This window comes from Lepisosteus oculatus, chromosome 1, assembly GCF_040954835.1.
Source record: "Lepisosteus oculatus isolate fLepOcu1 chromosome 1, fLepOcu1.hap2, whole genome shotgun sequence".
Taxonomy (NCBI): Eukaryota; Metazoa; Chordata; class Actinopteri; order Semionotiformes; family Lepisosteidae; genus Lepisosteus; species Lepisosteus oculatus.
The window spans coordinates 66,512,042-66,656,220 of NC_090696.1; the positions used below are offsets into that span (position 1 = coordinate 66,512,042).

General features: G+C 37.6%; 3 protein-coding genes across 3 annotated transcripts in view; all 3 read right to left on the reverse strand.

The window, feature by feature from the left end:
* Positions 1-8,001: 8,001 nt before the first annotated feature.
* chrnb3a (cholinergic receptor nicotinic beta 3 subunit a) lies at positions 8,002-39,564 on the reverse strand. The gene is made up of 6 exons (XM_015345883.2): positions 39,255-39,564; positions 19,494-19,645; positions 12,552-12,596; positions 11,736-11,845; positions 9,364-10,249; positions 8,002-9,092 (listed from the first exon to the last, which is right to left on the reverse strand). The coding sequence occupies exons 1-6, from the start codon at positions 39,307-39,309 to the stop codon at positions 8,964-8,966; spliced, it is 1,377 nt and encodes a 458-aa protein (XP_015201369.1). The 5' UTR covers positions 39,310-39,564; the 3' UTR covers positions 8,002-8,963.
* Positions 39,565-60,900: 21,336 nt separating this feature from the next.
* Positions 60,901-96,394, reverse strand: chrna6 (cholinergic receptor, nicotinic, alpha 6). The gene is made up of 6 exons (XM_015345358.2): positions 96,172-96,394; positions 76,573-76,712; positions 76,081-76,125; positions 68,282-68,391; positions 67,089-68,088; positions 60,901-64,228 (listed from the first exon to the last, which is right to left on the reverse strand). Exons 1-6 carry the CDS (start codon positions 96,227-96,229, stop codon positions 64,103-64,105), a joined length of 1,479 nt encoding a protein of 492 aa, XP_015200844.1. The 5' UTR covers positions 96,230-96,394; the 3' UTR covers positions 60,901-64,102.
* Positions 96,395-122,500: 26,106 nt separating this feature from the next.
* Positions 122,501-144,179, reverse strand: part of chrnb5a (cholinergic receptor, nicotinic, beta 5a) — a 25,329-nt gene continuing 3,650 nt past the window's right edge. The window contains exons 2-6 of the mRNA XM_006630027.3: positions 131,243-131,388; positions 130,475-130,519; positions 129,286-129,395; positions 125,055-126,006; positions 122,501-124,115 (exon numbers count right to left, since the gene is read on the reverse strand). Of these exons, the coding sequence (XP_006630090.2) occupies positions 123,966-124,115; positions 125,055-126,006; positions 129,286-129,395; positions 130,475-130,519; positions 131,243-131,388 (1,403 nt within the window). The 3' untranslated portion in view covers positions 122,501-123,965. The remainder of the gene's footprint in view (positions 124,116-125,054; positions 126,007-129,285; positions 129,396-130,474; positions 130,520-131,242; positions 131,389-144,179) is intronic.

Consider the following 144,179-nt stretch of genomic DNA (forward strand, 5'->3'; position numbering starts at 1 on the left):
TGATATTCATTTTTATATTTCAATATGCATTTGCAATTTCTTCCACAGGGGAAGAAGAGAGGCTTCATGCAAGATATGAGGTGTACAGTACAGTATATAAAAGGAGAGGCTGCCACCCAGTAAAATCTCTGGCTTTCTTTCTGTAGTGAACTGAAGCCTGAAGATGGAATAAGGCTGAGGTTAGGGTTAGGAAACCATCTGCTGGAGGCAGTATATCTGATATTCAGTGGGATATCAAAGGTCCTGAGCAATTATTTCTCCATATCTGGTGAGCCAGGCAGGAGGAGTCCTCAAGGTATTAACCTAGAGTGGGAAAAAGAAACCATTAGCATAAAGACTGCAAAGAAAGAGTCCCAGGAGTAAATCCTGAAAGGAAACCACATGTAACAGTTTCCTACCACTGTATTTTCACATTTGTTCAGTCAGAAAAGACACAGCAGGGATTCAAGGAGGTTTCACATTTTATGACCCTGTACCAGACTGTGTTTCCATGTGATTTGAAAAAACAGTTGATGTTTAAGAGTGAGTTATGGTAGAAGAAGAAAAGGAGTGGCTCCAGCCTAAATAGAAAAAAAAATGAAAACATGAAAAATGGCCTTTTTATTCTGGGCACAGTACAGCAACATTCAGTCAAGAATTTGCTAATTTGCTAGTGTTGCTTTTAATACATCCACTTGACAAGTAAATTATTGCTTTCAACTTACAGCAGTTCAGACAGAAAGAGTTGTATGAATGGTCAATATGGCCCAGAAGATCATCGGCTGCGGTCTCACCGAGATTAAACAGCTCTATGAGGACCGCTGCCGTGGTAGAATTCTGGCCATCACAGAGGACAGTCACCACCCCTGGCATGAGCTCTTCACCCCACTGCCCTCAGGCAAGAGATATAAGAGCATACGGACACTGACCACCAGATTCTTCAATAGCTTCTATCCACAAGCAGTGAGACTGGCGAACACATTTATACATCCCCCTCGGACCACACCTACACCATCACCATCTACCTCTTTATGATTTCTTATCTATTGCACATCTCCAGTCATTGTTTACACGTCTGTATTGTTTACATTCAAACTGTCTACATGTTTACCTGCACATTGTCTACTGTTTGTTTGTATATTGTCTTGATGCACTGTTTGCACTTTGTTTTGTTTTTTACACTTGTTTTACAATCGAGAGACTTTCTGTAAGTGAGAATTCCATTGTACCAGTACCGGTTACATATGGCAATAAAGTTCAAGTTCAAGTTCAAGTTGTAAAGGGGAATTATATATTTTTGCATTATAATAGGTAATAGGTAGAAGTTAATTCCACAGCTGAAAAGCAAAAAGAAGAAAAGAAAAAAAAACATTTTCTATGCAAAGTCTTCTTCAAGTGTATAGGGAAAAGATGGAGATAGCAGAAAAATGAGGCAAATTGGTAGGATAAGGGAGTGCAGAGACAGAAAATCCCAGAATGAGTAAGTGGGGTGAAAAAGGGACTGAAGGGATTCAAAACAGGAGTGACAAATTCCAGGGAAGGTGTGAACAGCTCTAAGACAATGCAGAGATTTGAAAGAAATTATGCGGTCATTGAGTGCTAAAGGAACTTTGGGTCTGAGTATAATCCCTAGGGCTGAGTCACCCTGTGCCAAAATTTCATTTCCTTATTTTGTGTTTTGCGGTCCACACATTGCAGAATCATTTAGCTAATAAAGACAACATGACACGTTTCAGTGGCCTCTGTCCCAGACCTCACAGGACTATTTTGCTTCAGGAATATACAGTATGTGCTCTCCAGCATCTTTCCCCTAATGCATGCAGCTGCGACAGTACTGACATCTCTGAACATCCACAATTGATTAAGAGCTACTAGCAATGATTTAGTACCCACTGTAAGCAAATATTAGATCTACCCATCCATCACAGTCTCCATTTACAGTTTGCCCATCCTGTAATAATGGCATCTTTATCTTCGTCAGAGGAGAAAACACCAGCAGTCGCTATACTGTATTTCCTACTTGTCATGGATGAGTGGGAGAAACAATTGATATGTTTAAAATATGTATTTATTTTAAGATTTATTTATAAAAGTATGCATTTGCAATTTTTGTTTCATACCTGTACACCACTCCTCTTCGCCATCTCCCCCATTTGTAGCTCCTGTGCTCCTTGGTTACCTCTACTCGCTGAATGGGGGTTCACACCCCTTGTTCTATGGCCAGAAGGCTACCAGTTGACCAAGCAAGTTAAGCCGAGACTTACTAGATTTTAAATACTCAATAAAGACTCACAAAGCCTCTACTTCATGGATGATGTTATTCCCAGTGAACTGATATACAGGAAAAAGATGAAAGATTTAAAGGGGTCACTGAATTTTAAAAAATTTATGTGGATTATGTTACAGAGGGATTTGAATGCGATTCAAATTTGAATTGATTACATTCAAATTATAATCAACACATAATTAGAGAAGTTGAATCACAAACAATAATTAAAATGAACTATAAATCAATTAATTATTACTGGATCACAGTTTTGAAGAATAAAGATGGCTGTGTTTCTTGCCTTAGTTATGCCTTAACGCATTCAGTCGTGTTGTTCTCATCGAGATTGGTGAGGTCTGTTGTCAAAAACAATAAGCTTCAAATTAAACCTCCCTCTTTCAAACTCCACAAATGTATTTAATTTAGATACAGTACCAAAGAAAGGTGTTTTGACCTTTGAGACTTTGTCAGATGAAAACCTTAAGGAGTTTGGTCTCCTTAAGGAGACCAAAGAACTACATGCTTACATTCTTTGACAACCTTTAAAGGTCATATTAGTAATACCATCCTAAACTACATCAAAAAGGTCAAATAAATAAGTGCTGTGAAGTCACTGGTGGAGAATGTGAAAGTCTCTGGAGCTAGCAGGGTACTAGCCCCCATGTGGCCTTGCACAATATCACCCAAAATAAACTGTTGCTGAATAGTGATAAAATTGAAGTGGCCAGTCTACCGATAAAAGCCTTTTAAGAGGCCATATGTGCATATCTGGGCAAACATTTCCCAGTTATACAAGTTATACACTGACCCAGTGTAAAAATCACAAAATTAAAGTTACAAAAGAAGGTTACATAATAGATAATAGTACAACAGAAATTGAATAAAATAAACTCAGACAAAACTCAATATGAATGGAGCTGCTATGTGTCCATGGTGTATGCAATATATACAAGTAGTGCAGTATGATGAATACAGTGAAAACTATATGTCCATGTAGCCATTACGGGTGATTTGCTAAAGGAGCTGCAGGTTGGCTGTTTAGCAGTCTTATTGCCTGAAGGTACAGTAGAAGGTGTTCAGTAATCTGTTGGACTTTGACCAAAAGCTTCGGTACTGTTTACCGGATGGTAGGAGGGAAAACTGTTTGTGACTGGGATGACTGGTGTCCTTGAGAATGGACCTGGACTTCAGGAATGCTGAAGCTTATTTGGGGCGAAGAATTTGCTTCACTTTTTTTGGAATGATGTTCTGTGGCGGTCCAAACCCGAGAAACTGAGTCATTTTCATCATAACCACTGATGAAGACAAAAAAGGATTTGCTAAGTTTAAATTTGTGTGCAGAGCCAATAGGCCTCTGAAGGTGAAATCTTTTGATTATACAGTAAGGTGCAGTACACCACATAAATCATTGAGGTGTGTCCTATTTGAACAGAGTGACTGGAGAAGAATTCACTGAGGAAATCCAGACCTCGTCAGTATTCCTCGGAGAACCTAGAGGTACCGGTGTCTTGTAATTACATGTCCATTTTCATCAGAAAGGAGAGTCTTGAGGCAAAGCTCTCTCGCTGAGGTGCAGCTGGCAGAAAGACACCAGAGCTTGGTATAGACTGATGAGATTCTAGTGCAAAAGGACAGTTTCCTTTCCAAACTGATCTGTTTTACTCTTCTTGACACGGAATACAGGAGAAGAGGAAGCTTTTTCAGAACATCAGAGAAACAAAAGAAGGCTAGTAGAGATAGAGATTTGAGTGTTTTCGTTCAGTAGTAGAAGTCATTGTTTTTTCTCATGGTGGGAATTGCAGTAGGATTGGCTAAGGTTAGGGGTGTCTCATAGGAATCAGAATAGTTACAGAGCATTGAAAACCTCTGAGAAGAGAGTGATTTCATGGAGAAAATAGAAACCCCTTAAAAAAAAGATTTATTGTACCTTTATAGTAGAAAGTACCCTTTGTAGTTTTCCATTTACAGTAGATACGGAAAGCAGTGTATTGTGAAGGGAGAATTACAACTCTCCATAATTTTTTAATTATAAAAAATATGACTCACCCTTCTTTTTATACTATGCTCTTGGATACCTGCAACAGCCATCCTAGAAACTCTCCTGATTGCACAGGTTTTACACCTGTTTAAACCAGTATTTAGACCAGTGCTAATTTAGAGAGAGCTACAAAGGTGATGGACTGCAGCCCATGTGGAACCCTGCTGTATTAATGTCTATGGAATTTAATTTTAAGAGTTCTTCAAGCCTATAATTCTATCATAATAATTTCACAATAGAGTTTTTCATTGAAAATGGAAATATAGTAAAGTGGAATATTGATTTGTTCTATAAACTAACGATCCTCTGCTTGGAGTTTAACAATTGCAATTCTGCTTGCTATGCATTACTTCATACCAGTAGTTGAAAACATGCTAATTTAACAAGACATTCATACATAATGTAATAAAAGATGAAAGAATAGTCTGAGACACTGACATGAAGCTCACGGCATTGAAGATCTTAAATTATTTAAGAAATATTTGCAGAATTTTTGGAGCACATTTTTCAAGTGTGCATTCAAATGCATGGTAATTTTAAACCTGGATTTCACAGAAGAGATTCAGATGGCCTCATTAAACAAGCCCTGTTTTCAACATAAAAAAACTGTCAATATTTAAGAATAACATTTCAATCAAGAAAATCACTGTTCCAATGCATTTAAACAAAACAGTATTTTACAACACAGTGCACAAGGACTGGATGTGTCCAACTGCATCGGCTTACAGTGTGACTAGACTTTGTGTCTTCCTATTGTAAGAATATGGATTTATCAGGTATCTTTAAAAATCTCAGATGCAATATAGTAGGCACCTTTTAAGAAACCATTTAAGTTAATTTCCATTTTCATCTATTACTTGTATAACAAGTAATCTCTGCATATTAAAGCTAAGATGTCATTGAACCATCCTCAGAGCAGTACTGGAGAGAGAAAGTTTGTCAAATTTATGTAAGAAACCAATGTGTATATTATAGAATAAATGGAGAGGTTAAATTATCTTTTGCGATTGCTTTTCCAACTTTTAGTAAAACACGAGCATGGCATCTACAATTTAAACAAGGCCCATGCTGTCACAATGTGTTTAGTGTGATTTACAGTTAAGAAAGAACCAAATTCTCCCTTTTCCTCCCTTTATCCCTCTTTTTCTTTTCATTAATGCCCTTTCAGCTCCAGGCAGTCCTGTGTCAAAAGGTATTTCACCCAGATTTGTTTAAGTGGCTCTGACTGCCCGATAAGAAAGATATTCCTTTCATCATTCATCACCATCCTTTTCTACCAACCCCACTGTCTCAAAGCCTCTAAAAGTGAATCCACTGGCCTCACACAAAGTCTAAGAGGCCATACTGTACCTTTACTGAAATCCTTCTATGGTGATTTCCATCTTCTTTTCCCTGTCCTGTCAGCTCACGCTCATATCATTATTGATGCACTCGCTCCACTTAACCTTCAAAGTCATTCTCTGGTATTTGATGTCAAAGGCATTTAGTCTCATTTTGCCTACTTTTGTGAGCTGGTGTGTTCCTACATCATTCATCCACATGGATCTCAGCAGTATCAAGCTTTTTTGACCTGTAGAAAGTCCTTGGATGTTTTTAAAGGACTCCTCTAACTTCTCTGACAAATAATGATCATTAAGAGATTAATCGACACTCACTGATTAGACAGTTCAAAGACAATATAGGCTTCACAAGAACTAACAACGTCCAAGACTTGGAGGACATTGATTGAGTATTTAGGTATAGAAAAATTCAGTTTAGACGGCTTGGCTGAGAACCAGCCCCCAGGTCATAGTACAGTATGAGAAGGCTCAGACCCCATGCAGAGTAAGGAGCTAACCAAGGAGTAGCTGCTACTGTAGGTGGAGATGGGGTGAAGGAGGGGTGTTATCAGGAAAAATGTAAAAAGAACAAGGTATATTTTTTGTATATTATATACAGCACAGTATTGAGAAATGACACTGTGAGTGATTAGAATTTAGTGGAGTACTGTATGAGCAAAAGACTTGCTCCCAAACACTGGTTAAGAACAGTTAAGCAGAGAATGTGTGCATATCTTTTCCACATTTTTAATGACATAAAATGGGTTATTCTTTTTGAGATTATCTCTGTCATAATTATGTACATTTTACACACACTGTATATTGTACAGGATATTCTGTTGAAATCTGCATTTCTTCATTTGTGATCAAATGGCACTGTCTTTAAATCCAGTTAACAGTTCTAAAAGAGTTGGGTTTAAGATGCCTTTGGATTGCCATTTAAGATTATTTTAATTGTATTTCTAAAGTTAGATAATCCTGGGTTGTACACCCTGTAGCTACTGCCAATGTATCTGAAGTGATCTGTTACATTCTTTGGCCATATTAAAATGCTTTAATTACTCTAGATGTGCAGCGTTATTTATAGCTGATATCATAGGAACAGGTGTTATTGCAGTGATGTTTCTTCTTATAACATTGGGATTAACGTTTGAGATCAAGAGCAAGATCCTGGCTATCCAAGCACCTTCTCCATGGTAGCATTTCCCTGGGCAGCATTCCTGAAATCCATGGAAAGTTATGGATCCTCTAAAAACCCCTTGGCTACACACGGCCTGCTGCAATCATTAATGCTCATAGTATTATATGCACTGTAGGAGGTACAGTAATCATATTAATTGCTTACACTTATATAGTGCTTTTCTGGACACTCCTCTCAAAGCGCTTTACAGGTAATGGGGACTCCACTCCACCACCACCACTGTGCAGCCCCACCTGGATGATGCGAGGAGGCCATGATTGGTAATGGAAAGGTTGGCCTGGATGCCGGGGTTACACCCCTACTTTTTTCCGAGAACATCCTGGAATTTTTAATGACCACAGAGAGTCAGGAGCTCAGTTTTTGAAACAAAGCATAAAATATAAAACCCCAAAGAACATACTGTATACGTAATGAAATGGAAAACTGATGATAACAATGACGGCCATTCAACATCACTCCGTCACCGACATTATTTGTGTTTTGCTGCCACCTTGTGGCTGAAAATAATAATAAACTTTCTTCTAAAACCAGTGGCTGGTTACAATACAAAAAATATTCTTAAACAAAGGCAAGAGCTAATGATGTATAGTTGTGTACTCATGTTAAGTAAGAGAACTCTGACACAGGTTTGTACAAGGTTTAAGTTTATTTGGAAAAAAAAGTCATTTAAAACATAATCATTTTACTATATTCATTTGGCATAACATCAACAGAAAATGAATGCGTGCTCACCGCTTCTCTGCCTATTATAAACAAGCAGTGTTTTTCCTGTTATTTGTCTTGTGAATTAAATATAATATTATTTGTGTTTTCTGTGGTTCTGTTATTTCAGCTTATACAGTAATATTATTTTGACAAGACTGGAAAGAGTGAGTTTGCAGGTTTTTCAGGTCTCTTTAAATGCTAACCTGTTTAAGACCTGTGCAGAAGGGTTACAGAAAATCAGTGTTGTGCTTAAAGTTTAGCTGGACCAGGTACTACAGTACATGGAAAACTGAGGTGGTTTAAGATTTAAAGAGACAAGGAAAACATGAAAAACCCCAAGGACCAGGACTAGGAAGCCAGTATAGTAAGGATACAAAGGAACAAGTAATAGGTTTATTCCATGCTGAAAAAAAGAAGAAAGAATACACAACATTAAAGCCGTGGAGCCTTCTTCAAATGTGACACCTGAAGAAGACTCCACGGCCGAAACGTTGTGTTTTCTTTCTTTTTTTCACCATGGAATAAACCCATTACTTGTTCCTTTGCAGCCTACGCATGCTGACGCAGCTACCCACCTGAACTAGTAAGTATACATTTTGATTCAAAACATACAATGTTCCTTCTGCAATATACTTCTAAAATACTACTTCTCAAACAGATAGGAATCAAACACTGAAGAAATCAGTTTCAGTATTAAACATGTGGTGCTCATGTGTTATCCACTGTCTGCAGATGAGTGACCAATACTGTGATTCTGGGCAGTGTGGTGTGGAGTTAGTGGAATAGTGCCTCTCCTGTACAGCATGTTCACAGCCTTCCACAGTCAAGAGGTCAACTTTGAACTTTTTGAGTCACTGCTTTTGAGTCAAACACACTGGTAAGGTTTGTAAATAGGCAGGAATGCTTAATATTATTTCACAATATATAATATATCTTTCAAAATAAATAATATAGAAGATTATCCCTATTTGATAAAGTACACTGCTATTACGTTTTGCAAAACCTTTTGTGTACACAATGGATTCTTTATGTTTTTTGTCTTTTCTTTTTCCTTTTCATCTCTTTACCATAACAACAGTGTTATGTTGTTATGATGCGAGGAGGCCATGATTGTTAATATGTTATATTGTTAAATATAATATTATTAAAATCCTAGTCAAGCAATATATTAGTCTTACTATGTTAGACTAATATATTGCTTGACTAGGATTTTTATTTCTAAAATTCTTTCGTCCCAGAGTAGCAAAGGGACACATTTTCCATCTATAGAAGTGAGGTACCTTTTATATACCAGAGTAGCAAAGGGACACATTTTCCATCTATAGAAGTGAGGTACCTTTATTTTTTCACTATTTCAATTATGTAAAATTAATGTTTTAGATAAGGCTGATTTTCCCGTATGCGTATCCTTCTTCTAATAATAAAGCATTGTGTCCAGTTTGATGTCGGTCGGATTTAGGTGCTCAGGTACATCTGCAAGGCAGGTGTGAAAATTAAGATGGTGCCCAGCACAGACACGGTGAGAAACACCCAGAGGAAGATACGATCCAACACCTGAGCCACAAATTTCCAGTCTTGAACAACCTGAAAAAACAGGGGAGGGGGAGTTATTTTAAGTGAAAACTGTTAATTGACGTTACAGTTTTCTAGCTGTGATACTAAGGAATACATTGTATAAAATGTTCTTAATGAAACAAAGCAGATTGTATTGCATCACAAGTATCTAAAATTAAGCGAAAAACAAATATTTGCATAACTGATTTTTATTATTAGGAAATCAGCCATGTACTATATTCAGAAAATAATCATACAGCCTTTACCTGTAATACTAAAAGCAGAGCTGACGCATTCCTACCTCTCTGATGAAGTGCTCCTTCTTAATATGACTTGAAATATACCGCACCGAGTTAGTAGCTTTTTCCAAGAGAGTTAGCCATGCTTTATTTTCGTCTTCTTTCTCCGACAACAGTCTTTTTTTCCCTGTCGTCGTGGGCTTGACGTCAGGGCTGTTGAGGTCGATTTCGGGGTAGTGGTAGCGGTCGGTGTGACCCCTCATGCACAAGAGCTTGGGAAGCCTCTGGAGGAAGAGGTTTTTCACCCAGGGGGACATGGGGTGGTACGTGGCCGAGGAGCGGTGGTGCACGTTGATCACGAACACGGTGACGATGATCGAGAGGGTCACGAAGATCATGATGAAGAGCAGGTACTCCCCAATGAGGGGGATGACCTTGGAGGACGAGGGGATGATCTCCTCGATCACTAAGAGGAACACGGTGAGGGACACCAGGACGGAGGTGGACAGGGAAAGCTTCTCGCCTTCATCCGAGGGCAGGTAGAAGACGAGCACGGTGAGGAAGGACAAGCCCAGGCACGGAATGATCAAGAACAGCGTGTAGAACAGGGGCAAGCGCTTGAGGATGAAGGAGTACGTCACGAAGGGGTAGGCGTACATGCCGTCCTTCCTGTTGCCCTTCATCCCCGTGGCGTTCAGGATCTCCCACTCCCCGTTGTCGAAGAAGTCTTTGCGGTCCACGTGGTCGTCCACGAGGACGAGGTCGACCATGTTGCCGTCGTACGTCCAGGAGCCGAACTTCATGGAGCAGTTCTGCCTGTCGAAGGGGAAGAAAGTGACGTCCATCGTGCAAGAGCTCTTGTAGCTCGCCGGCGGAGTCCACAGGATGGTGCCGTTGGACCTTACTATCACCTTGGTCATCAAGGAGCCTTCGAAACGCCCATCGGCACTGAAGGAATAAGAGGAGAAACTCGGCATAAAAGGAAAAGCAAGTAGCCTGGCATACTGTATGCAATGCAGGGGTCCCTGTTATAAGTTACTATCTTACAGTATATATTTTCCCTGCACTTACATAGTTGATGCTGTGTGAGGGGAAAATATGAAAAAGTTTCCTACACTTAAGTTGTTTACATAAAATTCCCAACTCTTGTGCCTTTTATAAGTAGAATTTTTTTGTTCCCAGAAGGATAGGAATCTTCTAAGTCCTTTTCTTTATAGTAATCTATTGGTACCAATGGGAGGGGTTTCCATGCAATAAGTTACATTCTGTAGATTTTATTTTACTTTAATTTACAGAGAAGGATTGCCTTTTATACTGTAAGTGGTTTTGCTGTTGCACTTCTGTGTTCCATAACCTCAACATACTGTGTAACTGAATCCCCCCATAAACAAGGCAATATTGAGAGTGTAAATGACTGATTCACAGCAAAAAGAAACTATTGTACGTCTAGGTTTTACATTAGTAGCTTAAGAGGTTTGTCGATTACTTAAATAGTACAGTATGTCTCCTCAGTATAAAATAAAACCAATAATGTCATCGTGATTTAATAATGATGTTAGGTGTGGTGTTCAGTATTTGATATTTGGGTTAAAGTTGCCATAAGCAGTTGATTAAGAAAAAAAGAACTTTTCAGAAAATATATTGCCTTGTTGGTATCAGTGACTGTAGGTGGTACTGTATGTCTATGACAGAAGTTGCCCAGAGAATGAAATACTCTGCTTCAACAAACAGCAGACTAGGCCAGGTAGCCGACAAATAGACCATGAAGAATACCATGGAATTAAGAGAGTTACTGCACCACACTGGATCAAAACTGTCAAGATACATCTGCATTATCAATATCAGACTACTGTGGCAATATTAGAACTTGTAGGAATAAACTCCCACCACGATTCTCACAAGGACTTGCGTCCTTGAGCCAACAGCTCCTGCAGTCAATCCTACAGTCTTAGGGTTGAAATGGCAATGACTTCCATAAAACCTGTCACACCACTGTCAGTCTGTTTCCCTAATCTCCAACCAAACACCTGTGGGATCAACTTGACTACTGCATGTCATCAAAATGAGATAACCAAGAACATACAGTACCACAGCAGTCTGTTCATTAGGACTACTGTACAGTATGTGTCAGTGCTGCTTTCAGAGGCAGTGATCCTTTCCTCTGCTTTTTGTACATGTCCTGTGATTTTGTGTGTGAATTTTGTTGCGTTACTGTCTATTTGAAATCTATTAAACCTTACCTAATACTGTTTTTCTTTTGTTCCTCACTCTATTTATATAGGGGCTCAATAATAATCAATACAATAAGCAGTGATATATGAAAAATAGGTTGGGGAAACGCATGCTGTAGATAATTTCCATTTTTAAATGGGGACACCTGTATTTCCAAAAATAATAATTAATGGCATTTTCTCTCAAATTCAATCAAACTCACTTCTCGTATAAAACAATATCAGGCAGCCAAATATTTTCAGAAGGAACTCTGATGGAAGTTATTCCTCCATAGTCCTCTGGGTTCCAGCGCAGTTTGTAGTCAACCCACTCCTACAGTATGTGGACAAAAACACGCTTTCTGCATTAAGACACATACAGGACCTGCATTTGCAGTTGCATAAGACATTTCAGTAATCTAATCAACCGTATAGCCTGAGTTCATTCCACTCACCATGAATCAGATAATATGAAACCAAAAAAGAAAACAGCTTTCACATTTACAGTCAGCTTTCAGTGTTCAACACCATCACACAGTATATTGCCATTGACAAGTCTGGCACAGTGAGTTGCAGATTATTCAGAAACCTAATTGTACTGCATCATTTTTTTTTAAACTTTGACAGCATCATTGCTCCTTTTGTCTGACTCTTTGATAGTCAGACCTACAGCAACATACAGTACAAACAGCAATTGGGTCTTTCAATCCCTTTAATATCCACCGGTTTAGGAGAATAATTATTGAATATACAGTGATACCTCTGTACTCTCTTTTCTTGCACTAATTACAGTATATTAAATATTAATTTATGGAATTACATGAATTATTTATAATTATACAGTATCTATTAATATATAGACATTAGTTTGGAATGACCAACTTACATTGACATCAGCTTTGGGAAATTATATAAAATATTTTTTTCTGAATATTTTTGGTATATTATCTTATTTTCTCTGGGAATATGCCTTTTTCTTGTTCCTTCTAAATCAAAGATGTGTACAACGTTCTGCATATTTGAAAACATGATTTCCTTACCTGCAACAGCCAAACATTTGTGGTCATAAGCTGATTTTTTTCATCCTGCAAAAAATACAATATAACCTCTTTAACAAATTAATGGTCTAGGTGATACTTCAATAAAAAACGTTTTCTTTTCCGTTTTCCAGTTTCACTAATGTAGATGGGAGAGTACTGAAGATTATAGATTTCTCCATGCCTCCATACAGTAATCTCCCTTTTTACCTCTTCTGCCCATGACTGAACCAACCTTTTTTTTTCCTTTTTGCCTCCAGAGCTTTTCACCTCTCTCCCAGATTTACTTTCACCTATACATTCTTTCTCCTCTGCTCTATCCTCCATTCTCCTGTGTTTTATACTCCTGATAACCTACTGTGTTATTATCACATCTGAAGAAGGCTCAACAGCCAAAATATGGTATTTCTTATTTCTTTGTGCTCTTCAACATGGAGGAGAAATATGTTGCTTGTTCAACATGGAGCTCTTCAACATGGAGCAGAAAAATGTTGCTTGTTCCTTTACAGAAATCTAGCTTGTCGATGGTATGTCTGCAACCCACTTATTGATAGACTAAGGAAACCAGGCACAAGGATTTTTTCTCCTCTAAATATTACGTACAGTAAGAGTTGAGACTTCTCTTGGTAGTCATTTTTTTTGTTTTAGAATATGCTCCACAATAAAACCAAATGGAGCACTAAAAGCATCAGAATCAATAAAACTCAGAAGGAACAAATGAAGACATCTTGCTTGCTCAACTAAAGAGAAAACAGGGGGCCAGAAAAAAAATATCTGTTGAGATATCTTCCTTGTGAAGACTACTGTACAGAAGTGAACAGGAAAAGCTGGCATCTGCAAGCAAAAAAACAGAGTATACGGTCATGCTGGCAAAACTTTCATATTTGCAGGTCAATTTGAATGGAATATGAGCTGAGCAGCAATATAACTAAGGTGCTTTTGTGGAGAGCTGCCAAACGACATTATAAAAGAGGGTTATCTTTAGGTAACGAAGCCTAGAGAAGTGTTTCTGAGAAGTCTTCTATTTCAGCCATGTCAGCTTCACCCTGATCATTAATTCATTAAAGAGACCTCTAGTAACACTGAATTGATAAGACGTCTGCAATATAGAGATTTCCTACTCTCTGTTACCATAGCTAAGACACTCAAGAAATTTCAGTCCAGGTTCCACATCAAGTGTTACTGTTTTTATGACCGTTCTGTTCACAACTCTGATTTGCTTTACTGCGTATCTGTGATGACTTTAATTTAGCCACAGACTCTGGTATTTCATCCATTCTTATTATGCTACAGTATGTCTCTATACTGTATCTGTTTACTGTATTTAATATAATATTTTATTACATAAATAAAATGACATTTCTCATATGTTGGAAGACTGTAGATTGTTTGGCCTCCTGTCTTACAAAATAAGTTTATTATGTTTCTCTATATAGAATTAATTTGCTGATTATAAACTGTATGTTTTTAGTGGGGACCACCCCACTAACTGCCACTGCTTAAAACTCTAACAGAGAATCACATTTATGTAAGCATTATTCTCAGTTACGAGTGTAAAATGCACTATGAATACTTGCTGTAGCATGATCAGAATTTCAGAGATTTTAATCCGATTTGAGAAATAGTTCTCATTTTTGGCTTTTTTGGTTCCATGCAAGAAGTGAAAGAATGGTCACATCTCTAATAAAAACACTGGCTTTTCCTGAAAATAACTGAGGTTTCAAGCAGAATCAATTTGTCAAATGTCCAACCCTAACAAGAAAGTCTTCTTTTTAATTTTTATTAATTTTTACAGGGAGCTTTAACAAAAACTATAACTATCTATAAATCTAAATGTACCATAAAGTATGCTATGTTTGTACCTGATGCTGCTTGTTGAAAAAAAAAGTGTTACTTAAGCAAGACGTACTTTTCTAAATTTAAGTTGACTATCCCTTAAAATAGCTCCCCCTTCATAAAGAAGCCCCTCTAGTCTATTTTTAATTATTATTAATTCAATACCATTCCATGCACTAAAAGTCAACTGTATTGGTCTTTAAACACTGGGTTCTGTTTTATCACCCTTTTTATTTGTTCAAAATAATCAAATAAATTAGCTATTGCTTATCTTTATAAGCATTTTTCCAAATGGTGTATATTTCTCATGTTTTGAGCAGCTGTTGGAGTAAATAACATACAGTAAATAACATTTCTTAAGTACATCCAGTCCAAGGAGATTTGTTTATTCTTTGTGCTTCAACTACCCATAAAAAATCTACCACATCTATGATAGCATTATTTAATCCTCAGACATGTTTATTGTTCCTTCCTTGGTAAACATCTGAGTGAAATATTAATTTCATAAATCAGATGGCTGAAATAGTGTTGCATATCTGGAATATCTTTAATTACTTTGTAAGAGATTGCCACATTACAGTATGTAAACTGAAATATAAAAAGCACAGTTAAAAATATATATAATTGATAGATTTAGGTTATAAACCTTCTTATTTTATTCCAAACCATTTGCTTAGCATCAATATTCCTAACAATACAGGTTGTGTTATTTGTAAGCTAAAAGATATCCCTATTTTACATTCTGGGAATATATGATATTATATGGATAGAAGTCTAAAGTGTTGCCTGTTTTGCAGTTTTTGCAAACTGACATTCATGATACAAAGGAATGGTCACAAAGATGGAAAGATGTCCTGATTGATTAGGTCATGATTGGTCATGTGAAGACCTAGTCAGGCCTCCAATATACAGTACAGTACTGTACTTATAGGACAAAGGCATTATTCTCTTGATAAGGGAAGCATATCGGTTCTTTTTGTGTTTTTCTTTCTTGATTTTTGGCAGGCCTGACATTTGCCAGGTTTAATCACCTCATTACCTTGCCCCAGTCACATAGTTTACTATTACGTTATTAGAGATATCAATAAAACCCAAAGAAGCCTCCACAGCCAAAACGTTGTGTTTCTTTTCTTCTCTTTTTGGCATGGAATAAACCTTTACTTGTTCCCTGACATCAATAAAAGTCACTTTAGTCCATCAGGGTCATTCATCAAATGATCAATTAATCAAACTGATATGTTTTCAAATTTGTGTCACAACCAATTGATCAGTATTGAAAATCTATATACTGTATTTTTCACACAAAAACTACATTCACAAACAGAATAACCTGTTTCTTTTGAGGCACAGAATATGATGGTCGCATTATGACTTTATTACTTTATTGTTATTAATAAAATAATAAGTAATAGGTTTATTCCATGCTGAAAAAAGACGAAAGAAAACACAATGTTTCAACACCAGTTGACACCTAAAGAAGGCTCCATGGCCGAAACGTGTTTTCTTTCATTTTTTTTCAGCATGGAATAAACCTATTACTTGTTCCTTTGCAGCCTACGCATGCTGACGCAGCTCCCCACCTTAATAAAAAAATGTTTGAAGCCATGACAAATTCAAAAAGACAGCGAAGTTTAACAATAAAAGAGAGATTTTGAAAACAGGAGGAATTTCTTTACATTCTCGACATGTTGTCAAAGCTGATATTCTAGGTTCTTTCACCGTAAGAGCTAGATGAGATCCTTTGATCTAGCAACCAGCTAGTGGCTTCCCCATGTTTACAGCCTTAGGCTTTGCTCTCATCAAGCTTCTCCTGTCACAACAATCATTGTGTCATCTGAAAGCACACGTAAACAGATACCATTTCCGTGAACTTTGCAACTTGATCAGTTCAACGTCATTGGGCAGGTTTATGAAAGTATTGGATGAAAAACAAAGAACCACTGAAGGGATGTTGTGTTGGTAATAAAGGAGATAGTTCAGAAGTGGAAAGTACACCAGGGTTGATTTATGGAGAAATGTATTTTGAAAAATTAACTGATCCATTTTTTTCCGCTATTTGATTTCTGGCTGTCACTATGAAGACATAAATTGTTTCAGGGCACTCCATCGTGCTCTCGTGACGGAAGAAGGAAACTGTATTTTTAATGTGCTCATCAAAACGGGCAGAGAAGCCCATATGCTAAAAGGCTTAGCAAGATCTTTACGGTTGGTCTTAAGTGAATGTTGTGCTAAAGCTGGCAAGTACAGTACCTCTTCAGAAGCCAAGTGCACTTTCAGGACAAAAAGACTGCATAATGGAACCATTAGGAAGCTAGACAATACATTAAATATAAATAACGTGCATTGAAGATGGTCATCAAAAAGCAGTCGGAGGAATTCAGACTCGTGAAGCAGTGTGGAAACCCTGCCCTTACTTTGATGTGGTTGTTGGTGTTGGTTTTTTAACGTAAGCAGGTGTTATTTTTATTTTTCAGTACAAAATGCCTTGTTCCACTAATACTTCTCAATATGAAGTAGGTAACTCCTATGAGTAAAACTGCAGGACTTTTTTTACCGTTGGACCATACAGTACGTGTTTGTTTTCAATGTTTTTGATTAAATAAGGTACGGTGAGTATTTCTGAGGAGAACTAGCATTACCCATGTTTCAGGTTCTGATTTACTTACAGTGAATTGTGAATAAAAGTTGGAATTGTAACTGATGGTCATCTATAGGTCTGGTTTGCATATTTAAAAGCTTAGTCAGGTGCAGTGAGCAATATGATGAGATTTTAGAAGAAACATCAGCATGGTGAGCAGCTGGGACCTACAAAAGGCATGATCCTGACCTGGGTTGCCTTTTCCGTGGAGTTTGCATATTCTCCCTGGGTTTCTGTGGGTTCTATGAAGGTCTGTTGTACTCTCACCTTCCAAATACATGCCGGTCAGATTCATGATCTAATTTGCCTTTGTGTACTTATGTGGGCACTGTGATGGACTGGTGTCCCTCCAGGGTGTTGTCACACCTTAGCCCCTACGCAGGCTGAGTTGCAGGTTGCTGTGACTAAGCATCTTTAATTTCAGTATGTCTTCACACTTCTTTTTTGCTGCGTTGTTATTTTTTGTCAGAGGATGAAAATTATGTCACCTGTAAAGGCAATCAGAGAACACATTTTTGCCAGGACGACCTTCTGCTGTATTTCAAGACACTGGCCAAATCAAGATGAATGAGTTTCGCCACAACATGCATATATTTAATTAAAGCACACATGAAATATGATCAGATTGCCAAGCACTTTCCTCCTTTGAGGCCATCCATCATTATTAAATACTGTTAGAGGATTCTTCCATATAAACAAGCACTAAAGCGCAGAGTCAACTGTAAAAGACAACAATTCTTAATTTGCGGAGAACTTTTATGGGACCTGCCACAGCAGGGTGACTGCAACAACATTCCTTTACTGTTTTTCTGCAACTGAAGTGAAAAGTGCATGAATCAAAAAACATAACCTGCAGAGCTGAAGGCACTTTAAAAGTATTAGCCTGTGATGTGAACATACCAGGGAAATTGATAGTCCATCTTATAACAAAGTCAGCTAGAGCTCTACATGATCCAGTATTTTCTTAAGGCATTTGATCATTTTTTATCAGTTTAATTCCTGTGACAATGACATCACAATAATGTTCTTGCAAATACTGGACACTGTCCTGCAGAAGACAATGTTTTTGCACAAGTACAAGCAAATATTCACTGCATTGTCATCACTTTGGCTGTGACAACCAAGTTAGGAGAAATAATCAATAACAAGCAGTATAGACCCTAGGTAGGCTAGACCAAGTTCACACAGATTGGAATTTATTCATAACACTGGGGATAACACCATCAGTCTTCTGAACTTTGTCATGAGATCTTAAGTGACCAAGAACTCAGGACTTCTTTTTAATGTCTCATTAGAAAGATGGCACCTCCTACAGTACACCCTAACCCCCTGTCTTACTGCACTTGGGTAGCACCAGCTAAGGTTGTTTGTAACCTGGTTTTAACCTTAACCAGGTTTGTCCCTGTCTGCAGGTCTTACTTACCATGTAACCATGTAGTACTGCCCCTTATCCTTCGTTACACGCTGCCACACCTGGACTTATCACTCGCTTAACCTTGAATAAATTGTTTAAAAACAAAGAATTTGTGTCCTCCTGGTGGCTCAACTCTTAACTGACACTCCAGATCCAGTCGCCCTCTTACACTCATGTTAAACATTCAGGTGATTGGCTGATGAAAGAAGCTGCCCAAGGTTGGAACCTTAGTAATAACAACACCATCCAAGTGGTGGTGCAGGAATGAATTATCAACCAGTATAATTTAATCATGAGTGCATTTATACCCTTGTGAAGCAGAGTTGTTGGGGGGGGGGGTGCTGCTTAGATGAAAAATACCCATGGGAAGTGTATTGGGTGAATAATTCACCCATTCACTTTATGTAGTTTGCCTTGTATCATGGTCTCCAGACCAATATTTCAGATTTCCTGTACATGTATACATGTTATTTGAAATGAGATCGTTGGATTTTGCATCCTATTGTTGGTTCATGTACTATATAAGTACACATGAGACACGACAGATAAGGACACCCATACACTGTATTTTTCCAGTCGTCTACTGTTACCTAAGACCTTCCACACATATGTGATAGAAACACGCAAGAGAAAACTGATATTGAATATTTTGCTGTATGGATATATACTGTCAAATTTGCAAACCAAAGCATGGTGGAGACTGTTTGATCAGTCACTCGCATGTTTGTGTAGGTGTGCAAAGACTTCACCTTTAAAAATAAATAAATCGTCTCTGTTCTAGTCAATGCTGTGATTTTAACTTGACATAATGCACGATATCACAGTTGTAGATGACTTGTTTTATGTTGTGAAACATCCTTTTGTCTTAACACTGTACTTGTACTATTTACAAACCTTAAATGATTATTACTTACATTTTATTTAGGCTTTCTTAGCAATTTTAATCATGTTTTCACTTAACAATATTTCTAGATAACGGTAATTTACTTGGGATTGTCCTGGGAAGACCAGGACAAAAAAGACACTTGTAAAAATGTGCCAGCGAATTTGTACTCACCACATCCACAAGCTGAGAAATCTTCAGTCCAAACCTGACTGTTATAGTATCATTGGAGTGCTGAACAGGCCTTACCCACTTTTGATAACCTCTAAACAGATTTTTCAGGAGCGCGTCCTCCATTTCCGCCAGAGAAACAAAATCGTCAAAAGCTGCAGAAAAGATATAAAAAGTCAATCAAGGCTATCCTAACAGCTTCAGGAGGCAAAAAATAATTGGAGCACGATGGCTAGTATTACTGTGAGACAAATGCAGGATCTGGGTTCAATTCCAGGCTAATAGACTCAATATGTGACATTCATGGGAGGCTACTGTAACTTTGACTTAATATACAGTATGTAAAAGACAACAGCCTTTGTTTTATCCAATTTACTAATTAAATATATTAGGTGTTTTTTGTAAAAAGGCAGTTTTCATGTTCAATTTAACTGTTTCAATTATTCAATTAATAGCTTCAGCGAATTAATGTAAAATAGCATAGCTGTGAGGATGAACATGATTATTATTACAGCGATTACTTAAAAGCATCTGATCAAGCCTTGGTTACTTCATGGGAAAAAAAAAACATTCAGCAGATCCATGACAGATCTTGAAACAACCTACAGTAGCTGTTTGACATGATGTCATTCCGTGAGTTGTTGTATATTGGGTCAATTATTACAGTACATAAGAAAATTCAAATCCATTTCTAAGGGGAGAAATCTTTAAAAAAAAAAAAAGAAGACTGGGCAGAAAACAAAACAGACAGCTATTTTCATTACTCTGTATATGTTATCTTAATATAATCATTTTAGACAACCAAAGCTAACAAAACAGCCATGTGGGAATAATAAAACCGCACCACATACTTTAATTTCATGGGTAAAGGTGGATGGACTGATGAACTAACTCTTTAGAATATGCTGGAAAAAGAATAAAACCTGACACGGGTTCTAATTTTAGTTCAGACCATTATGTAACACGAGGAATCCATTATCCTCATCTGAATGTATAACACAGTGCAATGATGCAAGAGCCTAGAAAAGCCGTTATAACACTGGAGAAGGACAGCAGCAGTCACTGATCAGACAGAATATGACTCCAGTAGTGGCTGGCAGAAAAAGCCACAAGCTAACAGTGTTAAATGCAACTCAGTGGTTCCTTTGAAATCGCATTATTCTCACTCATGTTACTCCACATGGATTTTTTTTTGGGGGGGAAATGGATTTATTGCATTTTCTAAAATTGTTTTTGTACTAGAAGTGTCATTTAGCCTTGTGCTGAAGTTAAGATTTCTGCCTTTTCAGTTCATCAGCACACTGGTGGGTTTGAAAGATAGTAAACCGTAAAAAAACATGAAAAAACAGTTTGTGTTTTTCAGACTATAGCAGTCAACACATGGTACAACTGCATTTTTCTTTGTTTTTTTTTAGATCATTTTCATTGAACACCCAGTCATGAACAAGAACAGGTACTTTGGGACGTATTTTATTTTCAGAAAGACAAATATTTATGAAAGGATTCCAAAAAGGATCTCCCCTGACAGCCACTGAATTCTACAGTATGTCTTTTTCACAAAAGGACAGTGATGTTGCTACAAAGGACCTCAGTCCATCTTCAAGTACTACTATTTGTTTCTGGAACTTCATATTTCTAGTTTATGATAAATATAACAAAAAACAGAAATTGATTGAAGACAAGTGGTTTTGAAACAAGTAAACGTAACTAGTAAAGTAAACTTAGGGGCAACCAGAAAGATACCTACAGTACTGTATCATATGTGGAAATCAGTGATCAAACAGTTTTTGAAGAAGAGCAGTTAATGATATGTACAGTACAGTAGCAGACATTGCACATCAACAGTAGACTAAAGGAGCTGTCATATATACATGTACATTGGAATTCTTGATTGTGCCGATCTCTCAGGACATACAGTACACTGTACAGCAGACAACACCACACAATGTAGACAGTACATTACGGAATGGTACTGTACCTAATAGTGATAGTATGTATGGTCCATAAAAAACAGAACAATATATAGGTGGCAGAAAAGAATAAATACATGTTAGTAAGCAAAAATACATGGTAGTCTAATTGAAAAGTGCATAGTGCAAAGGTGTATTGAGTTCTGAGGCACTGCACAGTTAACTGTTTATTATGCACGCTACCAAAGGGTAGACACTGCTCTTTATCCTAGTGGTCTGTGCTTTAATGGTGCAGTACCGCTTGCCAGAGCACAGGAGAGAGAACAGTTTGTGGCTGGGATGGTTGGGCTTTACTGCAACAGAGGATGGTGTTATTTATTGATGTGGAGTCACAACCTATAGTATGTAACGCAACGGGGGCTCAGGCGGGCGCCCTTGCCATATCTGGTCGGCCCCATCCCGACTGCAGGCTCGAACCCGGGACTTCCTCGTCTCTCTGCAGCGACCTAGCCCCGTGAGCTAAAGAGAGATCTCTCCACAGCCCAGTAGCTGTGGTCCTGCTATCACAGGGAAGGGCGGTGACGTCACCCGCTCTGGTACGCCGGCTCTTACACACAGTGCTTGTCGGCCGTAAGCGTTACAAGTATAACTCTCTGTGCCTTTGCCACATCCCTTTGAAGAGTGTCTTTGTCAGGCATGGCACTGTTGCATTGCTGTACCACACAGTCATATCACTAGTGAGGACACTTTCTATGCTGCTGTGATAAAAGTTCATGAGTAGCTGTTTCCCCATACCGCATTTCTGTAAGCACCGCAGAAAGTGGAGGCACTGTTATGCCTTTTTCAGACTGGCTACAGTGTTGCGAGAAGACCTACTGTATTGTCGGTCTAGAAAGTGCAGCACCAGTTTGGATCAGGATTTAGCCTGTTAATACCTGCCAATTTTCCAATCAATCAGTACAGCTGTTTCTAAGACAGCAGTAGTTAGATCTCTGAGAAGAACATGACAGTTAGACGGCCATCTCAGTTTTCTCACAGAAACTGAAAGAAGATTTTGACATATGTTCCTTTTATTTTTTTACAGTGATACCAATTTGGTTGTATTGAAGAAACAGTTTTTGCACATCAGTGGTTTGTAGTATGGTATGTGTCGTGACAAAAGGAAAAAACGTGAAACCCTATTTTGCTATATTGTAATTGCATTATCACTAGAACGATAACACCAAGATTGATATCAATCAGCATGTACCATTTCTGAATGCATTTTTCTATTTTTTCCATAATACCGTCTGTGTATAAAGTATGTGAGGCACATTCTTAGTGAGTACTATTCTGAAGCACATCAGGGTGTATGAGCATAGTGGTTTCCAGTTTGAATTTTGAGAACAAAATGATGATCAGGAGGTCATAGCAATTTACACAGGAACGACAATGATTGGAATGACACCTACAGTACAGCATCAACATTGATGTTAATAGGTCAAACACTGCTTGAACAGCAGCCAAGCAATTGATGACCAAAATTACCACAGCAACTTGTGAGGGGCAAATCCAAAGTGTGGGTCTTCCTTAAATTCGGCAAAATTGGACTCAATCGGTAGGTATACCAGTTAACATGGCAGTTTGAGGTGTGAGAACAATATGGCAGCCACGTGTCCATCCTGGAATATGCAGGTACAATAGTGAGTCTAATGTTTATAGTATACAGTAAATACTAGAATGACACACTGGATTTAGTCAGCCAAGCAATTTTTTAACAGCAAGAGTTAGTGTTACAGGCCACATCTTGACAGAAATGGTGGACTGGTTGCCATTTAGATTTATGAATGATCCTTATTTTAACATACCGTATATTCGTCTTGTTGGTACTGGAATTATACTTGTATTTCATGATCATTTTTAAACTTATAAAGATTTGAACTGTAGCAGTTTGTATGATAGGCCATAATGTTTCAATATTATTCATACTTGTTTGGTTTATGGAGCTGTATGAAGGACCCTTTACAAGTGTACAAATAATGTAACTTAAAAAGATTTGTTATTTGATGAAATATCAAGTCGTCACTGCAAGTATACAGTAAGTCGCATATTGAAATGTCAGTTCAATCAGTGCTTTGGCTCATAAGATGGGACCATTTTTGTGGACTAAAATTTAAAGGTTTATTTGTCCCACAATACCTGCCTAGTATCAGAATCCACAGTGAAACACAAAATAGAGGATACAAGTGGAAGCCCAAGGAAGTGCACTTAAAATTGAGAACAGGGTGCACTTTTTTATACCAATGATTGTGGGAGTATGGAAAGAGTATCCAGACATACTGTTGAAGCTGTTGTCATGGGTTATTTTAAGAAACAGCTGGATGACATCCTAGCTATCGTCAACCAAACAGACAAGAAGGACCAAATGTCCATTCATAGAGGATCAGGGAAGGCCTATAATAAAATATTAATGTTTATGGGGCAAGTTGTTTCATAAGCTAGCATCTTGTTATGTCAGAAATGTCACGCCCGACATCCCTCCCTAGAGGGCGCTCCACTGCTCCTATTATTGTTCGTGTGATTTAAGCTCTCCAGGTGTACCCTTTTAGTGTTATTATTTAAAGACTAGCTCCTCCAGTCCTCGGGGCTCATCATTAGGGTAAGGATGTTGTGAGGCCTGCCTAGCACCAGGAAACCCTACGTCCGTCTCCTGAGGGCATAGGCCTCATCCCCGACACCTCCCGCTTCCTGAGCCCAGGGTCTGGAGGATCTCGCCCCGTCACCCTTGGACCTCCATGTTTCGTTTGTCCGTGTGCTCCCCCCTCCCAAGGATTTTAACTTTGTCGCGTCCCAGGATGGATTTCTAGTTGATGGACTCTCGGACTGTGCTTTGACCTGCCCTTGGACCCGTTTGGATTTGGATGCTGTTTTGTCTTCCCCGTACACTGTCTCACGGACTGTCACTATTATTTTGTGCACTATCAAACCCCTGTGTGTTCCCTTTTACCACGCCTCCTGTTTTCTCCAGCTCTTACCGCATCGCACAGGGTCTACTGCAAGATCCGACACGGATCTCAGTCCGTGTTCGTGACAAGAAACTATGATAATGGAGCAGGAATTCTGTTAGCTTCTATAACTGTTCCTGAAGGAAGAGGAAGGACAATTATATTGTAATGTGTTTTTGAATATTATGAAATGACAGACAATTATTTACAGAATCTATCGCAGAGAAACATAATTCCAACCTTTTCGATTGCATCGCGCAATCAAGCATCAAGACTTCAGTCCTCCTCTGTGTCGACATGCTGGTTTATACGTGGCTAGAGGGCATTGTGAAGACATCTTTCCAGCTCAGCTGGTTTACTGGCTCAAACTCACTGCGGTGTGCATAATCAATTCATCTTGCTTTCAACTGATTCCAAGAGCCTTTTAAAGATCAGTGTTACCCTTGCACTTCAGCTCACTTCTGGCTAACACAAAGCATTTGTCCCCAAGTATTCCTTTCGCCTTTGACAACAAATCTCCAGCGTACTCCCATGCTCAGCACAAAATACAGCTGAGGCCCTTGCTTACACAATGATCTGTCTTGACTGCTACTGTATATAACCCTTTCTGGGCAGGAGCGTCTGCAAGCTTGTTTGTTTATAATTAATGAAAGTAGTGTCTGGTTTTGATGAGCAGCACAGGATAAATTGTAAAAACAATGAATATTTGCACATGATCATGTGACAATGTCCGCATTGAGGACCATCCTTTTGCAAATTGTATGCCCATTAATATTTCCTACCACATATCATCAAGCAAGGTAGGCTCTTACCTTACTAGCATGTTGCAGAAAGCTGGAGTTCCTCCAACAAGAAGCTGGACAAAATGGACAAATCGAGACAGGTATACAAAGTGCATTTAATATATGCATAAGACTATTCTATCATTCACTCATGAATTTAACAGGGCCCCAATGCACTAAACTGGAGGGGAAGATTGTGTAGATTGCAATATTAAAAAATTGCATAAATATTCAGTTTTGTCCATACACAGATTAAATTAGGTGGGGGAAGGGTATTTTACAGTCTCAAGTAAATATATTTCTCACTGTCCCCGACTAGATGTCTGAAGTCCTGGCCAATCTAAGCTGCTGGTGACTAGCTAGTGCTATAAATCTGTTCTCCAGTGTCACTGCAAGAATGACCTCAGTTGCCTATAAGCAGATTTATAAGATAACCTTCCTATAAATTTCATCTTTGTCTCACCCCTTTCAAGCACAAGGAATAGATAGCATCTTAATTAAATATTCACCGGGGTGTTGTGTAGAGATAACAGAATGAAAAATAGCTCCCACTATGGAAATCAGATAATGTGATTGATGTGATTTCAGGAAAGGTTATCGGCAGAATTTACAAATACAATATTTAATATAATATGAATAATATTTTATATTACCAGTTATTTTTATGTAATAACCTTTGACAATGCTGAAATAATTCTGAAATACTCTTTCTGCACAATTCTCAGTAGTGTGATATAGTACAAGTGTGTCAGGTGTTTCGCTACAGCATACATTGAATTATCACACCTGACTCATGGCTTTGAAACAAAATTAATAGTGATGTCTATTGCAAAAGACAAAATAAAATGCATTCCTACATAAACTGAAGGAACCATTCTTTATAGCTTATGTACAGTAGGAGTGCATTTTTTACAATAAAACTAAAGAAAAATGAAGCACTATAACAATACTAAAATGTATTTTTAGTTTGACTGTTTTCAACTATAAAAACACTAAAATAGACAAGTTTTCATTAGTTGAACAAAACCTAAAGGTGCTGTTTTCATTTTTTTGAAAGTGTATTTAGAGCCATTGTCTCCTTATAGGCTAAAATGAAGTACTATGCTACTATTTTGTAACGCTAACAACAAAATTCTATGAACTCCAATAAATTGTATTTTGTGACTTTATACTCCCTTCAGTTACATTGGTTCATTCCAAAATGACAAAAAATCTCAAGCTAGGCCACGACCTGAGACTTTCAATGCCTTTTTTAGCTACTGCAAAAACAGTACTTGCAAAAACACATTGAAGCAAACCACTAAGTAACTACTGTACATACAAAATATGAATGAGATCACTCAAGCCACACAATTCTGTGGACACCAAGTTTGATTTATGATTGTGTAAGTGGCCAAGTCTAACAAGCATAACATAGTGAAGAAGTGAGAAGAAGCTTCTTTATTCAGCTCCATCTTGGCTCAGTAGAGGTCATAATGTGTTCAGGGTGACCCAAAATGGTGGCTGAGTAATTGGAAGCAGGTGTGGAACTGGACACAGCTGGGCTGAATGAGAGTGAGACAATCGGAATGAGTAGAATTCCAAATGGGGGAAAGGAAGGGTTAGGAGAGGTTCCTGTGGAATGAACAGGCTCATAACAGAGTAGGCAGCGATGAGAGAATCAGCTTGTGCTTAGATTTGAGCAGGAAACAAAAGGTAAAAATGGCTGCTGCCAAGTCAGAAGAACTAGGGTTTGGTAATAGAGAGGTGTCTTTATCCAAGTGGGATCAGCTGAGAAGCACAAAGAGTTAGGGCTCTCTCACGTGCTTAGCATACTAGTGGGACTTGACAAGAGGAATGATTGACGAGATGGGATTAAGCAACTCCTGCTCGGAAGACATCTTGAGAAGTAACAAATATGCAAGTTATGATCACACAAACAGTAGTCAGGCTGCTGCAATAGACTCGGGACTAGACTTTTTGCAATTATCTCAAAACTACACAAAGACAAATTTTATCTATAGAGTGAATTTTCTTAAAAGTATAGTACAGCAACATCTGAAGTACTGAGAAGTGTGAATGTGAGCAACATGCAAGGACAAACATTAGAAAAGCAAACAGATTAATTATTTGACAGCTTTTGGGAAAGCTACTATACTACCTAACAGCCTAGAATTGACCAAATATGTTGATGGAATTTAGGGAATTCACTAGTTCATTAAATAATAATTAACTTTATTTTATCTAGCACCTTTAAAGGTGGCTTCTCAAAATGCTTTACAGAAAGACAACAATAGGTAAAAAGAATACACAAGATAAAACACAATTAGAATACACAGAGGAGACTGTGGATGGTGGTACTAAGTATAGTAGGAGCAGAGGGGTGAAGAATGGAACCAGTTAAGTAAAGCCTCGTCTGAAGAAGGTTTTGAGTCTGGATTTGAAGGAGTTTAGAGAAGGTGACTGTGATATCCTTGGGGAGAGAGTTCCAGAGCTTGGGGGCATAAATAGCAGTCCAGCATAACCAAACTAGCAGGTCATTGGTAAATCCACAGTCCAAGTCTATTCTTGAGAAAATATTAAGCATAAACAGAGATGAAATGCATATAGACAAGTCAAATCAGTTTTTTTTAACTTTACCCTGTGATTTGGGTGAGCTGACAGATAAGCTACTTCCAAATCGGAGATCACATTTCCTATGAAGATGAAAAGGAATAGGGATACGACCTGTAATTTGTAAATTCCAGATGGATTTGTTAACCATGTTATTAGATTTAGATGATAGAACACTGAGCACGACCGCAAGTACAGAATATTTTGTAGTGTCAAAGATTTAATATTATAGAGCTTGGTTTTGTATTTATTTCCATCATCAGTGGAAAAAAAGACAAATAGAAAGAAACACTGTGACTTACATTTTTGAATGCATTGAATGGAGGCTATAAAACTACAATGGTCGTTGGTGTTTTCCATGATATTAAACTTGGACCTCGGGAAGCTAGCCTTGACTTTCCCAATATTATCCAAAAATCATTGTGCTCTGCTTAAGTGGTAAATTTAAAAAAGGCTAATGAGCATAATAGAAAATGTAGGTGGAAAGTAGAAAGCTGGGATATCTTAAGTTATTTAAGAAAAAGTGCCAAGGCTGCACTAGAATACCCTCAACCTTTTAGTAAGCGTAGTAATAGAATATTGTACATCTATTTTCTTTATTAGCAAAGGTTTTCCAGAGCAAATGGAATAAAGTGCAATATATTTACCTCACCACACCCTCCTCCACTTCACTGGTCCTGAAATTATTGTCTTATGTTTTACATTTTCAAAAAACAGAGTTACTACAATGTGTGAACAATTATTTTAGAATGTCATTTCTACTGTGGATATACCTCACATCAGCACTGTTTAACCCTATTAATGGTCCACTGGCCTTCACAGGTTCTAACATGAATGGACACATAAATTATACATCATTCAATGACAGCTGGACCCAGGCTTAATCAGTTTTCAAATTTGCTTTGAGTGAAGCATCCTAAAGGAGCCTTGATGTGACATCACTTTTAAGGAATGTACTCCTGATGATAAATCACTGTTATTACCATATTTTTATCACACCCGGCTCATAAAACAAATAGCTTTCTGTTATTAAGCAGCCATAAAGAAACTGAGTTTGAAGAACCATGAAGGTGGGCAGAGATTTGAAATCATCATGGCTGATCCTCTGGAGCTGGTGTTGGGGCTGCTTTAGCGGAGTCTGTGCAGAGATGAATTTGTTCTGATTCTGCAGCTCTCAATGAATATCTATTCATCCATTGGCAGGGGTACACCAGAGGTCTTGTTGGCAAATAGCAACTGTCATGTGAGATTAGAGGGGCTCAAGCAGTATCAGTAATAGCTTGAACTCTGCTTTAATGGCAGTGTTAGGTTTGTGACAGCACTCCTTCTGTAAAACTGAATAACGCCAGTTCAAATGAACATGCTGAATGGCCAGAATAAATGCAGGGGAAAACTATTAAAGATTAAAGCATTAAATGACTTTAAAAAATCCAAGCACTTCTTAACTGGATTGGCAGCAAATCTAGGGGTGGCACAGTGGCACAGTGGCTAGCATTGCTGCCTCGCAGACTTGGGGTGCTCTCTGAGTGTTCTCCATGTTTCCAAGTTCACGTGGGGTTTCGCTGGGTGGTCTGGTATCCTCCCACAGTCCAAATACATACTATTAGGTTAACTGGCTCTTAGGGAAAAAAGGCCCTAGTATGTGTGTGAGTGCATGCCTGTGACTGTGTGTGCCCTCTGATGGACTGGCACAGGGTGTATCCCACCTTACACCCTTTGCCTGTTGGGATAGGTAAAGCCCCCCCCCCCTCCCCCCATAACCCCTAATTGGGTAAAGTGGTTAGAAAATGGATAAGCAAAAGATGTCTGGAGAAAGTAACTGTCCTGAAAAGCAAAACAGGCTTTACACGCAATGATTAATGCCAGACAGAGCACTTGGTTCTCCACAGCAAACGAGCTGACAGTGCAAGCAGCAGAACTAAGGCTCTCCGGTTCAGTTCTCTATTCTAAAACTGCAAACCACAGGGGTCACTGCGCAGGAAGGGGAGGAGACCACTTATGGATTGTGAACCCATTCAACACAGGTAGCACCAATTGTGGTATTTCCCTTGGTAATTCTTGTCACACTAACTAGTGATAAAGAATCAGTTCAAATCAGTGCCACATGCACTTAAACTCAAATAACTCTCTATTTTAACCTTTCTGTGTAAGACCTGATGAAGCTGCTAACATTCACAATATCTTAGAATAACTGTTAACGTAAAGGAAAGGTAAGGATTTACAAAAACAAATTAAAACAATGTACTGTAAATCTTCTTAGAAAAGATTCAGCTCTGAAATATCTTTGAGTTAAACAGGAGCTGACAGGAGAGGACAGTGTAGTATCTTGAGTCATGCTCTGCTACAGGAGAGGACAGTGCAGTATCTTGAGTCATGCTCTGCTAATGTGCAGAGATATATGTGAGGATTAATAAAAGTAGCTCAGCCTGAAGAGTCAGGGATTTACAAACAAGACTTTTCATGACATTCCCAAATGGCAATGTGTTATTGTGGCGTTGACACCTTTAGCATCTTTGAATTGTTGGTCTGGATCTTTTACAAGTGAAAGAAACTCATGTGAAATGCAAATCCCTGAGAAGGCATTTCGCAGGGACCACGGATTTCCCGAAAGATACTACCCTTTCAGAACAGCAGATGTGCGTGTGCTCCCTTGGAGAGGCAACGTGCAAGAAATAGAGGGATATGATCAAGCAATTATCCTGAATAAAGGTCCTAAGAATTTCAGACCCCCTTCATTTATAATTTGATGTACTGTACAGTAGCATCATCCCTTCATCATCATTTTAAAATCAGCTTGATTCTTTTGCATGAAGACCTTTTACTTAAAACATGAAATTGTCCCAGTTCCTATTATGTGACTAGAATTCAATAGCAAATGTTAAAGCTTGTGTCTTGAAGTTTAAGTGGATTTGTCACGTAAGAATGAAGACATTGGGTATTACACTGCACAGGGGTGATAAATAGATAAAGATTTAGTCAGTGGTGTTTCTGAACTGGCAGCAACAATGTGCACCTGCTCTTATGGCTGGATGGGACAGCTGAGTTCTGCAGGTTAACCTAATCTGTAGAACTCACTAAATTTACCTTATTCTGAAAGTCTGAAATAACCCATAGCATAATTACAGGAAGAGACAAGGAGGGAGATGGAAATTATATGCATAGTGGAGAGAATGTGATGCCGGATGTTGTCGATCTCGGAGCTAAAGAAATCTAAGAATGTGTTGCAAAGTTGTGATGAGGGAGGTAATGTGGTGGGGCAGTTTGGCTTTAGCAAGCTGTTGATGGAGGAGAAAATATGTCCTGGGTTGTTATGGTGATTTTCAATGATGTGAGAAAAGTAGGTGGATCTAGCAGACTCTTTTGTAACCTTATATTCAGACAAGTAATCTCTCCAAGCCTGATAATGTACATTTAGGCCAGAAATACGCCACCTACGCTCAAGTTTGCGGGAGGCTGCCTTCATAGATCGCAGATGGTCGTTGTACCAGGTGGCTGTCACGGACGTCCAAAGGGACTAACCGTGGGGAGCAGGAGAGCGGAAAAAGACCCATATGCGTAGCGGCGAGACAGGAAAAAGGCCCGGGCTCATTAGTGCAAAGAGTTCAGGAATGCCGTATAGAAACCTATGCCCTCAGGGAGCGGACGTGGGGCGCCCTGGTGCTAGGCGGGTCTCAGGACATCCGAACGTCAATGCTGAGCGAGGACAGAGTGCAAGACCCGGAAATATATAGCCCAAGGGAAAGAGAGGGACAGGAAGGACAGCAGACCGGAAACTAGGGACAGGTCAGAGAAGGAGCGCCCTCTGGCTGCAGAGGGCGTGACAGTGGCAGGGCAAGAGAAGGAGATGGTTCGAGTTTTTAAGGGAACAAAGGTGTCAAGGGTAGATAAAAGAGCACTGTCAAGTAACTGTATTTTCGATATACAGTTACTATGTTATTCAGTGACATATTTGCATGTCATGTGTGTGTTTAGGCGTTGTTATAATTGTATTATCATGCTGTGCCTTTAATGGATATTGAATGAATTATTTTAGCCCACCAGTATTTTTGCAAGGAATTAAAACTGAGTAAAAAAGCAAATTTGTTAAATGTTTAGTCAATATCCAAGATTTCTTAGTATTAAGAGGTGAGAATGTTGGAGAATTAATCATTGTAAAACCTAATTTTGGAAATGTTAATGGCTGACATGCATTTATTTTCCATTTTTCTGAAGGAAAGCTAATCAATGGGTTACTTGGAGGTCTTACCTTTCGCCTTGGTATTGTAGATATTTTGCTTAATTAAAATTGACAACTTGGAGATTACTTGGGATATTGAAGGTTTTAACCTATTAATTTAATATTGAGATTCCTGCACCTCATAACTGGTACACCCTTGCTGACAATATTGGTAAAACACTCACGAAAAAAAGATCAGAGCGCCTTTTGCTAATGGATTGAGAGGAAATTCTGCCCTAGATCACATAAAAAAATATTTTCATTAAAATTAAAATTACAATTTTCATTAAAAAGAAAAAAGAAAAAATCAGAGGAGGAAGGTTGTCTTTGAAGCCATTTCTAACACATTGTATGAAACAACGATCACTAAAAACCTTGCGGAACGCAGCTGACTGGTCTGCTGAGATGTGTTTAAGTGTTTGTCAAGAAAAGTAGATTCTAGTACACTCAATTATAATTCTTTAAAAGAAGATTTGTTTTTAAGATGTCATTAGGTTGTATCCAAATGTAAATCTCAAGTAAAATAAACTAGGAGCTCACATAAGGAGCAATAAGTTCACTAAATAGTTAAGATGATTGCAGAAGAAGTCTGGTCTATACTATAGGTTACGATAACAGTCAGACTTTTTTTTGGTATAACTAAATTGTTTTTATTATGAGTAAATCAAGTGGTTTCATAATTGGTTTAAACAGCAAGAGAGCATGGTAAATGGTAAGAAACAGATTTTATTAAGCATGTCTAGAAAACATATACTGTAGTACATCAGCATTAGAAATAAACAAAACATGAAGTAAATCTGGATATTTACAAAAATCATAAAACAATGTGCAAGTAATGTGACATTCCTACTATGTTAAGATGTATATTGCCTGAGCAGAATAAGAACTGAATAACAGGTACCGTGAGATGGTAATGTTTAAAGATCTAGTACAGTATGTTTGTTGGTATTAAAGACTTAACATTGGAAGGTAGTTTAATAATGGCTTGGAAATGTTAAAGAGGGAATTACAAAGACAACACTGTTAATTCATTTCTTCTGAACAGAAGGTCACATAAGTGCTTAAAAAAACTAAGAGTCAGCATCACATGAAATTTGAGATAAGGCTGCAGTAATGATCGAAGAAAGGACAGCCGGTGTGCATTGGAAACAGTCAACACAGAAAACAAAAATAGAAGTAACCTTCTGACAAAGTCATCTCAGGAAAAAAAGAAAGAAGAAAACATTCTGACTGTTCCCACTGCGACGCATTTCTTGAGAATTATAATACAGTTAATTCCTTATGTGTACAGTATATGGTGACATTTGTTGTCCTAAAGGATCCCAAAGCACTTCATTCATTGCTGAAGTATTGCACCCACCTTCATCACATTGTACTTGGTCACTAGAATCAGACACTGGTCTAGGGCCACCAATTGGTCATCCAACACCACTTACAGCAGCAAATCAGTTTTCATTAGAGGTCTCCCATCCAAGCATGACAAAGGTGCACATAAACCAAACTAAGGAAAACCTTTGTACATGTGTATAAGATCTTATACTTAGAAACACAGTGAAATTATCACTGTCGCAAGCCTGCCATAATAAAAAAAAACTATATTCTAGTCTTTACCAGGAGCAACAAATAGCATTTTGCACATGTCTGGGAAAAACAGAGGGAAGCGGTTAAGATTCTCTGAGCTAGGCAGGCCTATTCCTGGGCCATCAAAAAACACAGTTTGGCATGCTCAAAAACTGATTGTACAGTTCTTCAGAGTTCAGAAATTCTGGCAATTAACACAGGCCAAATCTTTGCACAAAAACAAATGTAATGTGCAGAAAGAGGCTACAGATATGGATACACTAACAGACCCAAGGAAATGTTGCCATTTTTTCTGATACAATTACCAAATTATCTTGTTCATTTTAATTTATTTCTCCAAGCTACTTGAATTAAATTAAAAATATATAAATATCTTACAAAAAGTAACATGGTATCAAACGTGTATATCCAAGGAATCACCTTACTGTACGTGACATTTCTACTGTGCTGGGTCTCAACTCATGGGACTGCATCTTACAAATGATCTAATCTCTTGGTGTTTTTCCAGAATACATTTTCTTTTGAAATGATCAACAGCCAGAAAATCTGTAGGCACTCTGCATTCTGTAGTATCATTCAGATTTCTTCCATGGTAGAGATCCATCGACGAGTTAAATGAAGCAGCATCTAGTTAGTATTGATTTACCACCTAGCACTAAACAGTTTTCAATGTGAAATGCACTCACTGACAGCTGTGATCTATAAACAAGATCGTTCTGTTTCTAAAAAGTGTAAAGGAATTGGAAGAATTCTTCTTACCCAGTCCATGAACTTAGGAAATACTGCAGAAAGGATTAAGAGTGCAGATGTGCTAATCAGAATGTAAACTATTACTGTACATCAAGTAGCATTCTATCAATTTGGAGATTAAATAGTCAACCAGTTTAATTTACAACTTTAAATAATTAACAATGTAAAATCCCTAATTTGGTAGTTAATTATTTCCCATATAAACATTCATTTTAGCTGCCTCAGACCCAGATACCTCTCTTTCTTTCTCTAAGAAGTACTGTGGTTGAAAGAGGATTAGGAGACAAGCTTAGTAAGCAGGATTTTATACAGTATGCCTTTATCTCTCAGAAATATTATGTTCCAACCCCCAATCCCTTTTGTCTTTTCATCTTAAATAAAAATGAACTTTATAAAAACAATAAAGATATAAATTATATTATAACCATGGAATAAAAAAAATCCTGGGTGGTGATTCATCATATTAATTAGCTATTTGGAAGAAACTGACTTGTACAACCCACAGAAGACTAAGAAAGAACAGTGAATAATTTCAGAATTTCCTGCCCTCTGAACTTTTAATCAGTCCAAGTCTTGAATACAGCAGCCTCCATATTTAGTGTTAGCCAGATATCACAGTACAAGAGAGCTTCACAATATCAGTTTAAATCTTTGCTGCATATAAAGATAGTTATTTAATTCACAAACATTTTTCCATTTTCATACAAAAAATTCTACTCTATAAAAGAATACTATAAATTAATGATAAGCCAACCACATCTGGCTGTTGGCCAATATTCCTCTCCTTCAGTTTAAGACTACTGGACTGCATGGGAAATTATTAAGAAATACACTGCACTCTCCAAAGTTCTATGCCTAATTAACTTTAATTTGCCCTGGCTCTCTGTGAAATATGGAGTGAACTTTAAGGTTTTCTTTCTCAAGGACAAGTACTGTATGAGGCTCTGAATGACCTATTGCTTGAATACAGTTTAGGTCTTAATACAAATTTGCCTGTTCAGGTCTTTTTGCTCAACTGAAGTCCAGACTCCACAGATTGGGCAATAAAGCCTTCTCAGGTGCAGACTCAAACAATGAAGTTTATAAAAACCTCACTTAATCATTTGAGCTGTCAGCATTAAAATGGAATGTTGGGTTGACAGGGGTGAAGTTTTTTTTATTTTGTTTGTGCTTAATTGTGGTTTAAATTCACCATTAATATATTGTATTAACTGTAGTGAAAGCTAAAGAAAAGATATATGCTATAGGGTGTAATTTTATGGATTACCAAAAACACATGCTTTAAAGAAAATGTTTATATGACTCATTATCTGTATCTTTCCACACTCACAGTAGGGTTTCACCCTCATGTACAGTATAACCAATGAAGCAGCCTGGCACATCATCCCTGACTGGTATGAAGTCAGGCCTGAGGGTAGTCTGTTGTCTGTATGGGAGATGGAGCCAGTGGTTTCTTGTGTGGGTTCAAAAATGAGGCATGTGCTGGAGATAGTAGGTATCTTCCTAGCTGACTTTCAGTGCTGAAGGACTCCATGAGTAACTGTATTTCCTGGATGGCAGGTTTAGGGAACTTTGCTCACTGGTTTGGTGGGAAGTTCCACAACTAATTGACAGGTAGGGGAGGTAAGACTGTAGAATACAAGTACAAGTACAAAGATGTTTGGTTGTCCTATCAGGTATTTTGTAGAGCAATATGAGAGTGCTGGAATTCATGGGTTTAATAACAACAATAATAATAATAATAATAATAATAATAATAATAATAACAACAACAATAATAACAATACTACTACTACTACTAATAATAATAATAATAATTGCTTACACTTATATAGCGCTTTTCTGGACACTCCACTAAAAGCGCTTTACAGGTAATTGGGACTACCCTCCACCACTACTGTGCAGCATCCACTTGGATGATGTTTGGGGTTTGGGGTTGGTTAACGGGTTTTACTTTTAACGTGCCACTGAACATCTGGTACAAGATCTGGTCCATGATGTCGATACTTCTGGCCAATTCAAGATCCACCTACAAGCACATAATTTATGTTCTTCACATGCCGTACCTTCTCATCACAGAACGTGCATCCACTGCCATATAGTTAAGATGGTGGGGAATGACCATTTTTCATCTTGTTTTAAGGGTCAAGATCCTGCTATCATTTGGTGGAGAAGTCAGTGAGAATGTCCAGGTCATCTGTACGTTGGACTCCAGCTGACCTGTGGTTGCTACTGTACATAATCCTAGGAGGCTTGTTGTGGCATGTCGTTAAAATAGATGTTTAACAGGGCCAAAGCAAGGATGCACATACTGTATTTTTAAATGTTTATTTTGAATCATGCACAAGAGCAATGAATGAATGGTGAGAGCACACCACGGAGTCATATGTCTCCTTATGGAATGCTACAATCCATTTAGTGTGAATAAAATCAGCAAATCTTTGCAGGCTTGTAGGCCGTATCTCACAACTTATATGAGGGAGTCCCAGGACGTGATTTTAAAGTGAGTGCTTCCATCTAGATTGATCAAGAATAGCCCTCTTCTGTTTAATGGGTTCACCAGGCAAAAGCAAAGATGTGATGACTTGCCTTTGATGTACAGTAGGGTGTCCTTTAGTCATCAGCCAGGGCTAATGGTCTACAAGAATTATGATTACTGCCTGATAAATCACCTTTCTCAAAAACAAAACTGAACCTTTTTATATCAAAGGCCTGATATTGATTGTGGAGAATAACGGGATGCTTTTTACAGTTAACGTTACCTCAGCCAACACCTCTAAAGAGTCACTTTAAAAAAATGTTTTTCTCCAAGATCTGGCATCTTCTTTCCTACAGTACATCAAGCCAATATGTAAATATGTATATAATACAGTTCAAAGTCAACAAGAGAATTTCCTTGTAGAAAAAGGACAAAAGAGCAGGACATTTGACCTCTTTAATATAAGAACACCATTTTAATTGTTGCCAAAGCGAGGTGTCCAAAGCAAAAGAACAGCATGAGGCAATTTGGATTAAGTTTATAAAAAGGAGCTCAAAATCACAGTATATGACTGTATTGTCCAGTTATCCCAAATATCAAGTTAAAGTTACTTTAACTAAAGTTACATTTGATTAGGACAAATAAATAATGAAAAATTAGTTATGAAAATAATCATATAAGATTAACCTATCACTATAGTAACCTCACTCGCTGTCTTAAGATGATAAACAGTTTTTTTCTGTTCCCACAGAACACGGATTCATTCATACAAATTCTCGCAGCTCTTCATCAGTTTTAAGTTTGTCAGTCATGATCATTCTTACCCCTGGAAAGACTATAATAATTTTGTTAAACTTTTCTCAAACGTAATGGGCTGTGTGAATACTTTGTCCATGAATGGTATTAACTCAAGTGAAAAGTATATTTTTATATGTGTGTATGGTGCGACTTAATTGCAACCTTCACTATAATGATCTCCTTATGTTAGCCTGTGTCTGTCTTCTGGCAGTATCTATTCCATGAGCAATTACTCAGATCAGAGGGAAAATGACAGTGGCAATAGTCTAGTATATAGTGTCACCATTTTCCATGTTTTATATTTGTATTTGTGACTAAACCTGTGAAACTGAAACTGTTTTGTATCCATGCTTTTCAAACAAATTACATTCCGTCGAAACATATATCACTTTTAACAGACTACAAAAAACACTTCGCTTGTATCATTATACTGTAGTTGACATATTCAAATGTATCACTCATATGAGTTGGGTTTTTTTTTGCAAACCCGAATTCAATATCGTAATGTAAGATGTACATTATATTTTACTATTCTCAAACGGATGTACTGTAGTTATTGAACTCCTCAAGCCTTACAGAAAGGAAATATTGATCTCCAGCCCGTTTTGGCTTTACTGCGCTGCTGGAGCTCAGCATGTCATGACAGCAGTACGATAAGCAAAGGGTTCACAAAAGGTCAGTTTTAAGTGCTCTGATTTTAAAGCCTCTTCACGGGGCTAAGGTTAATTAAAGTGTGATATGAGTTATTATAACCCTTGAACCTTATGTTTAGTTAATTGCTGACTTTTTCCAATGTTCTCGACGAGCAAAAAGACAACCGTGTCAATAGCCCCATATTCTTCATTCAATATAGCAAACTAGTCGTTTCCATAAAACTGACGCCGACGCTGAAAGAAAACTTTTCATCTCGGTCAATACGCAGATGATCACGACTGAAGTTCTTTACCCCATAAAACACAATCAGAAGATTAAGGCCGTTTTATCCATTATGTTAGTCTGGATGTTTTGATCAGTGACGCGATAAGCGTCCCCCATTTATTTTAAAGTAAACATCAAAATATATGTTCTTGTGTAGTCGAAACTACGTTTCTGATCATAAACAATCCGAATAGAAATAATATTTTTGTGCAAAGGAGAAGCGGCAACGAGCCCGTAACAATATAACCCAGGAGGTGGCGCTAGAAATCTGCAATAATATACACATTTTTATTATCCTTGTTTATTTAGATTGCACCCATTATAACTAGCAGAAGTAATTTTAGCTTTGTGTAGCCAAAGAAAACGAGTGACAAGCGTTTTTCACGAAGATGCGGAGAATTGTACCCCGTATAGTTACTGTACACTAACCGTTATATTCGTTAGCTACTATTTAACAGCACAATATTTTCATGCCATAATATTATTAATAATAGTAACAACAGTACTGAGGTACCAATATGTAACGCCAGCGTTAAAAGGAGTTACTTAAACGTTCGCTATTCCCCTCCATTAGTCCCCAATAAAAGCCTTTGCGGAACTAAGTTTTGACAGAATTTAGCTATTAAATTCAATGTGACTTGTGCGCTTGAGAACTGCGATCTTCAGTAACCAAAAACGGCTTCTCCGAAGAGCAAGGCATACAGTTTCGTTCAGCTACAAACCACTGGGAAAAAAAGTCACTTAAAAGACTCACCTGAAACGGCAGCTACAGTAAGAGCTGCGCACAGCAGAGCTACCATTAACTTCATCGCACCTTCTTCCTGCAGGTTTATGTACAGTGTCGTTACATGGCAATAGCTAAACTAAAATCGCCAGAGGGTGAAAATTAGCTGCCACGGCAAGCATTTTCAATGCACTTCAGAACAAATACTAGTTAAAGGCTTTTAATCCAGTGAAAACTTTGCTTCTGTTTCTAATGAGCCCTTGATCGATTTCCCATTGGCTTTCTCGATCCGCCTGAGCTGGAGCCGCAATGAGATTCCTCAGTGCCATTGAGGAGCCGGGTGGGGGGAAATTTTCATTCGACCAATGAGAGCTGGGACGTGGCATAACCTCCAGCACTGAAACGCAAGCAGATGGACAGAATTGGTACAAACACGGAGACGATTAAAACTCGGTGGAAAAAAATACACGAGGTTTGTGCAGTATTCCTGTGTATGCCGACTTACTGTACAGTCATAGGCGTAGAAAAAACAAATTAGAAGATACTGTACGCGATGTCTGAATATTACTTTAGGATGCTTTTATATGTCTTTTCATGTACTGTACCTGTATTCGTTTTGGAAAATCGCTATATTTCAATAGTTCTGGTTAACTGATGCAATAACTAGGGCAAAGTAATTATTTATTTCTTGGCTTGTTTTATGAAGAGGACCTTAAATGACGGGAGAATATGAGTAGTCTTTAGAGTCCTATACAAAGAAGGACGTGGGTTCAAGTCCTTGCTGCAGGTATTCCTGTTGTACCTTAAACCAAGGGTATTTGCTCCATTTGGTGCAGTCCACCTACAGTACCTGTACAAATTGATACCAGTGTGATCTCACCTAATGAGTCTCTATCAGTGTATTGAGCAAAATGGGTAATACACCAAATAGAATCTGTGTAACAGAATACAACAGAATACGTGTCTTCAACACTGTATTCAGGATAAGGTTCATGTCAGCCAGTGTAATGTGTTTAGAGGTAATACAATGTAAATTGATGTTTATTCTTTCCCTTTTAATCATGCAAGAAAATACAGCATGTTTAGCTTCTAAAATCTATGAATAATGTTTCCTGCACTGATGTGGATGAACTGCTAAGCTACTCAATAAATATGGGTCAAACTATCAGACCATTGACTTCAATGGAGTGTGACCAGCCTATTGCACCAAATTCCAATTTCTTCTGACAAATGTGCTTGTCTTCAATTCCTCACATGTATGGGAGATCTCCGAGCTTAAATTTAAGGTAACACATTCACGTACTGTACATTAAGGGTTTAAAAATACTTGAATAGTAAATGCCATAAGTGTATCTCCACATTGCAGAGCCGAATGATATTGTGATCAACTGAGTTTAAACTTTTAACAAGAACATGCTTTTGTCATTTTCAGGCTTGATTCTTGGAATGCATTAGGTTATGTGAGGGTGCACCAAAGCATGTCTTTAACAAGCTACACCATGTTCATAACTCAGCTGTTTTCATTTTAACCAGACAGTGTGTTCTTCTCTGCTTTTACAACTGCAATGTTCAACCTGGAATGTGTCTGCAGATCACACACATTTGTATATTGACAAAATCAAAAGCTTGGAGCAGCTTATTTATATCATGGATGTGAATTAGGAAAAGCCAAAGTTCCAGTACAGATCCCTGCTGTACACCACTATTTACAGTACAACACCCCAATCTGATCATTCAACTCTTGAATGTACAGTACCATGTTTTTTGTCATAATTTATCAGCCCAAACACATGTATTTCCCCTGCTGCCTGTGATTTTAAAGTTTATAATTTGAACTCTTTATAAAAAACCCTCTGAAAATCTAAATATAGGTTCTCCATTACTGTTGTTTCTTGTTCAAAGCAACCATTAACTCTAACTCTAACTCTGTAAATTAGACCTGTTAACTAGACTCACCTTTCCTAAAACCGCCCCCCATGATCTTGTTTTTATATAAATTATTCTCTAGTTCTATTTTTTTACATTTTCTTACTGTACAGTACATGCAATAGAAGTCTGATTGAGTGGTTTATAGTCCCATGTTTTGTTTTGTTTTTTCACCCTTTTAAGGTTGGACTTTACATGAAAAATCTTCCGATCCATGGGTACTACCTCTGTCCTGACAGAATGATGGAAGAGTTGTGTTGATGCCCTTTTATGATTTTTTTTTGTTTCTTTAAATACACTTGTTAGAATACTATCAAGCCCTGGAGATGAAAAAATCTCATATGTGTAAAACTTCTGCCCCTGCTCCAGTAATATGATTTAGTCTAGAATGTCGTTCCTCTATAGTCTGAGGCATGCTGCTGATTTGGTAAAACTCCCTGTAGGTCACATTAAATAGTTTGGCTTCCCACAGCTTCAGAATTCATGACCTAATGATGGGTTCTGAAGGATGGTGAGTCTTGGATGATTATGGTTTCTATAATCTTTTCCTTCTGCCTCATAAAACCCATTTTCCAGCTATGGATTATGGTTAATGCTGGTGATCCTGTTTCACATCTTCCCACTTCCAGGAATTCTGCAGTGTTGCCTAAAGATTTTGGTTTTAGCTGTGAATTGAAAGATTGAATAGAAACAGCATCTATGAGTTGCATTCAGGATTTCTCTTCAACGTCTGTCGAGTTTCAGGTACTACAGTGCTTCAGCCAACATTATCCATCTGATTAATTTCTTCAGTAAAAATGCCAGCTGTATGACTCCCTGGAGTGAGACTATAGGTTAAATATGTCTCTCCTGTGTGCATCAGTGATTCAGGTCCCTACTGTCTGTAATTCTGTGATGTAAGCCTCCCTACTAACAGAGCCAACAAAGCTTGAAATTTTGGAAGCTGTAACTTTTGAAACTGGAGTATGCCAAAATCAGCCTTTTGAGTACAAGTATACTGGATTTTCTCAGATCATGTTGAAAAATCTCTATGTTGATCCCAGTTCACTTGAAATATGTCCCTGTAATACCTCTCTAATGTCTCACAGTGTGAGGGAAATTTACTTTTTTTCCCTATTCAGAATAAAGCAAATTCTCCAGTTTTCTAAAAATCTACTAATTTCTTTTAAGCTGAGTTTCCAGTGCATCTTCCCTTGTAATATTTTGAAAGCAATGGTTGAATGAAAAAATAGTAGCACCAGTTGTTTATATCTTTGCTAGAATCAACTCTTTGTCCTCAACATACAATTTTAGACTATTTGTCCATGCTCTGAGAAAAGGATGCTTTGGTATACTGGTTTTGGAATCCTGCAAATAAAACCCTAGCATTTCAGTTAAATTCACTTATGCTCTTATAACAATGGCTACACTGCAGTTTATTTTGTGGAGATTCAAGAAGACGATGCAGATGGTTCTGGTAATAAATGGATTATAGTGGTAAGGTTTTAGCGAAAGCGCTGGACTTCCAATCACTCTGTCATAGACAAGAGCTTGGGTCTAAATCTCTAGCCCACAAAAACAATCCGGTGGATGTCCTTACTTCTCTTTAAATCACTTATAACTTAGTTCTGGTGAGAAAGGGCGAAATTGGTCCAGGTAAGACCTCCTATGAAACGTGGAGAATGCTAACATCTCAAGGCAATATGAACTGTTTTCTGTGTTGCTGCTTAGTCTTTACTCAGTACTAAACACAAAATAAGGAAATGGCAGCCACTAGTGGTAAGATGGGAAGCCTGCATCCACATTTTACAGTTGGTTTGCTGTAGCAGAAACAAAATACGTACGGTACACCCATCTCTGTTTTACTGTGTACTGTGTGTGAATCGCCAGAAGATTGCTTGCTAGAACACAAGTAATAACTTAAACAGTGCAAAAAAAAAGCCCTATGGGTAATGTTTCACTGGGCCTTAAAGAGAAAGCAAAAAAGAGTACAGTTTACAAGAAAGTCAGATAATGATTTCAGCTTGTCTGTTAGACCTGTCTGTTAGTATCCCAACTGACTACTATTAATATTACTGCTACTACTAATAAAGATACATTTTTTAAAAATAAAATAAAACAAGAACATAGAAGATAAACTTTAAGGCAATCAGACATAAGGACTAGCTTCTACTGAAGCCTACAAGAGTGAGTATAAACGTGAAGAAGTTCAGTGATGTGGTTCCATCATACCGTACATTATTTAGATCCTTAGAAGTCCAAATCCTATACTGGATATGTGACTTAAGTGTTGTGCTGTTGGGGCCTGGTGGGAGTTTGGAGTCTAGCTGCAGAGATTTGGAAATATTGTATACTGATAAGATTGTTAGGGAGCCCATGGAGCACAAAGTCACAGAAATTGAGCTTTGGATGTTAGAAATTCAAGAACTCAGCATTGGACGTTGATAAAAATGAGCATCAATGAGAATGAGCAAATGAATTAAGTTTACCCGCCAACTTCTGATTGGCCTTGCACCTGCTGGATCATATTACCTGTGAAGGGGCAGGTCAAAGTTTATCTTCCTGTTGCTTGACACTATCTTGGACGACCTCAGTTGTCTAAACTTATGGGCGCAGTGCTGGGTTGGGCTATTGAGCAAATGGGAGTTCCACATGGGCCAGTTACTTTGAAAATCGGGATGAATCAAAATGATCCGACTTACATAGTGTATTGATATTGAGAATCCATAATGTGCAATCTCCCATTGATGCAATACAGTACATTTAGGACAAGTGATTTTTCAGTGTTGTCTTCACATTGTTTTCATCCATATACAGTATGGCCATATACAGTTGTATATATACAGACTGCATTGTCCAACTTGCCCTAAAAGCAAGAACTTCAAAGAAAGTGATCATTGTTTTCAAAATCTTGCATATACAATAAATGCCCAGGCATATCAACAAATGAAACCAGTACTGATTGAGTATTTCAGACTAAGCCTAGTTAAGCCTGAAACCATACGCATGCAGAACACCATTCAACATGAAATTTCCCATACTTCATACTTCCCATACTTCCCAAAAAATGATTTTTCCCATTTGTGCTACACTCTTTTTGGTTTGGTTAGGTGGCTTCAAACTAATATCTTGATTTAGTGCAGTATATTTTCCACTCAGATTACTAGAAAATTGTGGAAACTCTTTGAAGAACATCTTAACTCTAACCCTAACCTATGCCAGATCTACAGCTAGGGTTAGGGTTAAGCTTCCCACAAAACGTAGGCAATTTCTGATAACTTGGCTGTGTTTCTGTGCAGGAATTACATTTAGGACAAGTGATTTTTCAATGTTATCTTCACATTTATTTTCTTCCATATATGGCCATATACAGTAGTCTGCATTGTCCTATAAGGGACTGTTGTCCAACTTGCCCAAAATGCAAGAGCTTCAAAGAAAGTCATCATTGTTTTCATAATCTTGAATTTGCTTTGAATGCACAGGCATATCAACAAACAAAGACAATACTGATTGAGTATTTCAGACTCTTAGTCTAGTTAAGCCTGAAACCATATGCATTGAGAACACCATTCCACATGAAATTTCCCATGACAGAGTACTTCTCAAAAAGACACTTTTCCCATGAGTGATACATTCTGTTTGGTTTGGTGAGGTGGCTTCAGACTAATATCTTCATTCGGTACAGCATATTTTCCATTCAGATCAGTAGAAGTCTATGGAAAGTCTTTAAAGAAAGTCTTAACCTTAACCCTAACCTATGCCAAATCCATAGCTAGGGTTAGGGTTAGGTTTCCCACAAAATGTAGTCAATTTCTGATCACGTGGCTGTGTTTCTTGGCAGGTGATTTTTCAATGTTATCTATTTTTTTCTTCCATATATCGTCATATACTGTATAAAAATCAACATTAAAAAGACATTTAAGGAGATAAACACTGCTCCACACTCCATATAATCAAATGCTACACAGTATCAGAATTATTATGTACTGTATATAACACCAATACACAAATTACAGAATGTGTGAGAACATTGCATAGGTTTATTTTTATTTGCATTGCAAACCTGTTTTTTTCTAGACTGTACAGTACTGTATGTGGATTGTAAATCAGTTTCCCTTTTTGATTCACTACAGTACCAGTATAAACATGACAATGCAATTTTGTGATCTACATGTACAGTACTTGTACTGTATTTGTTTGTGAAGCAGAATTTAAAAACCAACATACTTTCTTAGGTAATGTTTTAAGAAACCAATTTTTTCATCTGTCCTGATTGTTTTAATGGTATTTTACTGCGATTCCTCATGAACATGCCTGTTTTTTCTCAGAAAAGTTGTTTAGTAAACTATCACAGTCTGCAATTGGAGCTAGACTTGCTGAGAAAACAGTTCTCTCAGCCTCTCGTGGGAAGATTGTGGTGGGCAGGTTATCATCAGCACAGTCAGCAAATAGGAAATAACCCAATAATGACCTGAGGAGCACAGAATGTCAAGGGTTCAGAATAAAAATTGTTAATCTGTTCAATTTAGTTAAGGATGAAGGCTGGGTGTCTGGTTGAAATGTCATACTTCATTGAAATCATCATTTCAAAAGGGTAAAGGTGGCAACAGAAGGGTCTGAGGTCATCTTCTTGGAGGACCAAATCATCTGACATTTCATTTTCATGCAGTAGGTTCTGGAAGGTGAAAATGGGTGATGTGTTTGTCAACATAATGACACTAAATCCATAGCATGGCAGGATGTAAATTTGTTAAATATGGGGGAAGAACAGCAGGCCAGGACATTTAATATTCTCTGCTCCCGAGTTGCCTGACCTTAACCTCAATGACATACAGTAGCACGAGCTAGACAGGTGAGTGAAACAGATAGTTACACCCAGTATACATACAGTATGCCCCGAATGAACGAGATGGATGAGTCTGACTGGCTGTGGATACATTGCACACACAGTATTTCCATACAATTGAGATTTGAATAAGTGTGCTCTAAACATACTGTAACATTATTAGAATAATATATACAGTATCACAGCATCAATTCCTATAATAAAGCTTTTTCTCACTGCAAGACATTCTACAACAAAAGCATCATGACAGAAGCTGCTTCACAAACTGTAGGAGACCTCCCAGATTAAATGCTTCAAAGCAAAGGTGTGAATACAATGTAATTCAAATAAGGAACAAACATGTGCTGCAGGTTATATTCATATTGTTTCTTTTCGTGATGCTAATGAAGATGTAGGATCTTAACAAATAAACCCCTTGATAGAAAACTATATGTAAATTCTCATAAAAATCAGTTTTCCTAAGAGGGCTCATCTCACCGTTATGATAACCTGTATCGGTTTGTGGTTTGTTTTTTTCATATGATGATGTTTAATCTTGACAAAATAATTTACAAGATAATTGTATCTTAATTCTTTTTTGAAAATGTAATGTGACTAGATATGTATCTGGAAGTGGTGTTATTGAAATCCTGTAATTTTAATGTGATATTTTAAAAATAATATTGTATAAACAGTATACTGTATTACAATACATACCACATCCAGTATGTGTCACAAAGGCATATTAGGATTAATTTTAATATACATATGTATATTTATCAATTTTTGTAAGGGCTAATGAAAACAATACCTAGAATTTAATTAAGAAGTTAACCAATTAATAACAGAATTTAACTTCCCATCTGCTTAAATGAGGTTGCAGTTTTATAGTATAACTTTTTAATTTTATTGTTGACTCACACTCTGCAGGTGCTAATTTGTCGTATTGGTCAATATCTTACCAAAAGAAGTTCAGTAAATAATGTTCCCTACAGTGTGAGTGTTTATAATACGTCAAACAAATGAAAGAGCGGGTCTTAAAATGTTAAACTCAAACATAAAATGTTAATTTTGAAGCTTTTAATTGAGTTCTGTGGACACTCTTTTTTGCTAGCAGATGTTTAATTGTGCATTCTTGCATAATGAACATGAACACACAAAACAATTGTTAAAGAAAACCAACAGACTGTGAATGTAAGCATTCATGCATTCTTAAATGTAAACAGTTATTTACTGTATTGGTAAAAACATCATTAGTCAAATTGAAAAAGTAGTCTTAATAATGCCACAGCTTAGCAATAACATTTACTCTTTAATCTGTTTTACACAAATATATTGAAAGAAAATGTGTTGATGTTATGGACCTTTGCTTACCTATACCAAATAATTAGATATTATGTATATACCATCTTCACAAGAAAACAGTTGAAAACAGAGATCTCAGCTTTATGAAGGGGTTGTTAATGCCAGTAGTCACTGTGGAAGCCTTTGGCATCAGAATTAGTTTGGCTTCTTTGAGTTATTGTCTGTTTGATCCAAATGCGTGTTGTACTGTGAACACAATTTTCCTTGAACTTATATCCACACACATAAAGTATATGCTCTGTAACCTGTGTGTGGTGAAATGTTAAGAGTATGTGCAGCTATGGTTATTAACAAGGCGAATTTCTCTTTCATCCACTTTCCACTATTTTTTTATTATTTTATTAGGGTATTTTCTACTTTCCCCCTTTTCTTTGGATCTTCAAAACTAGTATGTCAGTTTAACTTTCTTTATTTGTAAATAGAAACATACAGTACCTTGATGGACGGTGTAATTATTGCAAATCCCTTCTGAACATTTTTTGTTTGTTTTTCTGAAGAGTAGTGCGTAGTGAATCATTATCGATGAAAGAGAATAGATCAACGATATAAAAAGCACCAATGAAATTACTTGAAAGTGAATTAGCACAGATACAGCATCCCTCCTTTCAGGGTATATTTACAAAATAAAGCCAATGTTCCAGATACACATCCCATATTCCCCCTTGAACACTTAAGTGCTGAACCGGTTTTACAGTGTAATATTAGCAACAGCTATGAAGATTGACAATTTTAAAACTCTACCTGAGAGACTACTGTATATAGAAACTGCTTCATTGACCACTGTTGAACTACAAGGATGCAGCAGGAAAGTGGACTAAAGATGGACATCAGAAATAATGATGCTGGAGGACCAGGCACCTACTGTAAGTGCTGGTTTTCTGGTCTTAGTTACACATTTGGACCCTAAATTGGCTTACAAAAAGATTTGTATAAACTGACTGGTTTTAGCTCTTAAACATCTTGGACGTTGCTTTTTAACTACTGCGTTTCATATGTAAAATAAAATCCCAAACCTTTGAACAGAAAAGGGAATCTGAAACTCTTGAAATCAAGCAACATATTAGTTTAATTAAGGCTTCTATTAAGTAATGAAGTTCAGGTATAATGAAAAGCAGCAGATGTGTTGGCCTTCAGGACCGAGGTTGGGGAAACCTGAATAGAGTATTTGATACTGTAGGTGTTTTTATTCTAAAATCACATGAATCTACAGTTTACTATTGCACACCAATAGAAGACACTCAGCTATGTCTGCCACAGAAAAGGGTTTGAATATTTGTGCTGTCATGATGTTTCCATTTTTCTTTCATATTCTTTATTGTACATAATGCTTTTTTTGCTTTTGAATTGTAACTTCAAAGTGTCACAACTGCGACCTTCAAAGGAATCAAGTTTAAAAACTGTGGTTGAATCTGTGCTGAAAACTGTGCTTGTACAGCTTGTACAGAATATCGGTCATTTTGTCTAGCCAGGTTTTGATGTTGCATGCCTTTGGAATTACAGTACCTTCAATAGAGTCATTTAGAGTAAGTTGGTATAACTATAATGGTACTGTATTACTGCAGGTGTTAAGTCACCCATCTGAGTACAGCCTGAGTGGGATTACATACAGTAAGTGGAGTCCAGGCAGTGAGCTCAGTACCTACGGTGCCAGCCGGAGTGGTTGAGAAATTGCTGGACTGGTGCTGTAACATAGTGCTGCTTCAAGGATGCAGGACTGGGAGCTGTCACAGACGCTTGTACAGTATTGTATATCCCGTAGGACTTCCAGCCACCTCATTTTATTAGTAATTTCCTCATCTTTTAACTAAAAAAATTGGATTAAGACTGGCCTGCAGGCGTTGTGTGCAGATTCATAATATTGTGCTTCCTGTCCTCTCAACTGGGCTCAGTCAGTCTAATTCACATGTTTTTGCTACAGAGCTTTTTATTCTGTACTCATTTCTCCCCCAGTACAAACTTTTAAATCCCTTTTAGTTCTCTTTCCTTCAGACGTGCAAGGAAACCAGAACCCAAGGTGCTTCAAAGAAAACTATTTGCTTCTGTAGCAAGCGTGTTCACACTGTAGTTCCTTGTTAGGTACTCCACCCCTAAGACTTTGCACACAAATGGAAGAAACTTGTTTGACACAAAGATTCTGCATCATTTTACTTTGGCAACTTTAAAGGCGGACATTTGGAGCCTTTTTTGGATCCTGACAGATTGGAGGTAAATATATTTGCTTCTCTTGATAGAGACATGAATTGGACAGCAAGAAGAATTATTAAAAAGGCCAAGTGCACTTTAGCAAGGGAAAATGTGGACATACTGTACATCAAATGATAAGCTCAAGTAGGATGACTTTCAAAGCCTTTTGCTTAAGTGCAAAAAACGTACAATTCTTTTCCCTCAGTAGGCACTCTGGAAACAGACAATGACTCAGACTATTAAGCAAATAAAAAATACTGTACCCTTTTCCATATCCTTGATTTCTCTCATTACTGTATGTGTTTAACTTCAGGCTTTACAGACCTTTTAATAACAAAAGAACACATTTTCTCTGAAGCAAAAACCTTTGAAAATACCTGATTATATAATGTAAAGCAGTTTATCATTAAAAAAAAGGTAATCACCCAATTTTGTAATGTAATGTTTTTTTTTTCCATGAACAAATATTGGTTTATTTAGGATTTGTTTATTAAATTCTTCTGCGTAGGTTTACCACTCGATTTTTCATGAAAAAAAGTACTTTTACAGAAATGTGTGACGTTTTTATATTGAAATTATACAGACTCTCAAACCAGGAATAGTGGAGTGTCTCAAAAGTCCAAGTCTACTATTGCTTTACGTGTCTTTTTCATTCTCTCAACATGCTATGAATGAGGTTGTTTCCTGGACATTCAATGTCACCACATTAGTACATCTGCTGTAGAAAATTAGTTGGGAAATGTCTGCAGAACCATATGGAGATTTATAATGTATAACCATGGGTCCCTTGGGATCTTTCTATTTGGAGGCTGACACCTAGGAGGATGAGTAATAGAAATATGGATCATTTGGTAGGAATGTTTGGTTTAGGCAGGCAGAGTTGGAGAAGGAACAAAACTAGTGGTACTGTATTACTCTGGAGCAGAATGGTATTGTTTAAATTACAGATAATGCCAAGAGTTGTACTAGAACACCTGTTGTAGAATTGCAATACTGACATTGGAAATGGACAACCATTTCCAGTGATAATCATGGGGGGCATCGGGACTATAATAATCCAATTTATTTTAATATTATTGTCGAAGAGCAAAAGAGGTATGATGTTCAACTGTTCTTTTTTTTTTCCTTTGTAATGAAAGGGACAGGTTTCTGACTCTCACATTAAAATTATGCAGATTTTCTGCTCCAGTTGTGGCCCCACTGGGCAGCTGCTGTGACTGTAAGGTAGATGTTATTAAATGTCTCTCAACTCTTGCTGCCAAGAACAAGCTGGTTTTTAAAAGAACACGTTCCTGAAAAAGAAGCAGCAGGACTCCAAACTTTAAAATGAAGGAGAAAAGAAAACATCTAATAAAATGGTTGAAACCATACCTCTGCTTTTTCTCCACTTTTTTGTTTTCATTCTCATTGGAGATATGCAACTGAATGCAGACTCAAAGGCATATCCCCCTGGAATAAAAGTTTTTTTTATATAATGCATTTTATAACTAGATTTTATGTTTATATTTCTTTAAATATTTAAGATCCAATATTCACTCTTTTTAGTAATTTCATCTAGTCACCTTTGTATAATGTCTTTCTTTGCTTTGGATGTGAATGAGTTTGCAATTGTTCTGGATCCCAATGTTTTATTTTATTTTTCAATGTGCATACAGTATCTACGTGATAAAGAAAAAAGATATTCGTCCTCCAGCTTTTCATATTTTATTACTCCTTTCATATAATTTTGACCTACTTTACTCCTGTTAAGTGCTGTGTGTGAAGACATTGACATTATTCCCCTTACTAATGGAACTTTGGTTTGCCATTCCCTGCTAGTGTGTTGTGTTAACATGTGTATTTACTCTCTTCTTCTAAAGTGCAATTTAACTGCAATCGGTTGCATAGGGTAGTTGGGCTTTACATTCAGGCTTTTATTGAAATATGGTTTATGGAGACTTAAAAGAGTTGCTAATTGCCACAAATTCCTTGCCACGGGAAAGCAGGTGAAAATTCGGATGCACAGAACACAGTTGCTGTGTTCATATGCAGGAACAGCATGGACCAAAATCTGCGTAACATACTGTGTGCATGTATGCATGCTTACCTTTGACTGTTATGACTACTGTTTTAAGTGTCTTGCTGACATTCAGTGATTAGATTCACAATGTCTTTTCGGTGCTCACCACAAGAGGAGACAGAGGAAAAAGGACAGAAGTTGCTTTCTATTTTTTTTTATCTTCAAACATGGTATGTTGTACTATCAGTATGCAAACAACTCAGCATTTTTGAATGTCTCAGTACACTGATATAATATTTGTTTATCATATGTGGTTAAAAGGACCACATTTTTTAATTTATTTTGCTCAGTAAAACTACCGAGTATGCTACTTTTGTGAAAATAAAAAAAAAACATATTAAGCTCTGATTTATAGTGTTTTTTTTTAATTTGGAAAGGAAATAGTTCTTTAAAGTCAATTAATGAGAGATTTTGGATATAATTATCGCATTTGTGTATGCCAGGCTTGACAGCCATTGACTATAATTGGCCAATAGAGAATCTTTGAAAAGCGGCGAATTAACAGTGATGAGAAAGTAGCTTCAGAGAGGGTCTAATGAACTAAAAGAAGCTCATAGCCTATTACCACAAAAGAGCATGCAATTCTGAAATTCAGAACACATCTGTAGTTATCTCTGTATAATTTGCTGTTTAAGGAGGGACTTTTAAAGTCTAAAACTTTTATAAAACAATTTTGAAGCAATGACAAAAATCTACATTTTGTTATTTTAATAATATATAATGAGATGATATAATAATCTTATTTATTACTCCTACTCAATAGTAGTTTAGATAGAAGCGAATGGTGGATAATAAGTTGACAAGTGGCAATTGTGATGTTACATCATCCATTCAATAAAAGCAACATACAGTATAGTACAGTAACTAAACTTTGTACAAGATGTGTGCATCACAGTGTCTGTCAGTTGTCACCTAGATAAGACTTACATGCAGAGTCACACATTTTTAAAATAACATTGAATTACCATTCATTATCACACCAAGGTGTTCAAGTAAAGGGTATGTGATCTGTTTTGTGTAATAACCAGAACAATATCTAAGTAGACCTAAATGATTCCTCTTGTAACACTTATGTTAATTTCCCCTTGAAACAACAAAGTTTTGAACTGGACGCAAATCTTCAAGAGATATGAAGCCCAAAACTGAACACAGTACTCATTTCTGCAGTATCAAGCAGAATTTCTGCATTTCTGCAGTATCAATCATGTCTCTAAAACCTCCTGGATTCCTGAACAAATCTGACAATTTTGCATTTTATGTTCCTTGGTCACTAACTTGTGTTAGAAAGTGAGAGACTCTTTTTTCTCAGTTCTTCTTGTGGCTTTACCAAGAGAAGGAGGTTTTCTGGCCCTTTGTTTACTTTAAAGGAGACCCATAAAACATGAGAATGATTACAAAATGGATAAGAGGTGGCTTCTTGCACCACTTGGTTAAAAAAATGCAAGCCATTTGCACTAACATTATTCTTTTGTGTTCTTTGCAAGTGCTTTTATTGTACTTCTGTTAAGCTTCTGAAAGCATCCTGTATATGCTGTAGGATGGCTCACAAGCATGTTTTATGTACAAATAACACTTCCTTGAATGTGTCTGTGTAATTAATTGACATGTCTTTTATCTTGGTATCTGTGGTTTTCTTGAAATGGTAACTTGAGCTGACATTGCTGATCTCCTTCTGGACTTTTGTCTGCATGTTTCTGTATGGCACATTTGTATAATGTGCAATCAAGCAATTAAGAAAAGCTAGAAATGACTCGTGGGGAATCTGGAAGCCTATGTGAAGTAACATTTCCTCTAAGCCTTTACTTCACATGAGCCGTGGCTAATTCATCCCAACAGGCAATACTGTTATTCACAGAAACACTCTCCCTCAATCCTCCAGCACTGCCAATAAGGTCCTGCTTTTCTAAGCAATATTGACAGCGTTGTGTGTACAATACTGTATATACTGTACACCCAAAAGAGCGTTGTAAGAACGCAAAATTATAGGAGAAACAATTTTGCTGTGTTACACTTAATTAGTAACAGCTACAGAAGTGAGTCAAAGTTTGATCCATCTCCATATAGTTGGTGTCATGTAGCACTAGCAGAGCAGGATTTGATGTACTGTAAAAACTTTAAGACAGATCTGTGGACAAGCATGAGACATTTTGTTAGAATGCACTACCTGCATTTAGTGTTGTTATTCCATCAATTTCTTTCTAAAAGATAAAGTTGTTGCGTATAATTAAAAACTGGGTAAAGAAAGAGGATTGAGATTGTTTTGAAAACCATGTTATTTTTACATACAGTACCTTTATTAATGCTTATCCAAAACACAAAGCTTCCTACTTTTCCATTCTCATGCTTTCCTAAACATTTATCTCCTTGTCAACACTTTCTTATTCATAGAAGCAGATGTTATCTACTGAAATTAAATAAAAATGGTACATTTAAGATTCGCAAACTATTTAAGGGTGATGGATGAAATTGCTTTATTAGTGCTCGGGGTCATCATTGGTGTAAAATAAATCTCTTTTTCTGTCATTGTCAACCAGGCGAACATGCTTGTGGATACATTGAAAATAGAACAAGTATTTCATGCAAAGGAACTGTAGCACATGGTGCTTTCTTTGATAGACTTCCATTCCATCTACAGTACATCTCTAAGTTGTTTGCAGAAATTTTAATAATTTTTAGCAGGGAGTTTCTTCTGGATTTCTGTCATGTACAGAGGATTAGTGTGTATTTTATTAAATAAATCATACAGAATACACTGCATATTTTTGCAGAAAAATCCTGTAGTATTAAAACCCATGGAGGGCTGTCTCTTCCAGATTTTCAGCTCTATTTCTCATCTTTCAGCATCCTCAGCATTCAGCATTGAGCACAAAGTTTCCTACTGGTCCATCCTAACAGGCTTTTTTCAGTAATGCCATTGGCTCAGCTCTCACATAATATAATGTACCAGCAACAGTGCTGAGCTGTGCACTCGTGACCACCGGCAGCAAAGAGCTGCTGTCTCTGTAACTTGGCCTAAGTCACATGTAACACTTTATAGAAAGTGAAGGAGCCCGTTTTCTGTGGAACACGACAAGAACTGCTGCAGTAGTGAGCATTTATTGACAGTGAGCAGACACTGGCAGGACAAACATCATACTTAGGTTGGAATTATTTACTCTGTTTGGAGATAACGTTGTATGCCTTCATACTATGAGCATACTAAATATTGTATATGATTAACTATACCTGTACATTCATAGCTAAAAGGTTTATTTCAATGCATTTTCTGCATGATGAGTAATATGTACAGTATACGGTATATATCTTTAATGAGAGCAAATGTAAATAACACATGACCACTCTTATTAGAGAAGATAAAAGGTATCAATGCTTTGTTTTGCAGGCAGTCAGAATCACTTACCATGATAGGTGGTTTATGAACTCCTACACTGTCAACTCAATTTATTTAGTCATTTATGAAAGTGGCTTTGAAGCAATGTTTAACAGTTCTCACTGTAAATGAGGATAATTATGCCAACTGTCTTTGAAAAGCATGAATATATCATGTTTTATTGATGATAAATTAATTCAAGCTTAGATATACATATTTTATGTGAATAATCAAAACGTATTAATTAACCATCCAGGTTGACACCTAAACATGACAGCTAAACAGCCCTATCACAAAAGAAAAACAGATAATAAATCCATTATTTATACACATACAAATTATACGCATAATGGCATTTCAAATAAATGCTTCCAGACAGCACCTCTAATCAGTTAGATATTGTCTTGATTGTTTTGCATGCAAAAAATGCCTATTTTAGAGATGGCATCTAAATAATAAATGTGAACAAATTGGTTGTTTTAGCATTGCTGATTCACTACCCTTAGTTCCTGGGTCTGATTCTAACTTGGGGGCACCTTCTGTGTGGTGTTCACATGATCTTGACATGTTCACATAGATTTTCTCTGAGTTCCCTACTTACCTCCATAGTCTAAAAGGTAGGCTAGGCTAGCACTGATCGGCTATTCCACACTTTCCCTTCTCTGAATGCCTACAATGGACAAGCATCCCATTCAAGGACAGAGTGGTCTTGTGCCCTGTACCTTTGGGATTGTGCAACTATCATCAAGACAAGTGGCGTTCTGATAATGAATGGATGGAGGATCATGAGTTAACTTGACATCTACAGGACACATACCTAAAATGCACAGTTAAAATACAACGAATCCAATGTAATGGAGTGTTACAATTCATGGAAAATTGTATGGGATGAATGTAAAAAAATACAACCTGTAATAAAGGTGGGCCTATTCGTAGATGTATAATTCTAACATGAAGCCTAAGTTCAAGTGGAAGTGAAAAATTATACAAGGGAATTTTAAGCTTTGAAGTGTTTGATAATTGATAAGTTTTTGCAGGTAAGGATATTAACTATGGACATCAAAATGGTTAGGTCTAAGTTGGCCTGAATGCGTTTAAATAAAAGCATAAAAGATTCATGCTAAATGTCAGTGTTAACAGACACTCGGGAAGTTTAAATTTTGATAAACTGCTGCGCTAGAAGTCTGATTGTCTAGCCGGTGAAAGTACAATGATGACTCAACTGGCAAAAGCCTTGAAAGATTTAAAACAATTTTAAATTATGCATACTGTACATCCGTACTCCTCCCAGTTCATTTGGAGTACTTTATCATCTATCACAAAATCATCTTTATTTTTCATCACTTTCATATTAACATTAACGACTAAGCTCATTATGTACTCTAAGCTATTAAGCTACAGTATACAGTAAATTGTCTCTAATAAGTGAGAATTGCCACACTGTGAGCTTTCGGCCATGATGATTGTGAATTTCTGCTTGCTTGCTCAAGGAAGCAAGTTTGAAAGCCATGATGCTTCACTGATTATCTTATCGACCTCCTATCCTCCGAGCTCTGCCCCTGTTTTCTAAAAACAGAAAAGTAAAGGGAAACTGCCCAGAAGCACTAGCCCTGAAGGATAAGGGTGAAAATCCCACGGTGCAATTTTGCCATACAAAAATATGCTGACTACATAAAAAAAAGAACTGTTAATGCACAGGTACCATTTGTCAAATCTACACAAAGCACTTCCAGAATAATGTTTTGTATGTTAATTATTTATACAATGTAAGGTCATCTTAAATAAAAATGGTTATTGGTTTTATCTTCAAGCAGAGATAATAGTTCTACATATCAAGTAATCAATTAATCTAACTCTTTATGCACAAATTGCCTTATTCCTGCATTTTTATGGAGTTCCTTGGTTTATCTCACTTATACTGTACTGTCTTTTGTTACACATCTATTTACGTAGTTTCTCTTTGACACGGGATAGCTATTAGGTTTGGTGGTCTCAAAGTTGGGCTTAGATTTCTCTGCTTCCCATGCAACAGAGTAACTAGCCTAATTAGTCCTGGTAAATAGCCAAGAACCTCTCCACACACAGTATTATCATACAGAGCTCTCTCACCTCTGTCCTTAACTGTTTGTGCTGTGGACTTGAAGTGTAAAAAGGACTGAATACATTGATACATTTTGGAGGACAATTTATTAAGTGTTCATCTTCCCCTTTTTGGTATGAAGACTCTAGTGGAGAGCTGAATTAATGTTTGGACATTCCAATCTGGTACTGTAGGTACAAAATATACTGTATCACACAAAAAAAAATATGACAATACTTTTATTTTTTATTTACAGTATCGAATGCTACAAGCAAGGCAGTGTTCTGTGTTTCTTGAGGTCTGGTTGCCTGTTGGTTTGATTTAGTTGTTTAAGAATGTTGTTCCTTTCTCGAACCTGGAGTCAGACTTTCACAAACCAAGAATTTTATTTTTTATTCAATCTGTGTGAACACAGGATGGATTTATTTCCTATTGCTAAAATCTAGGACTTTAGGTTTTGTCTTGGTAAGAGATTCCCCTGCAGTTTTTTTCCCTTTCTTTTTTTTCCTAGTGAATAAATTAACTTCTAGGTAGATTTTTCAGGATAACGTGGAAACATACTGTAGTTTTTGTTTTTATTTGTCGTACAATAAGCGATCATCTAATTTTATTAAGTTAATGTGGAGTGGGTTTTCTGTTTTGGATTTTGTGCTATTTCTAGTGCTTCCATTTATCAGTGCGCAATGTCATGTCATGTCATGTCATTTGCCAAACCGCTTTATACCCTACGGTGTTGCGGGAAGCCGGAGCCTACCTGGCAAGCAACAAGCGCAAGGCATTGTACACTCTGGGCGGGACGCCAGTCCATCGCAGGGCAAGTGCGAGCCAATCATACATGGGGACAATTTGGAGGCCACAGTAAAGGCCGACACCGGGTATTACTTATTGAGAAATACCCGGGATCTTTAATGACCACTGAGAGTCAGGACCTTAGTTTAACATCTCATCTGAAAGATGGCGCCCAATACAGTATAGTGTCCCCACCACTATACTGGGGCATTAGGACCCACACAGACCGCAGGGTGGGCACCTCCGGCTGGTCCCACTAACACCACTTCCAGCAGCAACCACAGCTTCCCAGGAGGTCTCTCATCCAGGTACTGACCAGGCTCAACCCTGCTTAGCTACAGTGGGTAGCCAGTTGAGAGCTGCAGGGTGATATAGCTGCTGGCCCGTGTGTAATTGTCACGGACGTCCAAAGGGACTAACCGTGGGGAGCAGGAGAGCAGAAAAAGACCCATATGCGTAGCGGCGAGACGGGAAAAAGGCCCGGGCTCATAGTGCAAAGAGTTCAGGAATGCCGTATAGAAACCTATGCCCTCAGGGAGCGGACGTGGGGCGCCCTGGTGCTAGGCGGGTCTCAGGACATCCGAACGTCAATGCTGAGCAAGGACAGAGTGCAAGACCCGGAAATATATAGCCCAAGGGAAAGAGAGGGACAGGAAGGACAGCAGACCGGAAACTAGGGACAGGACAGAGAAGGAGCGCCCTCTGGCTGCAGAGGGCGTGACAGTAATGTATAAGTAAAAATGAACCTTGACTCACAAAGAAATTTGTTCTAGGCAAATAAATGTAAAACCCATTCCAATTTCCAGCAAGCTGCAGGGTTGCTGAATAATCACTGAGTGTTTTAGAGGTTTTTAAAAGGCTGTAGTTGTCTCTCTTACAGTTTGATGCCTGAGCAGAGTAAGATACTTGGGGACTGTAGGACCTGCGAGCTGAAGTGAAAACTGTAGGTCAACTAAAAAGAAAAAGAAAATTCTCACAATATGGTGTTACTTTAGGTGTCATTACAACATTGACTGGCTTAAATTTGTTTGACAGTTTACCTTTCAAAATAATACATTTCAACCTGCTCCACTAATTTTGAATTTCTGTAAGCAGTGGTGTCTGCACAAAAACAACTAAGATTCCTAAAAACTGTCAAAAGACCTTCCTCATACAGTCTCCCCCCTCCACCCCCAAAAAAGCTGTACAACAAATATGATAAATGTATTAACTTATCATCCTGCTAAGTTTTTTTTCACAGATTGAGTGATTTTTTTCACACATTTTCATATGGAGACAGATAAAAGGAAAACATTCATGTCTGGTATTCCTCAGATGCATTGAATTCCACATCCAAAAGTTTGGCCTTATTTATTTATCAGTGGCACATGTGAAGAATGTGTGCAGTATTTATGAAGGCATGTCATACGACCATAAATTTATAGCAAGAAACTCTCTGTTCCACAAAATGTAATGCCACAGTTATCCAGTGATGAGTGAAATCCAGCATTGGCTAGACTTCAGGTTGGAATATCCTAGCAATCTGTTGCAATGCTTCAGTCAAGACAGAGATATGCCATCAATTCACTTCAGACGTATTTACCATAAAAGCAATGTGTAACAGGAGGCCATTTAGCTCTTTGAAAAAATTTGGTTATATACTGTATATGTCTGCAGTCTATAGCCAGTACTGCTTATATCTTGAGCATATGGCAGAGCAGGACCTTACGATACAGTATGTCATTTATGTCACTGGAGAAGATGAAGTTTAGTGTAGAGTTCTCCAGCTATCATGTTTCCATCCCTTGTAATGCCATCTTATGGCCCAGGCAGGGCCTTTAAGAAATCAATTAATACATTTATAAAATTAATTGACAATCTTGGTCACATAATTCAGGGGAAAGTTGTAATGAAGGCCAGTTAGTAATTCACTGAAAAGACTAGTTGTTCAGAACACTTAGACTGGAAGTGACAAAAATACTGTATGTCTTTGGAAAAAATCAATCCTTTTAGAAGAATTAAACTATTTTTAAAGGAGGGGCTTCACAAGACCCAATATAAATAAGTAAAGGGGTAAAAATGCAGTGTTTTATTCACGAGGAATTCTGTACCTGATGTCTTTCTAAAGTAGCAAATTAGTTGATTGGCAGTACATTATGCACATGTATTCCTCACATCCTCAGACTAATGATTCCATCATGTACATCGCGGAAGAAGGGATAGTGTTAGTCACTGGGTGAGTCAGTGCTGACTGACAGTCCTGCTAGCTAAGCTGGGTTCTCCTTCTATCTGATTGATTTTTACATTTTTTAAGGTGTGTGATGTTTGAAGTCTGTGCTTAGAGTCTCAGCTCCAGTCGAGATAGTCTTTTGGTCATGGGCCTCCACTTTGAGCATTTTTTGTCCACCTTCCACCCACTGGCCAAAATGCCAGTATGCTCACCACACGTGAGCTATCAGCAGGGAGGAGAACAGAGTGATGGGGTTTATTAGGAAGCCATGATTGGTTAAGGCCAGGGGGAAATTTGGCCAGGATGCTGGAGTTCCACCCCTACACTTTTAGAGAAACACCCTGGGATTTTTAATGACCACAGAGAGTCAGGACCCGTTTTACATCTCAGCCAAAGGACAGCACCTTTTTCAGTATAGTGTTCCTGTCACTATACTGGGGCATTAGGACCCACATGGACCAAGGGTAAGTGCCCCATTCCCAGGTTTCCCATCCGGATACTAACCAGGCTCACACCTGCTGAGCTTCAGTGGGCTGCCAGGTGTGAGTTGCAGGGTGATACAGCTGTTTGTGATGGTATAACTATACAGTATGTTCTCCAATTACTCTTTACAGCTGCTTGTGTACTTTAGACATTACTTTTATGTCTTGTTTCCAAAACTTATTTGAAAATCCGTGAGCTACTCTGGCCTTGGGACATTTAATCAAAAGATAAGAATGAAATTGTGTTTCAAATACTGTACAACCCTTGGGTAAATGTGTGTTTTCTTCTCACACTTATGGAAGCATTAGATAATTTATAGCAAAATTAATTAGACAGAAAGGTACAGTAGATACAGAAGATGTGAGGTAGAACAATTGTATATTGGGAAAAAAAAATAATTCTCCAGATAGTTTTAAGGTGTTTATTTAAAATTCAGACAAGAAATATGATCTCAAGACTTTCATATGGCCATTTTCTTAATAAATAAATAAAATGAATATATTGCACTCTGTGACAGCCTTTCCTGATGTGATAAATATTCCACATAGACACATAAAACAAAAAGAAGAATTATGTACTGATATGAAAAAAATTACAATTGTACAATTACAGACTTGTATTAAAATAACTGTGTAATGACACTGATAAGCTTTAACTGCACAACAGAACTAACACTTAAATAGTTATTAAATACACAAGTAGTTATAAACAGCAGTTTGGCTAACAATTAATGATAAGTGTGAAAAAATATTTTTACAATAAAGAGTCCCATGGAATCAACCCCACAGAGAAGTAATTTGGAGGAATGGAGTCTAAAAGAGAACTCTAAAAAGAACTGTAAAGGAGCCACATAATTTTCTTTATTAAACTGGAAGATGTGACATCACATAAAATGGGATATACAGTATGCAAGAACAAATATGCCAGAATATAAACCTTATCTTTGAGAATGTACCTCCTAAACGCTAGGTAGGACCTAGCTAGGAGAGCTCGTGACTATATGATCTTGATATGCAAACATCGCAAGAGGTCAATTCTTTACCTTTCTTTGTTTCTGTATGACTGTCTTAAAATAAGAGTTTTTTTGTGATTATGTGAAGGTATAGTGAAAATGCTTTTTCTCATGTAGCGCTTGATCTCAAAACAAACAGAGTTGAACATCAGAAGGAAAATGTGTCACTGAAAACAGACAGAAAATTAGAAGTCATGTCTGTTCAGTAAATACAAGAACATGGACTGCCATAATAAAGATTGCGGTGGTCTCTTCTGGGAGAACAGTAGTCTTGAAAATCAGTTGAGCTACCCAAATAAATGTTATGGCGAGGGCTCATGCCTCTGACTTGAGGTCAAAGATCCAAAGTGTTTTTATGTTTTGTAAGAAAGACGTCAGATTGTTAAATGTAATGTTATTAATTTTGTTTTCTCCTGACAGCCTCCATGTCCCCATAGTATTTAACAAATTCTTAGGTACTATTTAATATCCAGTAAAAATACTTTATCCTTGATCAGAAATGCCTTTGTATACAATTTATTTTATGTACTTGGATTACAAATCACTCTTCACTCCCCTTAAACATTTCTGGTTTTAGTTTCTTGAGAAACCACCCAACCAGAATAAAACAGAAACAGAACAGAGAGGCTACCAAGGAAAGGAGCTTTTCTTGTGACAGGGTGAATGGAGGGCTCCAGTGAGAGCAATGTTGTCTAGAAACAAATTACAGTATTCGAATTGTACATGCATTCATCACCTGAGACTCCAGAGTTATTCTTCCACTCTGAAAAACATAAATGTGTTTTTGAATGTGAATGTGAAAAACAAATCTGCCTTCACTGGCAATAACAATTTTACTGAGCCATAAATGGAGAGTTTAAGTACACATTACTGTGCTGTGCTGAAGTGCCTTTTTTACTTTGTGGCGCAAGGATTGCACTTGGAACCAACAACTTTTTGGTTACAAAACTCGACATTTACACTGTGAAAAGCTCCCCGGGAAGTTCCAAAATCTATTATTTATATTAGTTTTTTTAAATGACCTATCATGTCAGTTGCAACATGAACTTTTTGTGCTTTTTGCTACAGTACATGCAGCTACAGTAAGTGTTTTGTCGGGTGGCTGTTTTCCTCTAATGCAAACAGTAATCAGTCTCCTGAGAAAATATTTCTGCTTATTAGATTAGGGACCTTCATCAGCATGAGAATAAAATAACACAATATTTTGGCTGCAAAGCCTCCTTCAGGCATGAGAAGACTTCTGCTGGGAATGAATATGCTTTCACCTGCCTGTAGAAGTCTCCACAGCTAAAATATGATTTATTCTTCTTTTTTACACTACTTAGAATGGAATTAACCTCTGCTTGTTCATTATACATTTCACAAACTTAAAACTGCAGTTCCAGCATTATTAATTGGAAATTCTTCCCATTAAAGATCAATGAATATCTAATCAAAAATGTTAAATCTTGAATATGTATTGCACGTTTTGCTGTACATGATGTGGTTTCATCATTTCGTAAAGAAATGTTTTTGGTCACAATTTAGAAGTATCAATGTATTTGATACTGTATATTTCTAGACACACTCATTTAATTAATGTAATTAATAACCATTTTAAAAACAACTGGGGAGCGGAATGCTATAGGGTTTTGAATGAGACTGATGAAATATTTTGAGATTGTATAGCTAAATTGCGAGAGAAGTTGTGAATGTGAAGAAAATAAGAAATAAGAAAATAAGAATCTTAATCTTAAAATGAATTCTATATTTTATCTTTGAGTGTCCTATAAGGTACCTTTAAGAACAGCGTAGCCACTAATAAGAAATAAATATAATTATATATATTGTTTAAAAGAAAATAAAACAAAGATGTCATGAGTATACAAATTAGGCCTCAAATTTCAGATTTCTCTGCAGCAAGGAAATTAGTTTGCACAGAGCCTTTTATGGATGATGCCAAGATAATGACAGACAAAGATCGTGGCTGTTGAATTAGCTTCAGGGTGTCCAGCTTGATGTTCCTGTAACATGAACTTGAGTCTAACACTAAATGTGTTTAAACAGTGCAAAATGAGATGCTTCTTACTAATAGCTAATTTCATGCTGGATCAGATACATCAAAAGGTTTTGCTTGAAAAATAATCCAATACAATGGCCAGGCTGGATATAACAGACTGGACACCAAAGAAATGTGTGTAACTTGCATCCACAGTGGGAATCACAAAACCAGCAAACAAGAATCGTTTGTATTTTTTAAATGAAACACTTTAGTTAAGGTTTTCTGATTACTAACAGCTCTTCAATGAAGGTGGTTTTCCTTTAAGAAAAGTGACAAACTGTACTACAGTGCAAGACTTCTCTTGAATAAAACACCCTGAGTAATCTGTTTTTTTCTTTCTTGTATTTCTTAAAGATCTTGTAGATTGTTTTTTTTATTCTAAAATGCATCTTACTGCTAAGCAGTTTAAAGGCTTCAAATCTGTTCAAGGGGAAAAAATAGCTCAATATACAAATCTGTTTTAAAATGTTCTGAAGTGACTTAATGTACAACACAAATTCAGGTTTACTGATCCGGTGGTTCTCGTGCAATGTTTGGTACTACAAACAATGGTGAATTATTTAAAGAAGCCAATAAGAGGCTGGAGGAACAAGCCCAGTGTTCCCAAAACACAGACCAATACAAATACCCAAAGGAAAATCCTGTCAATAACCATGGCCACATACTTCCAGTCATCTTCCACCTGAAAGGGAAACAGAACGTGTTTGTGAAACAGAAATGGTACATGGCATAACAGCTTTTCCTCTCCTCTGGTTTTGTTCTACACTCGATCATTTAGGTTTATTGATTTACAGCTGATCAAGTAGCAAGATAATTGCTACAAACCCTGAACCAATTTCTGCATTCATTTAGGTGTGTGGACTGTACAGTAATTGGACCTTTAGAGAACTTTCTTCTGGCAGGTCCCACCTGTGTCTGGACATCATTAACTGACTGCCTGTGAAGAGCTGCTTATTTAGAAATAATACAGCAAGCACTTAACAAGAAAGCTCAGGGGTGAATGGTTCTGCTGAATTCCTTAACGGCAAAAAACTGCAGAGTATTTTCGCAACAGACCGATTGCAGAAACACATTAAAAAGGTCTCATCATGCAAGGAGTTCGATTAAAAGGATAAATCAGCCTCACTAATTAAGAGCTCATCAAGAAGAAAAAAAAACCCAGAAACCTAAGGACCAGGACTGAGAACTACTGATTTGAGTACGTCTTCTTCAGCACAACAATAAATTATACAGGGGAAACTGTAAGTCGGATAACAGGAACCTTGATTACAAGCTTTGGCTGTGTTTTTTGTGCAGATAATAATGGCTTTATAGCAGTCTTGGGAAGTCTCAACATTTTAAATATAAAGACTTTTAAATAAAGTAGGGTACGTAAAGTGAGTGAGGTGATGCTTTTTCATTACTCGGAACAAACTATGGCTTTTGTAATTTAATTTCACAGAAAAATTCATTTTAATAGTAAAACTCTATTCCTAAATCCAATCCTTGCTTTATCCTGGTAACAAACTACACAGAGTAATCCCAAATGTTCAAATATTCCTAATTTCTTAATTATGAATTAGAATTAAGACTCACGAATGCTAGGTGCTGTCCTATGGATTCTGGAACTAACAGGCTCACTTTTTATGAAATAAGTAACCAAAACGTCTGTCACTGTGGAGTGTCAATGAGCTCTGCTCCTTCACAGTTTTTCGGTCCTAGATTTGAGTCCACTTTGGCGCACATTCTACATAGAGTTTGCATGATCTCAAGTGATCACATGGCTCTAGTTTCCTTCCATAATCCAAAAACAATCAGTTTAGGAATTGGCACCTCTAATCTCTCTGTAAGCGTGTCTGTGCCCTGTGATACACTGGTATCCTATACATGGTTTGTCCACCTTTCACCCATTGTCTGTCCACCTTGAATTATATGAAACAGTTATTAGAGCTATGGTGAGAAAAGGCTACAGTGTAAACATTCAAATAAATCACCCTTGAGCTACAGACCATTAAGTTAAGTGACCCCCACTTGTCATTTACTGTACCTGGTCACAACGTTTTATAAAAAAAAACTGGCAATGAAATTTGGTGCTATTTTAAAGCTCTTGAATGGAGCTATGTTCTAATTCCATTAATGTTTCTGTAAAATGTACAACAGAAAGGTTGTTTCTCTTCTCTACATATGGAATTCCCATTAGAAAGTATTATTTCAGACTACGAGGTTGTGGCAATTTAGTAAGAGACATTTAGAAAACAATTATTTTCTGCTGATGATAGATTTTTTGCTGTGTTTTTCATGCAGTTAAGTACTGTATAATTTGGCACTAATCTCAGGACATCTGAGACAGGACAGATGATAATAACCACTGTCACATTAGGAGACTGTACAGATTGGTACATACTGTACTGACTACAGGAAACAGTGTAAAATGACATATCCCAGGAATAAATTGGATTTGTCACACTTCTGAAAAATATTGCCTAGGAGTGACAAAAGACATTCACAAAATAAAGGACAGACTCACACAAATGTTTGAAATTCTGACTGATTTAATATCTCGTTAATAATATGTCTAATCTCATTAAGTCACTGCCTTTTGCTTGTGAGGAAAATTCCAAAAAAATGTGAATATTTTATACCTGAAAGTCCAATTTTTTTCTTTTTAAATGTGAAGTTTAATCACAAATATTACAAATTATATATATTGTATACTACGTAATTTTTTCTTAAACGTACACTGTAACAGGTACTCTGGGTGGAAACTGTATGACTGATACCCTATCATTTGTAGATTTTTCTCAAAGTTTTAGCTGTTATCAGCAAGTTTTAAGTCTTAAGAGTATACTATCAAAGCATATGACTTCCATATCACATAAAGACAGCTTGCAGAAGACTGTCAGACCTATTTATCCACAAAGATAGATCTCTCTCTGGTACCCTCATTAGATGCTGCATTGTAAAGTGAACTCACAGTTCATCTAGATACAACATTATCACACTAAAACGTCATTAAAGTGTCATTTATGGTTAAAGCTACAGTTATTCATGTTTGATTTTTTATGATAGTATAAAGTGTTTAAGAGGTTTGGAAGAGAGAAAAAATCATTTAAAGCCACTGGTGTTTGGCCAATTACTGCAATTTAGCTTAGAAAACGTACTAAAAAAAAGACCCAAAGTAAAGCTGGTGCTTTTTTAATATTCCTACTAGTTTTCAGCTGTAAGTTACTCTGTGTTGGGTTAGATATACTGATTTAAACATTTTCCCTAATTTCAGAAAACCAGCAATGGTCTTATAAAAATTGGTAGGGAACAGTTTTACGGAAATGGGACTGCATTAAAATAGCAATCGTTATATATACTGAAGTATTGTGGAGTAGTTCCAGGCAAACAAAATTTATTCCACAAACATTGCCAGGCTGATTTTCAAATAAAAGCATTACAGGGAATGTGTGCGGCATTTTTTTTTAATTCTTACTCTCACCTGTGCATTCAAAGAAATCATTTTACCAATTGCAGCGATTAGGCCAGTTAGGTAAAAACAGCGCCGGCACAGAGCTTACCTCTTTGGCTTTGTTCCTGCTCCTCATGTTCTCCGCAATGTATTTGACGCTTTCGATTGCCTGTTTAATTTCTGGAGAGACAACAGAGAACGCAAGCACAGTATTGATAGACTGGGGGCTCAGCTGTCGGCTCAGCTTACTGGTATCAGGCTCTGAGGGCTCTTTAGGATGCTGACACAGACATTTCTTTTGATCTTTGGGCAGTTTGTTCTCTCCGTATTCTAGGCAGTTCATAGCCCCCTGTTGAGATGCGCTGTTTTTCCTCTTTTTAGAGCCGCCCTTTGGCGTTTGCGGGTCCAAGGGTCGTCTCATGAACATTATCCTGGGCAGGACGCCGAGGAAAATCGAACGCACCCAGACTGGCATGGTGTGCGTCATGGGTGTCCTGTAGTGGACGTTCAGGACGAAGACGGTGATCACAATCGAAAGAGTGACAAATATCATGGTGAACAGCAGATATTCACCTATGAGTGGGATTACCAAAGACGTGGAGGGGATGGTTTCTGTGATGACAAGTAGGAACACAGTCAAGGAGAGCAGAACGGAAATGCACAAGGTGACTTTCTCGCCACAGTCTGAGGGAAGATAGAAGACCAGCACTGTGAGGAAAGAGATGAGGAGGCAGGGGATGATCAGGTTGATGGTGTAGAAGAGAGGCAGCCTCCGGATGTAAAAGGAGTACGTTATGTCTGGGTAGATTTCCTCACAGCAGTTGTACTTGATGTCATGTTTGTAGCCCGGGGCATCGATAATCTCCCACTCCCCGCTTTCCCAGAAATCTTTCAGGTTGACTTTAGAGCCAATCAAGACCAAATCGATTTTAGCTTTGTCGTATGTCCAGGAGCCAAATTTCATGGAGCAGTTTTGGTAGTCAAAGGGGAAATAAGTGATGTCCATGGGGCAAGAACTTTTAAAAATGGCGGGCGGCACCCAGGTCACTGTCCCATCATATTTCAACAAAGCCTTTGTTTTGTCTTCTACAAGAAAGTCTCCAACAGCACTGATAAGAGAGGAGCAAAACAAAATGTTATTTGGAAGAGGTGAAGTGTAAGCAACTCATTAAATATTGTGATCCTCCAAAAAAAATGGTTAGTGTAATATGTAGTTAGTGTAAAAGGTTAGTGTAATATAAGTCTCAGTCTGTTACTGCTCATACATTTTTTGTATCAGCCTCTAAAATTCTCTTTACTTACTTATTGTAAAGCACAATATCAGGCCTCCATATTTTATTGGATGGAACACGTATGTATTCAATTCCGTCAAATTCTGCAGGAATCCATTTTAACTTGTAGTCATTCCAAATCTGAAAACAGAAGAAAATAGTAGTATACCTGAGTGTCTTTAAATTCAGTGGGCCTCATTGATAGAGATTTAGTAAAAGGCTACAAAAGACACATTTAAGAACTATTCTGTCAGACACGTAATACATTTTTAAAAATAAGTTTGTATTCACAAAGGTGAATGCACATACAGTAGGAGTGAAGATCGAAATCATTACCTGTACAGGTCTCAGTATCTCTGAATCACAGATCATGTGTGAAGATGTTTCTTAAAGGGTGTCTAAATGTCTTGAATCTGAACATATGTTAAGTTAACATAACAGTCAATTTTGCAACTCTTCCAACAGTAGCTAAAGACGGTGATAGAATCAATGGATGGAAATATCAACCAAGCAGTGTTGGGGAAGAGTGGCAAAACTGGTCCAAATAGGCCTAAACTGAAAGTCTGAGTTCTATAACATGTAAAGTTAAGGAAACAACTGCTAGATCAAAACTAGAGGATCACCTATAAGGAAGTAATATCATAGGGAATAGTCACCATTGATTTAGAAAAGGTAGATCTCAGCTGACAGATTTGTTGGACTTCTTCGAACAAGTAATGTCAATAATGGATACACATATGAATACATGTGAATACATATACGATATGGTATATTTATATTTTCAGAAGGCTGTGATTGTGCATCAGTATGTACTATACGTATAATCATAAGTTGATTCACGGCAATCCATGTGCTACCTTTTACATAATTTTGCAATAGATGGTATAATTGAAACATTTTTTATAAGTCATTAACATCAAAGGCTGAGATAAAACAGAATGAAAGATAAATGAAAGAAAATGTCAGAGGATGTGTAAACAGAACAAAGAATACACTTTTACACTGCCCTGTGTGAAAATGGACTCGGCTGCATATACAGCACATTATGTTTTAATGCAATCACAGCTGCCTTTTTGAAATGAAAGCACTTTGTGTGCATATGTCAGGCAAGCAAAGCTAAAACCAATTTGAGCCACAATGTTGATGACTAACATGCTTTAAAATAGAATGCATCGACATCTATGCATAAGCTTAGTGACCTTGTCAGTTTGAAATACACAGGTTTCACAAACTGGCTTAACTCTCCTTTGAAACATAACATGCAAAGTGAACGTTGCTTTTTCAGATCAGAGAGCAAAAATAAGATGAAAAAAGGAGAGAGAGCCTCTTACAATCCGAGAAGCAGAATATGTCCCAGATATGCTGCTGGTAATCATTTCTTCTAAATCTGTTTTTAATATACATTTTTAAATGTTGAAAAAGCAACACTTTCTCATAGAAAGTGCACTTAACAGTCAGAAAGAAATAACCAGATTAGATCATTCAAACTAACGTATAAAGAATATTATTGAAACAAAGAAGTGACCATTTTCAGCAATATGCATACATTTGTTTTACTGCTATGTGAAAAAGCTAAGTATAATTGAAATTTAATCATATCAATAATAGTTTATAATCAAAACACTGGCATCAGTGAGTATGTTACAAGCAGAAAAGGTTCCAATCTGAACGACCAATGTTATTATGGACATGATATGAATTCTCTTTTCAAACGCAATCTCAGAATCAGCACTGTTGTCATAATGGGGATTTCCAAAGCAGTATATGCAGTCGTATCCTAATTAGGGGACTGTGATGACCCTGTCTCTCGGCAAACTCTATAGACAGATGCTAAGAGATATGTTATATTTTAGACAATACACCAAAACAAATGGACTGAGTGACAAAGGCAATTAATCAAGAGTGGTAATCAGCTCTTAAAATAATAAACTTGGTATAGTTCAAACTGGATAAAAGCAGACTGTATTTCCAACAGTTGTTCAAATATAATCTGAGTATCCACATAATTCAGTGCGCTCTACTGAAACTGTGATAGGTGATCATTTAGCTGAGAGAACGGCCATGGAGACAATGACATCCCTCAACTACAAACTAGGGATATGAGCCCCACACAAACAGATAACCCATCAACCAGTTGCACCTACACTGGCCCCAATCCTAATGAACAATGTATTTTCTCAATAGGTGCCTATGAAGACTAAATAATTGTTAAAAAGGGGAAGGGTATTTTATACAGAAAAGATGTCAACCACCTGCTGGTTTAATCATTTTAATCAAACACTCCAGTCGTTACCTGTATGTGGGATTCCCCGAAAAACAAATTACACTGGATGCATTTTTTTTCCTTTTATTAGACGTATAATAAATCATTTGAAATACAAGATGAATTTGCCTAAGAAAAAGTAGGAGAACTGCAACCTTTGACTTCTCAGGCCAGATTGTCCTTCTCAAAGATGTATTAATCCCCCGGGCTTGTCATCACAGTGTTTGAAAGTGAGATCTGTCATAATCTGTGTAACTACCACTTCATGATGCAGTGCCATAAAAAGGAGTTAATTAATCTTATGAAAAGCAGGTCACATTTGAGAACTAGAGAGCATATGGAATCACACAGATATTCATCAAACATGATGAAAGACATCAGTGGGATTCAGTTCTTTAAATCTTCTTTAATCTAGTAACACATATTTCTGCTGAATTCTGCTCAGTTGCACCCAGTGACAAGATCCAGCATGAAACAGGATAAAATGTAACAGTTACAGCTACTCAAAATGTCCACATGTCGAATATTTTCTTTTCATTGGATGAAATTCTGTATTCAGTCCAATTAACCATACATAAACGTTTCACTCCTCTTTGTTGTTTTTAAGCCATGCTGTCACCCTTTGACTATTATGGTGATGAAATCTGTCCTTGTACCCAGGCCAGAGTAAGCTCATGTTCGCAATATTGCCAAGATGTCTTTTTATCTTCGTCGGATATTGCTCATAACCGCTCACGTCTCTCCCAGTCAAAAAGCAGAGAAGCTCATACATGCATTATTTTCCCAGAATTGATTATCATAATGCAGTACATGCTGGTGTAATGAACAGTTCTTTCCGGACCCTATGTGGACGACACAATCCGAAGAAGTGGGGAAACACTGGGAAAACGTCATGCAGGGATACGGGGCTGAAAACAAGGGGGCGTGTCCAAAGTGCGCTGGTGCACGGGGGAGGCGTGGCTGAGGCAAACAATCCAAGAGTAATCCATAGAGGGAATCCAAAAACACAAGAGTAAGTCCATAGCCAGGAGATCCATCCAAACAAGAGAATTAAAAATACGAACCGGGTCGGAACCGGCGGACTAGGAACAGGAACAGAGGTTAAAACCTTAACGGGACCAGGCGCTTCCAGGTCCCGGACTCGCACGGTACGGAAACCAGATGCAGAGCCCGGATGAGCGTCAGCGCCTGGCTTTTAAGGTGGGCTGGGAATAGGGATCAGGTGCACAGAATAAAGTCTAAAGTGAAAGGGCTGGAGCACCCTTAAGGAGGGGGGACTATAATCGTGACAGCTGGTGCATCCAAGCATGTTCTTAAACTACAATATGATTAGGACTCAATGACTTGGACCTTAAATGAAACTAAAATACATGGGCCCTGTCCTATGCTGTTGGAACAACACATATGGAAAACAGTCTTTTTTTATCACAAAGAAAAAACCCATTTGCTTAGTTTGTAAAGAAAGCATTTTGGTGATGTAAATGTTCATACTTTGGTTTTATTATTAAAAAAGTACAGGGAATTGGAAGGTCAAGATACAGTATGTGGGAAAATATTGGATGTTTCTATTCAGCAAGATAAGTTTAATGAGCAGTGACAGACAACATTGTCTCAGTTAAGGCAAGTTATGGCAATTTCCAAAATGAACGGCCAAATCACGTAAGGTGTTTTCTCGTGCGACATTTGTTAAAGATTGTAAGCTCAAAGTCTCAGATACAGGGACTTGCTCATGTCTTTTCAAAAACACTGTAGCTGAAAGCGTGAATGACCTACTGTAGCTACTGTACCAATCTCCGTTTGTGGCATTTAGTCTTTCTGTAGATTATGGGTTTGATTTTACCGATGCAACTCGGCTACCACTTTTCCTCTGTGGTGTGGAAGCAGATCTTAAAATTACAGAAAAATCTGTGAATGTCGCACCTACAAAATGGCAACCCAACAGGAATGAACATACTGTATGGCAAGAGTCTGAGATGGGTTTCAACAACATGGCACTACAGTGAGAAGAAGACAGTTGTCTTAACAGCTGATGGAGCCCAGTCCTGTGTGGTAAAAGGACACAAAAAAACTATGAAAGGTGAATGATACTGGAAAACCTTCCCCTGTATTATACATCCAAAAGTACTGAGAGTGAAAATGGAAATATTCCTGAAAATGGAAATGTTATGACTATGGGTTGTGAAATTTATTAAGTTCATACCGACAAAAAGGCCTGAATCTTAGGTGATTTTAGGTATTTCTATAGCACCTCTAACAATCTAGTGACTGTCTAGGTACAGTATACTAAGCTGTGGGACATTGCTCGAATGGTCCTTTGAACTGGAAAAAGAAATATAACTGCTCATGCACAGTTAAAGGAGAAAATCAGACATGAAATAGCTATGCAATTTTGGATTTAACTGTGATACTGTATACTGGAATATCTCAAGACTATGAATGTTAAATTACAAAGCTGAAAATAGGTCATTACAGAAATGTATGAGGGTGTAAAGGTGTAAAAATTATGTATTTGAGAAAAGCAAATGTTAGCAGGAAATCTGTCACACATATTTCTGTGTGCCAAACCGGTTCCGACTATATGATGAATGCAGCTTTACCAAGTGCTGCAAAATCAAACAAGCTGCGCTGAAAATCTGAAAACTGCTTTTGAGATTTTCACCAAACAGCAATTCCAACTTCATCTCTTTTTTTCTAAACTATTCTGATTGAGCTATCAGGCAGTTGTGCACTGAAGACCAAGTTGGACTTTGTCAGTATTGAATAGTTTTACTGCCAACTCCCTGTCACATTTCCACTGCTCTGCCTTCAGTCTGCACAGGTTGTGTCAATGTTTGGGAGGATACATTGTGTGAACAGCTGTTCTCGCTTGTGATCAATACATCGCTACCAATATCTTGGGAGCATGATGAACATTTACATTCTTTACTGAGTCTTTATTATCCCCGGGGGGGACAAGTTGTTTTATAGCAGCAGTGTTCAAACAGAAAAAAAACTGGAACAACAATATACTGTACATATTTACACTGAAGGTAAAATAGTTAAGTAACGATATGGCTACAGGTATAAATGACAACTTGGGGAGTCGGTATCTGCATTCTGATGGGAGTAACTGGAAATTATTAAACAAGGGGTATGAAGGATCATATCCGATGGATTTGGCTTGACGTGAGTGATAGATGGAGGAGAGGGCTGGAAGATCAGCACCAATGACCTTCTGTTCACAAGGTTGCCTACATAAATTCACACATTAGTCTCACTGAAATAGTCAGATGGCCTCAGCAAAAGTTGGCCAAGATGAGGCCAAGCAAATATGTAACCTTTGAAAATTCTTTATGCATTTTAGCCCATGTGTATATAGAATCAATACTATGGGCCTGGAATAAGCCATTAAATCAGAAATGGCCCTTGGTAAAACTCAGTTGGACATTCCTGCATAAACCCATCAAACATAAACAGGTTAATTATTTAGACACAGTAAACAGACTTTGAAGCTGTCTCTCGGGCAGCTTCACTTCGGTTGTGGACTACAGAGGAACCCAGCTACCCTCATCCCTGCCCAGAACGTTCTAGGACCCCTAAAGTATTTTTCTCTACCCCTCCCCTTTCCAGTTCCATTCCCCTCCTACTGACGCCACACCTGGTAGTTTGCCCCATGTATAAGTGGGACACTGCTGACCTCGTGACCTTCACCACCCTCCTCCAGGGCCAAGGGGCAGCATAGCACTCAGCTCACATGTGACCCCTCTCTGGGTTTTCTGGGTCCCTTAACTAGCTGACCAGGGCTGTGTCATTAGCAAACTGAATGAGAACACCCACTGATAAGGTATTTTCACAACTTTACCCTGCTTATACCTGCAAACAGGTGTTCAACATGAAACTTTTCTAAAGGGTGTATGTTTTGAAATAGCACTTCCATTAGCTGGTCTAAGGTTGAACACATACTGCAGAAGGCCCTGAAGGGTTTTGCATCTGTGTAAGGACCCTGCCTGCTTTTTGCCATGCCTGATCAAGTAAGAACTTGGTCTCAACCTTCACTAACACATTCAGTCTCTTGGAAATAGTCCCAAAGTCTTTGAATCACCATTTGAATGACACTAATTTCATCCTTGAGAACTTTGAGAATGACCTACCTCAGGGTGATCCCACTCTGGTCCTGCAGTGCCAGTGTGTCTGCACGATTGTATTACAATTTAACTTTTAACGCCTTTAATCACCTCATTATTGCCTTAATTGGACTAATTTACCCAACTATCCCTATTCAGGTGCTACTGTTTGAAAGAGGTCTCGAAAACGCACAGCCACACCAATATTTCAAGAAACAAACTGACCTTCATCATTAACACTGAACACATTGTTCTCTCATTTCTTATTGCTGTCACATATAGTATTGCTTCATTTTTTTTAATATAACACCTTTAGGAAGAATCTCTTTTAACATTATTTCAGCATGATGCCAAATTATAAACAATAAAGGGAAATTGTCACAAAGGTATTTTGCATTTCTGATGTCATTCATAATGGACACCTAGTGGTTACATTCTGCCCTCAGTGAAACACATAATTTTTAAGGATTTTTTTGCCATTTAACCTGTTCTTGTGCAGTCCTTGTGTTATATCCGTAGTTTTGAGATGCAGGACTAAAGCAAAGTTGCCTCCACAATGCTCTGTTAAAAACCTTTAAATCTTTCTTCCCTCCGAGCTGTTAAGGAGATCTGCTTATCAGCAAAATCACAAGTATGAAAACATCTTTTGGAGGCAGCTGTCAAAAAAATGACAATCATATGTCCACTGCCACCCTGACTTTGTCCTTGAATAGCATACTAATGTTTTCTGCACTGTTTAGTGTGTGCCTAGACCTTAAGCTGACCTACTTCTACATATCAATAGGTACCCTTAAAACTTAAACACATTTTTTGCAAATCATCTAAATGATAGACTTAATCTTCCCTGGACACTTCGAAACAACTAGTAAATACTTGCCATCTTTGCCTTTCCTCTTGGTCGTCAGTAAAATCCATAATTTTCTGGTCTCTTTTTTACTTTGTAAAACGGTAGTTTTAACAGACATTGCTCTAAAGTTGTGGACAAGCGATGCAAACAACCAGAATGAACCAAGAGCAGAAAATACCAATTTTGCCCGCAGCAACATTCTCCAACAATGTTTGACGCAACTGTTTTTAAATAGAAGTCTTGTTATTGCAATCAGGCTGCAAACCGATTCTGCACAAAGATAAATAACACAGACAAGAAAAACACCAATGTCTCAAAAAGTGAGGCAACTCGTTTTCAAAAGGTTGAGGAGGACATGAATATAGTATCTAGGGTAAGAGTTTATTTTGTGAGTTTCAACTCCTAAGAGAAGATTAGCTTATCTTCTCTTAGGACTTAAGATTCTTGTTGATGTATGACAGCACCCACTTACAATCTTCCTTATATAATGAATTTCCCAAAGCTGCATATTGGCACTGATCGCTGTAATGTTAATTAGGTTAGACAGCATCCTCAAAGACCCATTGATTTATTTGAAATCAAAGTGCCTCACATTGATGCAGATCAATAGAACTTACATGTCGCAGCCATAGGTTGGTTTCCATTATCTGATTTACTTCATCCTAAAAAACAAAAAATGATATGCAAAGAAAATTATGCAAGGAGACTTCAAACTGTAATTCTACAAGATTGCTTGCAGACAAATTGTCTTTTTCAGGGTCTTTCCTTATCTTTTGGATTAACATTACAGACTTATCTATAATCTATAATTATCTATATATTATATTATATTACCTATAATTATTGTCAATTAGTAATACACATTTAATTTTGCTCAAAAACCTTACATAACAAAAGTTATCATATCAAATTAAATTGAAAAGATATGTTATGAGCTATATAACTTTTTAGCTTTATACTATACTGTATGTCCATGACTGTACTGTCATTCTTCACTTGTAGGTACATAGTTTATGTACTACAATAAATCACATTATCAATTTAAAACTAGAATAATAATTAAGCAACATGTTTACAATATATTTTGTATGTAAGAAATGTGTTCTTACTACTTTGACCAGCTGTGAAATGGATACTTCGAACTCCACTGTCACTGGGTCAGATACATTTTCTACTGGCCTTATGAACTGGTTGTAGCGCCGGAAGAGTCTCCTGAATAACCTGTCTTCACCTTTGGATGAGAAGCAGTCTGTGTTCCAAGAAAAAGAGAGGGAAAAGAAAATCCAATAATTGTACATTTAAAACCCTTTCAACTTTTTCAATAGTCCAACCACTGAGAATGTTGGTGTTTTTCAGCTTGATAAAATATTTCCAGAATACTTTTGCCAAAGTCTAACATGAAATTTTCCAAATGTGTTTCCACCTCACCGTCAGTGCCTGAAAATCTCCAGATTAGTCACGTGCATAGCACACGGGAGATGTTGTCTCAGTGCACACAGGAGAGAAGACGTTTCCAGTCAATGAACACTATAAGCCATTCCCTAGAACATCATAGAGATGTGTAGGCTGCCACAGCTACAGTAAGAGGCAGACAAGCAAATGATGTCAGATATACAGTAGCTGGTAAAATATTAAAAGACCACTCAAAAAATCTAAAAGGCTTGAAGGGAGCTAGTGTTATTTGAGTGTTAGAATCTTTTAAAGCAGAACTGATCATCCTCTAGAAAGAGAAACAGAATGGGTCTTATGAAGAGTAAAGAGAATGCCATACAGAATCAGAATCAGAGATGTGAATAAAGATTTCACAAATACCCGATATCAGAAAAATGCAAATGTTCTTCAGACAGTATAGGGGATACCTGCACGTACTTTACAGTAAATGTTTATTATATTAAATATCGAGAAACATCTTCAGGACAAGCACAAGACTTCCTTATAGACCTTTCCTCCAATGAAATAAGGAAAAGCCTTTTACTGCTGTGCCAAACTAAGGATTCCTCACTTCTGTCTATCTAGGGCCTGTCGTAAGACCACATAATAGGCAAGCTTTGACCTCATCTTTTTCCCATTCTTCTCCGACAAACCTGTTTTTCTTAATAATATGGGAGCTCTATCAGTTCTGGAACTTTCTATGTTTCCCTGGATATGGCCAATATGTCGCTGGATCTTTCAAGGAAAAAGCGCTGGCTGATTGGTGTCATCTTTCTAAATCTCACCAAAACTGAGGAGATGCATTATATATATCCATAAAGAACAAACAAACAACAAAGCCTGATTTATACATGAGAAGTGTACCCATAAATTATTTGCCCTAAAGATGTCTTGATAATGTCTGACATGTACTCATTTACAGACCCATAAACATGGTTGACACAGTACTTCAATTACTGTGTATGCCACATGACAAGATCCCTCAGGGAAGGTAATCTAATTAATATGACCAAGGCGACATTTTCTCATCTCAGCACAGGCCCAAGCTAACAACTTAAATAGTGTTGAGTCAGGTGGTTTCTCAAGACCCATTACTTGATTGTGCCACCAAAGAAAGGATTCTATGAAACTCCATCGTTAAGTGACTGTTCCCACTCTACTCCTATTGGAGACTACTGCTGTGACTGGGTTAGGAAAATGTAGCTCAGTACCAACCTGTTAATTAGAACCTGAGCTGGGAAAAACAGCTAAGCCTGCTGCCTTTTTGACAGCTCCCACCTGTGTATCCTTGCTTTATACTTCTGTGACAGGATTATTCTTGCTTTTCACTAGCTATATCACCAATGCCAAAACATACAGCCTGTGGGCCAGGTCTGGCGCGCCAAGCTCATTTGTTGGGCTCGTGTAGCAGGTGAGGTCCGAGCCTCAGCCAGGATGCAACTGGCACCATGTCAGAGTCTGCAGACGCCATCGGTGATGTTGCTAAATCTCGCATGCACAGCAGTCCCTGTGGTTCTAAAATTCACATTCAATTTCATATTCAAAGAGCTACTGTATATTGGCATGACTGATGACTTAAGCGTGTTGCCAAAGCAGATGCCATGAACACAACATTTACAGTACAAACACACTATTGGACATTTACATACATCACATAAAACATTATTGTAAGACAGGCTCATTCTCTATTCTTCAGGCTGTGTCAGGTGATGACATACTGGGTTGTTAGGGCTCTCTACTTCTGTGCAACCTCAAAGCCTGTGTTTAATGATGTCGCAAGTCTAGTCTTCCTTGAACAAACAAAAGTGCACAACAGTGAGACAAAGCTTGGAGCAATGTCAGCGACTCCACTAACTACTGGTCTTACTGAAACAAAACATATTTCTTTTTCCTGACAATGACAAAAGCATAATCTTGAAAATAATGCTGTCTGTTTCAAGAGACGTGGAGAAAATTCTGTTACTATGTTGAAATGAATGGAAAGATGACAAGTTTGATTTGTAGGCAACAGGTGGCTTTTGCCCAAGGGCAAGAGCAGTAGTTGTGAATCTATCGAATAGAAGGGAATTCATTGCTGTTTTTACATCACGTTACTAGCAACTTGTGTCCTTGTAGCTTTTGTGACACGATGTCCCTTAACTATTGCTAAAATTCTTTTCCAGTTAAAAACAGCAGCACACAAAGAAAACAGTTTAGCAGAAATAAAAAATGCAAGCTGCTTTTCATTTAAATGCACACAAATTCTGTGTATTACATTTTTCAGGTTATGCGGATCGCTAATCCCAGAGCATGTACTGTACATATATGAAGCATATACACATTTGCTGTGTCTAGTTTTCACCAGTTATTGAATGAGACATGCAGACAGAGATTTATCATAGTGTGCAAAAATTACACTTATGATATATGAGTTTATAATGAAAGTTCGGGATGGATAACAACAACCAAGTTCAATTAGATTTAACTGTCAGTAATTAACAATCACTCCTGACATCATTTCCTGTCCTAAACACTATACAGTAAATACTGTACATAATCCCCTTCCCTCCTATGCATACTGTACATAATTTTGCATCCCTCCTCCACCTCTCAAGCAGGTTCATTCAAATTTAGACTAAACACTCCATATTCCTTTCAGTACACTTAATTATTCGTTGTTTTTATTCCTAGGGACTTTAAATAATCACAGTTAATAATGCTAAACAAACATCCCCTTATTCAGAAGACAAGGAGTCAGTTTGTTAAATAGGTATCAAGTGAATATGCTTACCTGCTAACGCCCAAAATACGGAACAATGTAAATGACACTATGAAATGGCTGTGCCCAGACTTCTGTTAATTTATGGTAAATTTGGCCCATTTGAAGCGTGTTTAAATTAAATCTGGCCTACCGTAGCAAATGTGTTTGACAACCCAGAGCATGATGCTAAAAGTGATTCGTTTCACACACCCATTATCAGACAGCTGTTTATTTCAACTCTCAGCTCATCCCAGATGCATATGGTACAAGGCAAAGCTAAAACCCTCAATGGGACGCCAATTCCTCACAAGGCACACATCTTGAGAGACAATTTAAAGACATCAATTACCCTAGCCAGTACATTTTCGGAAGACAAGAGGAAACGCAGGGAGAATATGCAAACTCCACACAGAATTTGACTCACTCTAGAATTGAACCCAAGACACAAGAACGATGTGGCCCTGACTCCACTCCACCACGCCCCCTGTCCAATCACAAGCAAAATCAAATTAATCACATTCTAGGTTTTTTTTTTCCTGTGCAAATCCCTACTAATCTGACAGCACTTTATGCAGTTCCTATTTATAGACCAAATGGAGCTAGAATATAGATGGAATATTTAAAGCTTGTTATAAAAAACTGTAGTTGAAGAGAAAAAAATAAAAGAAGACACATGCCATCTATGCATAAAATAATAATGTCTTGTGTAATTTGTCTTAATTTTATTTAAGCAAAAGTAATATAAATTCAAAAATGTTATGTAACATTGCAGTTTTTCTGTATACAGTATTGTCAGAGTACTTTGATGTGTTGACTAAAGATGCTCTCCTTAAAATTATTATCTGAGAAAGACATGTTGAATGATCTCGTTGGGTTTTTTTTTTAAATGGAACCAGAAAGTGGGATTAGGGTTTTGGCATAATACAGGAATATCAGTCATTTTAATGATATATTGGACACTCTCATTATTGAATAAGGTTGACCTGTTTAGCATCACACAAAATTAAGATCTGTCTGGCACCCAATCCAAAGGGCATTCCAAAAAAGTGCATTTGATGATGGATCTCACCATGTTACAGTACACCGTTACTGAATGCTTTTGTGGGATTACAATCAAGAATCACTTTATTCTTACCATGTAAGATTGTTTCAGGTGATGCTGTCAATGCCAGGGATTTCTAATGCCTTTCATGAAACTTCATCAATCTCTGCTGCAGTCCAACCTATCAGCAACCCCCAGCAAAGTCTCACTTTACAGCACGTTCGGTTAAGCCTCTTTTACCAAACTGTTTCTAGGTCTTTGGCGTGTGTGTAAAACACCCAGGCTTTGTAAGACACTAGTGAAAAACAAAGTAATGCATGATGGAGGAAGAAACAAAACACAAATTTAATCATAGGAAAAAGAGATGGTTTAGGTAATAAACACTGAAAGGATTCCAGGGTGACACTTCTAGTAAAAATCCTCAAGAAGCTCTGACATCATGAACATCATGTCATCCTTATACCCCACCTCAACAAATGTCATAAACTGAACATGACTGGGCAAGATACTGTAAAGTACTTGCCAAACATGGTGCTGACAGCCTATTCAATTAATGGCACTTCCAGATTCATGGATTATAACAGCAGATCAGTAGATCTGACATTAGACCTAGATGACATTACACTTCTTCTCAACACCCAGAGGCTGTTCTTTTTGAATGGCATAAAAAGTAGGTCCCTCCGATGATAGTTTGCACTTGTACAGCAAATATAACTGTTTCGATGAAGTTTTCAATTTTGTGCTCGTGTGCATGCAAACACGGGTACTTGTGGGCCGTGTCAGGTTTTTAATATCTTGCTGGCATTAGTGGAGCAAAGGCTGTTTGTATTTTATATAGATATATACAGTTTACTGTAAGTGGCAAATAATTATGTTCAGAATCTTTAACCTTTTAAAAAATTCTCCTAAATGTACAGTAATTAAACGAATATATTCCAGGGCAATTAAAACTCATTCATACAACAATAACAATAATAATTAGTCATCCTGCTGAATGACACAGTGGGAAGACCCGAGTGGAACTGTGAGTTCTGAGGAAGTCTCAGAGAGAGAATTAGTTTTCAGAAGGATATTGGTGGAGAGCGACTGTATTTGTGATACAGGTAAGCAGCTTAGTTGCCTGCTGTGTATAGAAAGGGGCTTGAAGTCTAGGTAGCTTTGAAGTAGTAGCTCAAAGAAGACTTTGCGCTATTGATTTAGGAATTTGATTTATTTCCTCACCAAGCAAAATAAAGAGCTCTAGTTTGGCACATTATGATTGGCAGTGTTTGTGTATACAGTAACTATTAAAATGTTGCTGCTATGACAGCATAAATCCTGAATTAGTCACGCTATAGTATGTTACATCTTCAAGAACTTTGGTTGAGGTGGCACTTCCAGTGAAAGAGTATAGAAAATGTTGCTGTAACAGTGCAGGAGTGGGAGGAGCCACAGCAAACACCGGTGTGAGGTTAGTGAAAAGTGGAAAAACAAAAGCAAAGGAAAAACGCACTGATGTGTACCGCCGAGTCCAGACTGGACTTACCCTATGTAACGGGGTCTAGCCTGGAAGAACAGGGAGCGCTAGGCCAAAACAAAAAGAGAACTGTCCACCACGGCGGGACGGGGGAGGAAAAGATCGGCCTGCAAACGATGGGTGGGGCAAACAAAACGAAGAAAAGAAACGAGTCTTACGCTCACATCGCACTCCCCTCTGGGGCTGTTGCTGGAAGGTTCTCCCCTTGCGGGGATCTGCTTGTCCCTCCAAGACAAGTGTGTTTTTAAACAGCTGCAGCTCGTCCTTAATCAGCCCGGGCAGTTGTGGTTGCTAAGGCAACACGTCGTCCTTTATCCAGGACTCTGCCTACACACTTAGCACGCCCCCGCATAATGCCACAGATCCAAATAAGAGAAGGCCATTCCACCCATCTAGCCTAATCGGCAGTTAGGAGCTAATGGATCTTAATGTTTCGGATTCAGTATCATGGCTGCGTAACTTGCTCCATATTCCGACAGCCCTGTGAGTAAAAAGGTGTCTCCTGTTCTCAAGATTCAGATGCACTTCCACCAACTGGAAAAGCAGTAGGTGTTGGTTGAGTCTGTTGGTTGAGTATCCTTGGCCTGTCCTGCAGCAGTGATTTATGACCTGGAAATATCAAGTAATCAATGTTAGGTCTCTTCTGGGGACTCACGATCGTTCTCCCCCATGCTGGTAAAAGCCTCGGAGCTGTACCGAGCTGATTAGCCAATGCTGATTCCAAATGAGGAAGGATTTAAAAACTGAAATAATTGGTCATTTAAAAATAAAATGTGTAGGTTTTGAAGAGAAATCGGGTGATTGTGAGCTCCTGAGTGCTTCAAACAAAGTAGAGGTTGAGCTCTATGATCCAGAAATCATGAGTTCGAAGCCGGGTCATAACACAAGCTGAGTACTATCTGATCAGGAGAGCACCTCCAAAGTATGCTTGGTATTAGCTGGCTCTCTTGACTTTGACCTCTGTGACTTGACCTGATACCTGCAGGCTGCCTGTGATGTCAGTGCTGCTCCTCCAAGTCAGCACTACCTATCCTCTTAGGTGCTGTGGGCCTTATCACAAAGTTACGTCTTGAAAACAACAATGGAGGGTTGAGATCTCCAACTGCTTTTCCATCCATGCCACAACATCATGAAATCCTGTCCAAGCTACCTGTGCATGCTTAACTCATTTTAAAAGGTCTGTGCCATTTTTCCAGGAACGATGTTCAGATGCACAGTGTGTACGGAACATTTTTTTACAGATCTTGTCCGGAGTTAATGGAGGCTGAAACCTCATGAATTAATAATCTGCTTTGACTCTGCATGCTTAAGAACATCCAAGATGAGTGTGGATCATATTTTTTCAAAGATACAGAGGTGAAAACTCAAAAGGCAGACTTCACTTCCAAAGGATTGTCTTTATTTTTTTAGGCCAGGATAATAAATATAAGCAGACAGGTGATGTGTTCAAGCTAAGATTGTTGCTCACTATTTACAGTCTTCTGCAAGAATTGCTGATGTGCACCATCTTGCATGAAGCACTGTAAATGATAGCAAGGAAGGAGACTGGTACATCCCTTATTCTTAGTTTTCTATGATTACAAGGAAGAAAATACAGAATACTGCCAGTTGTTTTCAAACTAATAGCTATAAGTAGCTTCGTCTAAGAAACAGTATTTCTAAGAGTGGTAAACATAAAAGTGGTTTATTTGGAAAATTTCGATAACTTCCGTATTCCATGCCATGCTTAAAATATTCTTACAGCCTGAATATAAAAAAAATCAAAATACAAATACTATATAAAAATCCAAAATTGCTTGATGTGGTCTTGAATACTTATTCTGCAACACAACATATATAGTAGGTAGTAAATATATTCTTTATTGGTAATATATTTTAAATACGGCTTAGAAATATCTTCCACATCAACTACAGTATCTCTCAATTCTAATGTGATTACGTGGGGATCTTGAATTCAAAGCTGGAAAAAGGTTTCCTTGATCTGGTTTAGAAAACAGCACAGTTGTATAAAATGAAAGGAGGACAGTAAATAGATGTTAACAAAGCAGAATAATCTTGGAAAACTTTTGACATGACAGCACAAGATGCCATACAGAAAATTAGAAAATTAAACAATGGACTCAGAATAAATAAGCAATATTAACGGATTTTCCAAAAGAACAACAGCACTGCAACATGGATTAAAATTGCATTTCTGCCCACAAGACATTTCCAGTCTCAGCAGAGACAGCTTCCTGTAAAAATCTAATGCAGGATTTAATGAGTGCTTTAAACGTACTATAGTTTGGAGATGGCAGGATATTGCATGCAAAAGAAAAATTAATGGAACATCAGTCACTGGATATAGACTTCATAGCATTAAACAAAAAACAAACTTACAAAAAATCAATATTATCTCTGTACTTAGCAACTTAAGACTATCTGTGCCCACTGAAACCCACATATCAAGGTGATATAATATATTTACAAAAATGAGGTGCTTAACAACGAGCAGCACGCTGGTTCGGTAATCTGCATTGCTGCTTCACAATGCTGGGGCTCTGAACCTAATTCCTGGGGTGCTATCTCCGTGACGTTTGAATGTTCGATCCATGTCTACGCACGTTTCCACCCACAGTCCAAAAATATCCTGGTATTAACTAGCTTCTGGTGAAAAACTGGTCCTTGTGTGAGTGTGTATTTGTTTTCTGTCTGTGTGTGCACCCTGAGATGGATACTGTAGGTGTCCCACCCAGGGTGTATCCTGTACTGTGCCCAGTGCTTGCAGGAATAGGCTCTGGCTCCCCTGAAACCTAAGGTACTTAGAAAATGGATGGATAGATACGCTTAAAAAAGTAAATACATTTTTAATAATATCTATGAATAGTATGAATTGATAATTTATCACTTTTGAAGGTTTTGTACATGTACAGAGATGTAAAACAGTACAGTGTACAGCGTCGCACTCCTTAATTACTCCTGAATTAAGGCCATTTCATTCACTAAACTGTGCGACATAATGGGATGAGTTTAATGATTGCCAATTATTTTGTCCACCTTCATGACCAAACTTACCAATGTTCCAGGGGGATACATAATTAATTACATTCAGAACAGAATGTAGGAAGTAAACTTATAAAGTTTAACGCTGGTTGTGCATTGCAGTTGCAAGATATCTCTCTGTCCAAAGCATGAAGTGTGAATTTAGCACATTAAAGTCTTGTCTTGCAATGCACTCCACACCCACCATTAAGTTTACTTTCTTTTACAAATTAAAATTAATTTAATTACTGGACTACTTTATCAAGTTTCAAAAGTTCATGATTCTCTACAAAAAATCTGAAAGCTATAAGATGATGTAATTTCCTACCATAAAACTAGGACCAGGCTGGGTCTGATTCTGCTCTTGGACATCCAAAACTCTGAATGAGTCTGCTCTCTGAAGCTCCTGGTGCTTTCCTAAGCAACTGTGTGGTGAGGTGCTGAATGAATCGTCCAGAAGTGGTACAATCACAATAAATAAAAAATTGGAAGGAAAAGATCTCAGGGAAAAAACTTTTTTTAAAGCTGTGCTATTTAAATTAAAAACTGTTATATTTCTAATAAACCAGAGGAATAACTTTATTCCTCAAACCTCTTCCCATTAAGTGTAAAAGGTAAATTCAACCAGGTCTTCAACATTTAAAAAACAACTTTCAAACTGGATTTTAAAACCTGAAATTACATTTACTTGTGTGTGACGTATATGTAACTGCCTTACGGGGTCAAGAGAATCCACTGTTTTTGAAATACAGAAAAACACATCTTAATCATGGTTTCTTAGTACTGTATTGAGAAGTGAAAAAACAGTATCCAAGGATCAATTCAACTGCCCTGTGTTCCCAAATGTATTCAGAAAAAAGTATTGATGGCATGAAACAGCATTTCAAGGGTAGTGTACCAGAACATATCATACATCAGAGACACGATCAAACATTTTTGTTCACCTATAGAACACATATGGTACTCTGATGGTTTCTGATTGGGTACATTGTTCTATAAATAGCCTTTTCACGGATGACACTGCGTCAAAACTTTTGCCAAATTTAATTGTGCCTGATACTATCCTAGCTGAAAGGGTTTGTTGGTGTAGTGATGATGGCAGACCACACTGTTTTCTATTTGCCTTTAGTTGCATCCCAGGGGAAACTAAAAGCACAGCTTGTCTGTACAGTATTGGACTAATACAAAGCAATGAATAACCATGCTGTTGTGGGGGCATAGCCCAGCACTATAATATTTTTTTTTTATTTTACTTTTAATGCTAGATATGCTGAATGTCTTGTATTAAACGTTAAACAGTAAACATTTACCTGTGCTGCACCAAAGCACTGGAAAAATGTAAGAAATCACTGTAGATATGTGAGCTTTGTTTGGTACTAAAGGATTGGAAATGACATTCAGAAGACCAGTTTCTTTACCCTTAACATACAATGTTATTTTTCCTAAGAATCATGAGTGTTTACTCCCTCCAAATAAATAATAATATAATATCTTGGATGAAATATAATGTAAATAGATCTTTTCAGGTTATATAGTAATACATTTTCTCTTCAGTTCTCTCAAAGTAACATTATATTGTTCCCAAAATGCGAAATACAGTATGAACATTCTAAGTTCTCCTTGTAAATGAGTAGAACTGTAGTTGCTGAGTTGCCTAAATTGTGCAAATGAATATAAAATTTAGGTCAATCCACATTAATATAAAATATTCCACTGGATGTACACATTCAGCTGAGCTTTGTAGCTTCCTGGCTCACCGTATTAACAGAATGTAAACTGCATGTACATTAAGAGAGTCTAATCCAAATCCACATTATTATTATTATTATTATTATTGTTGTTGTTGTTGTTGTTATTATTATTATTATTATTATTATTATTATTATTGGTATTATGGACAATTCCATTTTCATAAACAAAGGTTTTTCTTTTGGCCTTGTCAAGTGAAATTCAGGGTTTTTTCAGGAAGTTCATGAAGTCGAAACTTCCGATTGCTCCTGCCATGACCAGCCCACACTACTTCCCACTGGAGAAACACAAAATACATCTACAAAGAGTCCAGAGCTGTGCACAGGCTGTTAGGCACACTATAACATATAATGAACTGAATCTCTAGAGCCTTCTTCAAAGAAACCTTTGTGACAGTTAAACTAGGCTTTACAAAGTCCTGTGGGGGACTTATCTTAACCCTAGTCTATATTAATCACACCACAGAAACTGAGCCCCGAGCTCATTAGTTTTATATGAAGTACAGTCAGAACCACACAGCTCGTTGGCACTCTCCTAGTTACCTGGAAGAGAAGTATACACTACACACTATCCCGATCTGACCAAGCAATATCCTTATGATCTCATGTAACTTGACTAACTTTGCTTTAAGAATACCGTGCTTCTGGCCTCATTCATTTCCTGGGTTACAATTATATTGAGCACAACAAACAATTTTATGAGATATTATTTGTATTGTACTATATAACAGTTTTAATAATATTCTATTCTGATATACTCCTAAATATTTTCTCATGGGTAACACGAAATTAATTTAAAATTATTCCATGGTAGAATCTGGTGGGAATCCAGCAGTATCCAATTTGTTCCCTCTTTATTTCAAGACTTCCCTTTCCATGCGTAATAGGGCTTATTTGAGGGCAGAGCAGAGCTGCATCCATCATATTTAGACTGGATCCTCCTCTGTGGGACAGTTCACCCCTGTCAAGGTTTATTGGGTATTACAGTACGTCACTGTAACAGGCTCACATGAGCCCTGTTACACAAGCAGAATTCTGCTCAATATGCTCATATGAGCCCTTCATCCAACAGAATAGAATCACACAGAAAAGCACACTTCAATTTCATTTTCATTTCAACATCTCCTTGAAATGGAGGAATGTATTATAGAATCAACAAAACACCAGACTTGTGTACATACAGTATTTTGAAAACCCCGGAAAGAGGACTTTAGGCTAATACCTTGGGATATTCTTCATTATGACCTTTATCCTGGTCAGATCTGCTTTTCTGAATCTGTAATGATGAATCGCATACTGCATATGTTTTCACCATACTGTGTCACCTACAGGACCTTTAGAGTGAAAAGCAAACAAACTGACTCAATCTGTTACTTACAGCTACCTTGAAACTGTAAGATGCGTTAAGAAAAAGGTCTTTCATAACATCTTTCTATAAGTTGGATTAAAATGAATCCTTGACTTGCAAGTTGCACAACCATTTTATGGTTCTAGGTCATCACTGACTTTCTACAGCCTCCTCTGAAAGTCATGTTATCACCTGGGACTGCTTTTTGAGATGGCATTTAACAGCAGTGGCATCTCACCAAGAACATTTACCTGAACTGCATTAGTGGAAGGCTTCAGGCCCTGAGAAACACATTGCGATACTTACAATCTGGAGAAAATCCTGCAATTTCTTCACATAAAAAAAGAGAGTGCCCAGCTTATTTGAGTTGAATTCTCAAGCTCAAATCGGCACACACAGGCCACATTAGAAAGAAAAACATACGTGTACAGGCAACTGTGATTTGTTTTCCAATGATTAGAAGATTTGGAATTAGATCTACTTATCCATTAGCAGGTGCACATTCAACTAAGAAAAGAGCTGGCTTCCTGCTTTTTGCATTGGATACTTATTTTCCAATTAGCTAGTTGTGCTCTATCTAATAATGATTATAGAACATCTATAATAATAATTCCTTACACTTATATAGTGCTGTTCTGGACACTCCACTCAAAGTGCTTTACAAGTAATGGAGACTCCCCTCCACCACCATCACCAATGTGTAGCCCAACCCCCCCCCAGATGATGCGACAGCAGCCAAAGTGCACACAGTACACACACCAAACAAACAAAAGGCCAGAGTGTCAGAGTGTCATTCTTAAGAGCCAAGCTGATATTTCTCATTAGCACACAATTAGATGTACAACTTCATCAGCATTCACAGCCATACTGCAGGATGTGAAGTAATGCACAGGGAATACAGGTTTGAAAAACATGAGGAAAATGAGATCTGAATAATGACATACTGTACACAGTAGCTTTTGAATTTAATCATACTCTTGGTGAGCTGGAACTAAGAGTTGATTTAGCATGAAAATCCAGGTGTACAGTCAGAAATTCCTGATGGGAAAAAAAATAGAGACATGTATGTACTGTATAAATAGAATACCTGTCAAAAGAAGTGGGACGTGTTTTCTGAATGCATGATGCTCAGATGTATTCATCCTGTACCTCATTAATCAGTACTGTGTGGCTTTGGTTTTGATCAACTTTGGCTTTGATAGCCTCGAAGAGATGCTCCCAGTAGACTTGTAATAGGTTGATAAAGAACCGGTGAGAGATATTTGACCACTTTCTCAAGGAGAACATGATTTGTATTATCCTACTGAAAATATGACTACTGAGAGCTTTGTGATGAAATAGTTTTTGCCTTACATATCCTGGTAAGCTTTGCAACCCATTTCATTTCTAACTAGAACAGCATGGCCAGAAGATGCAAACCCATCCTTAAGCAGAACTAATCCATTTCTAATCTTCACAGTGGGGATGATTCTTTTTAAGTATAAACTTCATCTTATTCATAGTCCTGGTGTGGAGTCCAGAATAATAAAATGAATTCCTTACACTTATATAGCCCTTTTCTGGACACTCCACTCAAAGCGCTTTACAGGTAATGGGGACTCCCCTCCACCACCACCAATGTGCAGCCCCACCTGGATGATGCAGCCAGGGTGCTCCAGAACACTCACCACAAACCAGCTATCACTGGGGAGGAGAACAGAGTGATGAGGCCAACTCATAGATGGGGATTATTAGGAGGCCATGATTGGTAAAGGCCAATGGGAAATTTGGCCAGGAGACTAGGGTAAAATCCCTACTTTTTTCAAGAAACGCACTGGGATTTTTAAAGACCACAGAGAGTCAGGACCTTGGATTTTTGTCTCATCCGAAGGATGGTGCCATTCTACTGTATATTTACTGTAACTGAAATGTAGCATCCACTTGGGTAATATAAGTAATTAATTGCTATTGTGTAAATGCTATATAGCATATTTTTATGGATTAATCATTTCAATATACAGTATATGAAATATAATAGAACTAAAATGTTTTATTTAACATATAATGTTGATTAAATCAATTTTGCATTATGCAGAGTGATGAACTAGATGTTCCGTGTTGATAAACAAGAAATTAGGTCCTTCATCTGTGACAAACATGCAATATGGCAGAGCATACTACTTGGAGAATATATTAAATACGGGTGTCACTGCACTCAATCTGTAAAGCACATGTAAGGATCAAATACCACTGCACCATATTCATCAAATGGCAGTGAACTAATGATGCATAGCCTGTGTAGCCTCATTATAAAGCCCCATACAGGGTACAGCATCAAAGCAGAGCTCCAGTTGGGCTCTAGAACTCAGTTTATTTGTGGAGCACCTTATCTGGTTACTGTGTTTCCTCACTGAATGTGTGATTTGTTATGGCATTTTAAAATATCACAGTCAATAAATTGATTAAATACTAGAATACTGTACAGTGAATATACAGTAAAACACAGAAGAGTTTCTTGGTCGTCTTCGCCAATGAGAATTTGTTCTAAATTGACATACCTGGTCAAATGATTAAATTAAAAAATGATAGGCAAGATTTATATAAACGTTTTTGTCCAGAAGCAGTTACGAGAGAATTCTGTTGGGAGATATTGCCTGTACGTATGCCTTAGAACTGCATGAAAACAAAAAGGCTGACAAAGCTTTGAAGGCAAAGTGCTTTCTGTGAGTTCTGGCTAGGAATAAACCATTACACTTTGGAACACAATCCTAGCAAACATACATACAAAATTCATGAAAGGGAATACATACAATTAAACTGCAAAAAAAATATCAGAACAACTTTACTTTGCAGGAAAGAACTCCGTAGGTATTTAGATATTTAACTATATCCCTCAATGTATGATTCCTACAGTAATAAGAAAACCAATGACACCCAGAAAGGCAGAGTTTCATAGCCCTGTTTGTGACCACGTTGACTCCGTATGAGTAAAAGACACCAAATTTGGATTCTAGCCCAGACTGGACACTTTCACAGTTCACTTGAAAAATCTGAAAATTCACTTTCTGTCACGCTGGAGCGTGTTAGGAAAAGTGGTGTACCGTGGTTTTTCAGATGGCTGTAAAAATAAAAAATTGCATGTGTGCTTTACAAAAGATTGTAAACAAAGGTCTTGGAGTGATGGTATTTTCAGCAATGTATTGTATAATGTAAAATGATTACATGGATGAGGATAAATGAAAGCAAAATTGAAGGACTGTTTAAAATATAAAAGCCAAATTGATTCGATTTTTAATTATTATTATAAGTCAATTCTACAGGCCTTTTATCTTTCTCCTCTGAAGGACACATCTAGAGAGACACCTCCCCATGGTGGTAGGAAAATTGAGATAATCTAACAGGCTATCATGGTGTTTATGTTACATACCTGTAGTGCTCTGCTTAGTGAATGCATGCATGCTTACAGTCCTAGCTTTGACAAAAATTAAATTTTTGTCTAGCACAACCAAAGACCTCAAAATTGGTATCAAGCTAACTGTAACCTAAGTCGGGACAAAGATAATAGAAATAGTATAAGGTCATTGAGATTGTAAACAGTCTCTAATGTCTGGGACTTAAATCTTCACAGTATCATGCCATTAAGTTCGTTAGGTTCCATCGAAGCAGAACTGAGAAAAAACAACATTCAAAAACTGTAACCCACTTTTATTTCCTTCAGATTCTGTAATATCTCACCTCATTTAAGACAGGTTGCCAAGTTTGGAACAGGCAGTTGTTATTAATTATATCTAACTCCTGTACTTTCTTCTGAGAAGGCCAGGTAACTAAAACAGAAAACAACTTACAGATTTTGAAGAGGTTCACATGCAGTAGGGTCTTACAACCATATACTGTTGTAGTCTGACACAAGTGACCAGTACTGAGCGACAAAGTGTTTGTTCCTTTTAAGAATTTAAGTCCCAATAATACTTCATTTAATATTACTTTAAACATGACCATCACTGTCCAAAATCTTTCTCTGGATTTCCGTGGTAGAAATGATCTTGGTGGAGGACTTTTTAGCACTGTTAAAATGTGACTTGGTATATAAAAGAAGCTACAATTAAACTCTTTTCTCTCTAAACATCACATTTCTCTAAAACACACTATGATTCTACAGTATATAACGGAGAAGCCATAAACGTAACATATTTATTATAGATGTATCAGGGAAATATTAATTAAATAATTTGCCCAAATTATAAAACTGTTTTTTTAACAAACTTTTTAATATGTCACTCAGAAGAAGAAAATGATTTACAGGCCTGACATTTAAAAATAGAAAATAAACATACAGTATAAATCAAAAGACTCAAGACAAAACCTAAAACCATTGGAGAGTATACTATATTTAATTTTTCCAGGACTGTTTTTTAGCTCTAAACCGGCTATAAACTGGGAATCCAATTGGAAACAGGGTTCAACAAAAATCAAACAGCTTGAAACTGGTAACAAATTGTAAAATTTCAACAAATCACCTTTATATAGTGCCCATTCATTGGTATATACTTTAACCAAGGGAGAAATAGTACTGTATACAGTATGTGTGCATTTCATAGAAGTACTACTATAAAATTAATACTGAACATGCTGTTTAATGTTTGTTGTCTTATGCAAACTTATATTCCCCATTTGAAATGAAAAAAATATTTAAAAGCTTATATGTTTAACTGGTCATTTAAATTTCACTCTAATGAAACTAGAAGGGTGTGCATTCCACTCTCAGGCAAAAGCCAGGAGACAAATTTCAGCTCGTCTGAGACAGGAGAACAGAAGCAAAGAAATGTGTAACACACCCGCAGATGACTGTCCAGTTCGTGAAAACAGGGAGACAGATTGAGAGCTGGGTTTATGTAGGCAATACTGTACATTATCATGGCTCGTGTCAGGAGAATGGCATGTCTTAATATAACCCCTCAGAAGAAAGACTGCTCTGTGAGGGGAATTAGAAGAGAATTTCAGGCATAGTGATCACCTAATCAGCCCTCAACTTGCTGATAATTTCATTTACATATCAAAGAGAAAAAGGAAAATGACACGTGTAAGAAACTGACATAATAGAAAGTTACATCTCAAAAGAAAAAATACCTCAAAAGTTGAGCTGTCATAAAACAACTAGAATAGGACAAATCAGTACCAAAGGTCTAAAGAGGAGAAAAAGTGAGAAAGGTAAATGGAGGAAAGTGAAGAAAGTATAGTTAGATGATACACTGTTCACTTCTCTGCTTTGAGAAGAAGTCATCTACTGTATAAAAAACAGACAGTTTAAGCACCTACCAGGAAAATATGAAGCAAGTGAAGTGTAGGATTGTAGGTTTTCTGATGTAAAATCACCAGAAGATAATCAGAAACAAAAAAAGTGCATTTCTAAGGGGCAAAAAGTATTTCATTCTTCAACATCGCATAATACACTTAGAACGATGATGTTTGGACCAAGAGATTGCCAACAGTTTAACGCTTGTACACACAGATGGACATCTCCTCCTAAAGGGCTCTTGCCACTTCAGAGATCTTCATCATACTTAAATTATACTGAATACATTTAACATCACCGTGAATATGATGTTTACATGCAGCATGAACATTCTTCAGGAGAAGATTCAGGTGAGGGAAGCAAAATAGACATTAACATACTGTACTGTTACAAATATGTCAAAGTGCCTTGAATATGTGTACCTATGATTGCTATTAAGGTGTAATATTCCATCCACCCATTTTCTAACCACTTTATTCAATACAGGGTCGCGGGCCAGAGCCCATCCCAGTAAGCTACAGGCACAAAGCAGGATATACTCTGGACAAGACACCAGTCAACCAAAGAGGAGCAATATTTTCAGTGGAAAATATAATTCCAGTGAATAATATTGCACTCTCTTTAGAACACAGAAAATAACTTTTATTTTAAATCAATAGTTTATGCAGGTTACTCCCTTCAATGTTGTACCTCAACAGGAGTTCCATGTTACCCAATAATTTAGGCCACCACAGTACACAGAATCAGCATAATATTTTCCACTAAACATCTATGCCACAATTTGAAGTTACTGTAGCAAACACATTTCAATTTTTTTAAAAAAAGCAACAGCAAATAATTGTAGAGATCAACACTTTATATTTTTCAAAGTTAGTCTTAGTATTTTGGTATACTTTACATTGTGATTATAGCACTGAAAATAGGCCAAGTGCTGGAATAATTTAAGAGCAGCACAGCCATATTTTGAAACGTGTTACCTAATAAACTACTGGTTAAAGACATACAGTACACTGTAGATTTCAAAATAGGTGGCTACTCCAAACCTTTTTTTTCCCCAAAGAACAACATAGATTTGGAGGAACAGATAAAAGCCCAAAATTATGTTTGTTAATGCATTGAATTAAAACGTAATTTATGATGTAGAGCTTGCAGCTGCATTTTAACAGATCAGTGACTTTTTTAGCCAGAAAAGGTTTGGCTGCTTTTGTTTAACACAATAGGACAAGAAAAACAGAAAACAACTGATACACAGCGAAACATAATATGTCACATATGCGCCTTGTCAACATAAATGCTCTTAACAATTCTTCTGTTTAACTGCCTCAAGCATGAACATTTTGTGACTAAAATGAAGAAGCTTTTTCATCCATAAAACAATAATCACAAAACACAGACAATAAACAATGTTTAATTGTGCTTTAACTAGTAGTTGAACTTACGATATCACCAAACCAAATATACCGTATTTAAACAGGAGTAAAGATAACCGTAGTAATTGTAAGATTACAAATAGTCGTAGTATGAGAAATGAGAACAGAGTAAATGCATAGTTGTTTCATTAAAAAAAAGTTTCCACCGTGAAATACAGTAGTGAGGTGAATATGCGATGCTTTAAAACATCTCTCTGCATTCAATGATATACAGAGAAACAGAGATGCACCGAAGTGTCACTGTAATACCTTCGTCCTTTCCCCAGTCTTTTTGAACTCTGTCTTTTGATAAAATACCTGCTGAAGTGAGAATAGAGCTTTGTTAAGCGTCGATATTTTTGGCCTCTGAAAAAAGTTAAGATGCCCTAAAGACGATTTAATATTAAATTCTAAACAATTATCTTTCACGGATAATAAAAGGAGAGAAAAGCACACACGGGGTGAACGAATAATATTCTGTAAAAGCCCCAAACACTGTGGATAAATCAAAAGTAAGAATAACAAGACGCAACTTAGTTGCGGATCTTGGATCAGAAGTTTGGTTAAACATTATTCAGATCTATATTTAACCAGAATCGGAGCTCAATATAAGTAAACTGCTAAAGCAAACAATAAACAGTAAACTAAAAAACGAAGGCATACTGTAATTGAATATGTACGCAAACATCTCATGATATACAGCAAGATAGATCAATATACAACTTCAAATACTTATTGAATGTTTTGATTTCGTTGCGATATTACTTTTTGTTTATTTACCTTATTTTATTTACTATTAATATGCAACATGAACAGGTCCAGTAGTGTTTTTTACAATGGAACTCGGTATTTGGTCGCAGTGTGTCCAACGCATGTCAAATTCATTATTTTTTATTTCGTTAAAAAAGTTGTAAAGAAATGTCAGTAAGAATATTTGACGAGGCGTAGGTTTTGACACAAAGCGCATGCTACCTTACAGCTCGGTTTAAATAAATGTAACACAATAAGACGTCATTTACTCCTTTTATATATTTTATCATTTTAATTTTCAAAATGTTAAAATGGCCATATTTTACCAGTTGTTGTTTTTTTTACCTTCTCACTTCAATTATCGTTAAGCACTGCAGCGCTCACGACTCACTTTAAACAAAAAAAAAAGGCGAACGATTCCGTTTTCTTACCTTTCGTTATCAAAAACACAAAAAGAAGGAGTAAAGTTGATTTCCCCGTAGAATTCATCTAGCGTGGAATGAGTCAAAAGAGTATTTTGCTGGAAGCAGATGAGAATACAGGCGGGGATGTACAGTAGCAAGCTTGGTGAGCGGCTGATGGAGCGCTCTCTGATACTGATAAGTTCATGTTGTCCCACCCCTCAGGCACAACCTCTCTCTCGGTCTTCTTAAAGGGATGCCAGTGAAAAATAACCTGAACGCCTTCTCGGATACTAAACTAAAAGCCTTGATGTTTACATGTATGTTATTCAGAGTGAGAATAAATGGCTGTGATTTTTAAACAGACTAAGCATATATTGTATATTTCAGCGTATGTGTTACAGTATGTGTTCACATGAAGGTAAACTGCGTTTCACGTTGCAGAAGAAGGAGGAATTCTAGGAATAGAAGTTTTATACCTCATAAACCAAAACACGGGGTTGCACTGGATGTGTTTTTGCCATTTATTACACAGGTGCAATCAAATCTAAGGGAGCCTTCAACAGTGTCTTCTTTTTTTCTGTGGCATGTTTTGATATTTGTAAAAACAGCTTGCACATTGCCCTCGCTATGACGAAAAGTGTAAAGAAAAAATCTTTCACGTAGACTGCATTCCACTTGAGACTTTCACCAATACTATTCTCTTTCGTGTTCACTGTCAATGACTGACTCCCTGGTCAGAAGACAAACCGATTCACTGTCTTTCCATTCAGCCAATACAGCTGTTGTTTCAAAGTTGTTTCAATACATGTCTTCTGAATCGTTCACAATGTCATGACGAGAATAAAGTTTCAAAGGCAAGTTTATTTCAGACGTTGAATGTTCCAAAAAAGTAATGTTTTGTGTGCTTTATTAAGTGCCTTTTCATTTCAGCTTGTTGCATTATAACGCGACTACAACTAAAATGGAATCATTGCTTATACATTATATTCAGTAGATATATTATAGGCTTCTTTATGTGAGTGCCTATTGCATAGATACAATGGTCTACAGTAGATTATCTGCCATTCATTTGCTTTTCAAATTGCACACCATTGACTTTTGGCAAACAGTCAACCATCTCCCTGTCTTTAAGAAATATCTTTATATCTCTAACCATCTCTATGAGCTAACATGACAGAGATGTTTGGATTGTATATACAATCTCATACACACAAGCTCCAACACGGATACAATCCTTGTGGCTCATTATTCGTAGTCCAAGTGTGATAATGCGAAAAGAGTCACAAATCTCATTGCTTTCTTTTAAACGTTGACTTCTGTTGTCTAAAGGTGCCACTGCTCAAATACTGTACGTCACTGCCTGTGTGGTGAGTGCTGCTCTCCCTGCCCTTGACAGGATTTGCTCTTAGTCAGTTGTGAGCTTAGAGTACACATAGTACTTCTCTCGACATTGGATAATACCAGCACACCAAAAGCCCAGGTCTTCGGCCACAGCAGGGTTCTCCAGTGCCTTGATTTCAGATGGGAGTGACATCTCACAGATTATGAGCCCTGTTACACATACAGTATTTCTGCCACTTGGACCATGTCGGTATCATCCTGACTATGGGACACCTCAAGGCTACACACCCAGCTCACTGTCCCCTTGTCCTTTCCTCTCCCTTATGAGTGAGTGTGGGCAGGTTCAGGCTCACTGGACAAACACTGACAGCAAATTCTTTTTGATTATCATCATCCCACCCTGCTGTTTGTTTTAACCAAACTTTATGTCATCTGCACAGAACTTGCCATAGACGTCATGTCACCCCACTGAAACAGAGCCTGGAATTCTTCTGTGGCAGAGAACCCAGTCTTTCTGAGTAGTGGAGTGGAGCTGCTCATGAGTTTCATGACTCCCACCAGGAGCAGAGCAGAGCTGCTCTCTTCACACTAGTATCCACTGCAGGCAGCAGTGGGGCAGGTTGTCAGCATTTCATCTAGGCAAGTAGGCTGCCTCCTTAATCTAAAGGAGTAAATGCTTCCAATCTTGACTTGTACAAAGCTGGATATCGTGGCAACCAATTCACTACAATTTGTAAATGTTCCTCTAGTGGCTGCTTCCTGGGGTATCATTTTTGTTCTGGTGGGGCAGTGTATTGCAAAATCCCGAAAAAAAAAGCATCAAAAGACTGCAGGAGAAACTCCTTAGCTTGTGGTGCTTTTGCTGGCAAACAAAAAGGAGGTCAGGCCCTAAAGCTTGTGTCTGTGTTTTAGTCATATCTTAAAAATGATTGCTGACACTTCAATATTGGAACTGGAAATTGTAAAACATGAACAGAATGTGATTAAGGTATTGTATCATCTTTGTGCTGCTTAATGGAATAATATTGAACTTTATTTTACATACAGGTAGCACATTTAAAACCAATCATCTAAAACATTTTTACAATGTATAAAAAAACACATTACAAAAAATAAAACTAAAGGAAATTGCCATTACAATAAAGCAGATACAAATGTAACATGAGTAAGGTTAGTAAGGCAATGTGACTTGCATTTTTGATTTCTTTTCGAATGACATTCACAAACTTTGGGGCACAGAAAAAAAAAGTCCTATCACTTATACAGTTTGGACTAACCGTGGAAACACATAGTGAAACAAAATCAATTCAGCAAAGGTCATGCACAGGGAAGTACAGTAAATACAGGATATCAGCTAGATACATGTAGAGCTTTAAACCTAAGCAGAAACATGTTAATATCAACTTTCCAACCTGAGAGAAAGCCATTGAAGGATTTCCAGACAGGAGAGATGCTGTACCTACTGTAGTTGGGATAACAGTTGAAATCAGAAACTTTTGTAACTTACTGTGTTAGGAATAGCTTATGAGACTCTTGCAGGTGAGGCATTGCTATAAACAGTCCAGACTTAAGACACGGACACCATAGGACACAACCTTGCAATACTTCTAACATAGCAAAGCAAAGTGATTGAAAATCATTCCCAAATTCTTCTTTTGGATCATAATGAATTTCTGCAGGTTTACATTAAAATCTCTGTCATCTCAATTAAGACATAAATCATTTTGTGTCATCCAAAGTCTTATTTCAGAAATGCAAACTAAGAGTACTGTAACAGTTACCTTGGTGAGGGATTTATTGTGGAAATAGATCTCAGTATTATACAGTAAATGACAATTATGTGATGGTAATCGTTACTTGATAAATGGTAAAATGGTAAAGTACTGAGTAACCCAGGACTGTGTAGCCCACCCACTCTCAGAACAAAAACATCAAGGTAAATAATAAGCACTTAGCAAGGTGTGATTAATAATAATTTAAAGGCAATAACAGGGATTACAAAGAAACAATGAAACAGCAATACTTCACTAAGCACAGTTTCTATTAGTGCTGATTCACCATAGCACTCTATGTCCTCGCCATTTTTTAATTACTCCATACTGTATATACTTGATTTAAAGGAGAATGCTTGTTTGTCCGTCTGTGACCTAGAGCACACTCAGGACAAGCTGTAATTATGCATCGTGCTCTTACTTGTGCTAAAGGCAAAATGCAATGAAAAACAGCATGTGAGCTCTCAGCCAATGACAGTGTGGCATGATCTGTATGTATATTGTATGACTAGTGTCATTTTAATCGTTCTCCTGTATCTCTGTGTGTGCAGGGCTCTGCTGTGATCTTGATTATTTTTCCTTATTAATGTTCATGTGAGCCACAGCCCGGCCATTGTAGCAGAAGTACTATAGCTCATTTTATCCATTTCCTACCTCTTCCTAACATGTAGGAGTGAAGGCAGACAATGGTTTATCTATACAAACTCAGACGGAATGCTTTGGTGCATAAGCCAAATATGCCTTCTTTAAACTAAACGGCAATTTAAAAAGAAAACTCCTCTACATATCTCATTGATTTTGTAACTACACTCTGTGACAAAATGATCAGTAATACCATTGATGATAGCCCAATTAAGCCCTCATACAACATATCGCTTATATGGAAGACATACTGTACAGTACCTGGCAGACAGTCCTTGGAATGCATTCCCCTTGAACACATGGTATAATTGCCTCTTTTAGTACTGATTCTTACAGCATTCAATTCTCTGCAACAAATCCCCAGTGCTAAGCTAGGTAATGTTGTAGGCAGAATGTTATGACTCGCAGTATTGAATGCAGTAGAGATCTAAGAGAACTAAAATAATGTACCCAAAACAGCTGCCATGAGGAAGTCATTAGCAATTTTAACAAGAGCAGTTTTAGGGCTGTGTACTGTAATTCTTTAAAGCCCGACAGAAAGGGTTTAAATTTTTTATTTACAGCAGGTGCAATGCAGTAGCACTTTCTGATATACTGTATTTGCAAAAGACGTTTGAAATGTGCCAAAAATGTTTATGAACTTAACACTTTAGCGTCTCCATCAGCTTAAAATAAGAAAGCCAGGTTCTTTGTGATACAGGGTTTTTTCTGTCATGTAGACAGTTGTGTTCCTTAGCCATGGGTGTTTTTTTTAAATGGGCAACATCTTTTAAGGAATTATCAATAAACATTATGCTTGCAAATGTATGATATTTTTTAAACAATAATACCAATAAGCAGAAAAATTCAAACAAAAAAATAACACAGGAAGGACTGACCTACACTGATCTTAAACGACAACACAATGTATAATATCTGAGAATATAAAATGAATCTAATATCAGAAAATGTGTAAAATTTGTTGTGAGATTAATAATATTAATCAGGAGCACGTCAAGGTGGTCCCAGGAAAATCTCAGTAGTTTTTTCTTTCACTTTCTACACCTACAGAACATAGCACCAATCTGGCCTCAGTTTCATTTCATTCAGAAGTCCCTGAGTATTACATTTCATACTGTATATCGCATCATGAAATCTTCAGATTTATTTCTATAAAATTTTCGAATTCACCATATATCTGATCCTTCATACAACATCAAGGTATACTGTAAGGCTGGGGCACCTGTTTCTATGCAACAATCACAAAACATTAAGTTCTTCCTTACAAACTAAAGGACCTGGTTTTCTGGGGTGTGTTTCTCAGAGACATTGGAAACTTTGATTTTGCCCTTTTAGTACTTACGCGATTACAGTATGGCATCAAATGGGAAAGCACACTAAAATTGGGTCCAGGTGGCATTCATAATGAAGGTATTTTATCTGGCAGATGCCCCTTCCTTTCCCCTCATACAGTATTTCCAATACAGACATTTGCACCTATACAAATATCATAAAGGATAACTACCTTTAATGCATTTTATTTATGCTGTAATTCACATGGTAATTCTTTCTGTATTTACCGCTTCACTTTGCATAATTCACTGTATCCGGCAGTGCTTTTATTTCACTCCGCATTGCGTGCTGGTGATGTTCCCTGGACACAGAGCTCCTGCTTCACCTCCTACACAAAATGCTGAAAGTAAAGAACAACAGCTATGGTGTCTGCTCATTATACCTATTTATTAAGACATTTATATAATCCTCTGGTGATTAGTGCTATTGGGAAGAGGGTATTTATTTTATTAAAGAACACTAATGGGGTTTTTAATCTGTGTTGTGCTTTAAGAAACTGCAACCACCAGACGATTTATTTATTTTATTGACTGAATATATTATATTATTAATGGGTTTCAATGACATCCTATTCTTCAGATTTTTTTCAATGGGTGCAAAGAGAACTTGTTTTCCTTAAAGTGTGCAGTACTGTATGTCAAGGTGTGGTTTGCTCATTCATGACTGCAGGAACATTCCTTGCTCTCTAATGATGTAGTTGAAGAGCTACTCTTCTTGTGGTCTGTTTGTGCAGCAGAGACAAGTGTGGCTTGTTTGGTTACTGCTTCCAAGAAAGTTTCTCTGGGTGTGTGGTCCATGTGGGGTTGTCCACAGCACAGGGAGAACTGTACAGAACAGGGAACTGTGGAGGACTCTGTTGAAGTGCTCTAAGATTCTTCACCTTCATCTTCTTCTATCTTTTAACTGGGACTGTCTCTAACTTTGAGGTCCTTTGTGGGAAGGGGGATATTTGGGGGAATATGAGAAAGTTGTATTTCTTCCCCCAAAACAATAAATGATCATGGAAGGAAAAATAATGTTTTTCAACATCATTGCCAAATTCCCTGACCTGTTTTCATTCAGGAAATTATATTTACTGTTTATATCTGGATTAAATGAGTTTACTGAAGATCTCTGGCACCAGATCTATTTCTTATTATCCACATAAGCGTGATTAACGTGTTTTGACGCCTTTTGCAGTGGAATTTAGATAGGTCCAATTAAAAATAGCTAGAGAATGAGCTTTCCAAATAGAACAATGTGAGATTCCCTGGATTAAAGTAATAAATAATGCAATAATATTCACGTTAAAGAAAAATAGACTGTATCTGTTCTTTAAATGGACAGATATGTTTAAAGATTTTCCCTGTTTTCTGCAAAAAAAAGTCTGAGCTCTTATTAAAACAAGGTTTTGATTTTCCAGGAGGAATGCATTAAGCTATGTCCATATGAAGAGAAGGCAGTTCGATACCAAACCAATTTCAAACTGCAACAAGTAAAGGTGCAGACACCATATTATTAATTACCATATAGACAATTTTCCAACTGTAGTTATGAGCATTGCAAGATACAGTTACATTAAGATTACTTAGAAAGTGAGTGGTGTTCAACTGGAACAAAAGGTGTAACATGGACCTTAAATCTCGAGATTGTATTCACTTCAAACATTAAAGGTGCTGTACCAATTGTAGATGGCCTACTGTAGTTACAGTACACGCTAAAATGTTTTAAATTTTGATACAGACACAAAGCAAAATTAAAGCAATGCCTTTAATAATACTTTGGCTTTCACTAATAACATTTGCACAAAATGAGTTAGTAAAATAATAACTGCTTAGCATTACAATAACAGAATTAAAACAGACCTTGCCAGCTCATATAAGATATCATGCTAAGTGGAATGATTACACAAGCAATGTGACACTCCAGTTTCTTTTTATTAATGGTAATAGCTTATGGTGTTTGTCAAACCCTGCAAGAGGATGTATCTGATCATACTGAAAAATACTACATAGAAATGTAATAATTTTCTTTTTCTCTACACTGTATGTGCTGAAGGAGCTGAGGTTTTATTTTAAAGCAGACATACACCTATTTCAGTTAAAGACCTGGCAGCCTGTTTCTCAGGCCTTTCCTACTTGTGGTCTGAACTGTATTATCTGATTCACAAACACTTTTGCCTAATATAGAGCTATCCCAGATAATGGTACAATAAGGTCAAAAAACGGAAAAACACTGCCGTAGTTTTATAAGATAAATTGGAGAATCTTGTCTGAACTTACCACCCTCTTACACTGTATAATACATATACTGTACATATATACATATACTGTACAGTATATAACATACTACAGAAAGGACAAGATAAATAAATAGTGACATTTCCCTTCTTGTGAATTAATAATAATAATTATAATTAATAAATAATAATTGCTTACACTTATATTGCACTTTTCTGGACACTCCACTTGAAGGGCTTTACAGGTAATGGGGACTCCCCTCCACCTGGACGATGCAACGGCAGCCATAGTGCACCAGTACTCTCACCACACATCAGCTATTAGTGGGGAGGAGAACAGAGTAATGAAGCCAGTTCATAGATGGGGCCATGATTCGTAAGGGTCAATGGGAAATTTGGCCAAGACACCGGGGTTAAACCCCTACTCTTTTTGAGAAATGCCCTGGGATTTTTAATGACCACAGAGAGTCAGGACCTCAGTTTTACGTCTCATCCAAAGGATGAATTGAAACTGCAACATCTAACATTTTAAAGGGTAAAATTTCAGTAAAAAGAACTGTAAAACTTCCTAATTTCAATCTTTTCAATCTTCTGTTAGTGAGAGCTTGTTTACCAGAATACTTTGTGATATTTAGAATATTATTCTTCCTATTCAGAAATTATTTTCCAGCTCCACAGACAATTTCATAGACATCCAGGTGGTGCGGCACATTGAGAGAGTCCCCATTACCTGTAAAGCGCTTTGAGTGGAGTGTCCAGGAAAGCGCTATAGAAGTGCTTTAATAATAAGGAATTATTATTATTTTAAAACGTTCTTAAGAAAATACAGGACATTAGATTAAAGATTTAATGTCCCTTTGCTTGTTTATTGGTACAAAACTGGTAGCATATCTAGCAGGCTTTGAGTGGTCTGTTTCAAATGCCGACAGCTTAAGGCTGTGGATAAGGGATAAACCGATCCAGTAGAACAATAAACAATTTAAACTATCTCCCAGGTGTTGAGTATTTAAGGAGAAATTACAAATTGATTCAGCTGACACTTTAAGTCAAAGCAACTTACTGAATATCTGTATGGCTGAGCATTTTTTTCAACCTTTCAGTTAAGGGTGCAGAACACTAAATAGGTTTTCCTCATGTCAAATAAAACCTGCTGCATTCTGGAATTTAAGAACTGAAGTTGGCCCCTGATATACTGTATACTGTAAGGCTGGTGAAGGTGGGAGTTTAGAAAAATAAGCCTGGTCAGTTCTTGAGCAGGAGACCTCCAGAAAAATCAGGTTGTTGCTGTGAGTCAGCGGAGGCAGATTCAGTTCTTTGAAAGGCAAGCGTCCTCTTTTTTTTTTGTTCAGCTTGATCTCTCAGTTATATAGAAGGTCTACAGTAGGTATTTACAGTAATCAACGGTGGAAGTGTAATATTTGTAGCTTGGCTCCATAGTACTTCATAAGTATCTTAACCTCTAATGAAATGGATGTTTTGAGTAATCAACTGTAAAAGAAAACATACATAACACCAGGTATGTTGTAAAAAAAATATACAGTACTTTTTAAAAGAAAAATATACACGACTACAAAATAATTAGGTTTTCTTAAATCTTTAATTGCTCGTGTTGGAAGAAAAACTAGCCAAGACAAAGGCCTCCAGGAAGTCAGTCTGACACTCCTTCTGTAAGTGGAGTTGATCGGTGCTGTTCTCCCTGGGCCAGAATTTCTAAACCAATGCCCCATTAAGATGAGTACTACAGTATGAGCAGTATGAGGTACCATCTACCTTGAAAGCTCGTTCCCAGTTATGTGGTTAGTTAAGATCAGCCAAAAAGTCCTAGATCTTTTGGTTGAACAATCCTCTCTTGGCTTGAACAATCTATCCCACCAAAAAATTATCCCCTAATTCAACGGGCAAAGCAGTTTCTCTTTTCTCCACCTGCTCTGTGGATGCGATGAGGCTGCTGGCATGTAATGGCTGTTGTGCATCACCCAAGTGGGTGATACACTGCAGTGGTGGACGCAGAGAACCCCCCATATGAAAGCATTTGTTTTTTTGTCTGAAGAAAAGCTCCATATAAAGGTAAGGAATAATTAGTTCAGGACAAAACAAGCAAATTAAATGTCCTACAGATCATCTCGCATTTGGGAGAGATGCAGTGTTCAAAGTCGTACATTCTCACATGTTGTACAGTTCTGCATTGATGCTTCTGGAAAACAGGATGAGAAAGGGCTGTCACCATCAATCAGATAAGAATTTAAAACCTTTCATCTGCTCAGACTCTCTGTACTTAATAGGATATGCGAGCAGAGATTTTCAAATTATTCTTTCAGGGCTCTACCAAATATTATTATATCAGATGATTCCCCACAACAGAGGATTTAACCCAATTAAATCAACATGAAGACTTCACCTTTGGCTACAAGTACATACTGTAGTTAAAATAGACTCTGAATGAACATTGTTTTTCACGGATTAGACATTTTTTAACGAACAAAGAGAGAAGAAAAAACATTAAAATATCAATATTGCAAATGAGATACATGATTACTTAACCTTGGAAGAGTACTATAGTTGAAATCTGAAATCAGCTTAAGCGGTATCTTTCATGTGAAGAGATACCCATACCAGTACCAATGTTAACTTTACTAATCTCAGACTACTATAGAGTATGTGTAGGCTTTACTGAGATTATAAATTGTTTTCCTTTAAGAAACTAGCATTGTATATATCAAACAGATATTCTATATCGATATTTCCTATGGTAATACCATATAATCTGTTGGTAAAATATTATATTCTGACTGGGAATTCTAAGGATTTTGAAATACTCAAAATGTCTCAAGAGCTGCAATCGGGCGGTGCGGTGTCTCTGTGGCTAAGGATCTGGGCATGTGGTTGGAAGGTTACCAGTTCATATCCCGCAGCCGGCAGAGGAATCCTACTCCGTTGGGCTCCTGAGCAAGGCCCTTAACCCCAGCTGCTCCAGGGGTGCTGTATAAATGGCTGACCCTGCCCTCTGACCCCAAGCTTCTCTACCTGTCTGTTTGGGTATGTGAAAAGACAAATTCCTAATATAAGAAATTGTATATGGACAATAAAGTAATCTTAATATAGAGCTGCCTGTGTATTCAGACATTCATAAGAACATTAGTATCACTTCCTTAAATGCACACAGGTGCATTTAAGCCTTCCTTACATTCTTATAGAGGAAGAGGTGTTAGTGGGGCCAGCAGGGGGCGCTCACCCTGTGGTCCATGTGGGTCCTAATGCCCCAGTATAGTGACGGGGACACTATACTGTAAACAGGCACCGTCCTTCGGATGAGACGTAAAACCAAGGTCCTGACTGTCTGTGGTCATTAAAAACCCCAGGGCGCTTCTCGAAAAGAGTAGGGGTGTAACCCCGGCGTCCTGGCCAAATTTCCCATTGGCCCTTACCAATCATGGCCTCCTAATAATCCCCCTCTGTGAATTGGCTACATTACCCTGCTCTCCTCCCCAGTGATAGCTGATGTGTGGTGAGCGTTCTGGCGCACTATGGCTGCCGTCGCATCATCCAGGTGGATGCTGCACATTGGTGGTGGTGGAAGGGAGTCCCCATTACCTGTAAAAGCGCTTTGAGTGGAGTGTCCAGAAAAAGCGCTATATAAGTGTAAGCAATTATTATATTATTATTATTATAAAAACATGCTGCATTTATTTTTGACTATGGAACAAGCAGCACAGCCATGTTTTCAAACGAGTACAGTGGCCTCTAAAGAAATCGCTGGATGAGATCCTTGGATCAATTAGTTATGAAATTGGCTGGATTGGCTGAATGGTCTCCTTTTGTTTGTAATTATTCTTATGTTCTCCATAGCTTGTATCATTAGAGTGTGCTCATGTGTTCATGATGCATGCTTTTTTGGGTTGAGAGTATTTTTTTTGAAAGAAGGGACCTCTTAGGTCAGTTATATACATTTATATAGAAAGTATTGTTAGAGCTGTTGTGACTATTGACGTGTCTTTAAGAATCTAGATCCAGTGGGTAGCACCTGGCTACTGTCAGTATTTCTGAAGCACCATGTCTCAGGGGCTTCAAAGTGAGGAGATGTTTGCTACAAAGTAGTGGTGTGAGTGATTCAGTGATTAAAGCATCAGTAATCTCAAAGCATTCATGCAGCAGTGCCAAGGGTGGATAAGGCATTCAAAGAGATTTTGTATCCACAGTGCCTTGCTAATGAAGTCTTCCAATGCTATGTCAATGAAAATCTGTGATAAAAATTTCATGATAAAGACAAACCTAATTAATCATGACTGACATGGGGCAAAAATTATGCATATACAGTATATAATCCTTGTCTTTGTATAATTAAAGTAACATTATATCGTCTTTAATTTATTTAAAGTCATTTAGATAACTTTGAGTTTAGAAGTTCAGTATCCTGAATTTATTATTGTTTCATATTGCAATATTATTAAAATCAAAATATTTTTGATTTGACATTTTAGGGAATTTTCTTTTTCATTATGCATTTCACTCAAAAAAATGCATTTTGACCTGGCATTTTGGCATTTGACATTTTGAGGCAGGATTGAGTAGTTTGAGCTTTTGTGTTAAGAACAGTCACACAGAGTCAGCACAGTCATCGTGAAAGGTGTCAAAGCAATTATAAAAAACTGTAATAATGCATAAACCTGCTGTGAAGTAATATAGTAATATGTGTAATATAGAGTGCTAAAACTAAATTACAGAATAATTTGTAGTTATCATTTGTCATTATTGGTACGGACATAGAAAGTTAAACAGTGAATTTATCTTCAGGCACATTTTATGCTTGGAAGCCTCATGGATTACAATCCACTGGGTGCTAAAGTCCCTTACCAGTTCCCAGTTTTAGACTGACCAGAGGATTCAACTGGATCAGGAATGTGGCTGATTAGCTCATTTACATAGGTAAGTGCTTAGGTGGAATGGGAGAAAGAGGGTGCTCTATGCTTTGGCAGTGTGGGATCATGATTGGTAGTAAAACTACTTGTTAAGGGTATGCTGTACAGTATAAATGCATGGAGGTCTCTCACATGCAGTAATTATTTTGACAAATATCCAACACTGTGAACCATGAAGTCATTAATGACCTGTACCAGACCCTCAAACACCATCATCTCCCGGGTCTTCTTTCTTAGGAAAGTATTTTCTTTTAAAAGAGAGGAAGCCAAAGTATAAATAACTTAACATTTCTTAGATGCAATGCTATTTAGATCATTTGAAGGGCCTTAAATATGTGCTGCCTTACTACTTACTAAGTGAATTTCATTGAAGATGGTCATCTTGGATTTAGGACTAAACTCTTATTAAAAGTCAACATCGACCTTGGGCCATAGAAAATTCAGGGCCCTGCACTCATTTCCAAATGTTTTAGGACAGAAGAAACAGGCATTTAAGTCAAGATGTGATGGGCCTGCTGAAGTCATTATTAAAATGAAAATGATAAACTTAACCTTTTTTTCTGTTTAGAAAATGTTCTTTTCTTGTGTTATGCGAGTTAAATTGCGAGATAATGTCTGTACTTTTTGTAATGAACAGGGGAGTAGATCAAGTTTACTTGGACCATATTCAGTGATTTTGTTCTAACCTTAAGAACCTCCATTTACAGAACACTTCTAAATTAAATTTCCTATTTAGGGATACCTATAAAATGTATAAGTGCAGTTACATAAACACACTTAAACAGGTTTACTCCATCCTGAAAATCTGAAACCCTTTCTAAAAAGTTTGATAGACCTCAATGTGTTTGTTAGATATTGTCTTATTTCATGTCACAGAAGAAGCAGATGATCAGGCAGGTCACTGCAGTGCAATTAATCTACACTCTGACTATGAAATAATAAATATAACATTTTTGAAGACTTCTTTTTAACCTAGTGTGGACAATAATTAGATTCCACCAGTTTATCTTTTTTTGTGAAAATAAATTATGCAACTTCAAGAACTAGATGCAAATTAAAGGATTAGGGAAGACCAATTAACATTTTTGTCACCTCTGCATTTGGGTTCAAAATAAGGTGAAACGGCATTAAAGCCTCAAATTTAGATAGAAAGCTGAGAACAGTTTACAGAAATAGAACTGGGTCAAAGCCCATTTAAAGAGGTGTTGTATTATCTAAAATGAAACTTTAAAAGTTCAAGCCAATGCCTGAACCAATTTTAAAAATACGACTCTCTCAAATCACAAAAAAATACACCTTCTAATCTAACATTGTCTTTTTATTTTTCCGATTTACAGAGTTCACCAGTAAGCTTTAATTAACTGTAACTGTGGAATATTATTCTTTGTTTTAAAAAAAAACCCTCATTATCATCATCACCCATTATCTGGAAGCTACTTTTTAATGAGGGTCATGGAAACCTGTTAGAGATGCTTGCTATAGCAAGATGGGAATATACCCTGTATGGGACACCAGTCCATTCAAGGAACAATTTAAAGACACTAATTAACCCAGCAAGTGTGTCTTTGCAAGGTGGGAGAAAACTGGAGAACCCTGAGGAAAACAAGCTTTGGATGATTAGCAACAGGAGTTGATTGAGTATATAATAGAGACGTTTGGATTCCCTCTCCACAAGAAGGGTACAAGAAGTTGGCAGTAGGAATCTTGCAGCAGATAGAGTATCTGTAAAAAAGCAAGTAGCTCAGCCTTTCCTACTGAGACAATAAATATCAGGTAGATTACCTTGTTGATGACAATGAATGCTAACGTTTGTTCCATTTCAAGTTAAAAGAGGAAGTATTTTTTCAAGCATATCATAAAATTATGTCACACAACTGAAGAGGATTCCACAGTTGAAATGCAGTGTTTTTTTATATTTCATGGGGTTTATAACAAAAGTTCGGGAGGGATGACAACAACCAAGCTCAATCAGACTCAGCCATCAGTCATTAGCAATTGCTCCAGGCAATCCATTCCTCTCCCAAACACTATAAATACCTACTGTAAGAGATCCCTCTCTCTCTCTCTTGCACGTCTCTTGCATCCCACCTCCACCTCTGCAGCTGCCCCTTGGTCACCCTACATGGGGGTCCTGGTCTCCTTGTCCTCTGGCCGGGAGGCCAGCCCTTAGCCAAGTGGGTTAAGCCACAGTTTCGCTCCATGATGCTTTCATCTTGGGTGTTTGTCGTTTCTTGTGAAATCATGGAATTAACCTCTATCCGTTCCTTTAAAGGTCATACTGTGATGCATTTCCCAACATGATTATTAATGACTCTTCAGATGACTGAGAATTGCACTATGTGTTGAAATTTTCATTCCAATATTTCTGTAGGAAAGGCAACATCCAGCAAAAAGGCAGGAAGAGCTGGCAGTGAGAACTCAGCATTGCCTGTGGATGTTCTGACTTCACCTCATTAACAATCAATTTGCTCCTATTTGTTCTTTTCTAAATTTGTTTTGATTTCTGTTTTTGCATAAGAGGTTACTAGAAATATCAACGACATTTCCACATACAACAAATATAATACATGTTTTTAAAAATCAAATTATTATTTTCAGTCCTTTGGTGTCTTGAAATAATGTATTCAAATGCATAAGCCTTGCAAACTAAGTAATACACAGATGTTTTCTACTCATATAATGTGACAGGTCTGTAGATAATGTGCAGCTACAGAGAAAATGATCCATAATATATACTGTATATTAATATATATATATATTAATAATGACATATTTTTCTTTGAACCTTGTGCAACCTCAGAATGGTTTCAAAACTTAGTGAGTGAGTTTGAATTGAAAGGTCTACCTTCATGAAATTCATATATATTCCCAAAAATATATGGGAATATAGTATAATATAGTTGCAGACATAATATGTATAACTGGGCAAGCATTACATCCACTTTACAGCATAATTTATCTCTGTGTGTGTTCCCTCTTGTGTCTCCGTATGTAAGAACAGAGAACAAAAAACAATTCACAGCAGAAGTTAATTATTCATAAATTACAACTTAATGCAGAGAAAAGGTATTGTCTCTGAATCTATCAAGACACTCTCTCCTGGTTTCTGTGACAAACAGGTAGACGTAAAACTCCAGCCAAACAGCTTCACTAGTGACCGCACTGTAAACCACGTGTATCTAATAATGGTGAGGCTGCACCTGATCTGCCACAATGACTGAGACCCTGGATTTTGATTTGTTTCTAAAACAGACAGTGAAACACAGCTGCCAAAGAACCATCCATCCATTTTATGAATGTAGGTCATTGAGCAGGTTGTGAACACTGCACACACTTCGCAGTTAACGCCATACCTTGGTGAACCACTTTAGTGGTCATCTCAATCATTCGATTGGATCATCTCAATCACATGGAAATATAAAGTGTCATAAGCCAAATTTACTGAGAAAGTACAGTATAAAGCGAAAGAACACACTGAGCATTTAATGAAATCTAAATCATGCTCTCCTTTGAGCTATGAAGCTGAAAGCAGTGCACTTGCCCAAATGTGTCACTCTAGTGTTTGCTGGTAGATATTAATACAGTGACATAAGCTGAAGCCCTATACAGTTATTGCTGAACAATAAAAAATGCATCACAGCTTACCAGCTTGCTTGACTCTTAGAGGATTAAGATAAGTGGAGCAAAGCACATCACTGCAGAGCTTGTTTTGTGTGAGTTAAAGAAGGAAATCCAAACTGCGAAAGAATTTATTCCAGTAAATATGTATATATTTCTTATTAAGGTTTAAAACATTGTTTTGGATACCTAAAACTGATGTGGGTGAGAAGATCCAATAATGTCTGCTCAAGTGATGTTCAGAAATACCAGCCAGTGGAAATGTGAAAAAACAATTTTGAAATAGTTTGCTTCTCTCTTTTGCACTTTTAGCACATTTTCTGAGACTGGAAAAATGGTATGTGAGCATAATGCTGTTTCTTCAACACTGGTCCACAAAATGGGGCTCATGGTGGCAGCATTCAAAATAAGAAAAAGATGACACCTTAAAAACTTCCACACCGTCTTTGTTACCAGATCATGTCTTCTGTGTTTCAATTTTTTTTTTCTTGATAGCTTGGACAGTCAGCAAAAGGTCTGTCAAAATGGGGGTACTTTTTATTATTTTTACATCATTATTTGGCCCGATTAGAAAAAAGGTTAAATATTTTACGACAAAATGTTCTGGTGAACCGCTGGCACTAAGATGAGGTTAATACATAGTGGGGATGATACATGACGCACACAATGAAAAATCAGACTTATGCATTGTGTAGAAAACATCAGACCAAGTCCTGGTCTTTGAGATTGCCAGTAATTCCAGGCACAGAATTTGTAAGACAGAGCCAATACAGCAGTGCGCAAATTTGTACATTTTTGTAGTTTTCACTATTTAAATTTAGCAAAAGAAAACAACACCTTACCACAAACTATAAAATGCAAGGTTCACTGTTATTAACCACAACTCATATGAACAATCATTTTGGGAAGAGTGTCTCAATCCAAGATGACTAATTTTACCTCAGAACTCAGAACTCAGAAAAGTTATCAGAAGGGACTCCCTACTGTAATTCTATGTACAATAAGATAAAAAAAAACCTAGAATGGCTTATTATAGTCTTTCTGTTTACAATACTTTTTTTTAGTGGAGCACATCAAGATATGTATTTTTTTGTTCAAAATCACAAGTGGCATTAGGCTGACAGCATAATTGTGAAAAAAGAAACAGAATGACAGAATTTGCTAGTGTGCCTGCTTTGCTTCTGCAGATTCATGATAACTTCTTGCCAGTGTCTGAATCCATTTGAGCGTAACCTGGGCTCCTTTGCTCATCTTTAAGTGACTTGTCAAAGAACTTGCCTGAAACATTTAAGAACTGAGTCAGTTGTTGTGCTTTAAATCTTTTTGAGAAAAACGTAAATGAGACATCTTCAGCTGGTTCCCAGTTTCCTTTATTTCAGCAGTAATTCAGTTAATTTCACAACTATCATGTAACTTGTTTTTCTGCTATAGAATATGAACATACTATAAGATCACAATCTGCTATGGACAGACATCTCCTTCACAGCAGAAATGAAGATTTCCTTCATTAAATCTCCTTTATATCTTCTGGTGTAAAATATTCTTATGCTTATGCTTATGCTTATTATTCTATCACAGGACACACACACACTCACACCTAGGGAAAATTTTCCCAGAAGCCTATTGGCCTACCAGTTTGTTTTTGGACTGTGAGAGGAGACAGAGCTCCCTGAGGTTGGAGCACGCAGATGTTGAGACCCTACTGTACAAAAACGTCAAAGATTCCGCATCATGCTCTGGAAAGAGACACAAAGCTAAATTATTTTAAAGACTCATCTCCATTCTTCAGCCATTCTTCCAGTCCAAATCTGACTCCATATTCTTCCCTATTCTATTATCTTCCAAACTGTATCAGCTTTAATTCTGTTACAGAACAAGTGCCTCAGAGCAGTCACAGAAGGCACTTTTTCCAAGTTTATTAATTGTATTGGTCATTCGCTGGATCTTCTCACAGACAACATTCCTCAAAATCTTTGTAAGAGCCGAGGAAGAGAATCTTTCATTTTGGGAGGCGAACAGTTTCATGCATCTAGGACAGATACACATGCACAACACTTTGAAGAACAGCATTTTGACAGCATTGTGCTGATGTAATATCTATTGACATCTGCCTGTTCTACTGTAAGCATTATCTATGTAATGCACCAGGAGTATTCTGGCATCAGATAGACTAATCTGGGGTCTTTTAGCTGTACTGGCACCGTTCTCCTGGCATTCCTTGCGAACACTGACTCTCAGAAACCAGTGTCAGGGTTCCCATTGGTAGATGTGGAGAGCTGACAAGAAAATTTAAGAGAAGGGTTGAGATAGGGGTCACCGGATATATATATCTGTACTGATTTGAAATGAAGTCAAAAGAACAAAAAGAGTAAAACCGCTGAGCTGTTACTTTAAAAAATGAAGTCCTACTCAATTTCAAATGTGGTTACAGTAAAAATGAAAATGCTTGTAGGATGTTTCACCAGAAAAAAAAACAAACATTGTGTCTTTGATTTATAGTCCTACATGCTTAAAGGGTCAAAGCAGGCAGCCTTTGAGCGTACCTGAGGTAATCCCTGTAGATTATCTCTGTCTGTATTGAAACAACACTTTCTTCTCTAACCCTTTGATTGCTGGCTAATGTCGAATTAGAATCACTAAACTACTTAAACTTAAAATTAGAACATGAAATTATGTAGACTGGCACCATACAGTATATTTTGGTGCAGGAAACTTGGATTCATTCACAGCACTCTCTAACAATACTGTAAATTGTTCACCATGGATTTTACTTTTGGTGATTGTGTGATTATTAATGATTATTGTAATAATTGTAATGGGAATGGGAAGATTTTTGTTTAACCATTGGCTAGTCATTTGCTAAAGCACGCTTAGGCAAAACATTAATATAATGCAAAAAATGCATATCATTCTCTTCTATGAAAGCACATTGTGTTAGTATCTGCTCTGAATATTTATATCTAATAAAACTACAGTACTGCATATACAGAACGTTTACATTTCCTGACAAGCTGGGTATGTTTTTAAGCCATATTGATTAATGGTGCTCTACATGTAGTGTTGCTGGTTCCACATGTTCAGATGGTGTTATGGTCCTTGCTACAGCTGACAGGCATTGGAGCCAACCAATCATGGAACGCACTATTTGATAGCCCTTAACGTTTTAAAAAGTGTCTCTTAGCTTTCCAGTTTAACAGAATTTACTAGCAAAACAAACACAACATTTATGCATTGTCATCTTTAACACATTTCACCTAGCATGTAAGGGTTTTCTAAGAAAAAACTGAATGCAGAAGAGGTCAAAAACCAACAGGGGGAAGTTTAAATGAACCAGTTCAATATCTTGGGTGTCCTCAATTTGGAGCTAGCAAAACGTGCACCCAGTGTGGCATCAATATCGCAGGAGCATTTAGTTCTCTCTGGAAAATCATACACCAGACAGAGAGTAGTGTTGCACGCAGCTCAGTAGATCTACATGGCTTAAATGGATTCTGACAAGGCACACACCAATTCAGTAATGCCAGAGGTACACTATATTATTCACTATACTATACACTATATAACTATACTATATTATTCATAAATATGAGGATGTACGTTTCAGCATTGTAAGGTGCAATGTGTGAGTCAAAATCTTGGTGTCTTTAATGTTGCGCTGTCAAGAAACCACCAATAAGCCATAACCGCATTCTGCATTTTTACTGTATTACAGCCCATACTGTACCATTACACCTCCACCTCCGAAACAGACCACCTGTACACTGTGCTCCGCCAGCATCTGCCATGCACTCTAAGCCAATCTGTTTGTGCCAGAGCAGACTGAGCCATGATTCATCACTGAACACATCACATGTGCCAATTTGCATTTCCCTGGTTTTTGCTGGAACATCTTTATGCCCAGGCATGTGGCCATGTGATACTCAGCACCTATGCAGTGATTCATTCTGGAGCTTCCATCTTAATGCAAGGGAGCTAATCTGCCCACAGTGATGTGTCCAGGTGTCTGTGCAATTTGGGGAAAAATGACAATATTGTTGCAAACTGATGGAAATGCCTCAATCAGACGTCAGGACTTGTGCAGGGCTGGTTATGTTTGGCTTGCCTGACTGCTGTCAGTCATGAAATATACAATACCTTTATAAATGTATTGTAGCCATGACATGATATTGTCACCTCGTTCACACCAAAGTGTCTGGTAGACACGAACAACTTTATGACTGCATTCACATTCTGCAGACATGCAAAACATACATGCACTGTACCATCTGGTGTGTTGCAAATATGCAGAATTTCTCCACTCTGCCGTTTCCACCAGACTTTGTGTACACACAAAAATATAAAACACCCTCAGAAATCAGAACTGCGCACTACCTGATCACCTTTCAGCATGTACTCAAATCTGCATAGACAGCTCCCACAATCTCTCACTTCTCAACTACATTGTTAATTAACTCTTTATATTGCACTCATGTTTTTGATTCTCAGACTTCATACTTACAATTTAATTTTGTTTTACATGGCACTAGAGTTGCTCTTCCAGTTTGTGCTAACATCACTGTTATTTCACACATCTTATTGCACTTGCACAATTGTTTCTTGTAATTAGACTTAATAACATTCTCTGTCTGTTCCCTGAATAATGGCATCTGGCAAGCACATTAAAAATAATATTAATACAGTACAACTACTACTAATAATATTAAAGTGTTGCTAATATAGGTCAGACTGGAAGATTAGATTTATGACGTACTTTTTTAAGACATATAGTCCAGTAGCAGTGACAACAATTTCAAACAGCAACATTCTGATGAAATAGTAGGCTTGTGTCTCCAAAGCCTTTTCCGAGCGGCAATATTTATGCCACTGATATTAGAATTTCATTTTGATTGCTCTACTTTTCTAAATAGATCCACTTCTGACCTACTTTTACCTTTACCATATTCCTTATTTTTTAGTGTGGAAAATGCATGCAGGGTCGTGCATTGTGAATGCAGTGGCAGGGAGGTGGGAAAACACCACTTCCGTGAACATTTGCTTTCTGCTTTAATGGGGTATCTTTAGAATGTGCTGCATAGAATTTTAGATTTCTCCTACTAGTACAGTAATGGTAAATGTTTCTTTCTCTGTATAAGAAATACAATAAGCAGAACAGAAATAGAACAGGACAGTTTTTTTTTTCAGCCAGTGCACTAAGTAGACAGAGGTTCATCATGAATCTTTTACCATGTTCAAGAATTCGCCGTATGCACACAGAAACAGGCTGTTGGTGAGCTGTCTTGTGTCCCTTAAGAAATCTCACATGGACTGTAACCGTATCACTAATAGGGCATGTTTTAGAATCAGTAGCTGATGTCGTGACTATTTTATTACTCTGCAGGTCTGCTTCGTTGGAGTGGCTTGATTAACCTCCTTGAGGCGTAATTTGAATTATCTTGCCTTACTGACTCGTCTCACTTGTTTGAGAGAGTAACAACCTGCCCATCAGGATGAGGATGAAAAACACCCCAAAACATGTGAGTGGCAGCCCATTGGGCCGATTCAGGATTCTGAAGTTGTGAGGTTCAAACAGAATATGAACAAGGGTACGGTTACTCTAGAGGTGTTGTTACGAACAGTTCTTTCCGGGCCCTATGCAGACGGCACAATCCGGAATAGTGAGGAAACACTGGGGGAAAAGTCATGCAGGAGACGGGAATCGAGACAGGGGGCGTGTCCCTGGTGTGCAGGTGTCCAGCGGGAGTGAGTCCGGGGCGAACAATCCAAGAGGAAGTCCAAACGGGGAATCCAAACACAAGCATAAGTCCAGGGCCAGGCGATCCATCCAGTAGAATAAAAACGGGAGCCGGGTCAGGACCGGCGGGGGGAACAGGAACAGAAAGTTAAAAACATGACGGAGACAGAGGCAACAGGACCCGGGCTCACATGAAACGGGATTCAAAGTAGAGCCTCGAATGATGTGAGCGCCTGGCTTTAAAGGTGGACTGAAAGGGGGTTAGAATAAGGAACAGGTGCGGGGAATGAGGCTGAACGGGGATGAGCTGGAGCGCCCTTAAGAGGAGGAGTAGCGATCGTGACAGGTGTAAATGAAAAAAGGGAGAGATGCAATGCCTGGTGGAAGACTTAGCAACATTTCCAAGTGGACCAGCGAGAGTGGAGAGACAGGGGATTGATGCACTAAAGAGCAATGTTTTGAGCGATGGTGACAAAAGAATAGGGCTACTGGAATGATGTCTGAATGAGCTGGTGTCAGCGCTGTGTTGCTTCCGGAGCTTGATTCCATGGAGAGCACCCGCAAAAGGAGCGGCACAGTTCACAAAATGCCAGCAAGAATCTAAAATGATAGTTGGATACAGTATATTGGAGGAAGGTGGTCAGTGTGGTGGCCTAGGGGATGGGGAGCTGAAGGGAATGTGATATCCTGGGGCACTAGGTCGGTAGGTCTGAGTTACAGGTGGACCAATTTGGAGGAGAAAGTCAGAATTAGACAGTAGATTATGTTTATAAGAACATATATCATTCCAGTTATCCCATTGCTTTCTTACATGTTTCATTTCTCTCATGCAGATTCTGCTTTAAAATGGCAAATGTAAGTTTTGTTGTGCACTGTCTTAACCCGCAGACTCCTAGTAAGGAGTAAAATCAGCTTTTCTTAGGTTCGACAGATTTACCTTGCACCATATACAAATTCCAGTTAAATACCTTACACCTTTTTTAAGGTTTTGCTGTAAAGATACAAATGAATGGACAGGCAGGAGACTGATACCGGGAAGAATCATTTTTAAATAAATAATATACTGGAGGCCTCTTTCATAAATATTGATTGCACTTCTGGGATACAAAAATGTATCTGTGCAGCATATTACAATGCTTTATTTCCAATGTTGCATTAAGGAAACCTGAGAAGAAGGATGCGAGGTGTTTTGCCAACAGTCACTATAAATGATCAATAATCCTGCCAAGATTTCCCTCAAGTTCAATTTCCCCTGCAATTTATGTGATTTCTGTGATATCAGTTTGAAATTGTGTGCAGAATGTGAAACCACCCCAAACCTAGTCTGTTAAAGAGCATTTAAAAAGCATTTAGAATATGTTTAACCTCTCTAGATACAATGCACAATGTATTCTGAAGTTTCCATGTGAAGGTAGCGTGTTTTCTGTTGATCTAATGGCAGTATTAAAATGTTTGTAGGCAGATGCACAGTGTATCTTTCTCCTTTATGAGAAAGAGTTTTTAGTGGGCTCATGTAATATATCTTATTTATTATGGTTATTAGTTTTAAAATCCAAATTAATGCAGCACTTCAATGGTTTTATGGATCTAGCCAATGTCTTTTAGTTTGATGCAATTATAATACTATTCTTTATTCATTTTCTAATTAAAATATCCTCTTAACTCCAACATGAATAAGTTATTGTTTGGTCTGCTAGCACACACATTCATGAGTAACTGGAATGTGTACACTCTGCATAACACTTAAGAGAAATAATCTGCTGTATATTTAGAACTCCTGGATGAAGTTATATTTCTATAATAACCATCTTGTAGAATATTCATCTACTGTAATTTCTGAATATATGAGATAAACAGAAGTGTGCAAAAACACTGCCATTAAATGTTAATTAAAAACAAACGCTAATCTTAAGTAAGACAGTATCTTGGGTGTCACATTTATAGTCATATACCTAATCTGGCAAGAAAACTGCATACTTGGCAGGAAAGTAAAGCTCATAGATTGCTAATGCTGCAAAATGTAAAGAAAAAATATATTTAGAAGAACTTTGTGCTTTGCTTTCTTTTTACCTGCTTCCAATCTCTCATTTTGTCTAATTGCGAATTGTGTCTATAAAATAGTGTTTTCAAATTTGAGTTACCGTACAGTACTGAATACTTTAACATATTAAAAAACTTGTCAGCAAAAAGTGCAAATAAAACAAATTTAAAGATGATGATTGCATAGGTATTTAATCACTTTGCTATGTTGAACCTAAATTAGTTCAGGTGATCTGGTGTACTTTGATAACTCACACATTTAGTGGAATGGTTTCTGTCTGTGCAATAATAGTCCACTTAGTTATAGTGCACTTGGTTATAGAATAGGCACATATTCCACAATCAGGAAGTGAATTTCAAGCAAAGATTGAACAATCAAGATCTAGGAGCTTTAAAAAAAACTAAGGTATATTGTTACACTTCAAAATAAGATAATCATATCCTAAACAGGGTGTTTCAGGAGTACAGAAGATGAAAACTCCCTGTGACATTTTATTTGGAAGCTCTGTAGGGGCTCCTGCCACCATACGCTACAAATACAATATCTTCACTGTCATAGTTACAGAACACCACCTTGTTTTCCATCACAAATTACCTGACACTAACAAAACTTCACCTCCCTAGCTGGAGTTCAGAAATGAAACCTGTTAAAATGGGTTATGAGTTTGTATTTTTACGCACTTACAATATTATCTTGGTATCATGTCCTCCTGCAGTTGTTCTTCCAATGTTGTCATTATGTATCCTTATTACGTACAGTAAATGTGGACAAGTCTGAAAGGCAAAATGCTGTTTAATCTCTTTAAAGATGATCATGCTTGGAATACTGTACGTCATTTACAGTATGTTTATCTGAAGTACAGTGCCTCCAAGAAACATCGAACTTACTTGGCAAATGAGGTCCACAAAGCTTTGTTGACCTGAACAGGGCCTTCCCTGCAATTCTTGGTTGCATTGGACTCCAAAACTGACAAAACTGCTAAGTATATTAAAGGTAAGACTGTGAATGTATCTTCCAGAAACAAGCAATTACATCAAACTGAGATTCAGAGAAAGTGCAGTATGTACAGTAGATACAATGCTGGCTGAAAGGAGGCTATATATATGCCAGAGTAACCATACTAACAGTTCATTAGTTTTGTCAATTCAACATTTATTGTATCATTTTTGTATGTGTGCATAACAGGTCTTGGATGGCACAGTTGTGCGGTGAATCTTGTTCATATAGATTTTGTGTGGGCAGTTTCAGTTTCCTCCCACCTTCCAAAAATCTCATTATACAACAGGTACATTGACACTATGCTGCCTGAGTTAAATGGTATATTCAAATTGTCCCTACAGTATGTGCTTTTGTTTAGTTTCACTTGTGAACTGTGTCTTGGGGATACAGTAGGTCTGGGTTGCTGTTACCCTTATCAGGAAAAAGCAGCTTTCTGATAAAGGATAGAGGTAACAGGTCTTATAGTATAAAACTGTTAACAGGTGCATAATTCCTCAGGACTCTCACAACCATATAATTTCTCTGCTGCAAAAGACTGATCCTTTTGTATAGCAAGTGTGAGATGTATAGACTGGTTACTAGACATGATGACTCTAATCCAGTGTCTGTCCTGGAATCTGTGTAAACCATAATTACACATCTGATAAAACACCCCTATATACAATGTCTGTAATGTTATATTAAAACAACAAAATTAAGAGCTATTTTAATAACCCTTACTATAATAAACCTCTATTAATCTTTCCATCCCTTCAGCCTTTTACATATGTGCTGTAAATTATTCCCATACACATGTGAGTGAGTGTACTCTGATATGGACTAGCTTCTTGTCTAGGGGACAGTTCTGCCCTGTGTCTGCATAGACTTGGCTGTGGGTCACTATGACCCTCCTTAGGAAAAAGTGACGATGGATAATGGATTTACAGTTTTCCCACTTTGTTTTCCCCATGGGTGCTATACCGATGAACATGTCCTTCATATGACATACTTTTAGCACTTTCTCCTTCTGTGGTGCATCCCTGGTAGAGAGTGCACGACAGCTTCGCAAAGTCACCAGTTGACCAGTTTTGACACGGTGAACCATTCACTTTCTCCTTCTTGACAAGAAAGGAGAATTGATAAAGTTATACATGGAACACTGGGAATCCTTTCAAAGTCCTCTTACAGTACTAGCAAAGTTTAAGATGTTGGTTGCATGTATTGATTGTTTTTCTTTGCCTCTCTCCTATGTAGTTCTAGAACAACCTGCACTCATAGATTACACTATTATACCTTTCTTCTTCACCATGACACCAGCAGAACTCTTGCTCTTCTGACAGGGTGCAGGAAGGTACATTGAAAACTGAGAGTAGGAGTAATTTTAATCTAAAGGGAACATAGAACAATCATCCCAGCCATGTTGTTGAAGCAGATACCCTGGCTTCTTTCAAATGCTAGGCAAGAGTACTGGACAACTTGGCTACTAGCAACCTAATTAGATATTTGGGCCAAATACACTCTGCCCATACTGTATATAACCTTATTTATTTTTCCCTATACTCCATACAAGTGTAAATAATCATCATGAGCCTTTTTATCATTTTGTGGTCTCTCTCACAAAGCATCTAGTGCATTTCTTAAGCTCTCCTCTGGTACTAATTGTTGACATCTTTATGTAAAGCCGCTCACTGCAAACAAGGTGAAACATTTAGCGTAAGGAAACAATTTTAGAGATGTAATCTTTTATTTACACATATTATTCGTTTACACCCCTAGCAGTTTCATTTTGCTAAAAGAATACCTTCTCTGGATTTCTGAATCTCAGTTGAAATAAAAGTGATTTTAAAAAGTATTTTTTTACTTAAATATGCTGCTTTTTAGTGTAGAGCTTTGGCTATCTTGAATACAATACATTGAATATCCCAATATTTAATGAAACAACTGTATATATTTTTTATTAAAAAATAATTAGAAATGAATCAAGATTCTGTACATAAGATAAGCTATTTGCCATGCTTTTCCATTAGGTCTACATTTTTATTTCTTCTATTTTGGATATTCTGCACATTTTCAAACTTTCAACATTTCCCAATAAGCTGTCATACTGTACATCTGTTAGACAAAACAGTGAAGATATGGCTCTACACCTCAGAGGAGCAGAGAATATAATATTCTTTAGACAGATATATTTTGTGGGGCTGACAGGCTGCTCAGACTCACAGTGGTGAAAACAGCATGTTTTCTGCTACAAATATAACATACACAGAGTATAGATCTTATTAGAAGTGGAAAGCTCTGCTTCACTGACATGAAACTTGAGGAGAACACTGGAAGACTGTCACTGAATTGTGTCTCACCTACATTTAAATGCCTATGTTCATCATGAAGCCATCTCCCGGCCCTTTTCTTGTGCTTGTAGTTTCATAAACCCTAGACCCGCTGGTATTGATTAGAATGTGTTGTGTTAATGGAGCTGAAGTCGGGAACATCATACGAATTTTGTTTAAATTCTGAGGCCGCAGAACCCAATGCTAAGGCAAAAGGGCCCAATACTAAGTAAGTGGTCCCTAAATCTGAGACAGTAGGGCCCAATACTGAGACAGCAGACCCCAATGCTGAGGCAATGAGACCAATTCTGAGGCAGGATGTCCCTGAAGTGACAGAGCTTTTTCCCTCTGTACTTGAATAATGAATGAATAAAACCGTGCTTCTAGAAGATGGACTTTGCACAGTAATAAAATGACCCTGCATACTGTAAATCAACAAATGAGAATATGCTCTACTGCTTTAGAGTCTGATGTTCAAGGGCTCTTGTCACAGATCTCCTCCACTTATCTCCATGTTGAATTCCTCTTCCTATGTTGAATAAACTGTTAGAATGTAAAACATCTTCCCATTAAAGAACCCCATCTTTCTTTCTATTGTGTTTTCCTTTCACACACAGTTTTAGAAGTCCCTCTATTAATTTGTCATCATTACCCTTTTGATTTTGCTACATTGCTTTGTTTTTCTTTGGGATAAGGAATCAAGGTACACTTTCCACCCGTACAGTTTTATTACTTGTATAATCTCCACATCGTGACAAAAACTCTAGAACTGTATTTGGAAAAAAAAGAACAGATTTTAATTTAGTGCCATCAAACGAAAGTCCTGAGTTGCTTCTAAGTAGGTGACCTTTTGTAAACTTTAAAAATGGTATCTGACTGTAGTGTTTCGATATGTGGTGTCAAAGTTATTCTTTATTTGCCACATGTGGAGAGTTGTAATTCTGAAACAAAGGCTGAAGAAAAAGTCCAACTGTCCCAACAACGCAGACAAATACAAATATCCACAGGAAAAGTCGGTCAATAACCATGGCCACATATTTCCAGTCTTCAATTATCTAAAGAAAAGGGAAAAAGCAGGGATTAGATTTCATAATTTACACTTACTGTATTATTAATATCCTTAGTAATTTCCATTGGCAAAGTTAATCTTAAACTTGAATTTACAGTGTACTATAAATGATAAAAAGGTGAAAAATGTAGTTATCACTTGCACTTCTCCCAGGGTGCTTAATTATAACCTACATTTAAAGTAAGTTTCAACTAAATAAATACGTTCTGTTATTTTTCATAAAAAAGGATAATATGTCCAATGGAAGACAGGTAAGAATCCCACTTTAAGTGAGTCCAAGTTCTCAGTTCAAATGAAAGTGGAATGACTCGATTTATCAGAAACTACGGTTTTCATTCTTTGACCAGAAACTGACAGCAAGTACAGTATGGTCCGACACACCTGTGGCAATAGCAAAGCAAGCAGAACTACAATGATGTTTAATGTCATCCAGGAGGCACGTTAAAATGGTTGACAAGTTGACACTATGATTATTACAATGTAAGGCATGAAATCAATTATTACTGCTGTTATTCCATAGACACAAAAATGTATTTGGTGCTTGAAATACTGCAAAAAGAAAATAAACACTGGTACTTATTTTTCCTCTATTTAGACCTTAATTTGAAGACCTTCTATAGCTACAGAAAAAAGGGAGAGATTGGCTATCAATAGCAGATAAAACACATTGGCTCTATAAGTATACAGGATGAAGATACATATGTAATATTCTTTGCAAGATAGAATTCAATGTTTTATATAATAACATTCACTGCATAATTAAAATCTAAATGGTGTAAATTATCACACTAGCATGTGCCAGACTGTCTACATTCTAGGCCATTCTCAAAGGATTACTTCCAGGATAACAATCTCTTTTCATTCTAATTTGCATTTTCATGACACACCAAGAGTGGGAGAGTATAAGGTTATCTAGTCTACTTACACTTTCATCATCATCCTCACTCCTCATGTGCTCGGCGATGAACCGCACACCATCCACCGCCTCCTCCATGTCAGGGTTGCATTTGACGGTCATCCGCTTCCTGAATTCTGTGTTTTCGGGCAGGTCGCTGATTTTCCACCCATATTTCTTGGCAGATTCTTCGTTGACGTAGAAGGAATCGGCATCACCTTTGCCCGCTTTGAGGTCAGGGTGGGACTTCTGCTGCTTCCTGCGGAATCTCTCCCTGACGTTGGTGTTGTCGGGCCTCTTCATGAACAACACAGCTGGGAGCTTGTCCAGGAACACTCTTTTTACCCACTCGGGCATCGTGTGTGTGCTGGGAGACCGGTGATGGATGTTCAGCACGCAGACACTGGTGACGATGGAAAACGTCACCAGAACCATGGTGAACATCAGGTACTTGCCAATGAGCGGAACGGCGAGCGATGTAGGTGGAACTATCTTAGAGATCAGGAGCAGGAACACAGTTAAAGCGAGCAGCACCGAAATGCAGAGCGTCATTTTCTCTCCACAGTCTGAGGGAAGGTAGAAGACCAATATCGCCAGAGATGTTATAAGAACGCAGGGGATTATTAAATTTATAGTATAAAACAAGGGCTTCCTCTTGATAATGAAGTCGTATGTAATGTCTACATAAGTAGCGTCTTCAGGGTCTTCGTTTTTCCTTCCTGGAAGGGAGACAATGTCCCACTCTCCGCTGGGAGTGAAGTCGTCTCGACTAGCAAAGTCGCTCATCAAGATCAGGTCTATTTCCGTGCGGTCGTACGTCCAGGAGCGGAACTTCATGGTGCAGTTTTGCTGGTCAAAAGGAAAGTTCTTCACCTCAATTTTGCACGCACTCTTGTAGATGGCAGGTGGCAGCCAAAAGACATCCCCACTGCTAGACACAACAGCATTGCAGTAGAAGGAAACTTCATACGTTCCATCAGCACTGTGCAAGAATACAAACAACAGAAAGATTAAAACAGCCACCAGTTCTGAACTTCACAAATGTCACTATTTAGTCATCTCTGCAATGTAACACAATAACTGCATTAAACCATATGTTTTTTTTTTTTATTCTAAGACATCTTGAGTGGAAATACACAATAATATTAGATGAGATATAGAATTAGATGAGATACAGAAGTTGTGATAGTGAAGATGCCATCTGGACAGAATTATCCATAAACAGTGAAAGCTAAACATAAAAACAAAAGGAAATAGTAGATTTTATGTTGAACTGTTGTACAGACTCAATAATATGTCTTAATATCAGACAGCGGTCAGCAATTTTTTTGCAAGCTTCCCCCTTAAAATGAAGGATTTGTTAAAGTGGGTCACAACCTGAAATCAACTGAATTTAGTAAGCTTGTTCTGACAGCTGTAATGTCTTAATGTTTTTAAACTACTCTTCTAATCTCTTGTTGTAGTACTCCTCAGACAGTGGGCAGTACATGGATGGCTTAGTTTTAATTTTCACAAAGTCATATCCAAAATAATTCAGTGTAGGGATTTTAAACAAAGAACAGCAACAAAGTGACAAATTCCAAGTTTGAGTCTACTAATTTAATTTACACTAATTTACTGACTAATTAAGACACTAATGTGTCTGAATCAACATAATTTTACCTTCAGTAAAGGAGCTATTGAAGTCTATAACTACTGTATTCTCTGAACAGAGGCACAGAAAACTATGCTTTTTAATTTCACATGTATGTATTTTGATGTCTTCTGTAACAAAGGGAATATATCTACTAGCTTAACAATCTTTACATTGAGAGTAAAGTACAGTGTGTTGATAGCATTTGGCTATCACAATCCTATTAGACAAAGAAAGCAAATGAGAATCCAGAATTATAAATGGCATTTGTTTTCTCTGCTCTTTGAATCCCAGAGTAAGGAACAGGACTAGTTATGACTTTTAAACATTGCTTTTGTTTTCAAGTATATGTAACATTTTTCATTCCCAAGTCAAGAACCTACTGTATCCATTCACACATTTTCTAATCACTTTATTCCTTTGCAGTAAATGCTGATTTACACAGATGTAATATTTTTAGTGAGTTTGTGGGGGGGGGGGGGTGTTTTCTGATGAAACTACACACTAATGTGTCTAAATGTTTCTAAAGTGAAGTCTCCAATTGAATACTTCCATCCACCCCTTTCCTTACCCGTTCTTCCAGTTCAGGGTTGTAGAGGAGCCACAGCCTATCCCAGCAACCAATGGGCACAGGGCACGGTACGCCCTGGATGGAACGCCAGTCCATAGCAATGGCACACAATCACACACCAAGGCCAATTTTTACAGAAGCCAATAATACCAGTCTTTGGACTGCAGGAGGAAACTGGGGCACCTGGAGGAAACCCCTTTGAACCCGGTAGAATGTACAAACTCCACACAGACAGCGTCTCAGGAATTGAACTCAGGGCCCCAGCACTCCAAGGCACCAAAGCTCACCACTGTGCCACCACGCCACCCTTCAAAATCAATTCTGTTTAGGAATCCAGGTGCAGAAGCATTGGTAATGACATAATCTCATAAGCAAAGGACCCTTAGGGACTGGCAGTTCTGACTGATACACATTTTCCACACAGTGGTTGTGTGGTTAATCCATGCTAATACACTCAGCCCTAATCCTGATTTGGGTAGAGTGAGACCATACAGTGTCTCTGCACTGCGTTTGCAATGCCTCAGTTTTGATTGCCATAGAAACAGAAAACAGAATTTAGTGAAGTGTGTTCCAGTTCATTTTAAATAACAAAGGGCTGAAAATAATCCAGAATCTGCTGTTTGTAAATTGTGTGACATATGCCGATTCTACCTTAATCAACAATCCTCATTTTGTTTTTGCGCCCATGGGGCTGAGGCTTCAGAGAGGTAATTATATAGAGACTAATTTACAGGAATCAAGGACGAGGCCAACTTCAGTCAACTGCTGTAGCAGCTGACCGGCAGAAAAGCACTGTATGACATCTATTGTTGATAAATACAATATAGTTTTGAAGACAAAATGTTACAAAATTTCAGCATTCGAAATCGTGGGCGAAGCTTCCGCTCCTAATCAACGACATTGATATGATAAAACAGTACGAGCAGACAATATTTAAACTGAACATCTCTTAAAATTGTATGGTTTCTAAGTAACTTTAATCATATTGTACTTTAGTGGCAGTGGCACAACCACTGTATAAAGAGCTAATATTAAGGTAAATATTATTTCAACATTGTTTTACTGTCAAAAATGTTTGTACTGAGGTGGGGGAGGAGTAAAATCACAGGTTAAATCTGATGCACCACATAATGTTATGTGGAGAATAATTAAATTGTAGTAAATATGGTACTGCAGCTATGATATACAAGAAATAATACTAAAAAAGAAAACTGAAGATAAAGAAATGATGTTGTAGGAAGTTCATTTACTGATCTTTCAACCTTTTCTTCTATTGAGGCAGAGGATTAATAGCAGCACGACATTTGAAAAGCTTAAAAACCTGAGTTTACACCAACACAAAAACCTAAGCACAGAGAAATGCAGCCTGGCTTAATGGATAAAACCTTTCTTCAAAAGGGTGACTGGATTTTCAGAGATCAAAATTGGGGCACAGACTTACATAATCTGTCATCCCACTCAGACAGTACCAAATCCATGATGGAATTATTCAAATATCTTTAAACCACAGAAGTTACAAGTGAACGCCTGTACTAGATGCACTGCTCTGTCAGGAGGGTGAAAGCGATGAAAATGTCCTTTGTGTTTTGTGCTACCACAGCTACTGTTTGTAAATGTGGTGACCAAAGCAATCATATGCACCTCAGTTATAATTGTTACCCATGAAACATAAAAATACATTAAAAAAAAACATTACAAAAGTGAGCTGTATCTTGTTGTCAGGCCTACTGGGCTACAAAAAGCTTAAGAGAGGTGCGTGAATTCCTCATTAGTGTGTGAGTGATTAGTCATACAGTACATTTAATTATTCTTAACATTTTCAAAGAATTTGGTCAGGATACTGAGTCAAGCAATGGTGTAAAAAACAAACACCCTCACAACCCCTTCTCCTAAAAATAGAAACCATCTAGGATTACACAACTGAAAGATCATGAACTGTGTTTAGCAGTCAAGATTTGTTTTACTTGTCAAATTAGCATGGTAATGTACTAATTTGCTATGGACTGTAGAATTAATGAGCTAGCAGATCACTGTGCAATTATGCAGTGTGGACTTACTTATTGTATAGAACAATGTCTGGTAGCCAGATGTGCTGGGATGGAATTCTGAGCTTCTTAATGCCTTCATACTCCTGGGGATCCCACTTCAAGCGATAGTCATTCCACTCCTGTGGCAGTAAAATTAAGCCATCAAACAAGGACTAATCTTTCACACAAAAACCACACCTACACACATAAACACATAATATATCAGCACCGTGTAACTGCCTTAATGGATTGATTGTCAGTCTGCCTCGTGTGCTTTTTTAATAACTTTTGGTAACACACCACTCTCAAGGTCAAGCTTCTTAAGTAGGAAATAACTAATTACAATGGGTGCAGATGGCTAGATATTTGTACATTTCTCCTTTCTCAGTCTCCAGTTCAGCCTTTGCAGCGTTAGTGCACAGCCTCATCGATGTAGTGGTTTTCCGTTATTAGGAAACTGAAAATGCTGGGCCGCCATCCAATCTCTGTGAGAGCAGGAGGGGAACCTCAGCACCCCAGCTCCCCACACCTCTTAACATTAAATTTGAATTTCTGTTCATGGCGCTTTTGCCACACGGCTGTAGATCAAACTCCGTAGGGCAGCACCGTTCGACAAAGCGCATGGGATTACGCTTTGTGTGAAAATCGCTGAGGTTTTACTCTGGACCCTGCAGTGCAGCGAATTTAAAGTGGCTAAGCCACAGGAAATGCTCCTGGTAAAAGAAGATTTTAAGGATCACGCTTACTTGATGGAAAACAATTTCAAAATCAAATAGCTACAGTGTTATGTTAAGATACACAATCAGTACATTCCAGTACATCGTGTGAACTTGGTGACAGGTTGTTATTTGCCAGAGACTTAGGGAGTCTTCTCAAAGTCTTCAAGTCTCTTTTTAATTTATGGTCTTGGCAAGGATAGGAGGAGTTCAGAGGACACCCTGTCCCTCGACATTAAGAGTGAGTTTGTAATACTGTACATTGTCTATATGTTGTATTTCTATATGGAATCTGTGGGTTAACTGTGTAATGCATAGAAAAAAATACAATAAATCAAACAAAATTACCATCAAATACACAAACTATTTTTAAAGGATGTTACAGGAAAGGACATAGGCAGAAATGACAGCTGCAATACATTAGTTTTTTAAATAAACCTTTTAAACTGAAAGGTCATGAACAGTAAAAAGAAATAAACATACAGTACAAGTGCAACACCCACCTGTGTGAGCCAAACGTTTGTGGTCATTATCTGCTCCCTTTCATTCTGTCAAAGAGAGTAAGAGTACAGTGAGAACTTACAGACTGCATGAGTACAAGCTGAATACCTCTCTGTCCTGGACACCACTAAACACCTGTCATTTCTCATTCACCTCTTGTCAGCAACTTTCCAACACTGCTAAAGGCACGTCATCATCACCAAACAGCTGCCTTACTACACCTGACTATACACCAATACTGGAACACCAGGTAGCACCTGTTGCTAAAATTTCAAACTAACTACATGCATCTGTGCGACATTACTGGGCATCGCTCCAAAATGCCTCTTTCTTCTGTTTCTTTGCCAAACCTCATTGCGAACGACGAGGTGTTGTCTGTTGAGCTGTTCGACCAAACAAAAAGTGAATCCTTACAGCGACGTGCCTGCAAAAACACAGTACCTTGCCAAAATATTCCCCCCTTTCCAAAGATGTCCCATGTAGTTGGTAAAGACTTACCCAAAACGACTCACAGTTGTAATTGTTGCCAGAGGTGCTTCCTATACTGAATTCTTATACAATCGACATATTTTATTTTTTAATTCTTATTTACGTTTTGATTAAAAACACACAGTTTTAAAAAGCGTGTCCATCTTAGTTATTCAACAAAATAGGACGTCACTGGACAGGGGCTAACACTTTCCTAAGGCACTGCACGTGAAGCATCATTACGGTACTTTCTTTATCACACCTCTGTAATTTACAGAATCGCATTGCCTCATTTGACTTACCACACTTATGAGCTGTGAAAGGGATACTTGAGTGGCAATGGTAACAAGCTGGCTCCTGTTCACAGCTGGTCTAATTAACTTGTTGTAGCGCTCTGGGCCCAGCAGGTAGCTCACTAGCCTTTCTTCTGCATCAGCTGCGTAGGCGGCTGCAATAGAAGAGAAATAATGCAGCCGATTAGGCTCCTACTTATTAGGGAAAGAAACGCTTTCAGCTCTGTGTACAAATTATACATCCCTCGGGATCGACAGCTCTCAAACCTAAACATCACAAGTCAAAATGTAAAAAGCCTACGCCTTGTGCTTTAACTTACAACATGTAAAGGGGCAGTGCGGTGGCTCTGTGGCTAAGGATCTGGGCCTGTGGCTGGAAGGTTGCCAGTTTGTATCCCACAGCCGGCAGAGGAATCCTACTCCGTTGGGCCCCTGATCAAGGCCATTGACCCCAACTGCTCCAGCTGCGCCGTACAAATGGTTGACCCCAAGCTTCTCTCCCTGTCTGTGTATCTCATGGAGAGCAAGTTGGGGTATGCGAAAAAGACAAATTCCTAATGCAAGAAATTGTATATGGCCAATAAAGTGATCTTATAAAGTATGCAGCTCGTACACTCATATCCCGGTATCCAAACCTAATTAATTCCTGAAAATCTGTTCAGAAGGCGGGAGATCGTAAATTGAAAACAAAAAGTCCATTATTTGTTATGGGGAAAATTCCACTCCGTTCTGAACCGAAGACAAGTTCACTCAAAAACCACCCTAAACATATAATACTATACAGATCATTATAGCAAGCTTAGTGAACAACGCAGTTCTACTAAAATAAGCCAACTATATTTGTAAAATAATTAATGATATCATTTACATTTTTCATTCTTTCGTAATAGATCGGTGTGCATACTGTTGTTGACTATTATGCTTAAGAGTCATTTTCTCTTCCTTAAGACCCCATAATGAAAAGCAACTACAAAACAAACACAAAAAGCCACTTTGAAAATTTTGCTGTGATCATAAAAAAAGCACTGCTGCCTCACGGCATCGTTGACCACAATACCCGTCTACTGTCAAGAACAAACAGCTGTTTGATGGGCTGAATTCAAATGTTCGCACAAGGTTCTCGGCCAAAATCCGTCACTTTCCAACTTCAAAGTTCGAATTAGTGAAAATTCGTTTTTATAACAAATAACAAGGTACAAATTCTTCATGTTCGGATTAGCGAAAATTCGTATACCAAACGTTCTTATATCGGGGTATAAGTGTATTCTTATTTTTGTAATAAGTGACCATTGTCAAAGATACCAAAAGCAGGCGATTCACTAATGCCGCTAACTTGGAGTACAATTAGTATCCGGCAGCACAGACATCCACAATTTAAGCCTGGGATGTCATTCGCCAACTGTGACTAGGATTCCCCAGGCAGCAGCACAAAATAAACACAAACAGGGTCACATGGACCTTGAATCAGCCAAATTATTCTCAGGGGGCCCTACACCAGGAGCTTTGGACTTGTCAGGTGCCTGTGAGCTGGTTGTGATGTCAGTGAGAGACATGCCACTTCTCCAATCAGCGCCAACTCTATAAGGCAATATGGAGCATAAATTGTGATCAATGCGATCAAATAAGAAATGGTTTCAATAGGTACATTTTGTCAGTGAAATACAAGCACAGGTCTTCATTTTCCCTGTGAAATTGAAGTATGTCAAGCCGATTAATAACTGTCAATTCCAAAGGAAGTACAGCGATTATTCAAAAAATATTTTGCGATTCAAACTTGTTTTAAAAAAAATTGCACTGACAGACCACATTTTCACAATTGAGAGTTACTGGGTGATTTATTTATTCCTACAATAGACAGAAAGAAAAATCTTTCTTTATGGATTGTTATGACCTATAGTAACTTTCCCATGAAAATACTCATTACACATTTTACTATGTGTAACTTAGTACCTTTCCTGGAACTGTCATTAAATGACAGCTACTGACACTTTTGATCAAATAAATAATAAGCAGTATAATATGAAGAATAACAAAATAAGGCACCTTCTTACCTAATAATAAGACACACACAAATGAACTCTGTTCTCACTACAGATAATCTTTTTTAAACAGGGTAACTTTTATATTTTCACAGTTCATTTAATCTTTCCTTGGCTTGGTTTCCAAAAGAAGGAGGCTTACAGTACATCAGACCCTTAAGCTATAAATATAGTGCCCAAGAGACTGAGGCCAAGAGCCTTTGCTTACTTAGAAAAACTGTAAACTGCCACTGTCTGCAGCTGTTCTGTTCGCATTAGTTCCACAGGGATTCTGGGGCTCTTTAGAGCAGCCCAGGGAACTTTTTTAAAACAGTGAGAGATCAGATCATTCTGATGAACAAAGAGACAACAAAGCAATAAAAAAGTAGAGTTTGCAGGCAGGCCTATATGTGGATGGGAGTGTGCACACACTCCTTGGTTGGCTGTAATCTCTCATCTGTCACTTTGTTCAAAGAGGCAAGAGTGTGCTGTTCTCATTGTCTTGGTCTCCATCCCTAATGTTAGTTTTAATTAGTCAGCTGATGAAATTATATACAGTATATGAGATATTACGTAGCTATTATTTACATCAAATATATTTATATACTGTACATATTTATAGTTATACTAGTGTAAATTCTCTCTGGAGAACAAGTCAGAGACTTCTGTAATAAAAGGCAAATCTAAATCAAATCTTCCCCCAAGGGAAACACATAAGCTGCTACACCTGATCTTTGGGACGCTCTGGGACCAAAACAACAGGTCTGTCTGGCAAAGCTGGCGATATAGGCTTTAGGTAGAAGAGTAATCACCAGCTGTAAGACTTCACTCTCGATCAATGCTTTTATAACTTTTGTTCCTATTTATATCATCTATCCCTTCATTTTCTGTTGTAGGGTTGTGGGGGAGCCAGAGCCTATCTCAGCAACCTGCAGACACATGGCTGGATACCACTGTACCTGGATGGGATGCCAGTCCATCATAGGGCACACACAGACACAAACACGGACATACTCACACTCATACTTCCCAGAAGCCAAATAACCTACCAGTATGGCTTGGAATGTGGGAAGAACCCAGAGCACCCAGGAGAAACCCATGAAAACACAGGGAGAACATACACACTCCACACAGACAACACCCCAGGTCCAGAATTGAACCCAAAGCCCCAGCGCCACTGTGCCACCCTACTCGTACCATATAAAACACAACATGCATCCTGGTGTCCTATAGGTGCACACTATGGCACCACAGAACATTTTTAATCACATTTCCCCTGACTCCTTTGTGATAGTGTAAACAAGTCTTCCTGTCAATCCCCTACACCTAGTTATGATTCAAATTTTGTGGAAGTCATAAAAGGTCCAAGGTTTAAGTGATTTTAAATTCAGCCCACTCTGATATGGACCTGTAAGGCACATGAGTGATGTACTTATGATGTTATTTATCATATACAGCACGTAATACAGGAATAATCTTAGTAATCTAACAGTAGAAGGCAGGAAGAGTCCAATAAAATACTAACTATAACATAATCAATAAAGTTTAAAGAAAAAAACCTTGATGGCAGAGCACATACTGTATTAAGTCACAACTTCAAACCTACCTATCAACTACACAACTACACATTACAGACTCCATTACATACTCAGCACGTAATGGCGGGTTTCTGCTATTTACAAGTCAACTTCTGGCAAACATGAAGTCATGGCTTAGCAGAATTTATTTCACAAACTGTGCATATGGACTAAGAACTGACTCATTTAACTTCTTTCCATTAGGTTCTTTTCATGATACAAATATATAACCACACATAAATTGTGTACAGTATAACCTCTCACTGCCCTCTTTTTCCTGACGCTGGCTCTTCAAATGAAATAGTAATGTATTGTTACAGACTGTGAGGTGACTATGGAAGTGTATCAAAGAATCTAGGTAACCCCTAGCTTGTGTTAACATTTGCACTTCCTGCAGCTTCTAAACGAGGGATGTTTGCTTAGTTGTGCTGGGTTTGAGAAACGCCCATCAAATGATTCTTCTGGTTTACCTTAGTTAATTAGGGTGATGAATGTGAATGATTAAAGATGGAGAGACACAGGGGAATGAATCAGAACAAAGGGGAGACTGGGACAAAAAAATGTGTGCCAGAGGTCTTCACAAGTGGTCTTTCACAAAGATCAGGTTTGAACTAAGTATTTGAACTTTGCTAGGAGAGCTTGCGATTTTTATAGAGCATTTTAGGGTGTTTGTTAGGGAACTCGGATCTCCTGAGTAAAGAATCCCTCTGTTAAAAATGCCCTCTCCTAGTTTGTGGGTGCATTTTAGAATAGGGAGATTAATTCCAATTTATTTTCTGGCATGTGGGTTTGCAGAGAGAGAGAGAGGTTTTCATTGCAGAAAGGTTGCATTCGATTTGGTTTAGGAGGCAGCTTATCTCTTCTTTCGGCCTTTGTAGGCAATAAGTGTTGAATACTTTTTAAGAGTCTACTATTTTTCTGGACGGTTAGACTCTGGAATGCTTTGTCTCTAAACCTGTACTGTACACAGGGGAAGTTGTGTGTTGTATTCTTATGATGCATGTAGTATATTGTTTGTATTGTCACTGTTAATATATTTGTTTAACCAAGTGTGCCAGAATTATTACTTGTTTCACCAAACTGTGTCAGAGATCAAAGAATTCAGGTGCCTCTAACTATACCAACCACCTTGGTACATTCTTGGCAGAAATCTTTACAAGTTCAGGGTTATGATAATTCATTTTAATTATTGATTTATCCTCTTGGTCATTTCCTGCCTTTTCACCATAATTGTTTACCCTAATTTGTAATAGTATGATAAAAAAAAAACAAAAGAATAAACATCTTCTAATCACACTAAGATTGTGTAAATTTTGATTGCTGCACCTAATTATGTACAAACTGCATTTTGTGGTTGTGTTAATAAATTCTCTAGGTAGTTATTGTCATTTCTCTGGACACCTTTGCAGAAGAGAGTTCTCTACTCATTCATGAATTTTTCATGAAGCTTTCATGAATCTCGGAAAACCTTTCTTATACATTTTTTAAGTGTGGTAATTCATTTTCCTTGTGCTGTAAATTTTAACCTAGATTTTCCTCTGATAGTTCCAAAGTTCTGTTCTACTCAAGGACTGAGCACTATTACCAGCATATTTCAGGACCACCGTTTTCAAAAGCCATTGACTTTTTTTACACTTTCATGTTTAAAATGTGCAATAAAAACAGAGTTCCAGGAGTTTGCATTAATGGGGCCATCTAACAAACCATAAAAAGCAGTACAAATTTAAAATAGCGTATAAAATGAGGCATTCCTAAAATTCCCACATGACCTTGAACAGTTAAGCAATCGGAGAGTAAGAAAATGATAGATATGGATGTCTATTTGATGAATATTTGGGTTTGCTATTCTTCCTGGACCCAAGGACATATGTGTCATGATCGCTACTCCTCCTCTTAAGGGCGCTCCAGCCCTTCCTTGTTTTGCCCCATTACCTGCACCTGCTTCTTATTTCCGTTCCACCTTAAAAGCCAGACGCAGACGTCACTCCTGGTTCCTCATTGAATTCTGCTTCATGAGAATCCCGGGGTCCTGCTGCGTCTGGCTCCGTTATGGTTTTAACCTTCTGTTCCTGATTCCCCTCCCTTCGCCGGTCCCGACCCGGTTCATGGTTTTATTCCCTGGATGGATCTCCTGGCCTTGGACTCTACCTTCTGTCTTGGATTACCCGTTTGGATTTTCTCTTGGATTGTTCGCCCCGGACTCACTCCCCCTGGACACCTACACCCCTTGGGACACACCCCCTGTCTCCATGCCCTCTCCTGCATGACTTTTTCCCCAGTGTTTCCTCACAATTCCGGATCGTGTCGTCTGCATAGGGCCCAGAAAGAACCATTTTGTGATAGTATGGTTGTCTGTGCTCCCACGTAGATCAAGCAGCAAGAAGATACTCAATTTGAAGAGCAGATCGAGCCCTGTACACTTCCAGTGAGAGCCTAGGAATGGCCTTCAGCTGACAACCACTGAGATTCCTGTGGTTGTGTGGTGTCACACAATGAAAAGAGTGCTCCTGCATAAGACAGCAGCTCTGATAAGCATACAGCTTGTGTACAAAGTGTTCGCCCTCCCCTTAAATTATGGCTGTATTCGTGAATCATGTTAATTAACAACTGGCGAGCGAATGGCTTCAGTGTCTTGTGAAGGCAAAATGCACAGTAAAGGCAGGATTGCTATTAAAACCAACAGGGTATGCTTTAGGAAAAGCCCTGTAAAACGTAAGATTTTGACATCAAGCAGAGATTTGCAGCATTGCTAAGGTATAAATGTTTAAAGCACTTATACAAGGCAGCCTAATGTCTTGGGACTTTTTCTTCATCTTGTCTTCCAAGCATCACATGAAATAATGGGCCGCACAAACTACTGCGTCTCTCTTTTAAGATTAGGAACAGCAGACAAAGACTAAATCTCACAAATTGCCCTTTAATCAACTACCTTACCTATTGATTTGCATACATTTCAATAATCAGGAATGGCAGCAGTATGGCAAACCCTTACATGTGGATAACTGGTCTATCAAAATCAGACGCCTTTGATATCACGCTACAGTACTGTATATACTAAACACTCCTGTGAACATCTAATAATTCCCGAAGAGCAAAGAATATATTGACATTTCAGTGTTTTCTAATAAATATAATGTTTGTGTTTAAAATGGCAAACACTGCCAGTAAAATCGAACCATTTCATTTAAGCGCTATCATGCCTGGGGTGAACTCAAGGGGCCGCGTTTCACCCAAGGCTACTCAGACTTGCTCAGGATGGATTTCCCTCTCACCTTCGACCAATTAATGGGTGCTCAATCCACACTGTTTGTACCACTGGTATGGTGCTCTGTCATTGAGCTGCTTCCGAGACTACAGTACTGCGCTTAGCCGTACTGACCTCTTTTACTGAAGTTTTTCCTGCCTGAATCGGCCTGAACATTTCCACATCTGTCCCTGAGCCCGATTCCCCTGTCAATACCAGTGTCCTGCCCAGCTCCAGGCCAGCAGCCCCCTGTCTGTTCCTGTCCAGGAGACTGCGCTTGCTTTCAGAGCAGTCCTGTTCCCCTTATTCTCCCTCGGTCACTCTCCATCCTGGCTTGGCCTTCTCCGGCAGCCTCCAACACGCAACACCCATTCATTTACTGTTCCAGTTTACTGTACCCCAGATTCCTCAGCATTCTCAGCATTTCCATCAAAAAATATGTCCATGTTAAATTGTGTTCGATTGCATTAAATTAACTACAAGATGCGGCAGACCTGCACAGAGAGAAATCATTTCGTATACAGCAGCTGTTTAAATCGATAGAAATGGAAAAACAGAAGTGAAAAATAGTTCAATAATTCAGTTTACACAGACGTGAATATATAAAAAAGAAACAGTGTTGAGGACAAACATAAGTCACTTTTGCTGGCACAGGGTTGCAGGTGTTTTATATAACTGCAACAGGCTCCGTCATGTGAAAATTTACACTGCTATATTCTACTGATGACCCTGGGATCAGGTGCAATAATGTTTATTTTAGATTCATTTTATGAGTAGTGCTCAGGGCAAAGGTGTTCAAAGCCCATGGTCATAAGAAAGAGATGGAATTACAAAGTTTGATTTGACAGAAGCGGCACAGTTTTGTTTGCAGGTACAGTATATAGCACAGTAAACTACAGCTCTAATTAATACATACAACATAGCAACCATTATTGTACTAAGTCAGAAAATTCACATCTTGAAAAAGAGACCAAATCTTACTTGCAAAGCTGGATATACTTAGTACTTAACCAACAGTATGCAGTAAAAAGGGAACAGAATTTTACAACATATATAAGAGTAACAGTGTCATATTTGATATTCTCCCATATTAGAACTCACAGTCGGACCTGGTGGATTTGATTTTTAAATTTTGACTAAAACATTTGCACTGTGGCAATTTTTTCTGGAAACAGTTTAAATCACAAACTTTTAGGCTATTGCCAATTAACCCCCCAGAGATATCTACTGATACAAAGTATTTGGTTTGACTTTAAAATAAGAATTTTATTGACCATATTTTTTTAAACATGAACTAAATCATCTAGATTGATGAGGAAGAATAAGCTGTATGCTGGGTGGCTGTGCATGATTGTCAATGCTGCATGAAACCTTTAACCTTAAAGCCATTAAGCAAATCCCTGGCAAGAACGATAATGTGCATTGATGGAATCAGTCATCCTAAAAAAAACAGCGATGCAGGAAACAATTTGATTTAAGAAGTAAATAAAATATTGTTTACAAATGGGGGGTTATGAAACTGGTAAAAATCAGGAACTGACTGAGCAGTTTAGTCAATCAGTGAAATAATTCATAACTCCCAACGTGTACGGGATTTCTATACCCCAGCGGCTGGCATAACTAGAGGCACATGAATTCTTTACTCTCTGGCACAGTTTTGTTGAGAGGAGTAATTAATTATCCAGGCACACTTGGTTAAAACAAATATTTATTATAATGACAAAACACACAAACTACACTACACACAACATGCAACACACAGAGTTATATTACAGTATATACAGTATTTACAGACAAGGCGTTTCAGAGGCCTAACATTCTGGTCACCCAGATAACCCCAGACTGCTACCAAGCACTAAACTCTTAATATGCCTACAGTGGCCACACAAGTGATGAGCTGCCTTCTAACTACAGTAAATAAAAAGCAACCTGCAGTTAAATCTCTCTCTCTGCACCCTGGATGCCACAAAATAAATGGGAGCCTACAATATATCCCTATCCATAAAATACACCCTAATCAGGAAAGACGTTTGTAACTGAGGTATCTTTTACCCAGGAAACCCAAGTTCCCTGATAAACAGAAAAGCCTGCTCTCTCTAACAGGGTTCAAGTACTTACTGTAGCTCCAGTCAGGTTCTGTTTGGATGATCATGACAAAGGAGCTCTCGCCTGGTGCAAGCTTCAAGTCCCAACTCCTCCGGACTCCTCTCTCTTCTACCTGCTTCTCCTTCTCTCCTCTCCTTCTTCCCCTCCTTTTTTTCTCTTAAGGTGAACTTATACTGTGTCTTTCTGCCCTGCTCCTTTCCAATCATTAATCCACAACTTGCCTAGAAATACTAAAATAAACTTTTCTATTGTTTCTGCTCAAGGGACCCCCCAGACCTCAGCAAACACCCTCTCTGCTTTGTAGTTAGAAGTGTTTACTCTTCCCAGTGTCACAAACTTTATCTAAAATTTAAGAGACACTCCTCAGTCACCCAAAACTGTAACAATATTAACAGGTTTTATGCCAAAAATACTTATGGGAAAACATGCCATCCTGACTCCATGGATCCATTAAAAACTGGACCACTAAAGGTCAATTTTGCCACCACTGTTTACTGTAAAGACTTGATCATGTTCAAATGACTCCATATGTCTCGTGTTTTCAATCCTTCTGATCTGACGTCAGCAGCATAACAGTTTAATCTCAGGTCATGAAAAACATGAATTTTAGAACAGGCCTGGATTTGTACTGTCAGGTAAAAAAAAAATGTCTTTAATGTTCTCTGCTAAGGCATAATGCTGGCCCCTTGATTAACGCAAGCATGTAAATTTTACTGTTCTGCGAGTGAGCAGTGAAGCGTGTCTTAAAATAAAAAAATATATATGTGTCATAGTAAGATACAAGCTGAAACTGAATTAAAAAAGCAAGCTGGGAATGTAGCTCACAGTGCATGCTTTGCATATACTGTATGAGGTTCCGTGTTCAGTACCTGGCATTGCTAGATGCTTCATGTTGAACATATTGCTCAGTCGTCTATGGCAAGATGAGTTACAAATGAGAAGAGGTCATTTGACCTTTCTTAATTGTTAATACCATCGGTAGTAATAGTTTCAGATAGCTAGAAGTGTACATTTATAAATGTGTGGAAAAAATGAAGAACAATTTTCCAACTCAATGTACAGATAACGTTACTGCTTAGGACTTGGATGATTTATTGTCACTTTCATCAGAAGACTGGAGAGAAATGTTATTTCAGAAATAAGAAGACAGGGGTGGTGCCTATTTGTTACATCAATATAGTGTTGCACCTACACCTTCTACAGTATGTGTGTGCCATGAAATGTTTAGATTTATATCAGAGTACTGTGGGATAAAAATGGGTGAAAAATATGGTTCTAAGATATAGTCAACACAGATTTTAAAAAGGTAGGATCATGAGAACATATTAGGTTTATCAGACAAAAGCAAACAGTGCTGTGGATAACTTTAGGACACACAATCTGACACATGCAGATTCTCAGAAAGTGGAATAGACCTGTCTTTAAACTTAACACTACTATAACTTGCCAGGGTCTAAAATGGAATGGTTCGCTTGCTGGTTTCATCAATACAATTAGAGTACAACTTGATACTGATGAATATTTCATAAAAATGTCTTGAAAAGGATTCCAGAAAGTGCTCAATAATCTGCCACTCTAGCAACATCAACCATTATTTTATCTAGTTAAAGTGTGGACACCTAGGCTTCAGTCTGTTTCATTTCTTGTAGGAGTCATATATAAAACAGAAGAACAATGTTCAATAAATGCCTGAGGTTGTGCGTTAAACTGCCATATATATTTGACTTCCATGCCATGGTCCTCATAAAATTCTCTGAATTTACAAACATGTTACTTGAATTTAGTGCCTTGTATCCTTGGTTACTGACATTTATTGGCCATCTATTGGTTGGACTAAAAAATGTGTTTTATCCACAGAAAAAATATAATGCTAACCAAATCATTAAAAGCTTCAGTCAAAAGACATCTGTTTTGTGATATCTATTATATGATATATTCCCTTTCTCTTTCAATATGTACCATGTTATATCCATGAATTAAAGGCTTTGCAGACACCTAAAGACATTTTAAGTCCCATTCCGTTTCCTCCTTAGTTTTTTAATTTTTCCTAAGCAGCCTCTGAACTTTTCTACATAGTGCATCATGACTTTGAATGAGCTGCAGATTAGCGTATGAGTCACTACATTTTTAAGTAGGGAAAGAGTTGGAACTCAGCTGGAATGTCAGGCACCAATCTCTCAATGTACCGGTCAGTGTGCCACAGTGTGCCACTATTGCAGAACTTACTTTATATAAGATATTGGTTTAAAATAATAAACACAATAACAAGAGGCTCTCTGAGGTCAAGCAATATTTTAAAAATATATAGACAGCAAAAGGGAATGTGTCCTTCGCATTTCTGTTCTTGTTAACACCTCACTGAATTTAACTGGAACTAGAAACTGAGATCCAGCTTATGAATTTACATTCTCATAATCGCACTCAGATCCCCTCTGCTATATTTTGACAGAACATATTTCAGTTTCCCTCAGCATGTCTTCATAACCCATCCCTTAAGCCCTGCAATGAGTCTTATTGATCTTCTCTGAACTTTCTTCAACACTTTTTCATCCCATTTGTAAAGTAGGAAACCACAATTGTATACTGAACTCCAGATGTGGTCTAATTACCTTATTGTCCAGTACCCACATAATATGTCTTAACTTGCTTTGTTCACTCTATGCAATGCAAACAAACATTGTGTTTTGTCTTTTTATTGTTTCTGTGCATTGTCTGGTTGCTGAGAGCAATATAGTATTATCCTCTATGTTTCTGACCTTTATGCCCAAATGAAAAATTAAGTTTATTAATATTTAATTTCTGTTACCACGTGTCCCATTTCTGGACCCTATCTGAATCTTCCCATCTAACCTAACTTGTGAAAATGGCTAGGATATTATATCTTGGTTTTCATCCTGACATTTCACAATTAAGAGATTTATGGCAATAACATATATTGAGATGCAAGCTGAGCTCTTTTTCCCACATGCTTGAGAGCACTGCTTGTGGGTTCCATTGATGGACCTTTATGGAGGTTAACAGGGGTTAAAAAGCAAATTTTATCAAATCAAATTAGATGTTTCCAGGCAACTGTCAAAGAGCCGTAATTAAGCATTATTTCCCATATCAGTTACCATTATCTTCTACATAACTGATCCGAGCAAAACTGGATTTTGAGTCAAAACATATAAAATAAATAAGGTGACAACATTTCAGACACATTCTGTTACAAAGTACCAGACAGCACACACCAGAAAAAGTACACCTCACCCACATACTACATCCTGAAGTCCCACTCACTAAACACCACATTCAACACGCACAGCAAGACAATAACTAAATCTGCACCAAAGTGCACTTCAGCACCTGAATAATTTAGCCCTTTGCAGATATCTTCTTTTAACCTGCAGACTCTTTCAGATGGATTCAAAAACAACAGTCACCAAAGTGAGATGTTCAAATCTTCCAAACTAAAATACAAATAAGTACATATCAGAAATATAAGTTGTGCTCAAAACCATTGAGACAGAAAAGTTTGATGTTTTTATTTTATATATTGTAAAAACGGTTTTCGCTACAAAAATGTTCTCTTTATAAAGTAATAAGATAACTACCCTCTGCAGTAGCTTCCTTTTAACCCCATTCTTTTCAACAAAAACAGCCTCAGCTGTTTTAAATATCTGCATTAACTGTGCTTTAGATAACTTTCTAATGTCCTCTAGCTCACCCTGCAGAACATGGGCTCGGCACAGTGAGATACAGCAATATAAAACATTCAGACTCATGGATTTGCTTAATATTGTAGTGCTGACTTTCCTCATATAGCATGAAAAATAATAAATGTAGAGATTTTTATAATATTTATTTAAAATCCTCTGTGTTGCCATCCCTATTAAAAATCATTATTGCACTTACATTAAATCTTACAATATTTGAGAAGGCTGACTCCAAACATTTAGGCAATAAAGTGTGTTTGATTTGAGAGAAACAAAAAAAAAGTTAGAAAAGGTTTGTTGCAAAGG

What these genes read in the sequence shown, in the direction of transcription:
- chrnb3a (XM_015345883.2), bottom strand. Translation starts at nt 39,309, where the DNA reads ATGAAGTTAATGGTAGCTCTGCTGTGCGCAGCTCTTACTGTAGCTGCC. An exon ending in CAAATGTTTGGCTGTTGCAG is followed by an intron (nt 11,846 to 12,551) that starts GTAAGGAAATCA and finishes CACATACTGTAG; the next exon opens with GAGTGGGTTGACTACAAACT. An exon ending in AGGAGCACTTCATCAGAGAG is followed by an intron (nt 9,093 to 9,363) that starts GTAGGAATGCGT and finishes CTGTTTTTTCAG; the next exon opens with GTTGTTCAAGACTGGAAATT.
- chrna6 (XM_015345358.2), bottom strand. Translation starts at nt 96,229, where the DNA reads ATGAATTCTACGGGGAAATCAACTTTACTCCTTCTTTTTGTGTTTTTG. An exon ending in TTTCACAGCTGGTCAAAGTA is followed by an intron (nt 76,126 to 76,572) that starts GTAAGAACACAT and finishes TTTGTTTTTTAG; the next exon opens with GATGAAGTAAATCAGATAAT. An exon ending in GATATTGTGCTTTACAATAA is followed by an intron (nt 68,089 to 68,281) that starts GTAAGTAAAGAG and finishes CTCTCTTATCAG; the next exon opens with TGCTGTTGGAGACTTTCTTG.